The sequence below is a fragment of the Camelus bactrianus genome, chromosome 19 (genome assembly GCF_048773025.1).
Source record: "Camelus bactrianus isolate YW-2024 breed Bactrian camel chromosome 19, ASM4877302v1, whole genome shotgun sequence".
In the NCBI taxonomy this organism is placed as follows: Eukaryota; Metazoa; Chordata; class Mammalia; order Artiodactyla; family Camelidae; genus Camelus; species Camelus bactrianus.
Genome location: NC_133557.1, coordinates 29,337,537 through 29,477,566, shown reverse-complemented (window position 1 = coordinate 29,477,566; position 140,030 = coordinate 29,337,537). Strand labels below are relative to the sequence as shown.

General features: G+C 51.0%; 3 protein-coding genes and 1 long non-coding RNA gene across 14 annotated transcripts; 1 reads left to right on the top strand and 3 right to left on the bottom strand.

Annotated features, from left to right (window-relative positions):
• Positions 1–15,376: 15,376 nt before the first annotated feature.
• LOC123617919 (piezo-type mechanosensitive ion channel component 2-like) lies at positions 15,377–26,124 on the top strand. 5 transcript variants are annotated; one of them, XR_012500684.1, is made up of 5 exons: positions 15,377–15,895; positions 22,078–22,278; positions 23,134–23,307; positions 24,704–24,805; positions 25,275–26,124. XR_012500684.1 is itself a non-coding variant. In XM_045519263.2 (4 exons), exons 1-4 carry the CDS (start codon positions 15,715–15,717, stop codon positions 25,854–25,856), a joined length of 627 nt encoding a protein of 208 aa, XP_045375219.1. In that variant the 5' UTR covers positions 15,435–15,714; the 3' UTR covers positions 25,857–26,116. The 5 variants fall into 5 exon arrangements, 1 of the variants encoding a protein (XP_045375219.1); XR_012500682.1 differs by lacking the exon at positions 22,078–22,278 and adding an exon at positions 23,704–23,836 and having other exon boundaries at positions 15,381–15,895; positions 25,275–26,123; XR_012500683.1 differs by having other exon boundaries at positions 15,433–22,278; positions 25,275–26,122.
• A 14,696-nt stretch (positions 26,125–40,820) lies between these two features.
• LOC141573995 (uncharacterized) lies at positions 40,821–66,954 on the bottom strand. Its single transcript, XR_012500486.1, has 3 exons — positions 66,154–66,954; positions 50,841–50,941; positions 40,821–41,392 (listed from the first exon to the last, which is right to left on the bottom strand). It is a non-coding gene; the product is annotated as an uncharacterized LOC141573995 (long non-coding RNA).
• A 4,752-nt stretch (positions 66,955–71,706) lies between these two features.
• Positions 71,707–91,848, bottom strand: NPEPL1 (aminopeptidase like 1). Of its 3 annotated transcripts, none has more exons than XM_074347497.1 (12): positions 91,739–91,848; positions 88,013–88,198; positions 87,324–87,494; positions 83,893–83,982; positions 83,349–83,430; positions 81,516–81,658; positions 76,767–76,844; positions 74,998–75,098; positions 74,151–74,274; positions 73,555–73,731; positions 72,945–73,055; positions 71,707–72,456 (listed from the first exon to the last, which is right to left on the bottom strand). In XM_074347497.1, exons 1-12 carry the CDS (start codon positions 91,769–91,771, stop codon positions 72,298–72,300), a joined length of 1,455 nt encoding a protein of 484 aa, XP_074203598.1. In that variant the 5' UTR covers positions 91,772–91,848; the 3' UTR covers positions 71,707–72,297. The 3 variants fall into 3 exon arrangements, with proteins under 3 accessions (XP_074203598.1, XP_074203597.1, XP_074203600.1); XM_074347496.1 differs by lacking the exon at positions 91,739–91,848 and adding an exon at positions 88,869–89,124; XM_074347499.1 differs by lacking the exons at positions 71,707–72,456; positions 72,945–73,055; positions 73,555–73,731; ... (2 more) ...; positions 76,767–76,844; positions 91,739–91,848 and adding exons at positions 76,851–79,738; positions 79,965–80,106; positions 88,869–89,135.
• A 7,802-nt stretch (positions 91,849–99,650) lies between these two features.
• Positions 99,651–124,841, bottom strand: STX16 (syntaxin 16). 5 transcript variants are annotated; one of them, XR_012500680.1, is made up of 9 exons: positions 123,959–124,841; positions 109,558–109,665; positions 109,003–109,143; positions 107,935–108,100; positions 106,796–106,887; positions 106,111–106,254; positions 104,826–104,906; positions 103,399–103,701; positions 99,651–102,602 (listed from the first exon to the last, which is right to left on the bottom strand). XR_012500680.1 is itself a non-coding variant. In XM_010958569.3 (8 exons), exons 2-8 carry the CDS (start codon positions 109,577–109,579, stop codon positions 102,498–102,500), a joined length of 762 nt encoding a protein of 253 aa, XP_010956871.1. In that variant the 5' UTR covers positions 109,580–109,665; positions 124,010–124,841; the 3' UTR covers positions 99,651–102,497. The 5 variants fall into 5 exon arrangements, 4 of the variants coding, with proteins under 4 accessions (XP_010956871.1, XP_010956868.1, XP_010956870.1 ...); XM_010958569.3 differs by lacking the exon at positions 103,399–103,701 and having other exon boundaries at positions 109,547–109,665; positions 124,010–124,841; XM_010958566.3 differs by lacking the exon at positions 103,399–103,701 and having other exon boundaries at positions 123,959–124,840.
• Between the last annotated feature and the right edge of the window lie 15,189 nt (positions 124,842–140,030).

The following is a 140,030-nucleotide window of genomic DNA, read 5'->3' as shown; positions in this document are numbered from 1 at the left end:
CGGGTGGGGGCTCACAGAGGCATCCGTGTCAGAAAGTCCTCTGTAGGCAACAGGAGAGATGGGTAAATGGGGACTGTTTCCAGGTGTTTTAGGGGTACTCCCTCCCAGTAAAGTAACAACATTGGGAGATGGTTCTTACTGTTCATTTAAGGAACTGCCACCTGCATCACCCCTCCCCTCCCTTTGGGATTTTAGAGATCAGTAAAAAGAAAAAAATTAGAGGGGAGATCGCCACTTTTTATTTCATCAAGAAAGGCCATTCAGAAGCAGTCACCTTCTAAGGCCATTTCTCATAAAAAGGAAGAGCATTTGGAATCCCTGAGGGCGACATGAGCAAGGAGGGCGGAGTCTCACTGGGCCACAGTGTGTGGAGCGCCTCCCAGGCACTCAGGACACAGGTCCCACTGCCTGCAAGGACCACCCTTTGAATTGAGCACGTCCAGCCTTGTGAGAAGCTCCCTCTCTGTCCTGGTCAAGCCCACGTCCCGGGGGAGTGGGCCTGGCCTCTGGAGGGGCCTGTCTGTGCGCCCCCACGCACGGGGAGGTCACATGATTCTAGACGGTGATGGGTCTGAGCCACACACCCACGTGGCCCCACCGTGGTGTCCCACGTGGCCAGGCGAGACACAGAATGGCTGTGAGTTCTACCACAAAGGAGACCAGCAGCAAGGGGCCCACAGCTCACGGGGATGGGTCATCGGAAGGAGAAGAGGCAGCCACTTCCTTTCTCCTCCTGAAACCCCAATTAGGCCACCACCCGGCTGGGGACGCATCCCCAGTGCCCCAGCTGGGCCCAGGACAGGGCCAGGAGGGGCAGCCTGTGCCCTTCCGTGCCGCATGGACCCCTGAGCACCTCTTCCCCCCTCTTCCGGGAAGCACCTCTCTTCTGGGAAGCACCGAGCACTTCCTGTGAGCCACGTGGGCACCACGTGGGGGTCCTGCAGATGGCCTTTCTCTCCAGGCCACCCGATGGTACTGTGGACGCCTTTCCACGTCACTCCATCAGCTCTACCTCATTCTTCTTAACTGCTGAGTACGCACAATTGATGGTCTCTCCATCCTGTAAGTCATGACCTACGGACGAACCCGACCTAACTCGTGCCCGAATCACAGCCTCTCGGAACCTCGTGCTCTGATTGCAGGAATGAAGGAAATGCTCTAACTTTTTATTTTTCCTCAAAGTAATGCATGTGCATAATTTAAAAGCCAAAGAGTTCCATATGCTCACGATGAAAAGGACAGTCCTTTGTCCCGCCCTTGGGTCCCTAATCTGCTCTTTTAGCCACTTTTTCACAAATTTTTAAAGAATGTGCTTCTGGGGCTATTTCTGTCTTATCCCCCAGAACGCCCTCACTGGGGATGACGCCTGGCTCCCGGGACCCCACTCCTTTTCCCCAGAGGCCTCCCAACCCTCCTTGTCCTCCGCACTCAGTCTTGAGGTGTCCCCGCCTGCCCCCCACTTCAAGCCCCTCTCGCCTTTCCCTGCTGTGCTCCACAAGATGCTGGGTTCACAGGGTGCAAGAAAAAGAGAAATGCAGAGTTCCTCAAAGTTAAAAATGCTCAACCCTGCCAGCCTGGTCAGCACATCTTAAGGCTGAAAGGCATCAGGACCCCCTCCCAGGAGAATGTGGCTCCCCCAGGCAGCAGCATCGTCTGCTTACCTTTGAGTCTGCAGCACCAGAACAAGGCCAGGCCTGTGATAGCTACTCAGGAAGTACTGAGAGGAGCTGTCTGCTGGAGGGTGAGGACCGAGCATGTGCAAAGGAATGAGTTTTGATGTCCACTCTCTGGGGCACGGCCCTTGGAGCAGGGCCTGGGGAGGTACCCTTCCTGGGCAGCCAAAGCTCCCCAGACACCCATATCCAGTGCCTGAGATTCCACCATTAGGGATTCATCCTTTTAGCTGAAACACACGTGCACTCACACTCACACACATGCATGAGATTTAAGTGCAGATGTCCTTGGAAGGACCGAGGAGACTTTTTTGTCCCTCTCCCTCAGTTTGAGGAGGAAACCAATGACCAGGTGGACGATGGATCTGTGTAAGGTCTGCACCTCTTGGGGGTCTCCAGGGCCACTCTCGGGTTCAAGAATTTGCTAGAAGTCCTCTCAGAACTTGGCAAGGCTTAATCCTCACAGGGCCAGAACTGGATGTAAGCTTACTTCCAGAGCCCCTCTTCTGAAGTTCTCTCCTGCTCTTCTGTGCATCCCTGCTCTGAGCCTGGTCCTGGCTGGGAGCTTGTCAGGAATGCAAACTCTCGGCCACCCCGCCCCCTCCCCCACATGGCGGGTCAGGGTCTGCATCTCCACCGGGCTCCACAGGGCACTCTTCTAGAGCTGCACTGTCCAGGAAGCAGAACCTGCCGGGATGATGGGGGAAACGGTCTCCATCTGCACCACCCCGTGCAACAGCCACCACCAGCCACGTGTGGCTTTGGAGCCTTTCAAATACGGCTCCTGCGGGTGAGGCACAGATGTTTCATTTCACTTCATTAAAATGAAAAATTTTAAAAATGAACACTTGACTCAGTTATCGGAAAACGTTAAAGTTTGTTTGGAACAACTTTAAATGGGTGGGTGCGCGGCTATGTGCTTTCCACTTTACATTTTGTGAAATCTAAATACAGATCAAGCGCTTCTGATGAAAATTTAGTATCCAAGTTGCAATATGCTGTAAGAGCCAAATGCACACCAGATTTTGAAAAGTCACTGTGGCCAAGCTTTCACAACAGCTTTTCATATTGCTTACCTGTTGAAAAGAACAGTGTTTGGCTATTTCAAATAGTCCCCCATGGCCCGGCCCCCATGGCAGAGAGCAGCCCCCACCCCAAGGACTGAGCAGAGCTGGGATTTGGGGCAAGGATTTCTACTCACTGGCCCAGAGACCTCAGAGGCAGGATTTCCAGGGGGCAAGGCTCAGTTTTGAACATCCTCCCTCCCTCCCCCACCCGCTTGGCCTTTTATTCCTGTGGAAGGATGGCATCTTAGGTACCGAGCAGTTTCATAGGTGGGATTCTGTGGATGACCAGGGGCTTTGAAAGCCTGTTTTCCTTCAGAAGCAGAAAGAGATGGAGATGGTCCCCACGTGGTTGCCAAGCAAAGGTGAAGCCATGGAGCAGCACTCTGGGCTGTGGACCTCGAGTAGCAAAGACGAGCGACTAAGCCCCCCTCTGTCCCCCTGGGGCAGGCACTACAGCAGCCGTGAGCTTTCTTTTCAAACCGGCATCAAGACCATAGTAAAAGCTACAGTGAGAAGTGAATTTCTTGGAGCTTTTCTCTGAGTCAGGTACCATTTCAAGTGCCTTACATTATCATCTTCCTCATTCCATAGACAAGGTATCTGAGGCAGGGGGCAGCATCACCCACTCCTGTATTCAGGTAGAACTGGAATTCGAAGCCTGGCTGTGCAACATCAGAGCTTCTGTCCTAACAGCTGTAAAAACGTGCCAAGGTTGAATTAAAACAAACCACCAGAAAAATCGCAAGCTCAGCAAACCAAGATGGCGCCGGTGGGCAGCACAGATCCCGGCCTGGGCTGCGAACGCCTGGGTAGGGAGCTCGTCTTGCCCAGGGGAGCTGAGCGTGGGGCTGGCCCCTCTGTGAAGCCTGATGCCCATGCCTCATTCATTGCTTCGCATAACAAATGTGGACAGGAATACTGAAGTGGCAGGCGTGGCGAGGCCTCCCAGATGAGCTGGGGACTGGTTGGCAGGCACCTCTCGTCCGCAGAGGGCGGGTGGGGCTCCCAGAAGCAAGTAACTTGCCCAAGGTCACAAACCCAGCTTCCCCGAGTCCCGGGGAGAAGCTGTCCATCACGGGAGAAATAGTCTGTATGAACAGTCGCCCACGCCACTAGCCCCGGTGTGATTATACTGCCGCTCACCTTGGCGGGACGGGCCCATCCTTTATCTTGGATCTGTTTCTGTGCACAGCCCCGTGACAAGTCCGAGTGGCCAGGCCCCGAAGAACCCCGGGTACAGATTTGTAATACATGAGGAAGGAAATGTGCAAACAGTCGGCTGTATTCTCTGAAGTGAGAGCAAGCTGCAGGTGTAGCTCGCCCAGGAAGCCTCCCTTCAGCCCCGTCCCTCCTCCTCCAGGCGCCTTCCTGAGTTCCTCCGCTCAGGGTCCAGCCCATCACGTGGACAGAGCGACATGCAGCCCTGTAACAGCTTCTGTCTGCAGACCCTGCGGCGCTCCTTCCCCTCTCCCCGCGGTGCCTAACTCAGTGCTCTCCACCTGGGCACATTTGAGAACAGCTAGCTCAGAGCTTGTCCTGGGTTTAATTTCGGAAGATCGCTCCAGGAGGAGGGAAAGCAAGGCTGCAGTTAATACCCCAGAGACGAACTCCTCCCCCTACCAGGTCAGGCTAGGTTAAGACGGCCTTAGACCTGTCTCATACTGTGGCCCGGGATGGAAAAGCTCAGACATAGAGCCTTCTGGATTAGTTAAAAAACAAAACAAAATGAAACACTCAAGCCTGTTTGTCCATGCCTCGAGGCAACCTCTTAGAAATTTCCAGGAACCATGAACCTGAGACCCCACCCTCCATGATGGACAAGGGGACCCTCTCCCCTCCCAGGGACTCTTTTCATGTTTCATCCAAATAAGAACTTTATTGTGTGACACTCAGATGCACTGGGAGCTGCGCTTTCCTGTCCAACTGGTTTAGGAGCCTCCCTCCAGCGGAGCCCCGCGGGCGATGTACGCCCACACGTTATTTACCGCAGACAGACAGAGCCCCTTGTTCCTTCGCCCGGTAACAACCCGAGGTCGTCCATCACCGGCTTGCTCCTTTTTGAAATTCACCGAGCAGCGGGCGTCTCTTTAAACTCACGCACGTAATGCATTTTAAAGAGCATTTTCTGCACAGAGCCATTTGCTCGGCCTCGGCTCTGAGCGCAAGATAGAGTGGTGTTTTAGCAAGCACCTCCCGCAGCCTGTTTGGAATGCGGACCCGGGGACAGACTTGTGGCTCTCTGCCACCGGGGCTCTGAGGGGAGGCTGTTGTTAACACCCGGGCTGAGTGACGGCTCCGTGCAGGACCCCGGGCGTGGGGCGGTGGAGGCTACAAAGATGACCAGGCTGGGTTTCTGTCCTCCAGAATTTACCTCCCAGGCAGGGTGCTGAGACGTGTGTGTGAATCGCCAGAGAGCAGGGCCAGGGAAAGCCGGGTAGGAACCCTCTTGGAGGGGAGCCTGACTTTGGTTTTGGAAGACGGTAACGGGGTGTCTCTGGGGCTACCTAAGTGGCCTCAATCAGGGACGCTGGGTGAAGGGTGGAGGAGAAGCCAGGCTCGAAGGATGGGTTTGGCCTCTCTAGAGTGGAGGGGGTAGGAAGTTCTTTCCCGGCTGGGGGAATATCCTGGGCAAAATATATATATTTTGGTGTAGAATAAGTAGTTCTCTGTTTGTGGGGAGCACAGGTAGGGGGTGAAGTCCTCTGACCTCACCTGCCCCAAACAAAGCTCAGGGTGTCTACGCGATCTGCTCTCCTCCCTGAATGTCCCGCCTCAAGGAACGGTATCTCCATTTATTCAAATTTTGCAGGCGAGTTCTCTCTCTCCCCTCACCCCCTATCGAAGGCCCCAAAAGGACGCTTTTGCATTGTCCTAAATTACTCTAGACTCACTCATTTCCCCATTGTGCCACAGCACCGCCCAAGCACACACTCCTCGCCTCCCGGGACCTCGGCACCAGCCCCGCTGGTCTGCCCGGCACTCCTGTCCGCTCCAATCTGTTCTCTGTGTAGCGGCTGGGGATCTTCTTTTCAGTAAATCTGACCTTGTTGTCCTGCCCCCACCCAACCCAAAGCCTTCCATGGCTCTGCATTGCTCTTAAAAGACCAGGGTGTTCAACTTGGCCTCAGGACCCCGAATGACCTCTCTTGTCTTACAGCTGTCTGGGCTCCAGCCCCCTGGAGTCCATCCACAACACCTCCCCCGCACAGAGGATTGTTCAGGCTCAGTTTTGCTCCCCCCGCCTCCCCCCTCATCAGTCCTTCCGTTAGTTCCATCCTCGCCTTCTCCTGCAAGCCTCCCCGGGCCTCTCTGACTGCCGTACACCTCTGTCATGGCCCCGAGCATGCGCACGTGTGTGAGGCCCTACTGTCTCTGCCACCAGGCTGGGTGCAGTATGGATGCACAAACACGAGTTGTTTTTGCTAATTGTTTTTTTTTTTTTTTAAATTTTGAGGTATAGTCAGTTTATAGTGTTGTGTTAGATTCTGGTGTACAGCAGAATATATATACACACACGTATATATATACTGTCCCTTTTCTTATTCTTTTTCATTTAGGTTATTACATGCTATTGAATATAGTTCCCTGTGCTCTACAGTAGGACCTTGCTGTTGATCTATTTTATATATAGTAGTGTGCATCTGCAAATCCCAAACTCCCAATTTATCCCTCCACCTCCCCTCTTTCCCCCTTGGTAACCGTAAGTTTGTTTTCTATGTCTGTGAATCTGTTTCTGTTTTGTAAATAAGTTCATTTGTCTCTTTTCTTTTTAAGATTCCACACAGAAGTGATATCATATGGTCTTTTTCTTTCTGTCTGGCGTACTTCACTTAGTATGACAATCTCCAGATCCATCCATGTTGCTGCAAATGATATTATTTTATTCTTTTTTATGGCTGAGTAGTATTCCATTGTATAAATATACCACAACCTCTTTATCTAGCCATCTGTTGATGGACATTTAGGTTGCTTCCATGTCTTGGCTATGTATACAGTGCTGCTATGAACATTGGAGTGCGTGTATCGTTTTGAATTAGAGTTCCCTCCAGATACATGCCCAGGAGGGGGACTGCTGGATCACATGGTAAGTCTATTTTTAGTTTTATAAGGAATCTCCATACTGTCCTCCATAGTGACTGCACCAAATTATACTCCTGCCAACAGTGTAGGAGGGTTCCCTTTTCTCCACAGCCTCTCCAGCATTTACTGTTTGTGAACTTTTTAATGGTGGCCATTCTGACAAGTGTGAGGTGGTGCTTTGTTGTAGTTTTGATCTGCATTCCTCTGATCATCAGTGATATTGCTGCTTGTTGCTGTTTGCCAGGCCCACGACGGGCTGCCTGAGAGAGACCTTGGAGCAGCCTGGGAGTTTAAACAGCACTGTGTAGACCACAGAGGGCCACTGAATGCTGCCGTGAGTTGCTGGGGGCTGCCAGTGCTGAAGGCCGGGGGTTGGGGGGAGGGGTGATGTAAGGCGGACGTGTGAGGATGATTCTTCTGGAATCACAGCAAGGAGCCAGTGAGCCAGGAGACCAGCCCAGAGGCAGCGCGAGCAGCACAGAGGCCGTGGCAGTGCTTCAGGTCAAGCTCAGGGTGCCAGAGGGGAGGGGAGGAAGGAAGCAGAGGAGGCATTCTGACCAGAGCAGGACACCCATGGCCATTGGAGTTTCACGTGGCTTTCGTATAAGTCGTTGTTGGAAAGTTAACTGAGATCTGCCCTCCCTGCTGGTTTCTGCCTTGTCATCTCTGGGCTCATCTGGGCATCCTGGGAGGGCCATGGAGCCCACGATCTCTGGCCTCCCATCCAGAAGCCCCCAAGCGGCCCTCCCTCCTTTGCCAGGTGATGCCCCTCCCACCTGGGAGCCGGCAGGACCTCCCCTTCTGCGTGGAGCATCAGGGCAATGCCTGGACCTGGACCTGCCAGCCCTCTTAGTGCCGGAAGAGTCAGGCACTCCCAGATGAGAGACCCACGAGCTGAACAAGCCCTGGAAACGCGCCCTGTCCAGCTCCGAGGCCCACAGCGTGGCAACCCCTCGTCTCCAAGACCACAGAAGCAGGAAGGCACTGAAGGGGTCTTTAGGGGAACCAGCAGTCAGATCAGAGCTCTCACCCTGGAGGTGGGGACGGTCATCCATGCAAAGCCCACTGAGTGGAAAGGATGTGGAAGATTCCAAGCTGCGCCCTCCCACTCTCTCTCGGGGAACGTTCTTCGGGCAAGAGAAACCTGGGCTGGGGTGGGAGTGGAGCACGTGCGTTTCTGCCCTTGCTTGGCCATTTTTAGGCTCATAATAATGGCAAACAGTAATAATGGAGGACAGTGACTTTTTGAACATGTGAGCTGAGCACGGCCCCGGAGCCTTGAGAACCTGCACCATCTCACTCCGCTCTCGCAGGATGAAAGGGGGGGCCTTGCGAATGGGTGTCAGTGGTGAGCACAATTTCCGGAGGAGGAAATAGGGGATCATGGCGCTTGAGTCACTGGCCCACATGCAACCATGTCTGGCTGACTTAATACCCATGCTTTTAACTTATCGCCAGTGTAATCCACGCTAGAGCCGTGCGTCTGCACCTTGGCAATATCGACGCTTTGGGCGGATGCGTCTTCTTTGGGGGCTGCCCTGCGCAACGCAGGATGAGGGGTAGCTTCCCTGGGCTCCACCCACTGATGCCAGTGCCCCCCCTCCCCCAACACCTCCGCTCCGTGGCGACGGCCGCAACCTCTCTAGACATTGCCAAATGTCCCCCGGGGCGCAAACCCTCCTGCGGCTGGGAATCACTGTGCCAGACTTCTCTTTGCAAGAGAGGCTGTAAAGACCAGAAGACACGAGGGCGGTCGTGGTCCTGGCTTCCGCCCTCACCTCCTCCTGGGAAAGAGGCGTGAGATTGCGAGCGGCAACGACGACCGTTCTGACCAGTGTGACGTAATACCTCATTGTGGTTTTGATCAGCATTCCTTTAATAATTAGTGATATTGAGCATCTTTTTATGTGCCTGCTGGCCGTCTTGTATGTCTTCTTTGGAGAAATGTCTATTTAGGTCTTCTGCCCACTTTTTTTTATTGAAGTATAGTTGATTTACAGTGTTGTGTTAGTTTCTGGTGCACAGCATAGTGATCCAGTTATACACACACGTGTATATTCTTTTTCACTATAGATTATTACAAGCTATTGAATATAGTTCCCTGTGCTCTGCAGCAGGACCTTGTTATCTATTCTGTATATAGTAGTTTGTATTTGCTAATCCCAAACTCCCAACTTGTCCCCTCTGCCTTCCCCCTTTGGTAACCATAGGGTTATTCTGAAACCATAATGGCTATTCTGACAGGGGTGAGGTGATACGGTGTTGTAGTTTTGATTTGCATTTCTCCATTTTTTGATTGGGTTTTTTTTGTTTGTTTGTTTTTTTGATATTGTATGAGCTCTTTGTATAGTTTGGAAATAACCCCTTGCCAGCTGCGTGTGTGTGGATATTTGCTCCCCTTCCGGAGGCTGTCTTTTGGTTTTGTTGATGGCTTCCTTCGCTGTGCAAAAGCTTTCAAGTTTGATTAGGTCCTATTTGCTTATTTGCGCCTTCATCTCTTTGCCTTGGGAGACTGACCTGAGAGAATACTGCTACCGCTTACGTCTGAAAATGTTTTGCTTACATTTTCTTCTAGGCGTTTTATGGCGTCCTGTCTTATATTTTGAGTCCGTTTTTGTGTATGGTGTGAGGGAGTGTTCTAATTTCACTGATTTACATGAGGCTGTCCAGTTTTCCCAACACTACTTACTGAAGAGGCTGTCTTTTCTCCGCTGTATATTCTTGGGCCCTGACACTTGGCATGCAGCTCAGGCAGGTGGAAGTCCTTTAGCGTCCGCGATGAAAAAATCCCACAAGAGCTGGGGCGGCCCCTCCTGGGGGCCTGAGGGCAGGAGGGGTTGGGCTGGAGGCCCCCGGTCCTGGTCACAGAAGCCTTTGCGTGGTAAAATGCCTCTTCTGCTAGTCCTTGTTGCTAGGATGGCCCAACTGTCATCCTCATTCAGAGGAAGGAAAGACCTCTCATAGGGAACGAGGGTGGGGTGTGTGAGCGCCTCCACCCTGACACCCACGAGCGCCGAGGGGCATCGCGTGGGTGATGAGAACCAGGTGCACCCTGCGCAGGGAGGGACATGTCCCCGCCAGCCCCTGCCACCCCTTCCTCTGAGCCACTACAGTTCATGCGCCCACGATGACAGGGCCCCTGAAGGAAACAGAGGCCTGACTCCACTCCCGGCCCCAGTGACGGGATGGAAACTCATGATTCACATCCTGGGGAGGCTGCAGGTAAGCAATAACGTTGTCGTTTGTTCCCCACTGCAGAGTCTCTGTGCATTTTTGTTTTGGTTGGTGCTGTGGCAGCAGGTCCTGGGGAGGCAGAAGCTGGCCAAGGAGGCCAAGGAAGAGGCTTGGAGGGAGGACTTCGGGGAAGTGAGCAGTGAGGACCCTGGGCGGCCTGCCTCTTGCCCGCAAGGCTTTGCAGGACACGTATGTGCGTATTTAGAAGTTAGCCATTCCTCCTGGGAATCCCAGAATTGTAGTGCAAGGGGAAGGGAGTCCCAGGCCCTTACTCCTGACCTGCTTTTAGCCGCTCCCCTGACCCCCTGCTTACTGTCAAGGACACACAGGTGGCCTGAGTCACGCCTAGAAACTCAGGGCAGGGGCAAGGACAGCCCAGAGCCTAGGGAGGTGCAGGCCTCAGGCAGGGGCTCATCCGCACTGGGCTTTGTCCTTCAAGAGCTGGATGTAGAACTCTCTGACCTGATATGAGCCAGATATGAGCCACAGCCCCCACCCTGAAAAGAGCCATCCCCTGGTGGGTAGGGACTCGCAGGGGCCTTTGGAGGGGGGCGTCTCTGGCCCCTTGTGGTTCAAGAGTCCAGTGTCCCAGCCCTGAGTGCACAACCTCCCCAGCCACTGGGCAGAAGGTAGCAGGGAGGTGTCCAGCTGACTTCAGATGCCGGTAGTCCAATTCTCTCAGCCTCTGAGCCCCGTAGGCCCTGCTCATGCCCACGAGAGGAGCTGGACCTGCAGGGTGCATCGCTCCTGTCGGAAGGGAACATGGCAGAAACCTGAAGGAGCGAACCCTATGGCCAGTTGCCTCAGAACACTGGCACCGTCGTCAGGTGCTGGGGGGAGCTGGGGAGAGGGCAAGAGAGCCGGAACTGGGGGGCCCGGCCCTGACCACTCCCCCTGCCCCCTCCCTCTGGCACAGGGCCCGACAGTGTCCCCCTGGGGCATTCTGGGCTCCCTCTGCAAGGCTTGTCTACTGGACCTACATCTGAGCCACCATGTTCTTCGTTGTCAGCTTGGAGGGCAAGCTGGTGGGCAACAAGATCATCCACGGGCTCCTCTCCCTGTCCTGGGTGGCCTCGCACCAGCTGAACCCCCGTGGAACTCCAAGCTCCCCGCCCCACTTTCCCACTCCCAGCGCTGGCCCTGCCCCCCGCTTTCTGAGTCCCGGCCCCGCCCAGCGTCTGCGCTGGTCCCACCGCTGTCCCCACGGAGGGGAGGCCGTGCCGCTCGCGGGTTTCACACCCGCGGCGGCTCCGCTGTGCGTCAGACCCGGGCGCTCTTTCATGTTTATCAATAAGGCCGCATAGCCTGATCCACCACCAGACACATCAACGCTTCATTCCAGATAGGTGAGCAGTTCGGACACGCAGGTAGAGATAAAAAGTGCATGCAAGAGAGACACGCAGGGAGGGAGAGAGCGATTTCCAGTGTTGCCCAAATCACCCACTAAACAGACGAGGCTCCCAGCCCAGTGGCTTCCAGGCTCTCCCTCCAGCAGGCCCTTCTTGGCGCTCAGCTTTGCTTTTCTGCAGGCTGCTCAGCAAAGTCACGGACACCAGACTTCACTTTGGTGTCTCTTTAAAACTTGCTTAGACTCTCTTCTAAGAACAAGCTTGGGCTCCAGCCAGCAAAAATTTCTGCTAGAAGAAATGATTTGGCACAGGGAGGGCGTCCTTCCAAACTCCCCCGTGGCCCCTCTGGTCACTGGCGCCCAGCCCGGCTGCCTCCAGCATCCGTCCACCTCTCCAACCATCCCAGTGCCTTTTGTCGGGGACTGTGTCTGGATGGCGGACACAGTACAGTTTGTGGAGAAGGGTCCTGAAGTACTTCTGGACGGTTGTGGTGTCTAACTCAGTGGCGGTCCTTACGGCTATCTACGTGTTCCAGTTTCAAATCATTGCTATATTTTTCAGACTCCGGAGCTGTGTGAAGAGGCCGGTGGGTGGCAGCTCTTGCAGCTTGATTTGCTGAAAGAAGCCCGGATTGGTGGCTCCTGGGATCAGGAGCACGTGTGGTGTCAGACAGAAAGCAGCCCCGCGGTTCCCTGGGTGGGACCTTACAGAGGAGGGAGAGCAGTTACGCACCAAAGATGCTGCGCAGAACGGCCCTGGGGAGCCTGAGAAGGCGCCAGCAATGTCTCAAGCCTCGGGGCTTTTCTGGTTCCATCCTGTGCTCTCTGCGCGCCTCTGCACAGGTCCTAGCTCCTCCAGGTCTGCGGAGATGCCTCTGCCCGCTCCGAGGCTTCAAGCTCAGAGCCCCGGGTCCAGGGAGGGGTGACCCATTAGGACTCTACTGCCCGACCACGCTTGCTCGGTTGGGGTCCCAGGACCGTGGACTTGAAACCCGAGAAAGTTCCCGTGCCCACTTTATGATCTCGCCCAATGCCTCAAGCCTCAGTCTCAGCGCAAAGTCTGAGTTTTAGCTGTGAGTCTGAGTTTATGCCAAGAGCACCCGACCCAGATGGTTTCCCTGAGAATCCTGAACTTCTGCCATGTTATGTCATGGTCATGTCAGCCCCCCTGCCCAGTAACCCCATGGGCCCGGAGCTGGCCCAACTTCACCCGGGAGTTTGCCGGCAGAACTAAGCATGTAGGGCCAGTATCCTGTTTCCTCCATCCTGAGCCGCTCTGGGTGCACCGTCAGGGTGGGGGCGGGGAGGGCGGCCGCGTGGCTGATGGCTCGCTGGCCACAACATCCTTTGTTTACCGAGAGGGCCGGTGACGTTGCTTGTCCCCAGCGCCTCCTCTCGGTCATAAACTCGACTGAGGTTTGGCAGGCATTTCCTGCCCAGTTCTGTCCCACGGCACTGGGAAGGCTCATGCCTAGATCAGGCAGAAATTCTGTTGACAGGCCACTCGGTGTGTTACTTTTTGGATCAGGCCCTGTTGAGAAGCCGAACCCTCTGGCTCCCTGTCTTACTAGTCTGTTGTGATCCAGGAGTTGCTTTCCCTTGTCGCTTCTTCCCAGACCTAGAGCTGCACAATCACTGGTTTTCTACATAGAGTTATGTATGATGTCAACGGTCTTGAGACATTCAGCCAACGTCAAAGCCCCGCCGGGCCCCTCACAGTCAGATGCCACTTGTTCATCAAGAGACAGGGCTGTGACATAAAGGAGAGTGCAAGGATGCCATTCGCAGCAGCATGGATGGACCTAGAGATCATCACACTAAGCGGGGTCAGTCAGACAGAGGAGGACAAACACCATGTGAAGTCACTTACATGTGGACTGTAAACTATGACACAACGTGTATGTATATGCATGACTGGGACACTGTGCTGCACACCAGAAACTGACACATTGTAACTGATGGTACTTCAACTAAAAAAATGAAATAAATAAAAGATGACACAAATTAACTTATTTACGAAATGGAAATAGACTCAGGCATAGAAAACAAATTTATGGTTACCACGAGGGGAAGGAGGTGGGGGAGGGGTAAATTAAGAGTTTGGGATTAGCAGATACACACTCCCGTATATAAAATAGATAAAAACAAGGTCCTCGTGTACAGCCCAGGGAACTACGCTCAGCATCTGATAATAAACCACAGTGGAAAAGAATATGGAAAAGCACACACGCATATTGTAGCTGCATTACTTTACACCTGAAACTAGCACAATGCTTAAAATCAACTATGCTTCAATAAAATTTTTTTCTAAAAAAGAGAGAGAGAAAGGGCTTCTGGGCCTCTCAACAAAGGCATCTCTGTCAGGTAGGACCAGGGCAGGGCCTGCCTCTTGCCCTTCAAGGCTCTCTCCCCTCTGCCCGGCTCCAGGGTCCGCCACGTGGGCCTGGAGCTCTGACGCGGCGGGGCTGTTTGCTGGCACGCGGCCGCCTGCTGCCTTCCTGCTGGCATGCCTCCTTCAACTTCATTACTTTAATGAAGACTTTCTGAAGACCACCAGGCTGCATAATATCCCCATTAAATGGAAAGCCACATCTGACAGGTATTGCTGTCCCTGGGGTGGCATTTGGAGATTCTGCTAATGGGCTCAGAGATGGCTCAGTGCAGGGGATGGGAATCAGGTCTGCTTTCCATGTGCTGAGTCATCCGTTTGTAGCTCTTCTCTTGTCACTGGGGGAGGGAACGTTAGACACCGTGCCTGCATCTCTGCAGGGGCAGGGACCTCTTCTCTCCTACCAGGTGCCTCCAGGGCAGAAACTGTTACGCCTCTGATGAGAGTCTGGGAGCTGCCCTTGGGCAGCACAGTCTGCTCGCTGGATGCTCTGTAGGCCTACGGGTTTGTTTTATTTTCGCTTTTACCATTCTGTTCTCTAACTAAATTAAGACTTTGGCCGTGAAACTTGGCTTTGAAAGGTTTCCTAATTTTTAGACTGAGTCACTAATATGTTAGACGATTTCGCAGAATTCTTATTTTAACAGGTGGTAAGTCGCCAAAGTGACTCACTTTCTTACTGAGTCAGATTAGGCAGGAGGGAGTGGCCTTCTCAAGGCCCGAATCTGTTTTTCAGATCAAAGTCTGCGACACTTCTAACACGTTTCCTGAAAAAGTTCACAAAACACCTCAGCGTGATTCCTCTTTCTCCCCCAGGGATTGTCAAATGCTCTTTTTTGTCAACATTGTGCAGTTTGTTTTTGGTTTTTACTCAGCTTTGTTCGTATCCAAGGTGGGATCTGAAAGCTCTAAAGGAACAGGGAAGGGTGCCTCCTGCTCCCCACCCCTGGAATTATGTGTAAATACCTCACAGATGCCCCTGCAGAGGGAGGAGAAAACCTGGGGAGAAACGCTCTCTTCTGAGGCTGCCTGGGCCCCCCTGGGTCAACTGGTATGGTGTGAAGGGGCGAAGGTATTCAGAGGCAGCTGATGGCGTTTGGGGATGGGGTTGCCATGGTAATGCAACACGCACAGCAGCCCCCGCTCTGCTCCCAACATAAGCGCCCTGTGATCTGTCTCCCCCAGCAACAGGGGGGAAGTCAACGTGCACGTGTGAGCTCTTCTCTTTAAAATTCCTCCGCAAGGTGTGCTTCTCCCAAGAGGGAGAGAGCGCCCCGTGTTGGGTGCACCAGCCGAGCCACCCCTCTCTCAGGTGCCCTGCTCTGTTCCCGAGCATTCAGGTGTTGATCTCATCCTTTTGAAAATTCCAGCAGAGCATGAATGTCCGTCCCAAGGGTACTGACCAGACACGTGGCGGTGTGTCTCAGCCGCAGGATGCTCCGAGGCTTTGCTGCCCTCAAAGAGGAAGCAGCCGCTCCATGTGTACTGATCCGGAATCAGCTTCAGGACAGACGGCCAAGGGGAGAAAGCAGGGGCGGAACGCTGTGTATAGAGCGCGCTGCCATGTGTTCAGGGAAAAGGTACTCACACGCGTGCTTACACACGCAAAGCGCACCTTTGGAAGAATGCAGAAAAACCTAATGGTCCTTGCCTCGGGGGAGGGAGACTGAGGTGGGAAGGAGACTTCCTTCTCTCTGTAGACCCTTCTGTGCCCTTTGGATTATTTTTTAACTATGTGCATGCCTTAATTCGGTCAATACAGTCAATGAGTAAACTGTTAAAAATTTATTATAGAGCTTGCTATTTAAATAGATCCAATGGGAAAGGAATATTTTTATAAACAGAGTAGGCGCTCTCTGTCTCTCTCTTTCAGGCTTAAAGTTACACTTTGGAAACTTCAGAAGAAGTAAGAACTAAAGAGGGATGGGAAATGCATCCCCCCCCCCCAAATCAATTCCTGGAGTCGGCTGTGCCCCGAGAAAGCAGACATGTGATTCCCCACAGTACGGGTCATACAGCACTTGCTCCGAACGGCCAAGTCCTCGAGTCTGTCCCCGCCGGCGTTTCTGTGTGGCGTGGACCTGTTTCACCTACAGACTAGCAGGTTGGTACTCCGTCCCCTGCGTTTAAATGCCTCCGAGTGCTCTGCTTTGGGTATTCAGCCCACGACCCAGACTCAGCGGGGGAAAGGAGGCAGCTCAGAACTTCCCCGACGAAGCCAGCAGTTAGGAACGGAGAGCGAGGAGGCTGGAGAGCTGGGGAGGGAGGCACCGACAGGTTGGAGATGTCGCTTTCCCCAAGATGTCATCCTTCCTGCATGATGCTGTCCGGGGTTCCTCTCTGGGGCTGCCAAGAATCCTGGGCATCCAGGCAAACAGTTGCTCCGTTAAAAAACAAAACAAAACAAAAAAACCCACCAAGACTGCTCACCAGATTCCCCGATTCAGCCCAGCTCAGCTCGCTGTCTTCACATTTTGTTTTGAGGGGTGGGGTAGGTCCAGCGTCCCAGACCCGATGGCCAGGACGTCACTGCCCTGCCGTCCACCTGCCTGCTCTTGCCCAAGCTGCTGTGTTTTTGTTCCCGTGCCTGGGAGCCAGTTCACATCGGCTGGACCTGCAAATTCTGGTAGCAGCTGGCTGCCATCCCACTCTCAGTGAAAGGGCAGTGCCCCCGTCGCAAGTGGCTGAGGTTCCTGGAGTCTGCTCTGCTTACGTGGGGAGCCAGCTGCTTGGGGTGGGGGGCTGCATGTCTGTGGGTCAGCCTGCGGACAGAAGTAAGAAACAGAGGGCACTGAGCACGACAGCTAGCATCTCAGCGCTCAGCGTGTGCCAGCCTCCTTGTTACCAAGCGACACTCTTCTCAATGATGAAGAGCAGCAAATGGAGAAAGACCTCTCCTGGGCGGTGGCTAAACCTAACCTCCTCTTGGGCAGTTAGTTTGTTTTCACTCATTTATGCTCCACCATTGAGCATTTAGTGGGCGCCTTTTATGTGCCGGGCCAGGTGCTGAGCCTTGAAGAGATGGAGAGAAATAATCAGCGTCTCCCCCCGCAAGGAACTCAGGGTCTAGAGCTGGGTCAGCCACCCATGGACCCAGGGCCAAATCCAACCGCCCTCAAAAAGGCTAAAGCCACACCGTCTGCATGCAGCCTGTGGGTACCTTCCTGCTGTAAGAGCCGAGCATGTGCCAGAGACCACCGTGTGGCTCTTTTATAGAAACAGTTTGCCAACCGTGGTCTAGAGGAGGAAACAGGAATTTTTTCCTTTTTATTCTTTTTTTTTTTCCTATTCTCTTTTTTTGGTGGGGGGTAATTCGGTTTGTTTGTTTGTTTGTTTGTTTATTTAATGGAAGTACTGGGGATTGAACCCAGGACCTCCTGCATGCTAAGCACATGCTCTACCACTGAGCTCTACCCTCCCCTCCGGAAACAGGAGTATTAACAGGCGTTTGGAATATGGGGAGAAGCAGGTGGTGACAGAGGGTGACACAGATAACTCCGGGAGCAGAGAGGAGGGGAAAGTCAGCGTGGGAATGGAGGGGGCCTTGCTCCCGGCACTCAGGATTATCAGAAAACAGCATTCTTCAGGGAAAAAGCCATCAACGTCTTCCTAGTTCTCTCCGCTTTGTTCGAGCTTCCTCTGAAAGACAGACTTCTTCCCGTTGTTTTCAACAACAAAACCAGACCCCACGGAATCACCAGGGGCATCCGGTCAAAGCCTTTTCTCTTCCCCTCAGAGGAGGAAACGAGTGATTGGGGCTCGGCAGTCGATAAGCTGACCGCTGGCTTTCTGAAGCTTCTAGAAATGGTTGATGGGGCTCGAGGGTCCCTGTGGTGCTGTCAGGAAACACAAGTGGTCAAGCTCACAGCCCCGTGGCCACTGGCTCACCCTGAGAAGGTCAGGGCCTCCAGGGGACCATGGCTATCAGGTGCCCTCTTCTTTCTTCTGCACAGTGTTGACCTCTTATTGAAGGTCCAGTGGGTGTGTTTTTAACTCCCATTTCCCCTAGTTTGAGATGTTCTAATCATGGGCAGGGAATAAGAGCAAAGCCAAGGCGCCCACAGACCTCAGCGCTTTCCTGGTAGGTTTCTGTGATGAATTTCGTGTTTTACATCCTCTGGGTGGTGTCCCTGCCCTATTCCAAATTACGTCCCGCTGCATCTCGCGTTTCCACAGTTTAGGCATGTGTGATGGTGGTCTGCAAGGTGATGTTCCAACTGAAGTGGGTCGTGCCCTTTGCCTGCTCTTCTAACTGCACAGAAGTGAGCTCTGTTCCCACCTGGAGCTTCTCCCCGGCCAGATGGGAGGTCCCCTGGCAAAGGCAGGGGCCAGGTCCTGATATTCCCAGCACCTGCCTTCCTGGGGTCTTCTCTAAGGAGAGGCGTTGAACGAACCATCAAAATGCAGTAATCCGGGAAAAGCTGAGATCTCTGCCATTTCAAAGATGGGAGAGTTAAGGCCCAGGTGGGAGGGGTGTGTAAGACTCATCTAAGATCCACACTCGGTCCATCTATTCATTCAACAAACTTTGATGGAGGGCCCGCCTTGTGCCAGGCAGCGTGCTGGGGAGACCAGGTGGGAGACGAGATTCCAAAGGGACAGACAGACACACGCAAGTAAGCAGAGACCTGGGACTGGAGGTGAGGGGAGGAGTTGTGGAGAAGGCTGGGAACGGAAGAGTCAGGGTGAGCGGAGTCCTGGGCCTCGGACCCCAGGTCAGCCTTCCTTCTGCGCACCCCGTGCCTGGCCTGTTGACAGTGTATGCAAGAGGCAAAGTGAGGAGCATAGCTGCCTGGGGGACAGGACGTCTGGGTCCAGGAGAGCTGGAGCCCTGCCACCTGTCTGCAGCTCCAGGCTGCCCGGCTGGCCTGAGGCCCAAGGAGCCCCACGGCTGTGAAAGAGCCGGAAGGGAGTTTGCAAAGCTGGCCCCATGGTTAACAGAGCTGTCCCTCCTGTTTTCATTTGGGGAGGAAGACCAGCAGTCAGCCTTGAGAACTTGCAAAGAAAGACGAAGGTGCCAGAAGGGCTGTCTGGTCTACCTGGTCTTTTACAGATGGAGAAACTGAGGCACAAGGGCCTGCCTGGGAGGTCCTTCCTGGCCAGAGGTCCTTCCTAGGTGACTCTGCAGCCCAGGCCCTTCTGGGGTCCACAGATGGGGCAGGCACACCACCCAGTACCCCTGGGTCATTTCCACCTGCCCCCCCAGGTGTGGCCAGGAAATGGAATGCGCCCCACCCCCGGCCAGGCTTGCCTCCCTGCAGCCCGCGGACCCCGCAGAGTGGCTCGGAGCGTGAAGGAAATGTGACGGCAGAGTGCTGCCTTGTCTGAAGGAAGGGGTGAAGTGAAGGCTCGGGATCTGTGGGTGCAGACAGACGGGGATGTCAGAGCAGCTCCAGCCTCCGGGATCCGCGCCCCGGGGAGTATGGGACGAGACGGACGAGATGCCAGCCGGCCTGGCACGCCCTGGGCACCCACTCCATAAGCTCAGAGTCCCCTTCCCGTCCCAGGGAACGTTACATTAAGTAACTGCTTTGGTGGCCAAGTTATATATTACCAAGATGGACCTGGCTGCGACTTCTCACTCTCTTTTACTGTTTTGCCTAGAAAGGTTCCCGTGGCAGCTCCGAAAGCCAGGAATGAGTAAGGACAGAGGTGACATTAAAGGCAGGCTGTTAGCACAAGTGAAAATTAAACAACTCAGCCAAAATCGAAGTCTGGGAGCGCCTTGGCTGTGCGATGGCGAGAGTACTTGCTCCCCTTCTGGAACCTCTTCCGAAGTGCTGGGACTTCGCACGGAATTCTCTGGCGATCCTATCTCTTTAGGCTCAACCTCATTACTTAGGGGTGGCGGCCCTATGTTTTTAGAGGAAGACACTGAGGCTCAGAGAGGCAGAATCACTTGTCCAAGGTCACACAGAGAAGGAACGGCAGGGCCGGAATGGGCTCCCGTCTCAGGGGCTCCCCTGGGCTGGAATATCTCATCTTGCCAGGTCACCCCTGAGGAGCTTGAAGTAGAGGAGGCCCCACCCCAAAGGGCAGGAGCCTGGGTGGTAACAGCAGGTCCGGCGAGGGGAGCAGGACACACATGCCACCCTCACTCCAGCTGGCTGAGCGCCTGGGCCTCGGGCTGAAACAAAGAGGACTTCAGCAGTCACCGTCTAAGCAGGGGGGAGCAACGTGCCAGCCCAGCACCCCCAGTGGGGGACACCGGGAGGCTCAGAGTAGGGAGCTGTTCATACTTGTGTGCCCAGAGCCCTGTTCCCCGGCGCCCTCCCGAGATGACCGTGCGTTTGCGCTCTGAATTCTCACACTGGTCCTCCGAGAGGGGCACTTCTCAGAGGAGGCCTGGGACCCAGAGGGCTCGGGTCACCCATCGGCTGCACAGAAAGAGGCAGACAGTGTTGGCGTAGCTCTAGTGTCTGTCCTCAGACCAAGACCAGCAGGCGAGGAGCCCCGTGATCTGTCGGCTGCACCCCGGAAGGCAGGAGGGGCTGGCCTCACTCATCAAGGGAGAACAAATCGTGTTGGATGCGTGCTGTTAGCAAGGCAGGGGAGTGCAGATTCCATCTCTTTTTAACAAGTTCCCCAAGAAGATCAGCAACAAGGCTCCGCCATGCTCCGGGGGGAGCCAAACGCTCTGCTGTCTTCTGAGTCATCACCGGCAGCCCCCTCTCCCCCACCACCCGGTGATTCACTTCCTGGGAGTGCGGGGAGTGGGGCCTTCATTATCAAACATTTTATTTTAAGAAGTCAGCCTCCGTTGGTTACCACTCAGCTCCAGACCTTGCCCCCCAAAGCTTCTGGAAACAGACGAGCCGGCTATCCAAAGCCTCAGACAGAAGTCCTATTTACTCTCCATCTCCTCCTTTGCGGAGAGGACGCAGGGGGTCTCCCTGCAGCCTGGCCAGAGGCCAGGCAGAACAGAGAATCTCTATGAGGCTCATGAAAGGCCACGAACAGCCCAGCCACGTCTGCACAGGGACAGGGACGGCGCGGGCACGTCTGGGGCGCCCCACAGACCTCTCTCTTCATCTCAGATAATTAGTTAGTCTCTTGCAAGAGCCCCGAGTTGAAGCCACAGGGCACACTGACGGCTAAGGATGATCTAACAAGGGAGTCCTTTTCACTTCAGTGCCACATAATCAACAGGGAAAACACAGCATGTTTATAACCAACAGCTAGGCTTACGCTGCATTGTCCCCTCGTCGCTCATCAACAGACACCCTCCTATAAATCCCATCCTCAAATCTGGGTGGTTCTCTCTCCGTCCTTCAAGTCCTCCTGGGTGCAGGAGAGGGTCCCCAGCACAGCGATCACACTGAAAGGAGGAGGAGGAGAAGAGGAGGGAGCAGCCCCGCGGGGAAGAGCCTCATGCTCTCGTGCTCCAGGCCGCAAGGCAGGGCTCAGCAGGAACCCACAGCATCGCTGAGAGGCTGAGAGCCGCAGGGGGAAGGGAAGCCATGCTTGGAAGGGGGTGTGGCGTGCGCATTGCTTGGCGACGTGATGCAGTCGAGGAAAGCACGTGAGCCGCTATGACGGGCTTCTTATGCCCAGCTCGTCACGAGGCATCGCCGTGTCGATGGGAAAATCACCCCCCACCCCGGGTATCTGCGGAGAGCATCTCTGATAGGAAGACACGGGGGAAATGCTTGAGAACCCGGGGGCATGTGTTCTGGTCCTCCTACCAGCCGGGGCCTTGAAGCAGGCCCTCCTCTCCGGAAGAGCTGGCACTGACACCCGCGCGCTCTCGCGGGTGGTAAGCGCTTCTGCCCACCCCAAATCGTGATTGTACTGGAGAAACGAGGGTGGAGGGTAGGAGGTGAAATGTCAGCAGTGTGCCTTGTGGGCAGCTGCGGTTAACGGGGCTTCTGCCCCAGGCAGCGTCGACTCGGTTTGCCGTGCTTGGCAGAGCCAGCTGGCCGTCCTGGCCCTCGTGCCTTTGGAGGAGACAGGGAGCCAGCACCAGAGATCTCACCGGCTTCGGGACGGGCTGCCGGAGCCCCTTGCCAGTATGACCTCGGACACCATCACCTGAGTGCATCTGGCTGCCCAGTGCTGTGCAATATTTCATCAACTTTGGATTTTACAGGTTTAGGCTCGAGGTGACGTCCCTGCATTTGCTCCTGTTTACAGATTCCTGATTTTGTTTTTTTAACAAGGGAACTACCAAACATACACAAAAGTAGAGGCAACAGATAAGCCCCCAGGGACCCCTCACCGTCTTCAGCAATTACCAGCTCACGGCCCATCTTTTCTATCTCTTCCCTCCCCCTCTCCTCCGCCCAGGGATTATTTTGAACGAGTTGCCATACTTCACGAGTACTTCTGTGTTTATCTCTCAAAGACACGAACTCTTCAAAAAAACAAAAACAAGACCATTCTTCACACTTCAAAACCGAACCTGTTCCTCAAAATCAAACCTCCAGCCTCTGTCCAGGTTTTCCTGATTGGCTCATGATTTGAAAATCCATTCAGTGCAGGATCCAAGTAAGTTCCACACCTTGTGGTTGGTTCCTTGGCTGATGAGTCTTTTGAGCTCTTAGTCTGCAGAGTCTCTCTCTGTCCCTGCCGTGTGTTGGTTGAAGGGAGCTGATCAGGGCTGTGGGCGCGTTCCTCGCCTGGATCTGGCCGATTGTGTCCCCATGGTTTCACTTTAAATGGTGGCACTACTTCTATCAAGTCCTCCTTGTTTATTCACTGAAAGAGAAACAGTCCCTCATCAACTACGTGATTTCCCTGAGATATAGTTCTTATTTTAAAAAAGTCAAGAAAAGTGCTTGATGTTTCAAAACAGAGAGACACTCCCAAGCTGCCCGGGAGCTGCCGGCGTCTCCGTCCCCACGGCTGTCCTCCCATCTGCGCTCAGGCTGCCCCGTCGCTGGCCGGCGGGAACACCCTGCTCTGCCCGCCACCGCCGGGTCTGCATCACGGACCCCGCCCTCTGCCTTCCCTTCTTTTTAAATCTCTGTCCGGTTGAGAGCCCCGTGGAGCCAATGCTCATGGCAGAGTATCTCACGGCCTCCTTATCTCCTCGTGGTCGACAGCGTCTCCTTTTTTTCCTCTCTGGACGGTCTTTAGCAAATTGGGGCTTTAATCCAATTTGCTAACATATCAAATGGTCGTAGTGAATTTCCAGGCCCTGGGGGGGCTTTGTAAAAGCCAGAAACCCAAAACGAATGAAGGAACCCAACTCCCCACTGTCCCCAAACCCCAAGCACCTTCTGCCCCAGGGAGCGGGCCGGCACTTCCTGCCCGGGGCGCTTGCCTGATGTTGGCGGGGGTCCCTCTGTGCCTCTCACTCGGACTTTCTGCTGTGCCTCATGGCCGCTTTCCACGCCGTAGGGCAGCACATGGATTTCTACTTCCTCGTCCACGTCCTCTGGCTGGTTAATCTGCTGAGTGTGCGGCGGAGAAAAGCCATTGCTGAGGTCTGGCCCTGCTACTGTGGTGCCCTCGTCAGCCTGGTGATCTTCCAGCACCTTCTGCATCTCAGGCTGCCCCCTGCTCTCTGCAGAGGTAATCCACCTGCCCACCACTGGATCCTTCAAGCGGGGGAAACGCCGAGTTTTGGCAAACGCTGACTTTGCTCTGGACGCGTAGGGTGTACTTGGGTGGAGGAGCTAGGGGTCCTTCTTGGAGAGGATTGCTGCCCTGAGGAATTCCAGGCCGAGGAAATGATTTGGCCCGACCCCTGGGGCGTCTTGTTCTAGGGGTGATAACCACTGTTGACACAGGCCGAGAACAGGGTCACAGCCCCCGAGCTAACCCAGACTTGCCTAGAGAGGAGGGGTCGTCTCACTCTGCCCTGAAAAGCAAATTAAAAGGGAAAGAGCAAGAAACAGGAGAAGGATGCAGCCTCCACCTGAGTATACGTTCCGCTGCCCAAACACTTCCCACCTCTTTTCCCCACAGCCATCCTGGGAGGGAAAGTCAGTGGGTACCAGCACCCCTACTGCACAGATGAGGAAGCTGAGGCCGAAAGGAGAGACGCATGGGCTGCCCAAGGGCACGGGGCCGTGTGCTGCCTGCCACCTCCTGGCTGAGGGTAACGGCCCCCAGAGGACTCGGTCCGCAGACTTGGACCTGGGAAGTCCTTTCCTTGGATCGTCTTGTCCCAACCCAGTAAAGAGTCAAAAACCTTGCCCCAAGTCAAGTGGACAACCTCTGTCCACTTCCTGGGTACCATTTTCCGAGCTCATCACAGGTGGTGTTCACTTGTGACCTTCCCTAAGAGTGTCCCCGCCGTCCTCATCCTGTCTTCTCTGCTGAGTTCCTCTGGCTCCCTGTCTCTCCCAGCCCCGCCCCTCCCCTCTCTCTTTCCTTCTTCTTTCTCTCCAGCCCTCTCCTCCTCTCTTCTTCCCAGCACTCGTCTCTTCTCTTCTTCACGTCTCTTCCTCTTGCTCTCACTCTCCATCCTCCTTTCCTTTTCACTCTCTTATTTCCCCCTCGGCTCCTCCCTCCTTACCCTCCCCTCTTTGCACAGTCATGTGTCTCTGCTCTTGTCTTCCCACCCCCTCTTTTTCTCCCAGGTTGAGGCTGAGGATGTTAGCCCATCCCCCAGGCCCCTCTCACTCACCCCACAGCCTCACCCAGCCCCTCCCCCCCTGCTCCAAAGTGGGGGGTCCACCCAGGTCAGCCCCCTGTGGACAGAGCACAGGTAGGCGGGTGTCTCTGTGAAGGACCCCCACACCCCGAGGCAGACCCGATCAGGGTCCCCAGGCAGGTCGGACATCAGGGGTTTGAAGCCCTTCCCAGCCCCCTCTCAACTTAAAAAACAGTCCTTCTCTTGACCCTGAAATCATCTCTGACATCTTAGTCATTCATATAATTTGAAAGAAGCATTAATAGAACAGACTCAATGATCTTTAGCAAAATAATGAAGACAAAAAGAAAATTGTTCCTTCCTTTACAGATTACCCACGGAGAACCACAAGTACAGAAATACATTCAAATCTCATTAAATGGTTGTATCTCCCAGACTTGGCCAAGAAGCCGGATGCCGATTTGTTACTCTGTGAGTGCCAGGCAAGTCCAAGCGCCTCTTCACGGGGGGACGTCAGGTTGGGCAGGCGACTCAGAGCCTGGGACGGGCCAAGCACCACTTACGTCTTCCTTCTATGCCAATCTCCTTTCCAACATTCCTCCATTTCATCTTCTTGTAGTCACCCAGACAGTCCTCAGTGAAGAAATATAGTAACCAGGTTCCAAGTTCTCCATCTAATTAAAAAATGCTTGCATCGGAGAGAATTTTAACTTATAAGCATGATTCTGATGGCGCTGGGGGTGGGGGAGGGCTTTCAACGGATGATTTAAAACCCAGTGATTCTGATACTAAATACAAAGTGGATAGCTGGTTTGCGAATAAGATTTCCAAGTGTCATCCCAAAGCAAGGCCTTCCAAAATCTGGGCTTTGTGGGTTATTAGTTCCTCACCCCAAAGTGACTACTCTTGTGTTCTTTTCCGGTTGGTCCTTCTGTCCCAGGCAAAACCCACGTTCTCATTCACTCGTCTGGCTGTTCATCAAATGCTGGTAGACTCGAACTGCGTGCCCCTCCCCCACCTTGGAATCTGGGGTTCCACCCAGGTCTGCAGGGCCAGGTCCACACAGGACAGCAGCTTTCTTACTGCCCGTGGCTTGAATTCGCACTGTGAGTGGTGTGAGGGGGTCCCAGGAGGCACAGCAGGCTTTGTGACATTTGAGGTTGCCTAGGGACTCCTGGAAACTCACACCAAGTGCCCCGCCAAGGTGATGGAGGCAAGGAAGCTTCCATGTGTTACTGGAGGATGAACCAGGTGCCCCAGGGGCTCCACCTGCAGTTGTGGTGTGGACGCATCCAACCGCCGGTGGTGACGCCACTGCTGAGGACCACGACCCCTTCCTTGTGTCTTCACAGTTGACTTCCTGCTTCTCCTGGTGGCCTCCCTGCAGTGGCAACTGTCTGTGGATGAGAACACAGCGCCTGTGAGGATAAAGGCCAGGGACAATGTGGAGGTCAGCCGAGACCTCCGGCCAGATGACCTCGCCCAGCTCAGCCCTGTCCCCAACTTCATCTTCTGCCAGTAGGAACAGAGATCGTGGTCCTGGACACCATTGGAGGTGGGGGGGGCATCTCCACTCCCTCCCAGCCTCGTGGACAAAAGAATTCTTCCCTTGGGAGAAGAAATCACTATGGTTTTCTTTCCTTAATTAAAAAATTAAAATTGATATGTAATTGACATACAGTGAAGCGTCCGGATCTTAGTTAGTTACACCGTGCAGTCAGTGCTGGGGTGTGGAGCCAAGACACTGAAGCCTTCCATCATCTCAGAAACGTCCCTCCTTCCTCTGCCTAGTCAGATCTTTCCCCAGGCACCCACCAATCTGAGTTCTGCATCACAGGTTCGTTTTACCTACTCTAGAACTTCATCTAAATAGAATTGTAGGCAATGCACTTTTTGGAGTCTGGCTTCCTTTACTCATCGTGGTGCTTCTGAGATCCATTCACCTTGTAGCATGTTTCAGTACATTGTTCCTTTTTATTGCCAAGTAGCGTTCCCCCTGTATGAATATTCCACATTGTGATCATCCGTGAGTAGGTGAACATCTGAGTTGCTCCCAGCCTGGGGTTAATAAGGATAAAGCTTCCGTGAACATTTTTGCACAGGGTTTTTGTGACCATCTGTTTCCTTTTTTCTGGGTAAGTATCTAAGAGTGGGATTGCTGGGTCATGGGATAAACGCACCTCTAGTGTTTTAGGAAACTGCCAAATAGTTTCCCCAAGGAATGTGACTCTGTACAGTGGAATATCAGCCAGCAGCGAAAAGGAATGCATCACTGACATGCATGATGACATGGGTAACTCTTGACGGCACTGTGCCACACACAAGAGGTGACACAGTGCCTGGTTCCACGCACGTGATATTCTGGCGAAGGCAAAGCTCTAGGGACAGAAAACAGATCACTGGCCGCCTGGAGGTGGGGCAGGGGATGGGCTACCGGGGTCTGGGGAATTTCGAGGATGAGGGACATATTCTATATCTTGATTGCAGTGGTGGTTACAGGACTGTGTGCATTTGTCAAACTTCAAAGAATTACATGCTTCAAAGGTTGGGGGAGGGGGTTAATGAATGCAGGTGTACCTGGATAAACTTGACTTTGCTCAAGTCCCTGGCTGGTGAGGTTTTCATCTCATGGGTCATGAGTCTATGAGGGTCTCAATGCATCTCTCTCCCCAAATCTGTGTTCCATGTCCTTCTATTTTAAGATAACCTGTGGGAGGTAACTTCATGTCTGGCAAGTACAACATCTTTGCTTTCACTCACTCCGTCCACCTTCTAGCTCCTCTCTGGACATGGCAGAAGTCATTGTTTCTTGGTATCATTTCTGATCTGTGCTCTGTCTGGTGTTTCTTGCGGGAACGACACGGACCAGCGTCCTAGGTGTCAGGCACCTGGCAACCTTAGGATGCTTCGTGCTGCAGAGAAGCCGCCGCCTCCTACAGCCCATGATGGCCATTCTGCCGCCATGGGACCGCCTGGTGGTTGCCTTGAGGACACTCCTGCCGGTACGGGATAGCCCTTCTTTCAAGGCTGCTCTTTGTTTTCCTAGCCTGACTGTCTTAATACTCTTCAAAAGGTGCTGCCAAAACCAACAGTCATCTTAAAAGGCCTTTTTCAAAGATGTGTTTGCCAAAGGTGGAAAGATGTAAAACGACCCCCCGTGGGTCACGCATGAAGCAGCCTGTGCTTTGGGGAGTCGCCTTTGATGTTGGCGAGCCCCGAACCTAAAAGAAATCAAGAGAGGGAAGAAGTGCGATAGAAAATGTGCTTTCTGACCAAGCTAACAACCTGGAGACGGCGCCCCCAGCAGGGCTGTTCACCACCCCGGAACCTGGTAGGCATGCACATTTCAAGGTGGGGTCGCATTTGAATAATGTGGAACCAAGATTAATACAGCAGTTGGAAGGCTATAGAAGTCGTGGGTCTGAAACCGGAAGGGGGCTCGAGAGAGTGTGTCTGGTGCATCCCCCCCGCCCCCTGGGTTGGTAAGATGTAAGATTTCCACATGAGAGGTGCAGACAGAGCTGTGCCAGAAGAGGCCAGCCCAGCACCACCAGCTAGTCTAGGGCCCCCGTCTCCAGACTCCTGCACTGCTTCTTTGTCTGATTGGTCCATGCACAACTTCCAACTCAGCTACACATTATTTGCACTCAGCATAATGGAGTCATTCTTTGGAGGTCTCCAAGCCTCGGGTCATTGTTCAGAATATTGGTCCTCGTTGGCCTGAAAACTTCTGAGTGGTTGCCTGTCAAATAAACTAGCTTTTACGGTAATGGCGACATTCGCATCTCCAATTTATCTTATTGTGTCTCAGTGGGCAGGAGACCACTGGGTCCTTTAGGGCCATACGTCTTAGGACTTCATCCTCCTAATGGCCAGTAAGCCTTTCTTTATAAAAATCAGACCGTGAGAGCAGGAAGGAGTCTCCAGAGATGACGTGGTGACTTTGCAGATGAGAACACCAAGAACGAGAGGAGGGAACGGCAGGGCCCCCCTCGGGGCCACACCGTGGCTCATGGCCGCTCAGTTTCTTGTCCTCAGTTCCTATGGACAGGGAAGATTCTGCTCGGCCTCTGGGTTAACCCCTCCTTCTGTTCTTGGGGGAGGAGCATGACTGGACCTCTTTGGCTAGACAGCCAAGTGCTGCTCTGCTCGAGTTACAACCTCGGAGACCAATGGAAGACGGCACTGATCAGCCAGGCCGAGGTGGGGGGCGTTGCAGCCCCAGTATGCCCTGAGTTTTCCCCGCCTCTCCGCTGCAGGTCGGCGATGTGCCAGTACCTAGAGATGTCACTCGTCTCCAGCTGCTGGCACGTCCATGGTCCCAGCACGTACTGCACAGCCAGGGGGTCAGCTGGGTGGGTCCCCCAGCACGTTCACTGGCTCGGCCCTGCTGGTGCAGAGCCCGCATGGGTCACTAGGAAAAGAAGATCAGACGCACAGAAGAGCTGCAACGGGAGTCCAGTGGTCACCCACACCCTCAGCCCGGACCGGCAGTTTATTTTTTCATCTGTGCTGTGTCTATATTTGAGGGTGGGTGTGTATTTTTGTGAAATCACTGGAGGAAAAGGTGCAAACACTAAGGCATTTTCCTACACAAGGACATTTTTATCAGCTCTCCCTGAGAAAACCAATTCCCCACTTTGTCCAATACCAGCCTGTGTTCTAATAGTTCTAATGCCCCCAGCTATTCCTGAATTGTCCATGGCAGCTGTTTTCAGAAAATTATTATTATTATTATTATTATTATTATTTGGACTTAGGATCCAGACCAAGTTCATGAGCTGCAGTTGACCATTTTGCCAGATGCTCTTTGAAGGGACATGGAGGACAGCCCCAGTAGAAGTTAGGAGACACCTGCTCTCCTGGGGAGAATCCTGGAACCACATGAAAAGCACAGAGAAAACGAGACGCTGGAGGCCCTGCCCTGAGACCCAGTGTCAAGTCCAGGGCAGCGGCGCCCTCCAGTCCGCGGCCTCTGGGCCCTGGGGATGGTCCCAGTCTCTGCCAACAGCACTCCACCGAGTTTGCGGAACTCCAGCCACGCTACTGACTCCCAGGCTTTGGGCCTGTTTAGAGAGGGAGGAGGCCCGGGTTCTGCCCAATTGGAGCTGTAACTGGCTTCCTTTTATGAATGAAGGAAAAGGAGGAATGTGTTTATTTTAACTCTTGCCTCTGAGTGACACCCTGGGCTAGGCTCCCATTCCGTCTCCCAGTTTGTGAAGAACATTCGTGTGGACACATATCTCATCTTCCACAAGCCAGCCCGGGGCTCCGGGGCTCAGTGCCGGGGCCGCGGGGAGCAGGTTTCTGAACGTCCCAGAGAGGCTGACAAGGGAGGTTCTCAAGCCCCACGATTACCTGTCTGCACCCCCTCTGCTCACCTCGTGCGTCTTTCTGCTTGAGTCACCGCAAGGGATGGGGAAGGGGAGCTGAGGCTCTAGGGAGGGGCTGGGGGAGATGGGGGGGCTCATCTCCCGGTTCCCCTAAAAATCACCATGTGAGCAGGAAGGGGAGCAAAGAGTTGCCCAACAGGCAGCGGGGCAGGGTTTGCCCAAACAAGACCTGGCTCTTCCCATCCCAAGGGCTGGCCACACCCAGGCACTGGCCACAAGACTCCTGGTTTCTCCTGTCTTCCATGCAGCCATCCCTGAAGATGAGCCCCGGGAAAAGGAAGCAGGGGTCCTGTGGGATGCCGCATGTTTCACCTTTCTGCTGATCCAGCAATGGGTCTTCCTGAGTTATTACCACCTTTACATGGTAGTTGGCCTGGAGGCCACCAAAGCCTTGGCATCCAGGTACCAGGAAGCCTGGGATAAAAACGTCAGATTTCAGGAGCTCGAATGGACATGAAGGTACCTTTAGTCGAAGGGTCATGGCCTTTTAGCAGTCACAGAAAGCTCACACCACCTCATCTCACCCCTCCCCTTGGCCGAGGAAGAGCTGAGGCTCAGGCCAGACCAGAGCAGGGCTGATTCACCCCCTCCAACTCCCGCCACTTCCTCCCAAGTCTGGGAGTCGGTCCTCTCTCTCTGCCAACCTTTGGGTGAGTGGCAGGAACCCCATGGCCATGAGGGACCAAGTTCAGCTCAGAGTCAATGGGCAGGTTGGCTACCGTCAGTGCAAACGCAGCCCACCCTGCATAGGTCCAGGACTTGGGGAACATCTCTGGGCAGCCCCCGCCTATCCCATCCTTAGGCTTCTGTCCCTGTTGACTTGTCTGCCTGACCAGCTTGTCTGACAGCCTCTTCTGGTGACAGATTCCTCCTCTGATACAAAACTGCTCATCTACCAGCCCTGGGTCTGTCCGCCTTCATTGCTGGGAGAAACACCCGTGCCAAAGGGAAGGGACAGACTCAACTCCAAGGGGTTACACCCACCATCCATTTCCAGAGTGCAGAGCAGCATTCCAGAACTCAGACAAAGTGTCTGGGCAAAATGTCCCCTGCAACGCCCCAGCCTCTCACCCCGTGACCCCACCAAGCACAGCCAGTATGCAGGCCAGCTGCAAGTATTCGTCCCCATTCGAAGTTCCCACGGTTTGCTGAGTGCTCTGTCCATCTGTTGAGCTCAACTTGGTCCTTACGCTCTGGGGCTTTATGGTCTATGGGGAGAAATGAGAAGGGGACTCTTCTGGAGCAGGAGACTTGACCTGTCTTGCTATATGAATGACTGACACAATTCACCTCGAATCTTGGTGCAGAGAGGTTCCCTGTAAGACGATTTCTGACATGCCGGGCTGCCAGTGCTGTCCCCGGCAAGGCGCTGGGGCGCAGCGAGGAAGATGGGAAACCGGATCAGCACGGAGCAGCTTTGCTGGCTTGTCTCTCTTCACCCGGGAAGCATGGCCCTTCCAAAGGACCTGCCATCTTGTCACATATTTCTTTCTTTAATAGAGACGTCCTCCTTTTTCTTTTGTTCTCTTTTCTTTTCTTCTTCTTCTTCTTCTTTTTTTTTTGAATTTCACCAAGGGTAAGCACCTAAGACTGGCGATGTTCCATTGTTCGGAGTGTGGTGCGCTAATGAGCTGTCAACGTGGGTCAGGCAGTGGATGGAGGTGGCAGAAACTGCAGACTGATTCACCAACTCCAAAAACAAAGGCAGGGCTCTTGAGTGTGATGGGAATATTTCTCCCTGGGATGCTCCACCACCTAATGTAATCCTCAGATGAAGAGGTGATGCTTTGAGCTCTTGTCGGCTCAGACTTTCTGTCTTGGCTAAACTTACTGTTTCCCCAAAAGGCCACTTGCTTCTTTGGTCTGAGCCTTAGTTCAAGCTGTCTCTTGCTCAGAGGGTCCACCTGCTCCTCTGCTCAGCCAGGACTGTGCTTCATCTTCCAATGCTCTACAATGCACGCACCCCAAGGGAGGTTTTAGATAGTCATACATATATTTATTTTTTGCTTAAAGTTCATGTTACTTAGCTGAATGCGCTTTGAGGGGGAGGAATACCTACACCACCTCGCGAGTGACTTCAAGGATATTATTGCTTAGGATGAGGCTAAGTTTTCCTTTTTTTTTTTTTTTTTTGTTAATGAGGTGCTGGGGATTGAACCCAGGACCTCATGCATGCTAAGCAGGCGCTCTACCACTGAGCTATACCCCCCATCTAGGCTAAGTTTTAAAAGTGAACTGACTTTAATCAACTTTAAAAATTAAATAGTATTAGAGAGATCATGACAGGTACACGAGGAAGTTGGTGGAGCTCTGTTTTGTTACCTGCTCGAGTCTGGATTCCAAACTATCTGAGCCCACTGACACCCCGAACCCCAGACCCTCAGCTGCCCTGCTGGCGGGGGTTAGCAAACCCCACTCGTGATGCCGCCCTGTCTTCTGGAGCAGAGGGCAGGTCAGGCCTGCAGCTCCTCCCATCAGGGGTCCCATCTAACTAAGGGGAACATGGGAGGGACATTGGGGCATCTCTTCCTTTGCCTCGAGTTTAGGGGAAGAGGCCAGCATGAAAACCAACAAAATGGCCAAGGTGTTTTGACTGGTGGAGGAGCAAATGGCTTTCTCTGTCTTCGACTGCCACGGTGGAGAAAATCAAAGCAAAGCAAAAGAAAATTCCTGCTCAGTGACAAGCCTGCAGGAGTCCAGCCGACCCGGCAGTTAGCGAGCTGCTAGCCCAAGAGGAAGAGGCCACTGGGCCCTACCCCCCAGGTGACCTGCCCCAGGTCCTGGAACAGGGACATTAAAGCAATCCCTCTGCCACCAGCACCCCCACCAAAGCCAACAAGAGAACAGGTCTCTCTCTTCGGAACTTGGGTGCAGTGGAGGTGCCTTTCTTATCTGATGAGTCTTAAGAGTTTAGATTTAGAATTGTGCTTTGAGGTGAAATTCTGAACCCAAACTGAAGTCCCAGAGTGGACCCCTCCTCATTTGCAAAAACCAGAAACTCCTGGCCCAGAAGTGTCCTTTCTGACGGAGCCCTGGCTCTCTGGAAATCTGTGGATTACTTAAATAGCATTTTCTTCTTTTTAGTTTTGAGATTTGTTTTTTTCCTCCAGGAAACACAATTTCCCCCAGGGCCAGGTAGCTAAAGACGAAAGGCGTTTCATTTTTTGTTGGTCACGAAATAAATAAAATATCTTTCAAACATTGTTACTTTTAAATTGGACTGGATTTTCTCTTTCCTTCGGTTGAACAAGCTGAAGACAACAATGCCACTCCTTGGCTACCGAGCACTAAGATGGTCCGTTTAAATCTGGCAATTTATATGCAGAGTGTGGTCTACGGTTTAGCCTTCCTAATTGGGGGACACGCTGTCTGAATCAGTGGCAAGGCTGAATTATGGTGCTTTTAAGAAGAGATATTCCATTTTAGCACTTTCAAGTCCCTGAACCCGTTAGAGCTGGTCTCCCGAAGCACTGCCTGGCCAGGCCTCCCTGGAGATCTCCTTGAAGCAGAGAAAAGGGGCGCTTGTCAGCCAGCGTGCCAGGCAGACTCGCACACACTGGAAAACACATACTCTCTTAAGTTGTTTCTACATTCCTTTCCAGATTTTATTTGCGCTAATTGATTTGTCCAAATGAATAATTCTGTAAGAGGGGTGGTAGGGGAGTTAACAGATACTCAATGAGCTGACTCCAGTTTCTTTAGTAGAAATGTCAGTCCTGCCCCTTTCTGGAATGACCACCGCATGGTCCAGGGTGGGAGTGGCTGACAGATTTGGGTTTCATCTTTATTTAGATGATCTCGGTACCACAGAAAATGAAGAGGAGAAAAAATGGTGGCAGCCTTGGGTGAAGCATCCTTCCAGTAAGTTGGAACTGTGAATAGCTGCCTGGCGCACAGCCCATCGAAAGACCAAGTGTTGGTGGCAGGTGGCCCTCTTCAGCTCCACGGCTCCCTAAAGGAGGCCCGTCGGCTAGGAAATGCCTGTCATTTAGACCACAAGGATGTTGCGAGGAGGCAGGAGGATGGCTCATGCCTGCTACCTCATCAGGACTGTTAGACACAAGAAGCCAGTAGTGTGGGACGGGGGTCACAGGGTCCCCTCCAACTGCCAGGGGCTGCATGCAGGCGGACGGTGAATGATGCGTGCCTAGAGACTCTGTCTGCAGCTGAGGAAGACTAGGGGTTGGAAATTCCTTGGCTAACAAGGTAGATTGATAGCAGGGGAAACGGAAGTCCACAGGCATCTGACGGGAGCTGTCAATACCAATACATAATCTAAACCCAAACAAGGTGGACCTGTTTTGACAATGTTCCCTTCTGTTGTAGAACATGCCAGAAGGGAGGAAACCTCGCACAGAAGACAACATGCCCACCAGGTCATTGAGACACCGGCATGTCACAGGTGGGGCTGGGCTGGCGGTGAGGACTGTGGGTGGAGGGGCGGGAAGGCGTGCGTTCCAGGCTCTTTTTGTGGACGTGTTTCCAAGGGACCCAGGATGGCAGCCACAGCTTCTTTGAGACCAACAGCGAGGAGGAAGAGCCGGAAGGAGGAAGTCAGGCAGAAAGAACAGACGATCGGCCAAAGTCCAAGGCAGCTTTCCAGGTAACTTTTCTTAGAATTGGACACGAGCGCTGATGTAGACACAGGAGATGCCTGCGGTGGACTGAGTAGACCTCAAGGAGGATGTTCTTGGCGTGGACGCTTTCCGCACTGGTGGACACATGTGTTTCCAAAGGCACGACCAGATCTGCACGCCGTGGGCCAGACTCTGCAGAACGAGGGGAGGAGTTTATTTGGATTCCACTGGGGGGGGGGTGTTCTAATTATAAAAAGAACAACAGCCGCTTCGGAGGCGTGCCCCGTGGGTGCTTGGCGCTTGCTTAGTGGTGATCAAAGTGTGGCTCTGAGGACGTCTTCTCTGCCAAGGGGGCTCCCCGTTGACTGCTGGGAAAAGCAGTGGCATCATGAGGAAACGTGTCAACTAGTCCTTTTGTGTCAAAGCAGACTAGTCCTCTCAGTATAAATTAGCCCCCTTGTCAAGGAAGTTCGCAAAACCGAGTGGAGAACAGGGATGTCAGCCAGCATCTTGGCGGCATTTTGGGCAGAAGGACGAATGATTTGAAGACGTGTCTTCATCTTCTCTGCTGCGCCTGTGTTTGTACGTCTCTGCCGCCGCCTTTTTAGGGCTTTCCCTTAAAGAGTGCGTTTGAGGCAAAAGCGATTGCTCAGAACATGCTGAAGCGAGGGAAGAGAATCCCGTATCTTAACTTACTTCTTGCACTTGTCTAAAGGGGTCACATTCTTCAGTGTTTTTGATTTTTTGTTGTTTTTTCTGGCAAAGCCAGAACAACTTAAAGCAGGCGCAAGAAAGGCTGTCACCTGTTTATATCAAAAAGCGCTGACTTTTCTGGGGTCGAGGAGAAAGCTTGTCCAATGACATTCCACTTGGGGGTGACTGTGATGTTCTGATGTCTGGATGCAACTCTAAACATCTCTTAAACTCACAACCCACTCCTAGGAGCCTTTCCTCTTTGAAAAGGAAATTACTTGGAACAAATATGACATTGATTTTCCATCTCCCTTGATTAGTCTCATTTGGTCTGATTTTTATTATTTAAGGCTTTTGGACAACGAGCATATACAGTTAGCGATGCCTCTAATGAGACCATGTGACCTTTAAAGAAGGAAAGGCGGGTCTGGGCCCAAAAAGGCCAGAAGCTGCCGGCTCTGGGGCCGTCTCCCTGCCGCTTGCCCACGACGCGTGGACCAGTAGCTCCGGGTCAGCTCTCGGGAGGAGGCGGCAGGATGGAGGTGGCTTGGGGCATGACGTGGGAAAGAGGGGTTCCCCCAGTGCCAACATGGAGGTGCTGTCGACAGCAACGTGGGGTTTGTGTGGTGATTGGGCTCAGCAGATGATTGACTAGGAAACACTGGCGTCAAACAGTTCTGCCTGATGACTGGGTCCACTGACAACAAGTGGACTGTGTAAGAAAGATGAGGTCATGGGTGCATATAGGAAGCACAGCGAGTCTTTTATCCACACTGGTGAATGGGGCAGGGGCACGTTACAGAGGTGTCCACGTGGCTTGGACGACGGGATATTTGCTGAAGGGCCAACTTGTCAGGCTGAGATGTTGGGAGGCAGAGGGATGTGCAGTTTTCCAAGCCTGTTTTCCATCGTAGCTTAAGCTTTGGAACACACTGACCGGACCCAGAGAGAGAGAAATATGTGGTCTGTCGGGTGTCCAACCTTTCCTAAGTGAGGCATTCACTGGAGCTAAGCCCTGGCCCCTGACAAGGAGCACTCAGGAGCCAACGCAAATCTGAAAGGCTTTGCTCTCTAGCTGGACCTGCTTTTCCCAGCTTCCGCAACCAAGATCAGGTGATGTGACGTTATGTCTGCAGTGTGCCTGCGACCCCAGTCAAGGCCCACGGTGTTACATGTGCTTCAGGTGGATCCTAATCTCCAGAGCCTCATCACCATGCCCGCCTTACACACACGGACACCCCAGCTGGGATGCGACAAACATGGACCCCAAAATGTATGTCAGAAACAGACATGGGTTTCCAGCGGGTGTCTATTTTGTCTTTCTTTGGTGTGATTCAGGAGCTGAGGACTGGCAGCTCGTGAGGCTGAAGGTGAGGCCGGAGCAGAGAGTTCTGATGAACCTGGTAGGTGTGGCTGCCCCGCCACACCCACAACAGAAAAAACTCCAGGAGAGGAGCCACATCACTGAATCGGAACAGACCTGTGACACACTCACTCGGGTGAAAGTGGGCAGATGCGGTTCAGAGACACCAGAGCAGAGTAAAACTCAGCCCTCAGTCAGATGCCATTCAACTTTCCCCGGGCGCTTGGCCGCCCGTCCCGCGGGGTTCCCGCAGCGAGTAGGAGGGGGCACTTCGACGTGGGAACCTGTGGCTCCAGCTCTTCTCAGCCTCCGGGGGAGTCTTCATTCCCACAGAGGAAAGAGGGAGTGTTAAGGGGCTTGAAGGGGCCCTGGTCCCCTCAAAGGGCTTCTCCCCCTTGAAAAGTCATAAGCGAGGAGGGTGAATATGCCTGAATCCTTGGGCTTGGGAAAGACAGGCAGGTGTTCACCCCAAGATGGAACCAATAATCCCATAATTCCAACAGCAGGTGCTCACCGAGGCCCCACTATGTGCCAGGCCCAGCCCGCACACCCCCAATGCCAATGGCTGGTTACGAGGGTGATGGAGGGGTTAAGGATCTCGTTCGAGGCCCCTCCACCAGAATGCGCAGGGCTAGGACGGGGCGGGACCATCTCAGCAGGAAGCCAGCCCTCCCAGCTCACCCAGACCCAGTGGCGGGGCACCTCTTCCAGAGTCTCCCCCATCCCTCATCTCAAGTGACTCTTCCTTCAGCACAAGTTCAAAGCAAGGACCCACTCCCCACCTCCACAGCTGGTGCAATCTCAGGCTAATTCCTTAACGTCTCTGGCCCTCAATTTCTCCGTCTGCTAAAGGAGGTCAGTAAGAGGACCCCAGGGAGAGGGTTGCTGTAGGGTTTAGGGTCAAACCGTAAGACCACGCCAGTGCATGGCACACAGCAGGTGCCCTGTTAATGCTAGCTGTTGAGAATGCAAACATTAATAGTGTGGTCTTCTGCTCAGACGCAGGAGGGATGGAGGCTGGCGCAGGGCACTCAGAGACAAAGGGCCTCTCTCAGCTCGGCCCCGGTGCTGTCTGCTTAACCGAGATTCAGCCCGGGACCCGTCACCTCTTGGGAAATTCTCCTCCCACAGCAGCCCATCAAGGCTCAGTTGGTGGACCGGATGGAGATGATTTTTTTGTCTCAACGAGGCAAGTTACCAAAAAGGAACGGTTACAGGCTTGGCGGGGTTCACAGGCAGTTTGTTGAGCGTCGGCTCTCTCCCTGCGGAAGGCGTGGCCCAGAGCTCCTCCCGCGACCTGGGTCTCCCGGGCGCTGCTGGACCACCCGGCCTGGGCCCTGCTCGCTCTCAGCGGGGACAGCGTCCCTCTGTGGGCAGAGTGCCAGGGCTAGTGGCGAGCTGTCAGTCAGGCAAGCCTAGTGACTCTCACCCTCTCCATTTCTTCTAATTATTCCAACCTGACAGCTTTGAAAGTCACTCGGTCGCTGTCAGAGGGGACGCATGATTGATGCCTCGCGTTAGCTCTGGCAAGAACGGCTGGAGGCCTCGCCGTCCACCCTCCCTGCATGTCCAGACCGGGCGGGTGAGGAGGCGCTGAGCTCTGCCACCCGCGTCCAGAACTCCCAGAGGATTCTTGGGGTCACTAGCAGGACAGCCCCCGGCGATCCTAGCTCGCGTCCAGGGACACCAACCGCAAGGAATCGTGTTCCACCTGTTTTCTGTGACCGAGAGTAGACTCAGCAGCTCTTTCCCTTCCTCCTCTGTCCTCATCCACATTGGCCCCCCTCCTTTTCTTTTTTCTTAATGTGACAAAGATCTGAAATTCGTCTGTAGTGGAAAAAGGCCACCATGGAGAGCATTCTGAAGTTCCGTTCCCCGTGGCGAGAGCCCCCGCAGGCGGCCCCAGCCAGGATGGGAGAGGGGCCAGAGGGGCGTCCGAGTAGCACAGGGTGCCTGGCTCAACAGCACCTCTAGGAAGATGTCCAGCTGCCCGACAGCTTGGGAGTGGGAACAGCCAGCGAAGATCAACACAGAAACACACGCAGCTTCAGACTGGACCAACCCCCCCCCCCACGCCCCCAGACAAGAGCTGGAGGACCTGCCCTGGGAGGACCTCCAGTGAACAGGGCCCCCTGGGAAACCCCAGTCTTGCTGAAGGTCAAGACTGTGTCTTGTGGGCCAAGGGCGTTCAGAGAGCTGTGAAAAGAGTCGTTTCTGCTAATGCCATGAAATTATACTCTGAGTCCAAATATCAGTGGCCCCTACGGGAGTGGTGGCTTTGTAAATGGGTCCCTCGAAGAAAGTCACCTGAGGGGAATGGAGCGCTGCCACGTGCACACGGCGTGGGCGTAGGGGGCGTGGGATGGCTTGTCTGGAACCAGCCATCTATTCAGTGTGGCTGCATGTTTCCTGGGCACATGGGACAGAGGCAAGGACAGACCTCTGACCCCCTTCCCCCAGGAGCCCCTGGTGAATCAGGAGATGCACACGTGGGTGAGTCATTTCAATCTAGGCAGGAACTATGGCCTTTCCCAGTGCTCATCACTTGCGGGGCTGGTCCTGAGCGGTGTTGCATAGATTAACTACCTCAGCCACCAAGAACCCGGGGAGGAAGGTGAGAATGCTATCCCTGCTTGACACAAGGGGAAACTGAGGCAGACAGAGCACGTGGCTTGCCCAAGGTCACACTGCGGCCCTACCTGCTGCCTTCGGGCCAGTGGGGGTGTGAACGTCCAGGTGCTGTGGATGCAGCTCAGGGCTACTCCACCCTGACCCCAACTCAAGCCAGCCTGCCCTTGTCACTCCCCTCTTTAACCCTTCAATGGCTTTTTGGTCTCCTGCAGAATGACACCCAAAGCTTCAGCCTGGCTTAGGAGGCCCCTCGTGATCTGATTGGCTTTCTATTCCCTGAGCTCTGTGTCCTTTGAATTGCACGCGATGTAATGTGTATCCAGATCATCCATTTTCTGAGCCTCTCTGCTCAGAGGGGTTCCCACTCAGGCTTCAGGACTGGGCCCAGGCTCCCCTCTGGGAAGCCTCCCGGCCCTCTGTGCTTCTCTGAACTTCCATGGTGCCCCGGAAGTGGCTCTCACCCAGAGCCACTCCCCTGCGACCTGCGACGGGAGCCCCGTGAGGACGGGGCTGTCGGGCTCCACCTCTGGGCCTGGCAGTGTAGCTCACGGCCCAGAGCACAGCAGCCTCTCCGTGTCTGCCGCGGGCTTGTTACACGCAGCAACGCGGGCTTCACCGACGACGCAGGAGTAGCTCTCAGACCGGCCCAAGTGACTGCACGTTCCAGAGGAGAGGGCTCTGGAATCAAAATTCATGAGTCTTCTAAAAAAACTTTAGAATGCCCTTTGATGCAAATGCCATCAACCGGTCATCGAAGGTTTTAAAAAGTGATGTCTTTGGGGTCCAGAGAGGTCACCCAGATGGTAATGCACAGTTGCTGGGGGCCAGCTGGGATGAGGGGAGCCAAGAAGGAAGAGGAAGACCTAATTCTGAGCAGGACAGCCCTGCAGACATTGGGCAGGCAAGTCCCAGAGGCCCCTCGAGAGCCGCCAGTCTTCCTGTTACATCCCACCCCGCCTCCTGGCTTGAAAATCAAACCGACCAGCAGCTCTGGCAGAAAAGCTCCTTTCAGGAAGTTGCCAGCAGTGATCTATAACTTACAAGGCAAGAATTATCTGTAACCCCAGGCAGGAACCAGCACACTTTTCTTGCTCAACGTGGCAGCCCAAATTACCGTCCTTGGGCTTGCAAGTTAGGCTGGAATGCATTGTTAGACACTCTGGGAGGCAAAGCAAGTGCATCTTTGAACTTGATGAGTTGTTTGCAAATACTTTACTAAGACAGAAACTGAGCAACTGAGCTTTATTTGTTTTTTTGCAAATCACATATTTTTTTAAATGCAGCTGGAGAGTCCCTGTTAAGTAGAAAGCTTTGTGGCAGAGTGCTCTGGGAGAGTGGGAAATTGCTCCCTGTGTAAACTTTGGGAACATGGAGTTATTTTTACCTACTGGGTTTTCCCAAGATGGGCCAAGCCCGCCCCATCCAGGGCCCTGTCCAGGGCCAGGGCTGTCTTTCCTGGACTCACAGCAGGGTTTTTCCCTCCCTCCAGGACACTCAGACAGGTTTTACTGGAGCCTGCCACCCCTGGTGAAGCTGATGCCTGCTCGGTACAGGTGGCCGAGTCCAAGTCTGAGCCACTGGGCTGTTTTGTGATTGTCCTCAATTACGTATTCTCAGCTTCCATCCTCTCCATGGTTCTCTGCTTGTCTTTCTTGTGGGCCGTGTTCTCCGTTTCTAGGCCCTCCGGGTGATTTTGAATGACAGTGATCTATTAGGAGGTAGGTGCCAAGGGAAACCCCCTCACGGATCCAGCTGCAGCGAACCCACCCACCATCACCCCAACCACCCTGCACACTTTTGATGCGACCTCAGGGCAACACATCCAGCGCTAGTGTCAAGCAAGTGACAGGACAAGGTCGGCGAGGGGGTCAGCCGGAGAACGGAACCCAGAATGCTTTCCCTCAGCATTCACCCTTTCCCAAGAGCCCGTTAGTGTTTAAGAGTCAGATGAAGTGATTAATGGTGCTCCCGCGGCACCTTGCACATAGTAGGTGCACAGGAACCTCCTGTGGCTTTATCCCAGTGGGCTCCAGCAACACAGGCTTCTGTTATTTCCATTTAATTTTGTTTTTTGGCATCCTGGACATAAGTTACCACCAGCTCTTTTTCTCTGCTACACCTCCTGACTCAGATGGAACATTTGTAAACTTGAAGACAGCCTGTCCGTGAAATTAATTAGCACAAAAATTAAGTACCAGTCATTAGGTTGTTTCTCCCATCACATCATTTTTATAAGCCTGTTGGAATGAACTGTGGCTTCCCTGCCCCCAAGAGTCCTGGACGGGGATGGGGGGCAGGCAGTCCTCTGGCTCTGGGTTCCCTCCTTCAGAATCGGTGAAAATGGCCCCTCGGGGAGCAGCAGCCGGCCTCAGCTCCATCCAGTCAGGCTCCTTGAGCATTTCTGAGCCAGGAAGAAAGGTTTGGTTTTAAAAGCCAACAAACACCATTGTCAAGAATATTTCAGCCTGCTGGAAGGAACAGGCTTTTAAAAGGCTGTGCTACATTTTTTGTTTATAAGTAGATCCTCCTAATTACAAACGAAACGGATCTAGTTCGATTTACTGCTTGTAACTGAGTCCAATAAAATTTAATTTCCCTAAACGTCTTCCTACAATTTTGACTTTAGTTAATACCGTCTCTCACTTGAAGGGCTTGGTCTGGATAATCTGCACAGTTCCACTGGGGCCTCCGGGTAGGATATTTAAAAGGCAAGGCAAAAGAATACGAAAACTAATGTATGTATGTGTATGCATGACTGGGACATTGTGCTGTCTTATACACTAGAAATGGACACATTGTAACTGACTGTACTTCAATTAAAAAAGAAAGAAAGAAAGGCAAGCCTTGACTCAGACTGTAGAGAGAGGGGATGCGGGTCGATGCGGGTCTGGGGCGACGTGCCTCAGGCCGTTGACTGGTCCTCACCTCCTGCCTCCACGTTCCTGCGCACTTGCTCCATCGCAGGGAAGTACCACACTCCTTCACACGCACGTGACCTCTTCCCAATCCACTGGGGCTTCATCCCCTGACGCCGCTACTGCCTCGGAATCACTTTTACCTCCTACTGAACCTGTTCCTGCCCCAGGTCTTTCAAGCTCCAGCTACTCTGCAGGGAACAGCTTCCGATGCCAGTTCCCGGGGACCGCAGGCACCCCTCCATCCCCTCCTGCTCCCACAGAAGCGTCCCCACTCAGCCCCTGGCAGGGCCCCCTTGAGGCATGAGGCTGTTTACCTGGCTGAAGAACTGACTTTTAGAAGTTTCTGAAATAGAAGCATTAAAGAAACTCTGCGTGACACGCCAACCGCTTTGTAGCACAGCAGTGGCAAAAGGGCGGGAACTTGGGGTGATCTCTTCTGCTTGCCAAGGGAAGCAAAGCCATTTTTAAGTATTTTCAGCATAAAAGGACCATCTCTTGAAATCACGTCTCCACCCCTCGCCTGTGAGGGGGGCAGGCTGAGAGAGCCATCTTAATCTGCCTGCCATACATCAAATTGATTTAGCAGGCAACAAATGTCAGGAGAAATTAGAAAAGGAGTAATAGCTCAAAGAAATTTTATAAGGCTGACCAGCCTTCAGCAGTGTCACGTGGGGCCGGCCTATGCATTCACGGTGGTTTCCGGGTTTTTATTTCCTTTTAATCTTTAGCCTCTGCTGATGACCAGAACAATGCCTTGCATTCGTGAAGCCTGTCAGCATACTATGAAGAGCTTTTCTCAACACTCACTTGTTTTAGAGGTATGCACATGTATGTGTGTGCGTGCATGCGTGTGTGCACGCGTGTGCGCATTCATGTACGTGTGTGCGTGTGCATGTGCATTTTCAGGCCAATGGCAATGACCTTGCCTCTTTCTCCCGCCCTTATTTAGGCCACTGTCATAGTCAAATATTTTTCGCAGCTTGGATTCTTTCCCTGGACCACAAAACGCTATGCTGGCGTCAACAGGGAAAAGCCATTTTCTCTGCCAAACGTAACTGGGGTTGAGAAGCAGAAAGGCACTGTGCTGCGTGACCTGCTGCCGCTGCTGGCTCTGCTCTCCCACCGCTCCACCCTGAAGGTGTGGCAGCCCATCTCCCGCGCGTGTCCTCACTGGCTAGTAATTAAAGTGAGAGGTGGATTGGCCAAGGCCAGACGACCTGTCCCCACGCTCCAGACGAGGAAACGGAGCCCCCCCGGCCCTCGCCATCACGACAGCAGAGCCTGACTATTAAATTTCGGATGCCAGGCTCAGCCTCTCGTTGGATTGCTGCTCTGTTCCCTGTTGGAGTGTGTTTTCTTTCCAGTGAAGTTTTAAATCATTTGGTTTGAGACTTTCCTGTCCCCGGGAAACTCGCACAGGAGTCTGGGCCAAGGCTGAGCTCCTCTCAGCTCCCAGGGGTGAATCCTGCACCCTGGAGGTGGGCGCCCGGAAGGCCCCACCTCCCCGTGGACCCAGGAGCCCCTCGCTCCCTTCCCGGGCTCTTCCCACCCTGCCCCCGCCACAGGCTGCTCCTCCACACCTGTCCCGCCCTCCCTGGAAACCTCCTTCCCTCTTCCTGCCAGGGCCTCATTGGGGTTCCTTTGCCTCTCTCTTGGGCCACTTCCTCCCGCAAAGGCCTGGCGGGGCAGGAAGCTGGATGGGACTCAGAGGCCGGTCTGTTTCACAGAGGCCGTGTCCTCTTTTTCTGAAGCTGCCTGGATAAGTAGCCCCTTTGCTAGGTCCTCCTCCCTCCTGCTCTCTCGGCCTCACTCTCCCCAGGCACCCCTGCTGGCTCCCGGGCGCAGGCACCACTCTGAGGGCAGGGATGCTGCTGTGGGCACCACCGGACTCCCCACTCTCAGGTGGCTGGAATCCAAATGCCAGTCGCCAGGACTGGAGTGGACAATTTCAAGACCAGGAGTGTGGGGTGATCCTGCAAACACCCCAGGCCCTGATCCCATCCCAGCCCTGGGTCCTCTGTGTGCCTCTGGAGGGGGCCCCAGATCAACAGTTTTGGGGAAACTGCCCAAGCCTTTGCTGCCCTTCGGCCTAACTGATCATTGGCTCAGGGTGGCCAGAGCGGAGGGGGCAGCTGAGCTCCAGGGACCTCCAGTTCCCCAGGCTGAGGCCCCACGGCCTTGTGAGTTTTGCCTCAGAAAGGGGGTCGGTGCCTACTCCCTCTTGGTCCTCCCCCCACCTCCTCCAGACCCTCTGGGTCAGAGCAAGACCCTGGCCCGAGCCCGTGGCGTTGGGTCCCTCCCTCCCAGCCTGGGGGTGGCGGGTAGGGTGGGCCAGGCAATGCAGCTTCTGGAAGAAAAGATCAAGGGGAAAGCCTGTGTCATTGTGTCTTGCCAGGGGGTCCCAAAGGCCTAGGATCCAGGAGGAGGTGGAGCCTCCCCAGGAAGCTCCTGTTCAGACAAAAGCAACTCCGCAGAAGCTCTCTGGACACACTGCTCGGGGACTCCAGAAAGCGGGGTGTCAAGGTGACGAAGGACGCTCCTTCGGGGGCCACGGGACAGCTGAGTGTAGAGGACGCCAGGGGGACGGGGGTCGTTCCCCCTTACGCACCAAGCGCTCGGATGCAGTTAGAGCTGGTATGAAAAACAGGGCCCCATGGTTATTGTGGAGCTAGGTGCCCCTGGGTGGAGACTGGGGCCCGCGTCTTCCTGGGCCTCAGATCCCGGACTTGCATCTGCTGTGACCTTCCCCTCTCGCCGGTCTGTCTGCAAGACTGTAGGAGAGCGTGTGTCCATCCTTGCTTTATCCTGGCATTTGTCAGTTCATACTCTGGTCTCTCCTTCTGTCTGTCCAGTCATCCATCCACTTAACCATCTTTGCATTTATCCATCTTTCCATGCTTCTCTTCCTTCATCCATCTGTTGTCTCTGGATCCAACCACTCTTCCTTCCTTCTTCCCACCCATCCACCCAACCCATCCACCCGCAGCCACCTGCCTGCCATCCTCCTGCTCGTCTGTAGGATTCCTCGTGCATCACACCTAATCAAATACAGACATGGTACCCTCCCGCTCTCAGAGCTGTTTCATACCTGCTCCAATGTTTCACTCTCACCAGCACGCCCCGGTGTGGTCAGGCCGGGGCTCACCATCCCCATTCAGCAGGTTAGGGGCCTGAAGCTCAGAAAGATTAACTTGCCTTGTGTTGCTTGGGGAGGACTTGCAGGGAGAGGGTCCCCCATGCCAAGTTCTCCTCCAGTCTGCATCTGGCTTGCCTTTGGCTGAGACCCTCAAGAGCCTGTGGTTGGGTTAGTTATGAGGTTCAACCACGAGCAACCAGCCCTCGAGGGGTTGGAGCTGAAGGTGCTGAGAGAAAGTAGCATGGTGCTCACTTGGGGCTTGGTCCGCCCGTTGAGCAGCTTTTCCGGTGCCCTCTGCAAATACAGGTTTTGGGGAAATGAACCAGTGTGCTAGCCTCAGGCTCAATGCTGGTCAGCGACTACATCCTCCCAGAACCTTCCAGCTGGTGCTGACATGCAGTCACCCAGGAGGCCAGCCCACGCGCCGTCCTCTTTCCCACAGGACCTTCCAGACCTGCTGCTCCACCTGCCGCTGCTTCTCCCCCTGCACCCAGCCCCCACCAGCCCGGCGTGCGACGTGTCTGCCCTCACCTTCCTGGTGGAGGCGCTCAGCTTTGCCGCTGTCCTCTTTGGCTCCTGGGCCTTTGGGGGAAGCCAGCGAGCCCCGGGCCCGCGCCACTCTCCGGGATGCCGAGCTCAGCACTGTGGTTTCCTGGGAGCCTCTGCCCGGGAGTCTGGGTTCATGGAGCTGCAGTTTCCCTCCGGAGTTGGGGGTGGGGCGGCCATCACTTATCCTTAATAACCAGGCAGATGACAACGTAGATTCACCCTTGGCTTTCTTAATAGCAGAGAGTGGTCCGTCTCCCTCTTTTTAGAAGAGCAATTCCACCAGCTCCATTACTGAAATGGCTCTTACCTTTGCTGCCCTGTCCAAGTAGCTGTGTCGCTGCTTTATTGCTTCTTTGAAAAGCTCCTACTAATTAGAGTGAAAGCCGGATACAAATGGGGCTGGGGCTGCAGTGGGGGCCCAGGTCCCCCGGGAGCCGGTGCTGTGGGCGTCACTGCCTGGGGCTCCCAGCCCCCTGGAGAACTCGTTGAGGCAGGGCCCGCACTCCAGGCACCAGGGCCACTTACCAACCAGAGCAGGGCTGGGGGGTGGGGAACCAGACGGCCCCCTAGTCCCCTCTGCTCTGGCTGTGCTTGTGGTCCGAGGGGAGGAGGGGCGGTGATGGTAGGGGCAGACAGATCCCCTCTGGCTTCAGACTTTGGGGGGCAAGTCTTGCTTTGTGTTTTGGGGCTCATGGAATCGTGAAGGGTGGCCAGCCCTCGAGGAACTGAGCATTTGACCCTTTGTGTCGAGGAAACACCACACGTGTCTGGGAGCAGCAAACCACAGTCTGAGCAAGAGGGCATCTGGTCTCCGTGAGGCCAGCTGGGGTCCTGGGACCCTTACTGGACACCTGCTCTGCTTGAGGATCGGAAGGGACGGTCAGGAGGGCTTTCTGGCATCTGGAGGCATCAGAACAGGCCTTGAAGGGCAAGTCAGGAGACAGAGGTGAGCAGTGGGCTCCAGTGGTTTTCAGGGGCCGAGCAAGGGTCCCAGGTGCAGGGAGGTAGGCACCACGAGGCCTCTAGGGCAGAGGACTTAGAGGCCAGGACCCCGCTGAGAGGCAGAGGGGCCCCTGAAATCCGGGCTAGAAAGGGAGACGTCTCCTGGAGCCTCTGAGGTGTCTGTGAGTGGCGGGGACAGGACAGGGAGGGGCTCTCGGTCACACGTGCGGCCCTCCTCCTAAGCCGGCTGTCTGGCTCTGGGAGAGACACCCGGCCGCTGACCTGGGCGAGGTGCTCTCAGAAGGGACACCGCCCGACGCCCTCCTGGCCGTGGCGCTCGCCCAGCTTGGCGCCACGACGGTGGACTGGGCCCTCTGTCTGCGGAAAACGCTGCTGGGGAAAGTTGTCTTCCAGCTCAGCCTTGTCCTTGGCACCCACTTCTGGCTCTTCTTCGTTCTGTCGGGCGTCACCAACAGGTATCTTTGCCTGGCCGGCAGCCCTGTCCCCTGCCCCCCTCCCCACCCCTAAAAGGGGAAAAGGCCAAGACCCACCTGTCCAGGAGGCATTCTGCTGTGGGAAGGAGTGAGAAACAGGAGGCTGAGCCCCGCTGCACCCGCGGGGCCCTGTGCAGCTTTGTGAATAAGCCCTGGGAATATTGACCGGGACTCGAAACCCACCCCCACCCGCCCGCGGGCTCCTCTGGCTCTGCCCAGCTGTTCTTTGGCTCCCTCCCTACGAAAAAGGCAACGCCAGGCCTGAGGGGAGACTAGGACATGACAGGGCCCAGCTGACACGGTGGGGGAGCAAGGTGGCCCTGACCCGCCACCCCAAGCCCGCGGCACCAAGGCCAGGTTTTGAGCCGCAGCGACATCAAACATCCCTCCAGAGCCTGGGCCTCACCCTAAACTTCTCTCCAGAAGAGCTATGTGCAGAGACGCTGCTGGACGCTCCTTCCTCCTGCTCTGCCAAGAAGTGTGTCAAGAGCTTCCTGAGGCCCCTCTGATTAGATGGTCTGCGCTGGCCCAGCGAGGAAGATTTAAGGATTATCCTAATCAGAAATCGGCAGTCCAGCAGCCGCCAGCCCGAGGGGGGCCGGGGCTTGAAAGCGGCAGCTGCGGCTCCTTTGTCAAGACGGGATGAGGGGAGAATCAAAACTGAGGACAGCAAAGGGAGCCCAGGTGTCCCCTAAGGCCACCTGCAAAATCAAATCATTTGTGAAGGAGGAGTCGTATTTTTCTCTTCCTTTCTTCCCCGACTAACAGTTGTTCTTGGAGTAATAGCCCCAGTTTTCCTCTTGGCTTTGATGAGCCAGGTGAGCTGGGTGGGTGCCGGCGGGTCCAAGGCAGCTGAGCACGGAGGCCCCTCTCTTACTCCTGGGTGGGGATGCAGAGGCCCAGGTGTGGCCAGAAAGATCTCCTTTTCTGGGCGTTTGCAGGAGGTTCAATCTTAACTACGTGGCTCAGATCTGGTACCTGGTGAAATGCATCTGTTTTGGCCTGTCCGCCCACTAGGTCTGGCACGGCTACTCACGCCGGATCCTTGGCAATGTCCTGACCAAAAACTTCAACCTCATCAACCTCATCTTGTTCAAAGGCTGCGTGGAGAACCACCTTCAGGTGCACATGGCTGGGGCCCGCCAGGGGCTTGCGGGGTCCATGCAGGACACATTCTGGGCCCGTGTCTGGAGGAACTGGGTCTCTCTGATGGGGCCACATCCCAAGGGGGTCCTGGGACCCTGGGGCAGGCTGAACCAAGGCAAGAAGGAACCAGCTCTGTCTATATGTCTTCCCTCCCTCTCTCCTCACCATCATCCAAACTTGTCCCTCGTGGAATTCCCTTTCCCTCTGCTCCACAGACGCTTTCTACACATGAGGCCAAATGCAGGGCCAGGGGCAGAGGCCCTCCTTGGGGATGGGAGTGTCAGCTCCAAAGCAGGGGCTCCGGAATGCTTTGGGAGGTGGGGGGGAGCGCGTGAACGATGTTCTTCACTTGGTAAAAGCCACGCAGTGCCGTGGCACACAGGTCCCCATGGTCTGACTTTGCCCACATCTCCCACCTCACCCCACATCCCTGCAGCCACTCTGTTCCGGGAAGGTGTCCAACTCTCTCATCTCCTCCACCTGGGGGCCTGCTATCCTGGGAATCCCCATCCCACCCCCAGCCCCTTCCACAAAGCTGCCTCAGGTCCAGACACAGAGACCCTCCCCAGCTACCCGGCCTGAAGCATCTCTGCCTTTCTCTTGCTTATTTCCTTTGTGGCACTTACCATGATCTACAGATGTTTACCTATTTACAGTCAGTGTCTTCCAACTAGAACGTTTTGTCTTTCTTCGTCACCCACATATCCTAGACACTTAGCATGGTGTCTGGCAGAGAGTAAGATCATTTGCTAAAAGGATGGAGAATAGATGGAGTGGATGGGATGATAGATGGCACTGGATGGATGGATGTGGTGGGAGGAAGGGCATGGATGGGCTGCAGCATGAACAGGTTGGATGGATGGGCTGGACCACCGGTTGCACCAATGCCCGTGAGCCTCCTGGTGGTCCTGTCTGCTCCCAGGTTCCGCTTTGTACCTTTCCTCTTAGAGCTGAGGGCTGTCATAGACTGGGTATCTGTGGGCTGACACTGCCCTCAGCCTGTCCAGCTGGATATGCCTGGAAGACCTTTATGCCAACATCTACATCACGAAGTGCTGGCAGGAGTCCCAGAAGGTGGCTGTGCAGCAGGAGGCTTGGAGGAGACAGCTTTCTTGGTCTCAACCCTGTTCCCCTGGCGCAGTGTTCCAAGTGCTCACCTGGAGGTGTAGCTCTGATCCTGGTTCACTCAGAGGTCAGGTGTTTGTAGTGAGTCCTCAAGAAAATGGCAGACGTGGTGCTAAACTCTCCCCTCCATCACCTGGGGGATGCTCACAACCGCCTGATGAAGCAGGTACCACCTTTATTCCCCTTACAGAGGGGCAGGCAGCTCAGAGAGGCTGTGTGCCCAAGGTCACACAGCTAGGAAGACATGGGGTTGGCACTTGGACCCAACTCCCTCTGACCCCAGTGCTTTGGACCACCAGACATCCCCCAAACTGACCACCTGCCCCCAACTTTTAAGGCCAACCTGCCTTCCCTCAAGTCTGCGTCTTCCTCGCCCTGACCTGCCACCCTTCTGCAGAAATACTCGCAGCCTCCCAGACATCAGAAGGCAGCGGTGAAGTACAGGGCTGGAGGCATCACCATGTTTGCCTTGCTCTTCCTCATGTGGCTCCCCCTGGTTTTCAGGTCCCTGTTGAAGACAGTGGGCGGTGTGACCAACTGGTGCCTGGATGTGTCTGTTAAGATCGCCATTGATGGTTATAAGGTGGCTGGAGTGGAGGAGGGAGATGCCTGGATTTGGGGTGGGGGGCGGCACCTGCTTTCTGTACCAAAACCTTGTTCTCTGAGCTGAGGTCCTAGACGTGGATTCAGGGCTCAGATCAGCCTCTGAGCCATTGTTCTTGCAGTTCTTTTCCCTCACATGTACCCTTCCCATCACCTCCTCCTGCCAATTTCAAAAGAGAAGAGGTCTGAGTCTCTCCCTCAAGTCTGGCCCCTTGGCACCTTAGCTCACTGCAGCTGCGTGCTTAGCTCTGACGCCCATCACCCTGGAGAGAAGGAAGCTCTTTGAGCACAGCTCAGCGATTCTTTGCCCCCTGCTTCCACTGCCAGCACAGCCAGCTTTCTGAAGCCCACCCACCCCCACTGTCCTCCTTTCTTGCAGATTCTGTTCTCCACGAGTGCTCAGCAGTAGAACCTGGTCCCCTTCACAGATGCAGACTATGACCGGCTGACCCAGCAAGACACCCTCCACCCCGAGTGTCTCCCCAGGCAGCCAGCTCCCCCCTGTGCGCTTCCTTCTCTTGCATCCTGACCAGGTATCCACACTGCATCACGCTCCAATTATTAAAACGGGACGGAGCTGGCACAGGAAAGAGGAGACGAGACCATGCAACAAAAGCACAAAGATGAGCCCAAAGGACGGAGAAAGAGGTGCGCCGGGTCCTGAGACAGGTTCCCTTTTCTCACTTTGCCCCCAGTCCGCCGCACAGTTCCTACCAGAGGATATCGTTCTCGCCAAGATCAAAAGTCACGCCAGTCTGCTGTGGGCATCAGCCCCACCAACCGAGCAGCAGTGGTCCACCCACTCCGTGTACATCGCCATCTCCTGGACCATTCAGACATAATTCAGCACCATCCAAACCCACAGTCCCACCTGAACTCCTCAGCTGTTTGTGGGATCTCACAGGTAAACATTAGGAATCAATCATAATGACCAACCGTGAATGAGGACCGCATGGGTGTCAGGAACTGTGTCTGTCTGTCCATCCTTGCTTTCTCTTTCTCTCCTTTTCTCTCCTCTTTCCTTCTCTTCTCTCTTTCTAAAAAACAATTTGAATTTTGAGTTTATCCACTGTTTGCCAATCTTTCACTGTGCTTAAATTTTTAGGATTCATTTGGCTTTGTTTTCAACTTTGTAGAAGTGCAAAACCGAGAAACACTGAGAAAAGTGGATGCATATACACATTTGAAATAAGTACCAAGTTCAATAACTGAACATACGTGTGTAACCAGCACCTCAGATCAAGAAACAGAATCTCATAAAAACTGTTAGGTCTGCAATAAGCTACAAGGATGTATTGTACAACACAGAGAATTCAGCCAATACTTTATAGTAACTTTACAAATTATTGAATTATACACATTATTTGTATATTTCTAAGTATGAATGGTATACTTCAGTAAAAACTTTTAACAATGCATTTTTAAAGAGGGTAAGAAAAAATGCTTCCCTACAATTCACTGGGGAGTTTGGGTTTTTTGAGAGTTAGCTGTCCAGACTCTTAGTCTAGCTCCCTTACAATAAATGCTGTACTTTCCTTCACTACCAAAAAAAAAAAAAAAAAAAAAAAAAAGAAAAAAAGAAAAAGAGAGGGGAAGAAACAGAATCTCATCACCCCTCATAAGCTCACCTCCTGTTCCCCTCAGTTGTTACTCTCCTCCCAAGAGAAGCCACCACCCTGACTTCTAACAATATAGATTAGGTTTGCTTGTTGTTTTCAAAATTAGTCACTGTGTTTTGCTTTATTTTGTGAGACAGAATGCCAGAATAAAATGAATACCATTTCTTTTATTTCTAATTATATGGTCAGAAAGAACCTATTTTTAAAATGGACTTTCTGAGAGACAAACAATAAGTTAGTGGTCCCCTCAATATTTTGATATTATATGACTAGAATTTTGCTCATTGTCTTTTTGCTTTATGGTTTGTTTTGTTGTGTTTCGTTAGAGGTATATTATTTAAAAATTTTTGTGTAAGTAATCATGGCATCTTATAAGTATGGGGAGGCTTGTTCTTTCTTTCCAGTCTATACAACTTTTCTTTTTCTTGTCTTATTGCACTTGCTAGGAATTTCAGTACAATAGTGAAGAGGAATGGTGAGAGAAGACATTCTTCCCTAGGGTTCAGTCTCAGCAGAAAAGCCTTCAATGTTTCAGCAACAAACATGATGTTAACTAGGACTTTCATATACATCCCTTATCAGATTGAAAAGGTTCTTATCTCATTCAAGTTTGCTGGCAGTTTCAGTCACAAATGGGCAGTGAATTTTGTCAGATATCTTTTCTGTATCTTTTGAAGTGATCATTTGGTTTTACCCACTGATTTTATCAGCATGGTCAGTTATATTGGTTGATTTTTAAATGTTATGCCATTTCTGCACCCCTTGGAAAAACTCTACTTAATTAAGATGTGCTACCATTTTATGTATCACTGGATTCAATTTGTTAGTATTCTATTAGGGATTTTTGCATTTGGAACTGCATTGAGGAACATTAGTCTGTCCTTTTCTTATAATGTCTCTCTGTCAGGTTTCAATACCAGGATTATGCTGACTTCCTAAGATGATTTGGGAAATATTTTCTTCTCAGTTTTTGGAACATGGTTGTGTTTGTATTATTTCTTCTTTGTGTGTTCGATAGTGCTTACTCCCCTGTAAAGCACTCTGGGCCTGGAATTTTTTGTGGAAAGAAGTCAATAACAAATTCAATTTTATGAATATATATTGGACCATTCAGAGAATCTATTTCAAGTTGTATCAGTTTTGGCAAGGTGTGGTTTTTCAAGGAATTTGTCCACCTCATATATATATTTAAGTTTATTGGCATACAGTCTCTCCAGAATGCTTCCTTATTTTTTGATGTCTATAGGATCTACTCTTTCATTTCTGATACTGGTAATCTGTGAGTTTTCCCCCTTTTTTCTCCATCAGTTCTGCTAGGGATTTTAAGAGAGTTATTGAGGTATAATTGACATATAATAAAGTGCACACATTTAAAGTATACAATCTGATGCATGCTGCTGAGATCTGTGGACTCAAAACCACAATGAAGCTAATGAACATTTCCGCCACCCACAAAATTGCACTCATGCCTCACGTAAGTCTTCTCCGCCTCCACCCCATCTCCACACAAGCATCAATTTGCTCTCTGTAACTATAGATTAGTTTGAATTTTCTGGAAGTTTATTTATTTTCCTATATGAGTTTTAAGAGTTCCTTATACACTTTGGAGAACAGTCTTTTATCAAACAGCCCTTTTGCATATATTTTCTCTCAGCCTGAGGCTTGTCTTTTTATTCTCTTGACAGTATCTTTCACAGAGCAGAAATTTTTAATTTTAATAAAATACAGCCTGTCAGCTCTTTCTTTTCACGGATGGTGCATTTGGTGAACTCCACTCATGCTTCTCATTTTCCCCGACTACTTAGGCGGACCGGGATGGCACCGTGGGCTAGCATTGGTTTCTTCCCTTCCCCCAGGTCAGTTAGGCACTGATAAAAGCCCAGCAGGTGAGGCTCTGGTTAACTAGTTCCTCTGGCACATCTTGATAAGAACAGAATGCTCTTTCTTATTTCAGAACAGTTCCTTCTCCCTGACCCCTACCAGGAGTACAAGAGGATTTTTTTCCAGTGTTTACTGTCAGGACTCGGTCTACCTACAGAAGGTAAAATTCACAAAATAGTGGGGACCCCCGATGACCGAGGCCCCTTGGAGTTTTTATCTCTAGGACTTGTCCACACTGCGCCTCCCACAATTTGTCAGTTGCAGCTCAGCTTTCCCTGCCTTGACATGCTCTCACGAGGTTTGTGCTTGCAGGTTTCAGCTCCGGTAAGTTGTGATTCTCTGTATTTGCCTGTTGGTGACTCCAATCTGGGGGGCTGGAGTTTGCCCTGTGACCTTACTTACGTCTCTGACGGATCTCAGAAGGCCTGTCGGTTTTTAAGTTTGTTCATCTTCGTACCTGTTTTTAGGACAAGAGTGGCAACTTCTGGCTTCTTATACGCCAAACTGGAAACCAGACTGTGGTCCAGGATTGTGTTTTAAATTTTGGCTCCCATGTGTTCCTTGCTGGCATATACAAATGGGGTTGATTTTTGCATGTTGATCTTATGTTTTGCAACTTTGCTAAGCTCATTACTACTAGGAGGGCTGTTTTATTTGACAATGCCTTCAGATTTTATACTTAGAAGATGATGTCGTGTGCCAAAGACAGTTTTCGTTCTTTCCTATTTGAATGCCTTTGATTTCTTTTTCTTGCCTTATTTAAGTAGCTTGAACTTCCAGGACTATGTTGGGTGAGAGTGGTGAGATTGGACCTCCTTGCCTTGTTCTTAATCTTAAAAAGAAAGCATCCCATCCTTTCCCTTAAATCATGATGTTAGCTACAGATTTTTTGCAGCTTGTTTATTAATGGGTTAATATCCCTTCCAGTCCTAGTTTGCTGAGAGTTTTTCTTGTGAATGGATGCTGAATTTTGTCAAAGGCCTCTCCTGCACCTGTTGAGATGATTGTATGCTTTTCTTCTGTGGTCTGTAGATATGAATTACACTGATTTATTTTCTAACAATAAACCATCCCGAGTTCCCAGGATAAACCCTACTTCATCATGTGGTATTGCATATATACATATGTATAAAATTGGATTCAATTGGCAGGCATTTTGTTGAGGAATTTTACATCTAGTTTATGAGGGACCCTGTTCTATAGCTTTCTGTCCTTGTAACGTGTGTATCTAGTTTTGGACTCAGAGTAATGCTGGCTTCATCAAATGGGTTTGGAAATGTACTCTCCTCTTCTGTTTTCTGGAATTTTACATGGAATTGGTATTATTTCTTCCTTAAATGTTTGATAGAATTCACCAGCATAGGTATTGTCCTGTGGCCTGGCGTTGTCTTGGTGAGAAGGTTTTAAATTTCAAATTCATTTTCTTTAATAGTTGGAGAGCTATTCGGGTTCTGTATTTCATCCTGAGTGAGGTTTTGTATCCCATCTTTGGAGAAACTGGTCCATTTTATCTCAGTTGAATGTATTGACACAACGTTCCTAACATTCACTTAATATTCATTCAGTATCTATAAGATCTTTAGTGATGAGCTCTGACTCTGATACTGGTAATGTGTGTCTTCTTCTCCCCCTAATCAATCTGACCAGAAGCTGATCAACTCTATTGACATTCTCAAGAAATAAACTTTTACTTTCATTGCCTTTACTATATTGTTTTTCAGTTTTCTCTTGTGCTTTGGGTTTGCCTTTTTTTTTTTTTTTAAGGTTTAGGTTATTTGAGTTTTTTCCTACTTTTCTAATATATGAGCATTTAACGCTTGAAATGTCCCTCTAGGCATCAGCTACATCCCACAAATTTTCAGTCATGTTTTAATTTTTATTCAGTTCAAATATTTTATCATTTCTGTTGTGATTTCTTCTTTAATCCATGGATTATTTAAAAGGGTGCTCTTTAGTTTCAAATATTTGTGATTTTCCAGATATTCTGATACTGATTTCTAATTTAATTCCATTGTGGTCAGAGAATTATTATTTGTATAACTTCAGTCATAAAATTCCTTGGGAGCTGTTTCACAGCCCATAATATGATCTAACTTGATGAATGTTTCACGTGTCCTTGGTAAGAGTGTGTAATCTGCCCTTGTTTTTGACAGTACTGTTGTCTTTTATATCTTTATTGACTTTCCATCTACATGTTTTATCAGTTATTGAGAGAAGGATGTTGAAAACTGTAATTAACTCTGGTTTTCTCTATTTCTGTTTGAAATCTGTCACTTTTTGCTTCATGTGTTTTGAAGCTCTATTACTTGGTGTATAAATGTTTAGTATAGTTACCTCCTCTTGATGAATTGGCCCCTTTATCATTATGAAATGGTCCTCCTTATCCTTCTAATAGTCCTTGCTCTTAAATCTCCTTTGTCTTATTTAATTTAGCACCTCTGGCTTGCTTTTGGTGTTAGTTGTGTATCTTTTTCCACCCTTTCATTCTTATAAGCTTTGAAGTGGGCTTCTTATAGACAGCAGAGTTGGTTATTATTTTTATATGCAATGTTACAATCTCTTCCCTCTAACTGGTGTGTCTAGACTGTTTGCATTTAATGTAATAATTGACATGGTTGAGTTTGAATGATCTCGTCGCATGTTTCTGTATGTACCAGTTGTTTTTCATTTCATTTCTCCTCTTCTTTTGTGGTTGGAAAGAGTTTCCAGGCCATAGACGCAGGAGTGGGGCTGCCAACAGAGTCCAGTGGTCTGCATGAGTTGAGCAGAGTTTGGGGTCTAGAACGCCATGGTGGTGAGAATTTGTAAGTCAGAGTGAGGAGGAAAGAGAGCTGAAGACAGAGAAAACATTGGATGAGTGTGGACAGCTCCTCTTGAGTCTGTAGCTGAATGTTGATCGTTACATGTGTGCAAGGAAACGATCAAGGCGGTAGGAAAAAAAAACCACTGGAAAGCAACAGGAAGAATGATTCCTGGAGCTCAAAATGGGCCATGAATAATTTGTATTCCCATGACTCACAATGTAAAGACATCATAACACGTGGGGCATGGAGTATGGTACTCAGGGATTGCTGTCTTACTGTTGCTTCTTCTATGTTTCACTGGTTTTTGTTTTTATCTTCATTATTTCCTTTATTCTCTTAATTTGTTTTTCTTTTTCTAGCTTCTTAAATGGTAAATTATATCATCGATTTTTAAACATTTCTCTCTTTTCCAGGACAAATTAAAATCTGTAAACATCCCTCTAAGCACTGCTTCAACTGCATCTGACAAGTTTTGATTTGTTGAATTTTCATTATCATTCCGTTTGAAGTGTTTAACATTTTTCTTTGTGATTTCATCTTTGTGTGTCATTTCAACACGTGTTGCTTCATTTACAAATATTTGGGAGCTTCCCTATATGCCTTTTTTGATTTTTAATTCCATGGGGTTCACAGAAAGGAAAACAACCCTCTGTAAGTTTTCAATCTTTTGAAATTTATTGAGACACTTTATGACTCAGCATACAGTCTATCTTGATGCAGATCCCATGTTTACACAAGAGAATGTATACTCTGTAGTTGCTGGGTATGGTGTTCTATAAACATCAATAAGGAAAGGTGGTTGATAATTTTCTTAGACTCCTTTACATGTTTATTAATTTGGGGGGATTAGCTGTACTATCAGTTTCAGAGAGGAAGCACTAAACTCCATTTATGATTGTGGAATTTTCTACTCCTTTGATTCGGTCGCGTTTTTGCGTCACGCCTTTTGAAATTTGGGTATTAAGACGCATATATGTTTATGGTTGTCATGTTTTCCTGATAGATTGTGAAATGTTCCTTTTTATCTCTGGTAATATTTTTGTGTAGTCTACTTTGTGGGATATTCATATAACCATATCAACTTGTGTTTACTGTTTGCATAGCACATTTTTTCCATCCTTTCATGTTTAACCCGTGTTTTTATGTTTGAATTATTTCATATAAACTATATGTAGTAGGATCTTGCATTTTTTTGAGGGGGTGGATTATTAGATTTCTTTCTTTGTTTTTTAATGGAGGTCCTGGGAATTGAACCCAGGAGCACTAAGCATTTGCTCTACCACTGAGCTATACCCTCCCCGCTAAGATCCTGCATTTTTAAATCTCATTGGACAATATTACCTTTTAATTGGAGTGTTTAGGCTGTTTGTATTTTAACATAGTGATTGATAAGGTCCAGTTTAGGCCGACTATATTTGCTTTTAATGTCTCTCTCTTTTTGCTGCTTCTCTGTTACTTGCTTTCTCTTCGGTTAACAGAAAATGTTTCGTATTTTTAATATTACATTTTAATTCCTTGTTTTCTTTCAAATATGCATCTTTACACTTTGTTTTTAATGTTTGTATCAGGGATTATAGTATGCATTTATTTTTCCCCCATTTTTTTTATTGTGGTAAAATACGCACACACACAAAATTTACCATCTGATCATTTTAAGCATTGTCAGTGGTATTAAATACGTTTGTAATATAGTACCATCACCACCACCCATCCCCAGAACTCTTTCATCTTGTAAAACTGAAACTCTGTCCCCATTAAATATTAGCTCCCCATTCTTCCCTCTCCCCGAGACCTAGCAGTCAACATTCTGCTTTCTGTCTCTCTGATTCTGACTGTTCTGAAAACCTCATATGTAAGGGGAATCAGACAGTATGTCTTTGTAGCAGCTGTCAGAATTTCCTTCCTTTCAAAGCTGAGTAACATTCCAGTGTATGTTGTACCTGTTCATCCCTTGCTGGACACTTGGGTTGCTTCCACATTTTGTGAACAGTGCTGCTCTGAACGTGGCTATACAAATACCTCTGGGGTGGTCTTCAGTTCTTCTGTGTGTGCACCCAGAGTGGGACTGCTGGCTCATCTGGTGACTCTGTTTTTAATTTTCTCAGTAACCACCACACCGTGTGCCACAAAGACTACACCATCTCACATCCCCTCCAGCAGGGCACAAGAGACCCGCTGTCTGCCACACTCACACCCACAGTATTACTTCCTGGTTTTTTGATAGTAGCCACCCTAATAGGTATTAGGTGGTATTTCATTGTAGTTTTGATTGCATTTTCCATATAATTAGTGATGTTGAGCATCTATTCATGTGCATATTTGCCGTTTGTATATATATCTTCTTTGGAGAAACGTCTGTTCAAGTTCTTTGCCCCTTTTTGAATTGAGTTGTTTATTTTTTGTTGCTGCTGCTGTTGCGTTTTAGTTCTCTCTATATTCTGGATATGAATTCTTTATCACTTATACAATTTGCAAATATCTTCTCCCATTCTCTGGGTTGCCTTTTTATTCTGTGGATAGTATCTTCTGATGCACACATTTAAAAAATTTTCATGGAATCCATTTAATCTATTTTTTCTTTTGTTGTGTGTGTCTTTGGTGTCATATCCAAAAAATCATTGCCATATTTAATATCATGAAGCTTTTGCCCAATGTTTTCCTCTAAGAATTTTATAATTTTAGGTCTTATTTTAGGCCTTTGATGCATTTTGAGTTCATTTGTGTATATGGTGTTAGGTAAGGATTCCACTTCATTCTTTTGCATGTGGATATCCAGTTTTCCCAGCATCATTTGTTGAAAGACTATCCTTTCCCCCTCGAATAGTCTTGACGCTCTTGTTAAAAATCACTTGACCATTTTCGCAAGAGTTTATTTCTAGGCTTTCTTTTCTGTTCCATTGGTCTATATGCCAGTACTACATTGTTTCGCTACTGTGGTTTTGTAGTAAGTGTTGAAATCGGAAAGTGTGAATCTTCTGGCTTTTTCTCCCTTTTCAAGACTATTTTGGCAATTTGGGGGTCCCATAAGATTCCATATGAATTTTAGAATAGGTTTTTCTATTTCTGCAAAAAAAAATGTCATTGGGGTTTTGATAGTGACTCCATTGAATCTGTAGTTTACCTAAGGCAGTACTGACATCTTAACAATATTCAGTCTTTTAACCCATGAGCATGGGATGTGTGTCCATTTACTCAGGTCTTCTTCAAGTCCTTACGTCAGTATTTTGTAGCTTTCGTTGCATAGTTCCTCTCCTTGTTTAATTCCCAAGTATTTTACTCTTTTTGATGCTATCGTACATGAAACTGTTTTTTAAATTTCCTTTTTGGATTGTTCATTGTTAATGTATAGAAATGCAACTGACTTGTGTGTGTTGACTCTGTATCCTGCTACTTTGCTGAATTTATTTTTTATTCGTTCTAACAATTGTTTTGTGGAATCTTTACAAGTTTTTTACTTTTAAGATGATATCATTTAAGAACAGAGATTATGTTACTTCTTCCTTTCCAGTTTGGATGCCTTTTATTTCTTTTTCTTGCCCAACTACTCTGGCTAGAACTTAAGAGTACTATGTTGAATAGAAATGGCAAAATTGGGCATCCTTGCCTTCTTCCTGATCTCAGAGGAAAATCTTGCAGTCTTTTACCATTGAACATGATGTTGTTTATCTATTCATCTACTGATGGACACTTGAATTTCTTTCACCTTTGGCTACTGTGAATAATGTTGCTGTGAACATGGGTGAGGCACTAATTTTTAAAATCTGCATTTCAAATGTTCATTGCTAATATGTAGAAATCTTACTGATTTTTATATGTTGGCCTTGTATCCTATTACCTTACTAATTCTATATTCTAGAAACTTCTTTGTAGATTCCAATGGATTTAAATCTTTTTCTATGTGGGCAATCATGTCATCTGTGAATAGTTTTATTTTCTCCTTGCCAGTGCTTTTAATTTCTTTTTCTTGCTTTATTACATGTGTCAGGAATTCCCAGTATGATGATGAATAGAAGTGGTGAGTAGATATCCTTGCCTTGTTCCTGACCTTAAAAGGAAAACTTTTGGTCTTTCACCATTAAGTGTGATGTTAACTGTAGGTTTTTTGTAGCTGTCCTTTACCAGGTTGAGAAAGCATCCTCCTGTTTATTGTTGGCTGAGAATTTTTATCAGAAACATATGTTAAATTTTGTCAAGTACTTTTTTCTCATCTATTTAAATGATCATATGACTTTTCTTCTTTAGTCTGTCAATATGGTGAATGGGATTTATTTATTTTCTAATGTCCAACCAGTCTTGTATTTCCAGGATAAACTGCATTTGGTAATGATACATTACATTTTTATATACTGCTGGATTTAATTTACTAATGTTTTGTGGAAGATTTTTGTGTCTATACTCATGAGGTATATTGATCTTTAATTTTCTTTTCTTCTAATGTCTCTGGTTTTGATATCAAGATAATGCTGGCCTTATAAAATGAGTTTGGAAGTGTTCTTACCTCCTCTATTTTCTGGAAGAGCTTGGGTATTAGTATGCTATTACCTCATTAAATGTTTGGTAGAGCTTGCCTTTGAAGTAATCCGTGCCAGAGCTTTTTTTGTTAGAAGATTTTAAACTAATAATTCAATTGTGTTAGTAGATTTAATCATACTTAGGTGATCTCTTTCTGCTCGAGTGAGTTTTGGTTTTATGTTTCTTTCAATTAATTTTTCCATTTCGTCTAAATTGTTGAATTTACAGTATGGTGAGATCACCTTATCATCCTTTTAATATCTGTAGCATCTGTAATGATATCCAATGTTTCACATCTGATATTCATAGTCTGTATCTTCTCTCCTTTTATTCTTATCAGTCTGCCTAGAGAGTTACTGAGTGCATTGATCTTTTCAAAGAACTAACTTTTGGTTTTCCTTATTTTTCTCTACCTTTCTATTTCAATTATCCTAAATTCTGCTCTTTATTATTTCTTCCCTTCTGCTTTCTTTGGGTTTAATTGGCTCTTTTTCTAAAGTGGAATCTTATATTATTTGATGCTTTCTCTTTGATCCATAGGTTATTTAGAGATGGGTTGTTTAATTCCCAAATATCTGTGGATTTCCCAGATATCTTTCTGTTATTGATTATGGTCAGAAAATACACACTTTACAACTCCTAAAAAAAAAAAAAAAGAAAATATACACTGTATAACTTTAATTCCTTTAAGGTTATTAATTTTTTAATGGCTCTGAACAATTTATTTTGGCAAACGTTCCACCTGCACTTGTAAAGAATAAGTGTCCTGTTGCCGTTGGCTGGAGTGATCCATAAACGTCAGCTAGGCCGAGTCAGTGGTGATGTTCTGGGCTCCCCTAGCCGCGCTGATTTTCTGTCTACTTATTCTGCTGATCACTGAGAAAGTAGTGATGAAGTCTCCAAATTTAATTGTGGATTTGTCTATTTCTTTTTTCTGTTCAATCAGTTTTTTCTCGTGTAGCTTGGTACTGTCTTTGGGGGCACCCATGTTTGGAATTGTTGTATCTTCTTGGTAAATTCTTCTGTCATTATGTGATGGCCCTGTTTTTACCCAGTAGTTTTCTTTGTATAGACGTCTCCCTGGTATGATATTAATACAGCCATTTCTGCTTTATTTTGATTACTGCTAACTTTGTATTTTTTTCCCCATCCTTTTACTTTTAATCCATCAGCATGAGGGGTCAGCAAACTCATTCTGCAAAGGGCCAGTAAGTAAATATTTTAGGCTTTTGGGCCACATACAGTCTCTACTTCCTCTTCCTTCTCCTCCTCTTCTTGACAACCTTTAAAAATTGTAAAAATAGTTCTTTAACACAGTTATGTACTGGATTTGTCCTGTGAGCCGGTTTGCCAGTCCCTATACAGTTAAATTGAAGATGCATTTCTTAAGAGACAGCAACTAACTGGGCTCCTTTTTTTGGTCTGTTTACCGAGTCTAATGTGATAATACCTGTTTTTAATTGCCATTCATTCAGATTTAATGCAATTATTGCTATAGTTGAATTTAGGACTACCATTTTATTATTTTTCTTCCTCATTTTTTTTTCTGTCCCCTTTGCCTTCTTTTGAATTATTTGAATTTTTTTAGTATTCCATTTATTTTGTCTGTTGGATTTTGGCTATATCTCTTTGTGTTACTTTTTAGTTGTTTTTTTTTAGGGATTATATATATATATACACATACATACACTTTTCACCATCTATTTAGTGTTCACATTTTACCACTATGTAAAATATAGAAACTTATAATCGTGTAATTATCTTTACCATCTCTATGACACATATTACATCTACTTACATTGAATCTCCCCGACAATGTTATCATCTTTGATTTTTAGAGTTACACATATTTTAAAGTACTCAAGAGAAGACAGTCCATTCTAGCTGCCCGGAGATTTATCTCTTCTGTTGTTCTTCCTTCAAGCCTGATGTTCCAAGTTTTATTCTGGTGTCCTTTCCCTTTTGTCTGGAGGAGTTCTTTCACATTTCTTTTAGGGCAGGTCAGCAGATGATGAATGATTTCCATTTTTTCCTTCTTCTGACTACATCTCTATTTTGCCTTCATTCCTTAAAAAAAAATCTTTGCAAGATTTAGAATTCTGAGTTGACAGTTCTTTTGTTGCATATTTTTAAAGATGTTGTTTTTGTTTCTGTCTTTTGACCACCATTGTCTCTGATAAAGCAGCCTCAGTCCCTGTTCCCCTCTGTGGAAGGCATCATTTTTCTCTGTCTGCTTTCAATATTTTTCTTTATCTTTGGCCTTCCGTCATTTGATTCTGTGTCTGGGTGTGGTTTTCTTTGGGTTTATCCTGTTTGGAGTTCCTGCAGCCTCTTGAACCTATAAAATTTATGTCTTTTGACATATTTGGTTTAGCCATTATTCTTTCAAACGAAAAAAATGTGTTTGGATTCTGGTGGAAACTGCAAAGGTTTGAGTCATTTGAAATAAATAGGTTCCGGAGTTCTGCAGTAAAACACAGGGCCCACGACTGACAATGCTGTGTTGTATGCTTTATAAGAGTACACTTTAAATTGTAAGCTTTAAAAAAATTGCCAAGAGGGTGGATCTTACATTAAGTGCTCTTACCACAAAAAGAGGGGAGAAAAAAAAAGAAAACAAAGGGGTAGGAGGAAATTTTGGAGGTGATGGATACCGTTATGACATCGACAGTGATAATGGTGTCTCGGGCCACATCCTTAGTTCCAAACACAATCATCTATCATTTGTAACTTAAATGTTAATTATTGTAAGCTACAGAGTATAAATCTATCATTTAATGCATTAAGTATCTGGAGGTTTTTTATGTCAGTCCTATCTCCATGAGGTAAACATTTTTTTTCTGCCCCAGTCTCTTCCCTTTTAGGAATTTCAGTGCCAAGTGTTAGGCTTTCAATATTGACTGACAAATCCCAGAGGGCGTCATTCTCTGCAATCTTTTGTTTTCTCTGAGTTCTTCAGATTAGATTATTTCCATTGATCTGTTTTCAAGGTCACGGACTGTTTCCCCTGTCATCTTTGTTCTGCTCTTAGTCTAGGCAGGGAAATTTTTGTATCCTAGACTTTGCATCTCAGTTCTAAAACTTTTAAACTTTTTCTTTGATAAAATTTTACATTTACAGAAGGCTGCAAAGATAATATAGAACATTACCAAATGCCCCTCACCCAGTTTTCCTTGATGTTAACGTCTTCCACGACCATGAACCGTGGCGTGTTTGTCAAAGGTGAGCCACCACCGTTGCTCCATCACTATCAGCTGAACTCCAGACCTATTTGGATTCCACCAGTTTTTACACGAAATGTCCTTTTTTTGTGGTTGTTCTGAAATTCAGTCCAGGGCACCACATCACGTTTAGCGTTCTTTGTTCTAGTTTGCCTTCCTTTGCCAAAACTTCTGTTTTCCCATTCATTTCAAGACAGCCTGGCTTTACCTTACGAAGGATCGTTAGAATGGCTGCTTCTGAGTCTTCGCCTGGTAATTCCAGCCTCTGGGGCATCTCAGGGTTGTCGTCTTCTGATGGCCTTTCCCCTGGAGACTGGGGCACATGTTCCTGGTCCTCGGTGTCGGGAGTGACGCGGCATTTGTATCCTAGACACTTTGTTTGTCTGTGTTGCGGCAAGACTGGGTTCTGGGGAAAGCGCCCAGGAGCGTGGGGCCCTCCCCCTGGCGTTGTGTCCTCCGCTGCCCCTGCACTGTTGTCCTTTGCTGCTGCTGCTGCAAGTCCCCTCTCCCATGGGCAGTGGCTCCTCTGTCCATCCAGCCTTCCAAGCTCTGGTGGTGCTGGTTCCAAATGCCACACGCGTCCCATTCAGAGGTCAGTGTGGGTCTGAGAGGTGGTGTCTAAGGTCTCAGCGCTGATGAGCTTTCCAAGCCCCTGTGGCCCGTCCAGATTGGCGTGAGCACCGTGTACATGCTGCTCGCCAGCACGGGGCCCCGCCCAGAAGGACTCAGCTGCGGGCTCAGGGAACCCTCTCCTGGCTCCAGATTTCCCTCCGTTGGGGCATCTCTCTGCTTTCCAGGTCTAGGCCCTGCAACTCCAGCCACCAGGGCCTTCCTGGGCCCTCAGCTCTGTCCCTTCACCTCAGGGAGCCCCTAGGCTCTTCTTGGTTTCCTCCTCGCTGTGCTGCAGCCTGGAAGCCTCTCTGGGCTGTCTGCTGGGGCAGCAGGAGGCCTCAGCACGCTGGCTTCCTTCTTCCCTGGGATGACTCGTGTTTCCTAGTGTCCGAAACCTGTTGCTTTCTGTATACGTGCCTGGTTTTCTACTTGTTTAAGGCAGCGGGGGAAAGGTGCCTTCATTCTGTCAGGGCTGGCGATGTTAAATATGGGCTTTTTGCTTCTTCCTGGCCTGGACCCCCTGTCCCCACCCCCATCACCATGACTGCCATCTGCTGGGGCCGCCCTGAGCCCGTTCTCTCTTTGGGCTGGAATTCCAGCCCCGCCAGGCTGAGGCCTGGGGTGGGGGGTGGGGGTCGTCCTCAGGGACATCGTCATGGGAACATAGCTCCCTATGGGGTTCCCTTCTTTCAAGGCTGGGGTGATTTCTTATCACTGGTCACTCTCCAGTATCTTCAGATAGCTGTCTTTTAAATTTGCTAAGAGTTTATACTCGCCATCCACGGGTTCTTTGTGACCAGGGACACCGTGGTGGCCCTCAGGACCTCCGGCGAGGTGGACATTGTTGGACCTGTGTGCTCCTTCTTAGGCACGTGGGGCTAAGCATAGCCGGTTAGGTCACCGGGGCAAGGTCATGTGACGGGGGAACGGCAGCGCACGTGCAGACGGGGCCACAAAGCCTGTCTGACCCGTGCCCTGCCGGGGACAGAGACGAGGTGCCCTCCACTGCAGAGGTGGAGCTCAGCTTTCAGGGCCAGATGCCTGGGGGTTGCAGCCCCCAGGACGCCTGCTCTCACTGGCCCTGCTGAGAAGTGTGGCCTTCACTGGAACTTGATTTCTCTCAGCAACTCAACCGAGTGTGGAAGGGGGTCCCCCTCGGGGGTGGGGAGGGACAGGCACTGGTGAACTGCAGCCAGAAGGCCCTCCTGAAGGTGTGAATTCAACCTGTCTTTTGTTTGCTCAAAACTCCTCCATGGCTCCTGTTGCTCTTAGAAGAAATACTCAACTCCCACCTGTGGCCCGCAAGGCTGTGCGTGTTCTGGGCCATCTCACCGCACCCTGGTCCCCAGGCCCTCCCTCCTTTCCAGCCCCTCTGGCTTCCTTTCTGCTCCTCTAGCTTGTCCTGACCTCTCCCACCCCAGGGCCTTTGCACATATAGTTCCTTCTGCCTGAAATGATACATCTCATCTTCTGCATCATTTAATACCCTTCATCCTTGCAAACTTCTCGAGGGAAGTTCTCCCCAGCTGGCCATCTCCTCAGGCCCACCCCCTCTGCTATAACTGCCCTGTGGGCTGTTTATTTACAGCCGTTTCCTTACCAGAGCTGGAGAGGAAATGGGGCTGCCTTGTCTTCTGTCCACAGGAGGAAACGGTGCCTTCCTCGGGGCCCAGAGGCTGGCAGGACCCCGCTTGCCAGGCCCTCCCAACCTGAGGCGCATTGGTTTTCTCGTTGAAAACTCTCTCACACACAAAAGCGCCCTTTACAGGTGAGGGAGGCGTGGAGGGCCCTTGCCCTGCACTCAGAACCTTCTTAAGATGGCTCCCGGAGGGCTGGCGAGAAGGGAGGGCAGGGGGGTTGCGTCCTGTGTCCGCTCCTGCTCCGGGGGCCGAGGGCGGCAGCTCCATGCTCGCCCAGGCCCCTCGTGGACGGAGGCCCGCCGCCTCCTGCTGTAAGAACGGAGCGCCTGCTGTGGCTCCGCCGGGGCCGCTTCCCTCCCCGCCTTCAGAGGAGGAAAACGGGGGGCCAGTGAGGGGCCAAGTGCAGGGGGAGGAGCCAGGCTGGCAAGTCCGCTATCCCCGCCGGTCCACGCCGATCCCCGCCGTGCTGAGCGCCGGCCCGGCCCGGGCGTCTTCCCAGCAGCCCCTGCGCGGAGGGCGCGCGAGGCGGCGCGCGTCAGGCCCGTAAAGGATGCTCAGCTGTGCGGGGGCAGGTGGGAGCCCTGCGCGCCGGCCCAGGTGCAATTCCAGGGCCAAGTGAGGTCCAAATGGAAGAAGGGCGCACAGAGGGCAGGGGGCAGGTGCGCCTTGGCGAAGACCTGACTTCACAATGGCGGGGTCTCCTTTGCCACCCTTTCCTCTGGCTTCAGGGCCTGAGTGGCCGGAGGCGAAAATAAGGGCCATTCAGCCCCTCTTAGCGTTTTATCACTGAGCCCTGGCAGCTGGGCCAAGAGGAGAGCTCCCCTACTCGGGCGGCCTGTTTGTGTCTCAGTGTCCCTGGGTCTCCTTCCCCTCTGCCCTCAGGAATGTGGAAGCATCCAGCAGACACACAATGTGTTACACAGACGTGGAGACCTGGGACCAGCTGGTCCAAATGCTCAGCCATGCCAGGAGCAAGCCTGTGTAGGTGTCCCCTCCCTGCTGGGCAGCCGTGCACCTGGTGCTGGATGACTCCCTGCCCCAGATGCGCACATGCACACACACAAGAGCTTCTGCACCCCTGGATGGAAATAAGATAATCTGCCTTGCATGAGGCAGATTTCTTACAAAATGTGAGCAATTCTAGTCGTCAGTCATAACACCCCCCTGGGGAGTGTCTGAGGTGCCTCTCTCAGCTCAGCCCCCCTAGGTGTGGGGGCATCGCTCACCTCCAGCCCACACACAGTGTGGCTCTGGTTACTCAGCTAGAAGCTGGGTTCTGAGTGTGGCAGGCGGGGAAGACACTCCCATCAGAGGAGTGAGCTTCAGGGGGTGCATACAGGTGGCACTAAATAAATCGTATTGGACAAGGAAGCTGGCTTCTGGCCATCACTGCACCAGGCCAAGCACGTTCACGGACGTCACAGAAATTCACCCACCCCGTTAGAAGCAAGGGAGAGTCGGGCACTAGAGAAAAAGGGAGTTAGGGAAGATTTCTAAGTTGACTCAGGGGAGGGGGGAGGGTCTGAGTCCCCCAGAGTTGCTCACACAGCCAGTAGGAGCCCACAGTTTCAGGTTGAGGCCACCTCGTGTTGGGGTTGTGCTCATGGTCAGTGTAAACCAGGCCTCTGAGCTCTTCAATTTGGGATTTCTGGTTTTGACTTTGTTCTCCCACGTGCAGAATGCTCCCTGGACTCATCCCCAAAGCTCTCAGAACCACAGAGGGGACTGAAGTGAAAATAGCCCACAGGTTGGAAGTCAGCTGGACCCGTCTCGCTCCTTGTGGGGCCCCTGGCTTCCTGGACCCCAGCCCTCACATCCATGTCTCACTGCCCCTAGAGGACACTATGGGGGGGCAGGCTTGGGTTTTGGGGACCTAGCTGGCAGTAGGGGGGCATGAGTCAGCCCCCTCCCCTCCCAAGCACTGACTCTGGGTCCTGAGCAGGGACCCCGGCCCAGGCCAGCACTCCCCAGGCTGCCCAGCTCGGGTGCGGGGCTGAGCGAGCTGCTCGCCTGCTGATCTCACGTGTTCCTGGGGTCTGGTACTTTTCCGAGGGCTTTTAAATACATTATCTTGTTGGAGGCTCATTTGAGGCAAGGACTCAAAGCTGACTGGAAAACAACTAATTTACTGAATCCTGAATTGGGAGGAAGCAGAAGGCGGCGTGTGTTTTTGCCGAATCTCAAACCAAAACAACCTTTTGTTAAAGAACAAACAAATAAACAAAACTGCTGAACATCAATTCACCAGGGAACAGTCTGAACAGAGGTTCTGGGCAGAGCCTCATGCAGCAAATTCAAACTCAACAAATGTCGACTCGGGGAGGGGGCTACTGGGGTCACAGATGTGCTCCGTGAGCTTTTCTGGGGCACATAAGTGTGCACCAGGGAACAAGGCTGACCCTTCCAGGCAGACCACAAACACGGGGCCAGTGGGAGGTGCTGCTGGGGGCCGTCTGAGGAGGGGGCCTTCAGGTGGGGGCCCCTGAGCAAGGCAGGAGGAAGGGGTGCATTTGGGGCCCAGGGCCATGCAGCACCTGAGTGGAGGCTGCACTGCCCACCTGGGAGCGTTAGAGGTTTCCTGGGGGGATCCCCAGCCCCCATCCGAGAAGCACTTGGAATAATTAATCTGCAGCAATGAGGTGGGTGGGATTTTCTGAGATGACCAAATAGCCCATCTGCATTCCCCAAATAGAAATGATTTCATTCTGTTTGAGTTGCTTCTTGAAAGGAGCCGATTTCTCCCCATTTTTCATGGCACAGAAAGGCGGAATGACACAGCCAGAAACATGCCTGGGCATTTGGCGGGCATGGGGCGGGGCTTGGGGGTGGTGCGTCAGGCAGGTTCCTGTGACCTGGGTCATAACGGGAGGTGGAGTTGGACGGGTCGCTTAACCTGTGTCTGCTGGACTGCCCCCCCCAACCTGTCCCAGGGGAGGTGGGCTCAGCCAGTGGTCGTGGGGACCAGTGGGGACACTTGCTGCATGGGCTGGCCTGCAGGTTGCCCCTCCTGCTGGAGACTGACCTGCCCACTGGAGGCCAAATCTACAGGGAGCTGGGCCCAGGGAGTGGATTGTGAGGTCCCGCCCCCGCTCAGGGTAGGGCTGAAAGCGACAGCTCTGTCCGACATTCCAAGGTGGGCGCCGAGCCCGAGATCTCAGCAACCAGGGATGCTGCCCGTCCGGGGCCTCCTCCGCCCCTGGGAGCCAGGGGACGACAGGCAGCCCCTGAACATCCACCACAGGCCTGTCTGAGGCGAGTCCCTTGACGTGGTCTCCCTGGGTGACACCGGGTCTTCCTGAGCCTGCAGACGCGCCTCCAGGTCTGATGCTGCCTCTCCTGGGGTGCGGCTGACCACACCTCTCTCCTGAACAGCCCACTCCAACAGGCCACGGGCCGTGGGCCAGCTGGCCTTCCGCAACACCACGGCCGGGCTGCAGCAGCTGAGGCCGGCGGAGGGCCCCGCGGCCAGCCCGGCAGCCAAGTGGTGGCTGGTCCAGAAGTGGCGGCCAGGCTGTGACCAGAGCCGGTCTGCATTCAGGACCTGGAGCTGGTCATCTTTAACAACAAAGTCAGCCCCTAGCGCCTGCGCTTCCTGGCGGGATATGAGTGACAGGAGCCTGCCTCCCACCCTGGGCTCTTGAGAACCTCCTGCCCCTTCTCACCCCTGCTCCCCAGAACTGCCCCAGGACGGGGGTGGGGCACAAGCCCCTGCTCCCTTGACCTCAGATATACACCAAGGCGGTGGTTACTGTCTGTCACACAAGCCGCTGGCGGAAAGGGACATTTCTACTGTCCTACCCCTTGTTCCTGTCTACAGGGTGACGGGTATCTGCTCTCAGGGTGCCTATCCCCTGCCCTCTGGCCTCAGACCCACCGACAGGAGGTCCCGGGGGCTGTGAGTGGCCAGTATGTGCTCCCCCATCCCAGCCGGCTGAGTTGGGGGCCCGCAGCCTCCTTTCTGGGGACAGGGGTGCTGATGCCCACCCACCTCCCTCAGCATTGTTGGGTTCTCCACGTTGGTGGTGATGGTCACTGTCAAGCTCATCTGCAAGCACTTCCTCGGCATCACCTGCTCCATCATCAGCATCGGGACGAATCTCCCGACGTGGACCATGTGCTCAGGCTCTGCACGGACATCTTCCTATACCATTCACTCGAGACCATGATCAAGTGGACCCACCAGTGCCCACCTGCCCCCCACTGGCCGCCTGCTGACCCTGTTGCCAGGGCTTCAGTAGGGCCAGGGGAAGCAGCCATCATGTCCTAGAGCCCTGTGGCCTCGGAGAAGCAAGGCCTCTGCCCCACCCCTGGGTCCCCATGATGCTAGGTCTTGAGCCTGCAGCTGCTCCCCAGCTGGGTGCCCGGGCCTGAGGCCGCCTTTGTGTCCGCACAAGGGAGACTCAGTCCATCCTCTGTTCCTTGACTGGGACCCTGCAGCCCTCTGGCGGGGGGAGCGGACAGTGCCAGCTGCCTGGAGAAGGGGCTGGACCACCTCGGTGACCTCTGGCGCCTCCAGGGCTTCTCAGAGCGAAGCTGGAGCGAGCTGCCTGTCACCAGGCCATTAAGCAAGCTAATGACCCATGAAGGCTCCTGGCCCTCCGGCCCCACTGCACCCCTCCTCAGCTTGCTGCGCAGCCCACTGACCGCCTTGTGACCACTATTACCATAACTTAACAAGTCGGGCCACAGTTTTCCCAGGCAGGGCCGGGGCCTCGGAGCCACTGCTTGCCTTTTCCGGGCGCAGCCAGGGCTGTGCACACAGCAGGCAGCTAATAAATATTTGCTTGGGATCAAGCCCAGAAAGAGTCACCTTGATTTTCAGGGCTGGGGAAGGGACTTGGAGTCAAGGGACCTTTGGGCAGGGGTGAGGGGTCAGGAGCCAGGGCACAGCCTGGCGATGTGTGTCCTGCAGCCATGTTCTTGCCCTCCTGTCCCCAGTGGAGGTGGGGTGGGGAGCCGCCTTCATGCCAGGTGGGGCCTGAGTTCCCAGTCTCTTCCTCTGGGCCCAGAGAGCCCACTGGGACAGAGCACAGGAGGGGACAGAGGCCCCACCTGCATTCTCACTCAAACTGGGGGAGGCCTGTCTCACCTGGCCCCAGGTTAGGGGGTCTCCCTGAAACCTGGCCAGTCCCTGCCTTTAAGCACCTAGGATCATACCCAGGGGCCTTCAGTGCCAAGGAAACATACTTGATCCAGCACAATACATGCCTTGTAATGTGCTCGGGGGTCAGGACAGCCTTCCCTGCAGACCGCAGGATCATGGGAAAGCCCTGGAGGTGCCTCACCTTGGAGGCTGCGCTCTGCAGCCTCGGAACCAGGATGGCCTAGGCTACGCAGGCCTGGCCCCAAGGGCCCCAGGGCTCTCATCTGCAAAGACCAGGTTGGTAAGCTGCACCTTAAAGCTGGATGCTGGTCTGGGAGAAGGCACGGCAGCTCAGAGCCTCAGCCTCACGGGCAGGCATTGGGGCTTCTTTCTATAACAGGCTGGAAAGAGAGTGAGACGGAGGCGAAGATGCGATGTGGTTTAGCTGTGTTTAATTCAAGCTCCAGTGAATCCTAAGGGGCCAGAATACAGATTCCTCTTGCTCCATAAAAATGGGTCCCCGAAGCAAGTCACCTCCATCCTTTCAAAGAGGTGGGCTGCCTGGAGGCAGTGGCAGCCCTGGCTGGAGCACAGGCCTGGGCTCCCTGTAGCATTGGTGCCACGTGCTGGGCCTGGGGCTGCAGATGGGGCTGTGGGCACCCACCGTGGGCACCAAGCAGGGGTGGGAGGCCCAAGGGCCACTTGGCCAAGAGTGTCAGGGCCACCCATGCATCCTGGGGCCCTGAGGTCATGCGGGGGCCCCGGGAGTGGGGGAGCACGGTCTGCAGAAGCTGGCGGGAATCAAACAGAAGGAAGCCCAGTGCTGCCTGCTCACCCTCCCCAGGGCCCCACCAAACCCTGAGCTGTCTTCTAAGACTTAAGAAGGAGCTGTTTCCATCACCACGACAACTAAAAACAAAACAAACTGAAGCTCATCTTAAGGTATACTCTTCCAATTGCTTACAATTAATCAGTGCAAAGTGAGGTAAAGAGCCCAGTGTCACCGGGCGGGCGGCTGGTGTCACACAAGCCTGCGCCTCTTGGAGTCCCTCTCTGTGTCCCCCTCCTGGGCATCCACCTCACAGCCGAGTGGGGACACCAGGTTCAGCAGAGGGTCCTCGGAGGCCCGACCGAAGAGTGCCAGCAGGAGGGCCACGCCGAAGCCTGTGGCGCGCTCACCCTGTAGGCAAAGGAGGTAGAAACCTCTGCAGCCAAGCCAGACCCGCTTGGGGGACCCGCATGGCTGGGGGAGGGGCTCTGGGACCAGGGCCAGGAGTCCGCCCCCCACATGCCCCACGGCCCTCTTCCGCGGTCCTGCTACACTCGGGGCCCTGTGCATTCTCCTCCCCTCCCGTCTCCTGGGCCTCCTGCCCAGGACGGGCTGGCTGGGGAAGGACTGCACACAGCAGCCACACTGTTCCCAGGGATGAGGAGACCAGAGGTCAGGGGGGACCACAGCTGGCCGGAGGCTGGGCCATGGGCAGTGTGACCCTCAAAACAGAATATTTCCAATGAGCTCAGCCTGTGGCTCTAGAACCAGAGGGGGATGTGAAGGCGTGGGAGGGTGGGAGCGGCCAGACTAGCGGGGAGCGGACGGGTTGGGAGGAGGGGCTGGCCAGCTGAGGAAGTTCCAACAAGACGGAGGACACCCAGGGGGCCCGGACTCACGGCGTGCACGGGTGCGGCGATGTCCAGGTGGACCCAGACCCCAGGCCAGTCAAAGCCGATGTGCGAGGCGATGAAAAGGCCGGCACAGGAGCTGGGGCTGTTGTCCCGGTCCTGAGGGGAGGAGGCCGATGTGACCCTCTGCTCCCTGTGATGTGGGCGTGCGGGAGGGGCGCCTTCCCTCCCCCCAGGGCGCCTTCCACATGGGCCCATTTAGACACCCACCCCACCATCCTCAGTGACCACCTCCCCTGGTGTCTGCAAGAAGGGGCCTAGGGTGGAGGGCCCAGTGCAGGGAGCAGCAGAGAAGGACCCCGGGGGCCTTGCAAGTGGGCTAAGGGGTCTGTCTTCACCCTGGGGCAAAGAGGCAGCCAGCAAAGAGCTGCTGGGGGCAACCGAGGCAGACCCCAGAGTCAGGAGGAAGACCTGGCACCTGCCATGGCGGACATGCCGGCAGGGAGACCAGGGAGAGGGATGTCCCCGCTTGGCGCTTCCCCTCCCCCCAGAGCACAGATCTGGGGCCTCGTGGGGGACCTTCGTCTGCCCTGCTGCTGTTTCCTGGGGTCGCTCTGGCTCCCTGCAGGCAGGGCTCTGCCTGTCCCGCTCCACCTACCGCCACTGAGTTCTTCATGTCGGCCACGGCTGAGGTGAACTCGCTGAAGTGCAGCTCCGGGCAGTAGACCAGCGGGTGTACCAGGTCCCCGCACTTCTTCCCGGCCTTCACGCAGGCCGCCTCCCACTCAGCACTGTTGGTGAGCACTGCGGCGTGGTACTTGCCCGTGGCAATGCCCTGGGGAAGGAGGGGATGGATGGGACACGGGGAGAGATGGACAGAGTTGGGGGTAGGGAGGAGAGAGGAATGCCCAAGACAGGAGACGGGTAGAGAGAAGTGGAGAAGCCAGAGGTGAGGCAGAGACAGAGACAGAGATAGAGAGACAGAGACAGACAGGGAGAGAGACAGACAGACAGAGAGGGAGAGAGAGAGATAGACATAGACAGAGAGGAGCGTGAGCAGGACCACATGGCGGGGGTGGTCCCCGGCCTGTCCTGCATTCCCAGCTGGGTCCACGGGCCCCTCACTTGCCCCATTAAGGAGCCCCAAGGACAAGCTCCAGCCTTGTTACAAAGATGAACGGACAGCCAAGCCCTCTCTGTTCAGAGCTGACGGGCTCCAGCTGCACATGGGCTGCAGCCGAGGGGCCCACCCACCTGAGCTCCGGTCAGCGTGGCGATATCCAGGATGATGTCGGCGCCCAGGTCCTTGCAGGCATAGGATACGCCGTCCGCCAGCACCAGCCTGCCCTCAGCATCCGTGTTGTTGATCTCCACAGTCCTGGGGGGAGCAGAGACCCCACTTAGAGTCTCGCCTCCCCTTCCAGGCAGGGCCACCCCCGCCCACTATGGCAATGCAGCACCAGGATCAGGAGCAGAGAGGGTCCGGGCCCCTCATCGTCTGGATGATGGGAGAACAGGGCTGGGCTGTGTGGCAGCTTGAACTGCCAGCCCTTGGCACGCAGTGTCTGGCCCCGGTAAACACCTCTTGGGGCCACCCTGGGGACTGGCACCTGTGTGCAAGGTGGGGGCGAGTGGATTCTCCTATCTGAATCCTGAACCACCTGTTCCTCCAGCTGCCGCCCGCTGTGACCTTCAAGTGTTTTCTGTTGCAGCTGGGGAGGAGCAGTCCGAGGGCTGAGCTCAAGGAGGGGATGCAGGGAGGGCCCCCAAGTAGGGAATCTGGGGGCACAGATTCCAACACCAAAGAACACTGAGCCTAAAGGTTGGAAAGGCCCGTCCCCTTCAGGCAAAGTAGGTCCCGAGACCCCGAGACCCCGAGTCCCTGAGCCCAATCTCACCCAGGGACACGGCCCAGCCTCACGGGCACCCTGGGAGGAAGAGGCCCGTGGCCCAGGGACTCCTGTCACGGGGGTCCTCCCAACAGCACGTGGCTCTGGCAGGGGGTGAGCAGGGTGAAGTCCGCCAACCCAAAGGCGTGGCTGGGTCCCGGGGAGAAGGGGCACGAGCCCACGGACAGGGACACCGCGAGGGCTGGCCTTACTTTCCCGAGTACAGCAGGTGGATGTCATCGGGCCTCGTGGCATTGGGCCCCACAGAGTTCTCGGCCAAGCAGAACACGGCGTGGAGGTTGTCTTTGAAGCCCTAGCAGGACAAGGACAGAGTCTGCAGTTACAGGCCGGTGGTGCCGGGGGAGGAAGGACGGGCTGCAGCTTTCCGACCCTGGGACAGCCAGCCAGATGGGGACCCAGGGAGCAGAGGGCACAGCCTCCCGCCACTCCCCACGGACCTGGCAGGAGACTCCAGGCGGCAGCTCGCCCTACCTGGGAGCCCAGGCCCCCTGACCAGAGCCCACACGAAGCAGGGTCGAGCTCAGAAGTCTGGCTGCACCGCCAGGTTCAAGTCCCGACTCTGCCACTCAGCGGGGCCTCGCTCACAATGTGTGGCCAGCAGTCAGCGACCCTCACCGCACAAACCCCTGATCTGCATCACCTTGAGGAATGAAGCTGCACATGTCTGTATGCACAGGGCAGGGAAGCGCTCGGCCTCACAAACCTACGTGAGAAGCTACAGCTTTCTGATGCCAAAACATGCCATGTGTACACTGACACGCGCCCTGAACAGGCCCAGTTAGTTTCTTCCTGGCGCGGGCTCTGAACGTGCCCGGAAAACCCCAAGCAGGCTGCGCCCGGGCCAGGGGGTGGTGGCAGGGGAGAGGAGCCCTCACGCCCTTGTCCCTGCCCTCCCGCTACTCCCGGACACCAGCTCTTAACCACGATGCACCTCCTCCTGACCCGGAGCGTGCATGGCCCTCCCGGCTGCCCCGAGGGCACTGTCAGACAGCTCTGTCAGAGCCCACATCTCTCTTGGCCCTTGGAACAGTTGATTCTTCGACCAGAGGTGCTGAGCCCCCAGCAAAGGTAAACGCAGGCCTGACAACACCAAGGGGCTCTGAGCCACTGCGGCCAGAGAGGTGAAGTTCACCAGTGAAGGAGGGGCCCTGAAGTCTTCCCAGGGCCTGGCCCTGAAGGAGAGGAGTTTGCAACAGCAAGGAAGCGCCCGAGCGCCCACAGAGCCCAGGAGGCTCTGCCGGTCATGCTGGGGTCCCTCTGGCTTGAGCAGGGTTTGGGGGCTACCAAACAGAACTGCCAGACAGCAGAGTGCGAGGAGAGACCTCCAGGCTTGCCAGACCTGTCCGGCCCCGACCATGTGCCCCGGCTGCAGCCAGGCGCTGGCCCCACCCCCAAGCGCAGACTCCACAGGTTTGGGCAGAGCCAGACTCTGTGCTTCTAAGAGGCTCTTGGGGTGCCGGGGCTGCTGTGGGGACCCCACAGGGCACAGCAGCTTGGAGGCGTGTTGGGGGCCCTGGGCAGGCGGCCCTGAGGCTCACGCTGCAGGGTATGGGGGTGTGGGGACGACGCACAGGTCCGGGCAGAAGGGTTTCAGGTGAGTAGTTTGCAGGGTCATCGCCACCTGGAACCTGGCGCCACCCTGCCTTTGGACCGCGCATCCTCATCTTTTAAAAATGTTAAAACATTTCATTTTGAAATAATTTTTACAAAAAACTTTACAAAAATGGTACAAATGATGCCCAGGTGCCCTTGACCGATCCCCTCAGTGCAAACGCCTGTCATGACCTTAGCCGGCAGAAGGCAGGAGGCTCTGGGGGCCCAAGGGGCCTGGTGTGGGATTGTGGACGGGGGAGGAAGGTGCCAGGCTGTGGAGACCCAGGAAGGATGGGGCGAGCCTGGGGGTTCAGGTCCAGGGAGCGCCCCAGCCCCCTGCCAGCCTGCGGAGCACAGGCCCGCTCACCTGCCTGACGGCGGCTCTGAAGGCCCCCAGGGCGGCTGCAGCGCCTCCGCAGTCCCTCTTCATCCCCGGCATGGTGGTCTGCGGGCAGCACAGAGGGGTGAGAGAGAGGGAGGTAAGCAATGCTGTCCTGCCAACAACAGTGCCCCCCGCACTCACATCAGGGCCCCAGAGGTGCGGGACCCGCTGCCGGGTTGCCTGAGCGCCCACAGAGCCCAGGAAGCTGTGCTGGTCACGCGGGGGTCCTCCAGAGGCAACAGGGAGCCACGTCCAGAGGTGCTGGGGCCCCTCTGGCTTGAGCAGGGCTTTGGGGGTTACCAAACAGAACTGTGCAAGGGGGAAGGGGAGGGGGAGACACCCAGAGCTTCCAGATTCGCCATGGCCTGGCCCCTGCACAGACACAGCCACCTAGGCTGTGACCAAGTCTCCCTGGGGGTTTGTCTGCAGCTCTTTGACGTCACTGTCTTGAACAATCTGTCCAGATTAATGTGAACTCTTCCCAAACATCCCTGGTCCCTGTCACATCACTAATCCCACCACCGCTGTGAAGACACCTGCCACCTGCCCCCCGTTCGTGTCTCCTGGGTGACGAGTCTAATGAGAGGGCCGCTGGAGACAGAGGTGCCCTCCCGCAGCAGAGGCAAACGTGAGTGTCTGTAAACTAGCTGAGAGCAGCCGTGCGTTTTTACATTTTGTAGGCTGCCAACTCTAACTGACAGGATCATATTTTAAATTAACAACAGGTCATCAGATGTAAAGATGTGGGGTTGAAATGTACCAGGTGATTTTTTTGAACCCTCATTGGATTACACACGCTTCGAGTTTTAATGGAAAGTATTTTTAGATATAAACCGAGCTGCTTTTACAATTAAGTTGAGTGAAAATGACCCAGCTAGCACTATTGAAAATAAGCTGTCTATTTTGACCTAATCTGCGAGAAACCGCAGGATTGTTTAAATGGAAAAACGGGGCCTCAGGTCTAGAACGAAACCCCTTGCAAAAGGCCAGACGGGAAGTGGCTCAAGATGGTCACTGAAACCGCGGGACCCCTGTCACAGGCAGAGCAGATGCCCAGCTGCAGCTCGACTGGCTGTGTCAGCTTTGCGGACCCCTGTCTGTCATTCCTGTTTTCATAAAAGAAACGATTTCCACGGTAACGCCTTCTTCACTGGGCCGACGTGAGTGCCAGCAGGGTAGAGGCCGTGGTGGCTGGAGCTGTGGCCTGGCCGGGGCCCACGTGAACTTTCGGTTGCCGGATTCATTTCCAGCCCTCCAGGAAATAAGGTTGTTGCCAGTTTCACTTGCATCTCCTTGCTGAAGCAATAAAACTATAAACTTCTCAAAAATCTCAGCCTTTCCCCACACTGTGTGACGGGACGGAAGGGGCCAGAAAGGTTCTGCTGCTCCCCGGACACCTGGCTGGAGCCTCTGTTCTCACAAACACCATTTTTACTTGGAGGGACGACTGACAGGTGATGGGAGTCCAGACTTAGGGATCTGCAGACGTTTTCCAAAAAATGAATGTGAGCCTCTCTCGCCTCCAGGAGAATAGTTGGCATTTCTGGTGTTGATGGTAAAATCTGAGCTTTCAAACCAAAATCAGAGTTTTGGAAACCTTTTATCTGCCTCCATAGCAGCTTCCCAGTACTCAACGACCTTTTACGTGAGATGGATGGTGATACTGACAAGTGTGATTTTTTAAAAAAATTACACAACGAAACGTGTCACAATCTGGAGGTTCTGCATAACTCGAGGAACAGTATTTTCCAAATGACCCACGTGTGATATAAAATCATGCCTTCAAAGTTCAAGACAGACCAGGAGATTTTAACGCAGCAGAGAACCAGAGTTCACTGATACGGTTTCAGATTCCACGTTATAACTAAGCCTTCGGAGACCACCACCTGTCAAGTTTTGGTGTGATAGCAAAGAATGTCCTTAGCTATCTGAAGAGGGTACCAAAAGGCTCCTCCCTTCTCCAACTACAAAAGGACTGAGGCCAGATTTTCTTTTTATAGTTCAGCTAAAACCACACAGCACAGCAGACTAAACGGGGAAGCAGCTACGTGACCACAGCTGTCTTCTATTAAGGCAGACACCAAAGAGATCTGAAAAAATGTAAAACACTGTCATTCTTCTCACTAATATTTTTAAATTTGGAAACTACAATTATTTTCATGAAATTGTATTATTTACATTAGCATGCAGTGGGTTCATACTGTTACTTTTTAGCAAATTAATAAATATCTTTAAAATGTCCCAGTTTTAATTTCTAGTGGGTAAATATCCACAGACATCAGCCTTATAAACAAAATCTCTTGGGGATCAACACTTCAGAGTGGAGGAGGTCCTGAGACAAACACACCTGAGACCGGATCCTGATTTACCTCGTAAATCTTTGGAAACAGAGCTGTGATTGTTCCTGCAAAACTGGGAGGTGGCGTCACCAGCAAAGTGACTGACTCCCGGGAAGCCCTGATTCTTGCTCCAGCCCTCCAACCAGCCACTGACCGGAACAAGCATCCAATCCATTCCGGGAGAAACGAGACCAAGACTCTACCAGGCAGACTCAGCCGCCTCCCGGCCAGAGCCCCCGCCCCGGGGTGACTGGGACCTGGCACAGCTAGACAGGGCACATCGTCTGCGGAGAATCTGAAAACAATAACAAACCAACTAGAATTAAGTTTGTCTGTTGTCCTCAGTGGTACGGTACTCCTCGCAAAGAAACCTGCTGTGGCTGAAGCAAGTTCTAATCATATAAACAAAAGCTTCGAACCCTATTTTAACTCCTTCTCCTTTTGGAAACACGACTCCTCGGTGGATGCTGAGAACTGCCTGGGGCTCCACCATGGCCTCGCTCTGAGCCGAGCTGGCTCTGAGGGCAGCCGGGGCACCGAGTTTCTTCTCGCCACAGTCCCTGCGAACGGCTCGAGTTGTCCTGTTGAAAATTCGTTCGCTCCACAGACACCTGAAAGCTGATGGAATTGATCTCAAAGAACAGGAGACGCAGATGCGATCACAGGTTCGGGAGCTTCTTGGGAAATGGGAGTTTCAGCGGCTCTCAGCCAGGGGATCCTCACATCAGAGGCTTTCCCTGAGTATTTGTATTGGTTGCTTCATGTGATAGAAACTCTTCAAAATTAAAATTAATCGTGTTTTTGGATCAACTATGAGTGAAACACAGACTGACAAATCTGGTACCTCTGTCTGGTGAACATAAGGATGTGAAGAAGCCCGGCTGTGATGAAGTCACTGACGGGTCCGCAGAAGCTATGCCCAGCAGCAGAGCTGGGATGCTGACAGCCATGCCCACAACAGACCAACAGCAGCCAGTTTCTTTCTGCTAAAAATTACATCAGTGCTATTTAAAAGTGTCAATCTATTACTTCTTTATTTATATCTACTATAATTTTTTTTTTTTACTGGTATGATACGTTTGGAATTCAACAAAAGAGAATTCACTATTGGTGTTTGTTTTTCTAAACTGTAATGACTATTTGCTTCATTTCCTGATTAGTCTTGAAAATAATTTTGTTCTTTAGAGGAGGAGAGATGTTTAAAAAAAAGATCATCCACTCTATGTACCAAATAAAGTAGACAGGCCAGAAGTGCAGAAAGGAGCTGCATAATGCCTACCCTAAATAGCAACTGATGTTGGGATTCAATGCCAGAGAGGCGACAGGGAGTGGTGGGGCCTGCGGTTAACTGCAGGATGTCGGCTACATCCATGGGGGACAGCCGCCACCCAGCTCTAGGTGGGAACGCAGGACCAGTGTTGCTAGATTCTCTGCATTTATGAAAGGCCAGAGATCTAGTTTTGTGAGAATTCTTCCTGTTTTAAATGTTGGTAACTAATCCAGATTTTAAAACACCATTTGGGCCAACAGGACAAGTCTGTGAGCCACGCGGGCTGCCGGTCTTCACTGGCTGCTCCGCATGAGCTTGGCTCGTCTTCTCCCTTCTAAAGCTCTCTCTCTGGGATGGTTGATTGTCTTCTTCCAGGGCTCCTGGGGCAGAAACTTCCCAGTCTGCTGCTTCCCAGTGTTCCCTTGGGCCTGGCCCAGCCTGGCACACAGAAGTTGCTCGACACCAGCGTGCGGGACGAGCAGATGAGAACACTCATCCTCCTCCTCCTGGTGCCGTGGCGGCTGCCGGCGCAAAGCAGGCCCCAGCCGCGCTGGGCCCTGAGGCGCACAGACCGGCCACGACTGGTGCTCCTCGTGAGCCGTCTTCCTGAGACACTGGACTGAATAGGTCACTCGCAGGAGAGCCTTCTGGGATTTCAGCCTCCAGCAACGCTCCCGGGAGCTTTGCTTCCAGGTCCCCACTCCTGTTGTTTTAACCAGGGCACCTGCTTTCTGAGGGGTCCAGTGTGGACCACTACCCAGCATCCTCTTGGGGGAACCTCGGACGGTCTCAGGGATGGTGGGCGTCACCCCACACCCTTTCCTTCTTCAGACAGAACCCCTGATTCCTTGAACCCTGCCTCCCTGGGTTCTGTTTTCTAACCCTTTAAACATTTTTGTGTTTTTCACTGCATCCTGTCTCGATTTTGTTTCCTGACTCCTGTCTGGAGTGCAAGCATGGAATTGTTTCCCTCTTACAGGGGACTGGGCCCCCTGGCCTCTCTTCCTGGACCCGGAGGCCAGAGGCACGCCAACACTGAGCCCCAGGAACCTCACTCCTTCCTTCAACACCTCTGAGAAGGGGCCTCCCTGCCTGGACCCGCCGAGCGCCAGCCCTGCAGCTCACCTTCCCCTTCATGCTGAGACCCCCGGTGTCGTAGACGATGCCCTTGCCCACCCACGCAATGGTCTGGGTGGCTCCGTCTGGGGTGTGGCTGAGGACGGCCAGAGCTGGAGGGTGGACGGCAGCTTTGCCGACTCCGTAAATTCCTAGGGTAAGCACCGGGACATATCGGTTAGGTTCAGGCGGGACTGAGCAGAGCACTCCCCGCAGCCCCCCAGAAACACTGCATCCCCCCAGAATTGCCGCTGGCCTGCCGGCTTCCTCCTGGAAAGCTCTGCGGTCCAAGCCCGAGCTCCCCACCCTCTCCTGCCCCCTGGCTAGTGTGGGATTGGAGAATGCAAATTAGTTTCAATGCTCTGGGACTGCAAATGAATTCTATGCAAAATATTAGGCAAGAAAACCCACTGAGAAAAAAATATTGTATCATTCCCAGAAAGAAGTGAACAGCACTGCAGAATGAAATGATTTTTTGAAAATGCTTCAAGGCCACTCCAGCCCACGCTCGCCTCCCTTCCCTGACCCCTCTGTGCACTCAGAATGCACTCCCTGTACTGGCTCGCTACCACCACTGCCTCACTGTCCGTTTCCATGCTCCATCTTCTCAAGAAAACTGTGGCTTGCTGTGGGCAGAGCCCACTCCTCAAGGTCCTCCAATAATCAAAATGAACAATCAGAGCAACCAAGACAAGAGCCAGTAATGGCTGCCTGACAAACTCCTACTCATCCTGCAGGACCCACTGCAAATGTGGCCTCCTCAGTGAAGCTTTCCCCAAAGGATGGCCTCTTCCTCTACCTGCAACTGGTCTATGTGTCTGTGGCAGGCACCTCTAACATGGTCCCCCCAGAGCCCGCCTCTGGGCACTCTGGACCACGTGGATCCCTCCCTCTAGTGTGGGCAGGATCGCGTGTCACAGGTCCTCTGGATGTGGCAGAAATAGAGAGCCCACTTCCAGGACTGGGTCATAAGAAGAGACCTTGCCGCTATCTCACTTGCTCTTTCTTGCGCTCTTGCTCCGGGACCTAGGTGAGAGAAGCAGCTGCTCCGGGAGCGGCTAGCAGACACCGGAGGCCGGCTGGCAGCATGCGAGTAAGCCTTGCTTGGAGCCCGTCGCCAGCCCCAGTTGAGCCTTCAGATGACCACAGCTCCAGTGAACACGTAGATCGCAGCCTGGGAGAGACCGTGGGCTCGACCCAGCTGAGCCACGCCAGATTCCCCACCCAAAGAACCCAGAGATAATGGATGTGTGTTGCTTTCGGCTGCTACTTTCTGGGGTAATTTGTTTCACAGCCACAGATAACAACTACAGAGACCTTCTCCAGACAGACTGAAAGCGTCTGTCTTACATGTCACCACACCCTGGTGCCTGGAAAGTTGGGGAGGACAGGCCTGGCAATCAGGCAAGGCTCTCTGAGGAGGTGGCTGAGATGAGGACGGTTAGATGGTCACACCACGAGAATATCTTAGGGGGAAGTATCCCAGATAGAAAGAGCCATAGGTACAAGGCCTTGACGTGGACATGGACTTGTGTATTCGAGGAACAGAAAGGTCCTGCTGAGTTGGACAGCAGCACGAGGGAGGCTGGAGAGGGCGCAGAGCGGGCAGGGGAAGGACTTGGATCCTGCAGCTTCCAGAATCTGAATCAGAATCTGAACCACTGCCTCCTTTCTCCCCCAGAGATGGTCCGCTTCCCAGGGTCTGGCCTTGGGGTCGGACACAGGCTGGTTTCCTTTCGGGGGAAGCTGGGGTGACACACCATGTGGCCCAGCACCACGCTGCCACCCAGGTCCGTGGGCCACTCCTGAGGCCAGGACCTGCAAGGACCAGCCCCCACCCACCTCCAAATCCTCTTGTCTTCAGCTCCTCGTCCCGGATGATGGTTGGGGTGATCCCCAGATCTTTTCCAACTTTCTTAATCTCCTGGATGTGTTCATGGAAAAAACAGCAACACAAAAACACGTGAAGATGGCTTAAATCAGGGTGAGGCCGGGGCCTGGGCCAGGGGTGAGCAGATGCCTGTGCAGTGGGAGAGGGACAGGCTGGGAAGCCAGTGGCTTTTACTCTCAGCTCTGAGCATGATTAAACCCAAGAGAAAAGGCTCAGCCTCCAAACTCTGCGATTTCCTGCAGCTCGTGGCTGGAGTCCTGTAGAGGGGCCTGGAGGAGGCAGCTCTGTCCTCCCCCAACCCCCAGCTGAGGCCTGCTGGCCCCTTGGCTCAAGGTGGATGCACGACTCTGTCCGCAGCAGCTCCTGGCTTCCCTGGGCGAGGTACAGACACCGTGGACTAACCCCTGCAGTCCCAGCTTTCTTGACTCTCCATGGGGTCTGTCGACACCATCCCAAGCCTGGCCCCACCCCCGGCAGGACCCCTGGGCCACGAACCTCGAGGAAGGCATCTGTGTTCATCTCGTTGCAGGGCGTGTCCACGATGCGGGCTGCCAGCCTCACACCTTCCGTGGCATTTGTTAAACACTGGAAAAAACAAAACGCTGTCACTAGGGCCCTGGAGCCAGGTGGGGGGACTTCCTTCCTTATCCATCCCCCAGGGACACAAAGATGTCAGAGGCACCTGTCACCGGGGCGAGTTTGTGGGGCTGCTGCCAGGTCAGTGAGAGCAGATGGAAGGGAGGCAAGGGTCATGTGCCACCCCCACCACCCAGTGCCTGGGACCACCCCAGCAACCTACACAGAGTTCACTGCGGCTCCAGGATCACACAGCAGCCCTTCAGCCTGGCGGCTCCCCCCGAACCAAGCAGGGCCCACCTGCTTTCCAAGCCTCACCTGCTCTACGTCCTTCTCTCTGTGGCAGGGGCCTCCCACCTGGCCCTGAACTACCTCTGGCCTCTGCCAATCCCACACCCTCTCTCAGGAGGAGGTGCTGCCCTCTGTGATGGACTGAATGTCTGAGAACCCCCCATCCCAAACTCATACATTGAAGCCCTGACCCCCAGTGCAACGGTATTAGGAGGCCTCTGGGAGGTCATCAGGTTTAGATGAGGTCAGGAGGGTGGGGCCCCCATGATGGGATTAGCGCCCTTCTAAGAGGACACAGCGAGGAGGTGGCCATCTGAAAGCGGGAAGAGGTCCCTCAAAGAGCCCACCTGGATCCTGGCCTTCCAGCTTCCAGGACTGCGAGAAAGAAACATCTGTGGTCCAAGTGACCACTTTGGTGGTCCTGCTGTCATGGTGACCTGGGCAGACCACACACCCTCCCTTCTCCACTTGCCAGGACCCCAGCCATCCTGTGAGGCATGTCTCAAAGGCCAAATCCTCCAGAAGCTTCTCTGGATCCTCCCAACCAAGAAAAAGCCCCTGGACCCACTGGGGAGGAATGTTTCTCACGTGACCCATGTGAGGGTCACAGCAGACCCCGGCCCTTTTTCCTGGTCATCTGATGTACCACTGCTCTGGCCACAGGGCGTGGAGGGAGGGACACAGACTGGCCGCATGCACAGACCCAGCGCCCAGGAGGGAGCGGGAGCCTGACACACTCCCCGCAGGAGGCACTGCTGACTGCGGGCGCACGTGCACACGCAGAGGTCGCCTCGTCCCCAAACCAGCTGCCCGTGCCCTACCGCAGCTTCTGTCAAGAACTTCTGTCCACTCCCGTGTCAGCCCTGACCCCGAGCTTTGCCATCTCATTCTGCCCACGGTGCCTCCTGCCCCATAGGGCTCCCAGCCGCCCACCCACAAAGCCTGGTCACCCTTCCCAGCGCGGGGAAGAGGTGACAGTGGGAGAGAAGAGCTGTGCGGGTTTGGTGGGGGTGCGGACAGCAACAAGTTTATCACCGCCTCTTCCAGGACTGCGGGGTCAGGAAAGGGCAGGCTCTGGGTTGATAACACCAGCCCCGCCTCTGCCCGTTCCGAGGTAATTAAACCTTGAGCCTCAGCAGCAGAGACTTGACAGCTCAGATATGAGATGTGTCGTGTGGTCCCTGCTGCCTGTCAGCGGGCTCTCCTCCAGGAGGAAGAGGGTCCCTGTCTGTGGGAGTCACAGAGACCCGTGGCTGCTGTCTGGAAAGTGCCTCAGCGTCCTAAAACTCGTCTCGAAGGAGGCCAGCAGCCCTGAGCTCAGGGCCCCTCCACACAGCAGCCAAGGGTGTGGGGGGAGAGCCCCTCTGGGGAGATGGCTCCCACCTCATCATGCCTCCGTTTCTGCATCACAAAAGCAGGATCATCCACTCATTCATTCAGTCCATCCCCTTTTATGTGAGCACCTGCTGTACGCTAGGCTCCATGCTAGACTCTGAATTCAGAGATGTCCGAGGGACTCAAGTCCAGCAGAGAACTGTAACACATCCTCCCGTTAAATGCTACAGAGGAGTAAGAAAAGAGAGGCCACAGGGACCCGGGGGGCACCAGGACCTGGAGAGGGTCTAGGAGGTTCCCACGGTGAGGGAAAGACCACACGGGATGTCAGAACCTCACGTGCTCACGATCCAAGGCAGAACAGAAGAGGGCTGACACACAGAAGGTAAAACCTGGCTCTGCCCCTTGCTGGCGTGGCCCTGGTGAGGCACTTGTTGTCTCTGAGCCTCAATTTGGGGGTAATAATGGGGCCCATCCCCTAGGTCTGTTGTGAGAATTCAGCATGTGTGCACAAGTGTGTCGGGGCAGTGCCTGATACCCGACGAGCAATGGGAAGACACAGGCGCTCACTTGGTCAGGTGTGCCTTTGTAAGGCAGTGGGAGGTGGGAACAGGAGGGGGCATCTGGAGGCTAGGAGGTTGCTGCAGTGGTCCAGAACAGTGCAGTGCAGGTGGGCAAAGTAGGATAGATGGGATGTAGGGCCCAAGGAGACCCCCCAAACCACTGTCCTTCATCATATAGGGGGCTTCTCTGGGATTACTCATGAGACCAGGTCCTGGCACTCAAGGAGGAGGGAGTGAGGCTGGAATGCACCGGTGGCGGGGGAGGGGGGCACAAAGGCCCTGCAGAGAAGGCGGGGGGGGGGCACGTGTGGGGAGGGGGTTGTGGGGAGGGGTTGGCTCTGGGTGGGGCGGGTACACTTTGAGGAGGGATGGCAAGTGTGCTCCAGGTGTGGCCCTTGGAAAACAACGTCAGGAAGAGCGGGTGGGAACTCGATGCTGGTGGGCTGAGGGGGACAAGGGAGTTAAGACAGGCAAAGCAATCAGACCACGGGGTTTGAAAGCTGGGCAATGAAGGAAAGGAGAAAGAGCTGCCTCAGGACGGCAGAGATGATGTACACTGTATGCTTCTAGGGGAAAGGATCCAGGTGGGGTGGAGCAGCTGCAGATCCAGGTTGGGGGGACAGAAGATGAGGGGCTGCTCACGGCCGAGACAGAGTCAAGGGTGAAGGAGGGGAAAGGCGGCCAGAGTGGGGCTGCTGATAGAGAGGGCGAGAGAACGCCGATGGCGGGTCTGGGACAGTCCAATGGGGAAGGAAAGCTGGCATTCAGCCCATACAAGCTGACTTCTAAGGTGGAATCACTTCCAGCCTCATCTTGCCTCAAAAGGATTATTCAGAGGATCAAATGAAATAACAGATGTAAAAGTGTGCCATAAAGGGTAAAGCGATGCGCACGCAGGTGGATGACTAGTGTTAAACCAGGAAGCGCCTGGCGCGGGGAGGTGCTCGGTCAGCACTAGCCAAACATAACTGAATGCTGAGAACAGACCACCCTGGGGGCAGGGAGCCGGGTGCTGGCTTTGGGACGGCCCTGGGGGACCTTCTCAGAATTCCAGCATCCCTCTGTCCAGTCCTTCCCAGCAAGTGGGAGAGAGCTCTCCTGACACCCCTTCCGGCTGCCTGAGCTGGTCTGGGGGGAAGGGGGCGGCGCTGGGACACCCACTTGCAAGGTGGACACCTCCACTGGCCCGTTGTCCTGTCCCACCAGGAAAAACTCCACAATGACGGTCTTCTTCTCCGTGCGCCGTGTCGCCCCCGAGCGGTGGGTGAAGAGCGGGAAAGCGCGGGCCAGGGCGCAGGCCGAGGCGAAGGCATCAGACCGCTCACAGACCATCTGCAGCACAGAGAGCACAGCCTCGATGAGGGGATGGGAAGAGGGGCCAACCCATGGGAGCCGCGATCAGGAAGTGCTAGGGCCCCACAGCTGGGTCGGAGGCCATGGTGAAAACAATTTGGACGGAGACGCCCCAACAAAGCCATTATCCCAGGGGCCTTCCCTGGAACCACTGTCCCACGATGTGAGAAGGAAAACGTGAGCAGATGTGGTCCACTCCTGAGACAGGAAAGCAGGACGTGCGGGTCTGCACAGCAGACGTGGGCTCAGGAAACCTGGGTGTGAGCCTCAGAGCTGCCGCCCAAACTGATCTGGGGTGGACGGCCTGGACTCTGGGACCTCAGTTTCCCTATCTGTAAAGCTGGGGTGACAATGTCCAGTTGTGGCAACATCGTCCACCTGAGTGCTCTGCGGTCCCGAGGGCTGAGCTACAGGAGACACATGCCCCTGGCTGGGGCCAGATGACCTTCCACACTCGGAGCCCACGTGTAGGGTCAGCCTCTCTCAGAAGCACTCACCAGAATGCACCGATGGGTTCCGGGTGGCAGGCAGGTCCGCACAAGTCGGGTGATGAAGTGCGCGGCCGAGGGGCTGTTGTGACGGCTCACCCTGGAGGGCAGGGCCGCCACGGTGGCATAGTTCAGGTAGAGGGGACAGCTGTCCGTGGGGTTGGGGTTGAGCGTGCTTAGAGCGGCCTGCCAGAGCTGGATCAGAAGGGGAGAGACAAGAGACAGACACCAGACTTCAAACGGCCGCAAACCAGGGGCGCTGCGTGCAGACTTGGGCATCGCTGGAAGGGCACTGTTGCAGCTTCCCCGAGGCACCCACGGTCCCTAATTAAGATGTGTCACGTCTCGCCTCGCTAGAGACGGGCGCGTGCGTGTCTGCTGGCACACTTCCACCCTCGTGGGACTAAGCAGTGGGGATTTACACGACCAGTTTGGGGGCTGCTTTGCTACAAACGCTTGAAACCCGCACCAGCCAGGTGCCACTGAAGCGGGGGGCAGGTGGGCCCCGCCACGAGGGTTCTGGAAGGCAGGCCGCCTGGGCCCCCCGCCCCTCGAGGGCAGTTCCTCAGCGCCTGGTCACATCTGCCAGCTCTGCCCGCGAGCCTGCGGCCCGGGTGGGTGCGGGGCGCCAGCGGCCTCTCCGGGCGGGGCCGGCGCGCTGGACGGGCGCCCGCTCTTCTGCTGCTCGGGAGGCAGGCGGCCCCGGGCCTCGCTGGCCGGCCTGGCCTGGCGCACCCCGGCCGGCGGGCGGGCGGCGGGCTGGGGGCGCCGGGCGGGGCCTCCGAGGCCTCCCCGCCGGCCTGACCCCCGCCCGGCCTCCGCTCGCCGGCGGGGAGGCGCATGGCGGCCGGCGCGGCCCGCTCACCTCCTCGGTGACCCGGGGCTGCAGCTTCCCGCGGACGTGGCTCCAGGGCACGCGGTGCAAGTGGTGCAGCTGCCCGAGCAGCAGCAGCGGCCGGCTCTGCGGGTCCGCGTCCCCGGCGCTCGCCTGGAACTGCAGCCCCACGTTCGCCATCTTCGCCGGCCCGCGCCCCCCGCCCCGGCCGCTGCGCCCGCTCCGCTCGGGCTCCCGCTCCGGGCCGGGCCTCGGCGCCGCCCCGGCCCTGCCCGGTCGCCGGCCCCGCCTCCCCCGCCGCTCCGGGCCGCTCGCGAGACGTGCAGGGCCCGCCCGGGGCGCGAGGGGGCGCCGGGCCGGCGGGGCGGAGGGCAGGGCAGGGCAGGGCAGGGCCGGGCGGCCTCGGGCGGCCCGGACCTGCAGGCCCGGACCCGGAGCAGGCCCCAAACGGCAGCAGGCCTCAAGCCCCGGCCAGGCGCAGGCCCCGGCCCCGGCCCCGGCCCCGACCAGGCCCCAAGCACGGCAGGCCCCAAACCCCGGTAGGCCTCAAACCGCGGCAGGCCCCACCCCGACCAGGCCCTGAACCGGGGGCAGGCCCCTAGTGAGCCCTACCCTCAAAGTGAGGAAACAGCTCTCAGACAGCCCTTCCGGGAAGGGGCCCTGGCACCCTGCCCCTAGCGCCTCACCCCAGGAGGCTGCCCGAGGACCCTGGTGGCCCTGACCTCGGAAGGTCCTGAGCAGATGCAGGCCCCGCCTGAAATCCACCCAGCAGTGCCCACCAGACCACATTCTGGATGAGCCCTGAGCCGGCCCAGCCCTAGGAAGAAGCAGGCCCCCTGGGGGTCTCTGAGCAGCCACTGGTGGTCCAGGGGAACCCCTGGCTGCCGGGGCTGTCCTCACCACCCCTCACACACCCTGCCCCGCTGTCAGGTTTGGATGGGCTTGGTGATTCTTGGATTGGGGCCAGCTCCTGAGTAGTAGGAGGCCCCTCTGGCATGCTGGGCAGGGTCATCAGTCCCTTCCTCCTCACTTACTGGGTCCCTTAGTGTTTGTGGGCCCCCACTATTGGCCAGGCACTGTCCTGGGTGTGAGAAGGGCACAGAAACTGGGTTTCCACCCAGGTTGCTGCTTCTGGGATGGCCAATTACGAGTCTAAGCATCACACCACCTAGTCAGTGCAGTGGCGGGGGGCGGGGGGAGTGCTTTGTCCAGCCCACCCCTTTACAGGAAGCTGCCAGTGGTTTACAAGACACCTGAGCCACCTCTCACTGAGGAGGAAAGGCTAGTGGCGGGGTCCCCTAGAGGGGGGTGGGGCACGTGGTAGGTGGTGGAGGGGCCTTGAGTGAAGGTAGAGGGGTGCCTAGTGGACGGTGAGTGAGCGTGGCTCCCGCTGCAGCTCAGATATGAGGTTCAGAGACTGGTGACCTGGTTGAGGAAGCTCTACCAGGAATCATTTAAAAATAAAAAACCTGTTACCCAATCCTGTCCACATCCTGATTGCTCAAGGGCCTTTGGTTGGCACCCTCTCTGCTACCTCTAGCTAGTTCCATGCCCAATCCTCTTCTATTTTGAATTTCCTCTTCATTAGCAATCTTAAAAAACAACAGAGCCAATTCCCTAGTGTGGCAGCTGAGACCGGGGCCACTGACCCCCCAGCATGTCTCCTGACTCCCTGATGGCCTCCCACCCACGAGCCACACTCTCATCTTCCAGGTCCACTTCCTCCACTTCTGCCCCTCAGCTTGGAGCCGTGGTCCCTGGCACAGGGCAGGCCACCCAAAGCATCCCACTGCACCAGCGCCGCGGCCCTCAGAAGGCAGGTCTTTTTGTCTGCCTTTTTCTTCAGGGCCTGGCACAGAGCAGGCGCTCAAAAAATAGTTTTTGACTGAGTGAAAGGAATTCCTTCAAAACCCTCAGCTCTCCCGACACAAAAGTCAGCGCTAATTGGATCTTATTTTCCTCAAAAGACTTTACAGCAGCTGAATGTTTTCACACATTTGTAAAGGGAACGGAGAGCATGGATGAAGATCTATCACTCTTTTTTCCTGTTTGCAAATACGCTGCAGATGGGCACGGGGCACTCTGGGGGGCAGGGGACTCTTCCTGGAGGGTGAGGGACGAAAGCTGTGCCCCAGGGGGTGAGGTAGGATCTCCACTGGCTAATAGGACAGGGGGAGGCAAGCGGGTGGGAGAAGCCCCGGAGGAAGGCACGGACCCAGAGCATCAGAGCAGGGGGGCGTCCCTGGAGACCAGAGAGGGAGTGGGTGGTGGTGGTGGAGGAGCGGGGAGTCTTTGATTCACTCCACAGACGTCTGCAAACTGAGAGAAGATCCAAGCCACGTTTAAAAAAAGGCAGATCTGGCAGTTTTGTGTACAGGGAATTGGGAATTGGAGGGAGAGAGACACTGTTGGTAGAGACATCATTTTGGAGATTCCTTCCTTTTAGAATTCTTCCATATTTAAGAACAAACTGAATGACTCCAGTGGTCTCGAGAAAGGGTGAACAGGGTAATTCAATTCAACCAACATTGATTGAACCCTTCTACACACAAAGCAAGAAAAAATGTTAGATGCCTGTTAGAAGTAGATATTCCTGATTCTGGTTTTAAGCCACCCCTGAGTCGAAGAAATCCAAACTAAACAGAACACTACGGAATTATTCCACTTAAAACGCCTGCCAATTTCCTCAAGATGCAGCCTGTGACAGATACAACTATATTCCAGGAAAGTACTTTTCACGGCAGACTTTGCAGACTTCAACATAAATAAGACGGGCCCCACTTTGTTTAGACAATTTTTTATGATGGTATTAATCCACAGCTTAGTATATATTTCACTGTCAATGAAAAATTCACCTCGATTTAATTTTCTCTAAAAAATGAACATTTAAAACAACTTACCGGCTCTTTAATGCAACCCAAGAAGTAACTCATGTTTCTGATGACTTGAAACTCATTCCAAACTCAACTGGGTCTTCAGGCTTAATTTGGGAGTTGAGGGAAACACTAGAAACTTCTGGAAGAAATCAGAATAGTTGCCAGGACATTTTAGGAAGTTTTTTTGTTACAGTTCACATTCTAGAACGTATTTCTGAAGGCATATTACGTAGACAGCTCTAGGTATATGAAATGTACACTTATGTGTTACTTCTGAAGAGCCTGAGGCCAAATCAGCTTTGGGAATACAACGGGGTGGATGTGTGTGTGTGCGCAGGGGTGGGGGTGGGGGAACAAATACAGCAGGAAAACCAAGAAATCCAGTCACTCGGAGGAGACTGCATTTGGATGAGACATTTGAGCGGGGTCTTGAGGGCAGGTCGATGTGTGCCGGGCAGTCTGATCCCTGACAAGGTTCTCGTTCACACGAAGACCCAAAGACCGAACGGGTACGGACCATCCTGGAACCATCAGAAGCTTGTGCGGCTGCACGTAAAGTGTGTGTGAGATACACGCTGAGCCATCGTGTTTGGACTTGACCTTGTGGGTAACTGGAGGCCACTGGACGCACCTCAGTCAGGACCAATGTGAAGTAAAGGTAGGGCTCACTCCTGGCTGAGAAAGATCACTGCTCAGGTGCCCCGAGGAAGGCTTGGCCGCAGTGACCTCGCTCCGTGGAACAGCTGGCCTGGCAGTGAGCCCCCATCCAAGAAGGGGGCTGACACGTGCGTGAGGTCCCTGAAGGCTGCCTGCGTCCAGTAAAGTCCGTGCCCGCTGTCACGACGCCTGGACGTCAGGGAGCCTCCCAGTTACCTTTTAGAAATACTGCATCAGACGTGTCAGCCAGAACATCTGCACAAAATGTTCCCCGAAGGATTGAAAATTGACTGATTGCCATAAAAATCACATTTCTCTACACACTTCTTTGAAAAATGTATGAACTTAAGGAAATGTTGAAAAACCAGTACAATGAACATTTGCATGCTCTTCACCAACGTTCATGCGCGCGCGTGTGTGTTTGTGCGCACCTGGGTAGTTTTTTCTGCGTCGTTTAAAGTTAGCTGCATACCCTTAACCCTCAACACCTCTGTGTGTATCTCTTAGGAGCAGGAACTCTAGCCCACAGTGACTATAGCCATGGAAGTGTCGTATCAAGCCATGCTAGTATCCAGTATCCAGTCCACATTTGAATTTCTTTCTTTGTCCCCAAAATGTCCTTCATGGCCTTTTCTTTTTAAATCCAGACTCCAAATAAGGATAAGGCATTCTGCTTGGTTGTCAAGTCTCTCCTGTCTCCTCTAATCCAGAACAATCCCTGCCTTTGTCTGTCCTAACATCGACATGTCTCGCAGAAGGCCCCACAGTCTGGATCCATCTGATTGTTTCCTTATGATTAGATTCGGGTTAAATGTTTTGGGCAACAATACACGTTGTGTTTCCCACTGCGCCTCCATCAGGAGCCACGTAACCTAGGTGTCTCCCGCCACTGGCCAGAGTTGGCTACCTAGTTTCAGTGGGGTCGGCCAGACCACTTCATGGGAAAGGAACAGTCCCCCTTTATACTTACATAGAATTGAAATCAGTTTCCTTTTTATCATGCATGGAGTGACACTCTGAGACTATAAGAATGTTCTGTTTCCTGACCACCTTTCCCCCATAGCTTTCAAATCCAATCATGATCTCTGCCTGAATCAAGTATTGGTTGCAGCATGGTAGTTTTCTAGCTGTCTCACCCTTTCTACACTTACTACTTGGTGTTCTTGAGTAAAGAGGGCCATCATTTGTGGGGGCCGGGGTGAAAAGGAAAATGCAGAGCCTCTTTTTCAAGCAAGAATTTCAAGGTGGTGACAGCAGAGCAAAGCAAAAACGGGGCCCGCATGGCCGCAAGGGCTGTGAGCCCAGGAAGCCGCCGTGCGCCACCGTGCCGGCTCCTGTATCTTCTTCACGTGCTCCTTGCAGTTTTTGAGACTTGTGTCTTTTCTGGGACAGTCAGAGGACCCCCAGGCTCACTTTGTTCCTTCCTTGTCCCACATCCAGAGTCAGCCGTTTCTCCGAGGAACCCTGTCTCCTTTCGGTCGGGGCAATGGTTATTTAGAAAGTAAGAACTTCCTGTTTAGAAACCCAGAACTGCACAGCAGGCGTGTTCACGGCTCCGGGCGCCACTGTTTCCGATCCTTTCAGGGGACAGAAGTAGCATTTGCTTTCTAGGGCGACTCAGTTGTTCTTTCCTACAATTCTCACCAAACAGCCTCCGCTCCTGACAACTCACCTACCACATCAAGCTCAAGATCCCTCCCTCCCTCCCTCCCTTCCTTCCTTCTTTTGTTGTTCTTAGAATGTATCCCACTGATATATTCAAAGTGTGCTTCATTTGTGTGTGGTCTGTCTATCTGATGTGAGTCTAGGTTCCTCTGTTTCTGTTTGTATTCGACACAAGGGTTTGCTGTGTCAACTGAAATAAAAATGCACAAAGTGACTTTATTTGGGGGCTTGCTGGGAACTGGGGCGCCCAGGGGACAGTCTCTCTGGGAGCTCTGAGGAGCTGCTCGGAAGAGGTGGTGGGGAGGTCAGTGTCGATAGGATTTGGGGTACCTGCCACCCAGCACACGTCTAGGTAGAAGGTTACTGACAGTCACGAGGAACAGACATTGCAGCTGATGATTTTAGTGCTTTGCTTAGTATGGGAAGAACGTGGGTTCATAAAATTCCCTCCTGCGAACGTCTAACTGTCCTGCCTGTTTTCCCGGCACAAGGAGCGCCTCACTCCTCGTCTTTACCCTGAATTCCTTTCAGGGTCCACTGCAGGTGGAACTGGACGGTGCGCAACATTCTTTGTTTTACAACTGTTTTCATATTTTTTCCTACATTTTCATGTTTTGAATACATAAAACACTTACACGGTTCAGAAGATGAAACTGTAGAAAGGAATGCTCAAAGAACTCTCCTGTCCCTGCCACCCCCTTCCACTCATTCGCCCAGAGTAATCATTTTTATTAGTTTTTAGTTTATTTTTCCTGTTTTGTTTTGGAAAAAAAAGATTATATATAAATATGTTTTTTTTCCATGGGTCTTAACACAAAAGAGCACATTGCACATAATCTTTTGCATTTGCTTTAAAAGTACATTTTGAAGCACTGTTTTTACTTTCCAGTATCAGTAGGATGAGAGAAGGTGTTAATAAAAATGTGCTAGTGGAACCATTTATTAACAACAAAAAGTGTTCCTTCTAACATCAGTTTTTAGGACTTCTCCATAAAATGAGGGGGCTGACTTCGCTGCTCTCAGAGGCCCCTAGCCGTGCCAGCAGCCTAAATGATTCTCCCAGGAAGGGCACTGTGTTGGAGAGTGATAACCCTCAGGTCTCGGGAATTGAATTTTTATTTACTTCTCAACACCAACGAAATTATTTTTGTAGGCGCAGAAGTTTTCAAGGGCATGTTGAGGACCTGGAGCCTGGGGCCGGGGAGGCGGCTACGGGAAGTGAGAGAGACACCATCAACAGGCCCTCCCTGCTTCTACATTCTTTGACGCAAGCCGGGCATATGACAATGCAGATGTATAGAAAAGCAAGGTGAGGGGGTCAGTGTTTATTCTGATCGTGAAACCGTTTCTTCAGGAAAATCTTCACTTACAGGAACCTTTTAAGTAGGATGCTTCTCTAGTGCCTTGAAAATGACTCAGTCTTCAAACCTCTGAGTCATTTTTTTTTTTTTTTTCAGAAACACTCCTGTGTAAAGCAACACATCTATTGGTCGTATCTAAATGCTGATCTCTTGAAAAGTAAAACAGCATCACAGGTCTGTTGCTGAGGATGTGGGCAGCTGAACAGTGTGGAGGAAAGGGCGAGGGAAGGAAAAACTAACCAGAAATTGCCATTTTTTTAAAAGGCCCATGAGAAGGAAATTCAGTATTTTTTTTCTCACTGAATCTGGAAGTTTCCATATTTCAGGCTGGTCTGTAGTTGTGGGGTGGAAAGTGCAAACTTAGAGCTCCCTTGTTTGTATGACCAACGTGGGTTAAAATGCTAGGTTTGAAACAAGATCACTTACCCCTTCTCAGTGATTTACAAAACTGGAGTGACATTATAACCCAAACAGAGCAAAAAGCATTCCAGTCAGGTCTGTGGCTCTCCTAACATCTTCATAAATTCAGTAATACTCAAACATTACCTACGAGAACCATAAAAAGGCCTTTTGAAGTCTTTTTCTTAACACGTTGGAGCCCATAGGAAATACGCACTATAAAGTACTATTTTAAAAACATGATTTATTTGTTATGTTATAAATTCAGCAGCACATGAAACCAAGGCGTGTATACACCCAGGGTTCCTTTTTTTAATTTAAATGAGAGGCTACTTTCCATTTCTTTTTTTGGGGGGGGTAGTAATTAGGTTTATTTATTTAGTTTTTTAGAGGAGGTACTGGGGATTGAACCCAGGGCCTCATGCATGCTAAACATGCGCTCTACCACTTGAGCTAGACCCTCCCCACCTGCTTCCCATTTTCTAATAGTCTTGGGGCCACAGTATGGGGAGAGGGGAGGTGGATGGAGAAGAGGGTGGGTGGGGACCAGCGCTCTCTGAGGGGGCTGTGGTAAACCCACGGGAGGGGGTGACAGGGTGGCAGCCAACTCTGAGACTTACCAGGCCAGGGTTGGTGATCTGCTGTGTGTCTGCACCTTTGTGGGGACTTGCGCTCGGCACCACCGTGCAAAACCGCACAACGCACACCTCCACGAGGCACCAGGAAGTGCTGGCGTTCTGTGCAAATTTAATTATTAGCACGAACTGAAGGTACTGTCATCGTTTAACTCAGCCAACCTTTTAAATGGATAACCAACCTTGAGGCTTAATTGGATTTAAAAAAAAATCAATTTCTTGCCACTGCATCACGTGGAAACGAAGCACTACGTTCTCAGGCAGTTGTAAAAATCAGTTCTGCTCAAGATGACGTCTTATTATTTACAACGTTAAGGTGATGTGATTCCTCTTGGTAAGCGTTTTTCTGTATATGGACACCTTTTATATAAACAATCGCAAATGTGCACGTCCGCACACCGAGGCATGTCACAGAAGCAGCATTGCTGTCTGCTGGGTGGCAGCCTTAGTCATCAGAAGCAATCTCTTCGCACCAATTACACGAAAACCTGAACTCGGGATAATGACATACCACTGTCGGCAAATCTCTCTCAGCCTCGGCCTGCTCTAATCTTCGCAATAAGGAAAAAAATCCTTGAGGAAGCTTTTTTTATCAAATCACATCCTGACCATTAAATCTTTCTCAGAGAAGGTCATTTAATTTTACCGAAAGGAATGGACAATTAAAAGGGCATAAGCAGAAAAGGTGCTGGTCTGGAAATGGGAAAGTCGAAGCTTCAAGTTCCGGCCCTCGGTTACCCTAGTGTGACCCTGGCAAGCCCCTGTCGACGCTCAGTTTCCCCATCTGGAACGGGGGCAGTTTCGGTGGGGAGAAGGGCAGACGCTCTATTTCCCTGATAGCTGATGGAAATGGAGGTCCATCATGGTGTCCTGAGTCAGAACATCAAGTTAAAACAAAACAAACAGAAAAACCAAACACAGTTGATTCCCTCAGCACTTCCTCTGAGAAAAAGAGGCCAAATGATGCCAACCAGAGCCCTTTTGCCTCCACTACAACATCTCCAAGATGAGAGAAACAGAGATTACTAACGGCGGAATTTGGACAATTAGCTAAAAGCAATTTTAGAACAATAGTTGACAAACAGAAATCGCTAAACTCAGTGGTCTGTTTTAACGAAGCCCAATTTAAATGTCCATTGTGTTGAGTGGCATCTCACTTAAATGATCCATTTTAGCCAGATTACGGGGCTGAAATGGAGACCCATACAATTATCCGGAACATTCAGGACAGTCCAGGGAGCTAATTTGGACAATTGGACAAATGATTATTTTCTTTTGCCTCAATTGACCAGATAATTGTACACAAGCCGCTGCCATCTGATGCTGTGGAATGTGCCTTTGTGTTGTAAGACCCAGCGGTGGACTGGCAGACTGACCCGGAGGGCGGCGTGGGGTTGGGGACAAGACTCACACAGAACGTGGCTGATGCCCACGTCTGACTCCAAGTCCCGCATCGGAGGCAACTTCAGACCAGCTGAGGCTCCACACGCCCACCCAGCACCCTTGTTAGTTCTAATACGCAGCATTTTGAAGGGGGTTGTTCTCCCCTTGACTTTCAAACAAAACTAAACGAAAACATGAGGCCACAAGATTCGAGGAGGCATCTGGGTGGTGGCGGGAACTTGGAAAGAGAACTGCAGGAGTCCTGAGGGCTAACACACGGGGAATGTCATCCAGGCGTGCGTGTCTGCGTGTGCACGCTGCTGAGCTTCAAAACGAAGCTGGCATCCCCAGGACCAAGTCCACCTCTGTAAGTCTGAGAGGAGGGACCGTACATAACTCACCCATCAACCAGCACCGACGTACTCTCCATCCTCCCTGCACCCAGCCCATGAACGTCCCTTCTGGGGAGACATGCAGCCCGTCTCCCCACATGGTTCCCATATTCTGACCAGACCAAGAGAGACTGATGATCAAAATTAAGCCAGCATGGCGAGTAACACGCGGCCCAATAAAGTCAGACAAGAATTATGTGAGGCGAGGGGAGCCGTTCTGCCGTGGTTATACCGCTGAGACAGGCAGACCAGGAAGGACCCCAGGGTGCTCAAACTCTGGGTTAGGATCAGAGTTCTGAGAGGACGTCACTCAGTGCAGCAGGGCCGATCCACACGGCTGTGCTAGGGTGGGCGTGGGCCCCAGGAAGGCGTGCCTGGCGGTCCGCACCGCACAGCTCTCCACGCGCCCCGCCGACTGTACCTGCGCACACCTGTAGCGCCCCTTCTACAGAGGGTCCCTGGAAACTGAGTCAGGAACGTGCCCCGTGAGGGGACCAGTCAAGCAGCACGTGCGCCCGGCAGGGCCCACGCGCGCTGTGGCAGGATGGAGGACTTCTTCCGTGTCTAGCCTGTGAGAGTGGGTTTGATTCTCGGGTAGAGCCGACGGCTGGCTGATAAGCACGTCGGGGGCGGGGGGCTGCCGCTGTACTCAAAGAACAAAGGGAGCGCCCGGTGGGAGGAGGTCTCGCCTTGCGTGCGGTTCAGCAGGGTCGGAAGGTAACGAAATGCCTAGCTGGTCCAGGGGACTATCTGCAGAGACAACTCCCACTTTCCTAGGTGTGGACGCTGGTGTTTCCCTAAAGGCAGACACACGCCTAGTGTGCCCTGATGGCATCTCCCACCAGGCATCACGCGCGTGCAAGTCAGCGCCCAGTCAACTAAGAACCATCCTGGCCTTAGAGGAGCCTGGACACAGACACCCTGGAGGGGAAATGGCTTTTGAGTTCAACTGGTAAACACTATCCCGGAACTCTTCAGTGCAATAGGATAGGAGACACTCAGAGTCTTAGAAGTTTTCAAGTCTCCAGGAGCCTGTGTGTAAGGATTACTTCTCAACAAGGAACACATGCGAGTTTTATTGAAAGATCTCCAATGCTTCTTGGTGTGCATATAAAGCATGCGCTTTCTTAAGTAATGACCTGCCTTTCTGCATACTGGATAGCACAGAGACCGGTCCCTTTAAAAGCATCCATTAGACAGATAGATGGACTTACAGACACTGAGGCAAAGGCCTCAGGCACAAAACAAACAGCCATCAGCCCAGATGATCACAGAACAGGCCAGGCTCTCCTGAAACACAGATGCATTTGAAGAAAACATGAACCCCCTTGTAAAAATTAATACTAGGATTGCAGGATGTTCTTTAATCTGCATGATTGCTTTATTGTACAAAAAGTTTCCAGTAACAGTAAATTAGTTTTTTAAAAAACGACAAAAAAAGTCATTTTGGATAGAAGCGCTTCACTGATTGCTTTATTTAAGCACACAAGGAAAAAAAGTCTTATCTGACCAATTAGCTTGGAAGGGTTTTATTACCTTTAAGAAGCCATTAGCTAGGATAAAACAGTGAAAGCACTTGTGTCAAAACAAATAAATAACGCTCTCTCAATTAGCAGAGAGCGCGGTAAATCTGTTAAATTAGAGACGTACACTGCTTCACGCCCATGGCGAGCCGGCACCTCCCCCCACCCCCAAATTAATAAAACAGGAGATAGTAGCTTTCAGTTACAATCTCGGGAAAGATCAGGAGCTTTGGAGACCTGACAGTAAACATCTATGTTTCTCCTCTCCGGCCCCGGTCAACGGAGCCACCCAGGACCTGTTAAAGAAGGCAGGTGTCCAGGATAAGCCCAGGATGCTCAGAAGGGGCCTTCCCTGAAGTCCCTTCCCAGGGTGCATCCCAGGCAAGGGGAGAGACTGGACTGGGCGACCACCACAGCCAGAGCCCCACAGGGCTGGACAGCGCAGCCCTCCCATGGACGGTGGCTGTAGGCAGGAAAAGGAGCCTGTCTCCTTCAAAGGGAAAGAACTACCCTGAGCTTCCAGGACACTAATTACTAACTTCCTCCTACTGTCCCCAATGCTGCTGATCTTTCCCCAAGTAAAGGCTCAACAGAAAAACACAGTGTTTTGAGGAGCCCGGCAGGTCGGCGCCGGGGCCGGGCGCCACTTCCCACCTGGGGACGTAGCACGGCAGTGGACAGCTAGGGCTCCGGCTGGCACTGCGCTGGTTTCAGTCAGCCCAGGGCAGCTGCCCCAGTCCCACACGGGATCCGTAAAACCACCTCCAGTTAGATTCAGGACTTCACCCAAATGAGCTGGGTAAAAAACACAACCCTAATCACCCTAGTCATTGAAAATAAATACAAATAAACAGCGATCCTTTCTTAAAGGATCACTTTCCTTCAAGAGCAAGGAAGACTCAGCACTTGAAAAGCTGTTAACAATAACCCAGTATCACCACCGCAGGCTGTCTGGGGTGAAGCTCCTCGTCTCGATAGCCCCACTCCTAGAAGCAGCTGGTTCGAGAGCAGCCTGGCTCCATTAGGTCAGAACCGCTGGGGTAAGGATACCCACAGCTACTCCCAAGACCAACAGAGCCCCGCACTTCAGGGGCGGTCAAGGAGGTACTGGATTCTTATTCCTCGACCTTGTTTCCTAGTAAATAATTGTTTTCAGGGAATGCCATGCTATTTCCTGAAATGCCAGAGACATCTTTAGACCATCCCATGGCCACATCAGTCATAAGAAAACCAGCGACTTCCTGGTGTCGTCAACTGCTTGGGAAGGGAAGGTTGGGCAAGGGTTTGGGTTTTAAGCCCATGATCTGTTTGGATAACTTGATCTCTGGACTTAAGTTTAAAATTTCTGGAAACAACTTCAAAGTCAATTCTAGAAAGACATTTTATGTGACTGGTCCAAATAAAATGTAGCACATTTAACAAGGTCATGCTCTTTTTTAAACATTTTAAGAGAGGTAAAAACAATGGAAAGCCATTGAAAATTATAAAAGACTATTAAAATGATACTGGTGTCTCAAGACCAATTAAAACGTAAACAACTTTGGTTTTCTAAGTTGTCATCACTTCCCACGTTATGCTACAGGTCTAGGAATATATTCGAGCACCATATTGATAACAGGTAAGAAAACGACAAAGCCCCACTTTGGCTATCGAAGCGCACTTCCACGAGCAAGGGGTTTTCTTAGCCACAGTTTTCACAAACTGCAGGAACATGCCTACTTTCTGTGCATGTTAAGTGGCAATAGAAGGGCCGATAAATCAAACCACTGGTGGAATATTTTACTTTGAAATGGAGTGATGTTTGGTTAATAATTTGAGATCCACTAATCCTAAATGGGGTGACCCATTTAGAATGGCCTCTGTGTAAATTCACAGTTCATTAAATGGTGTCCGGTTTGAACAGGTCATTACGTAATTAGTATATAAGTAATGGACTGAGCGAGGATGGCTAGGGACGAGCACAGGGACACGCCGGCTGATTCTGGTGACTTTCGTGACACTGCCAAGCTTCCTTTTAAAGTAAGGTTATCTCAAATCATCAACTTTTAAATGTAGGTGGTTTTGCTTAGTAATTCCTTTTGGTTTACAGTAGAAAATGCAGTGCACAAGTCTGAGATGAGGAGTACGCCATTCACAATTAATTTAAACTCATGAAGCTGTTTAACTGGCCCATCTAAATGTGTTCATTAACATCAGTGATGGTTTCTTATCTTTCACACTTTGTTACTCTGATCATTAACAGTGATGGAAAAGCTAAATTAAGTTAATGGGGAATGGATTATAAATTCTTAAAGGACTTCTCAGTTTGTTTTCAACTGGAAAATACACAGAGATGAAGAGGCATTTTTGCCTCTACTCATAAATTTTTGGTACCAAATTTCTTATAAACCAAGTGGTTTAAAAAAAAATTTTCCAAAAATTATTTCAGCATGCTGCTCAGACATGACATAGCACATACACATGTAACACTGAGCAGCTCGGGGAGTACCTGCGAACGCTCAGCTCACATTTGCTCTAAAAAAATATCTATGTATTACAACCGAGGAGAGAACTCATCTCTATTCGGCAGCAGTATCCACGGTCCTCAAACGCTTGACAGTGAAGGGAAAACAGAAGCCCACGCCCCTAGCTTGAGCACGACTGTGACGAGGAGTCCGTGGAAACGCCCGCTGCCCCGACCGGTCCCAGGGCTGCATCCCCGCAGGCAGCCCGCACGCCGAGCCCTCACACCCGGATCCACGCGGGCCGCACCACCGACCCCACGCCGCTCAGCGAGACTTCACGCCGACGAGGACAACAATGAGGACAATGATGATGACAAATAATATTAAAATCACAAGCATCTTCCGATTCTTCTTTTGATATTGCTCTGCCTACAGAAAGAGGAGGGAAAAAAGACCGTCATTTTTCCCAAAATCCAAAATCAAGTCTCAAGTCTCGCTCGTTTCCAGGGCTAGGCTTCGGTCTCACCTCCATACCGACACCTCTGTCATAGGCCCACCATCACAGCCTCTCCACAGTTCAAGTGTGTGCAATCCACACGAGTTCCAGGATCCCGGAGCCCCTATTTACCAGATTCACTAAAGCACATGTTTGGGACCTGCCATCACACAAAGGCTGGCAAGAGAGGCCAAAGGTTCTGCCCTGGGGTCCACACGGACCACGTCTCCTCACTTCTGCTGCTGCTGACTGCCATGACCCACCCTCCCAGTAAAAGCCTCCTGCTTCTGGACACAGTTCTTAGGATGAACACACACCTCCTTCATGAAGAAATCAAGCAACTGGCTAGAGAGACCACAGATAGAAGGTATGGAACTGACAGCCCCCAAAAAGCTTGTTTTCTACCTCCTCTGAATTTGGAAACAAGACAAAATTCACCCTCTGAAATAGAAATAGGAAAGCTTGGCCCGTGGGATGGAGTACAGAGAGTGCCCACCTGGGGTGAATCCTCCCTGTGCTTCTGTGACACGCGTGCCTGTCGGGCAGAGACGTGGCCCCGGGAAAGGAGAGTGGGGAGGAGAGTCGTGCGGGTGACCATGCCCAGGGAGAGCGTGTCCTGCCCTTTCACTGACCCGCTCCTTGGCAGCGAAGGCCAAGGAGGAGACAGCTTCGTGGGAACACCTGCTAAGAGCAGCCAACCTCTGACCTACTTCCCCGTTCCCCACCAACCTGACCGGTAGTTCTGTTTCCTCAGCGAGCCTGCTCCCCCAGGAACTGCTCAGCAGCGGGAGGAAACTCTGGGACAGACAGGTGAACTGTCTGCAGAGTCCAGCCGGTGGGAAGCAACTCCCTAGGCTCATGCGTCCTTGGATGAGCCAACTGCCAAGGAGACGGCCAGCCGCGCCACCAAGCAACGTGCCCTGAGTGATCGGACAGCGCGTGCTCTTTTCTAGTAAGTAATCCACAGCACCAGGGACGCCAACGCCAGACGACAGACTTTAAAACCTCTCAAAATGATGTATAATGTAGAACCTGAAACAGAATTTTTCGTTCCCGCTAGATTTGTACACTCCCACGGAGAGAGCTTTTCCCTTCATCTGTGTTATATTACAAAACATGTTTTGCTAGTTTTTATTTAAGAAACTTCAAAACCAATGCATAATTCAACAGCATATGAAAACCTGGGTATTACAGAGTGAGAAACTAAAAGTTAGTTTTCCCTCTTTTAATACACAAGGCTTGGCAACTAAATGAATCTCATGCTTAAAAAGCCCTCTGCATAGAGGAGGCCGGCCTTCCTTTTCCCAGCACATGCTGGAGTCTCACTGCCAGCACATCAGTGAGTCGGAAGAGTGACCACTACATGGCTAGAAATACCCCTGGGTCTCAAGGACACAAGGAAATGGACAGGATTTATTTCACTTGTGAAGTGTTACACTCTTTTTAAAGAAAACATGCTCCAAAATATATATGAGAGCCGCTCAGCCGCATGTGTATGTTTCTCACAATCTTGATCGCAAGATTTTTAAGACGTTTTCCATTTATTTTTTAAACAAATATTATAGAAAGCATTCCTGAAATAGCCACCTTATCAGCAGAGAATAAGAGAGCTAATACCCTCATGCCAACAAACCACTCCTTCCTCAAGGTAGTGCACAGATACACTGTGGTAATTAAAAGCGGAAATTAGATTTTCACCTTCTCCAGACTGAGTCTCCACCAGCAACTCATCAGAGAAGCGTCACAACGAGCAAGGCCTGAGTCAGCAGCAACAAGCAGACACATCAACACATATTTTAGCAAATGCCTCTGCGACTGATTTCCTAAAACAAGAAGACTCGAGGAATAGAATATTTTCTAAAGGAAAGAAAAAAGAAAACCCTAATTTCTTTAGAATTGACTGTCACAGAAGGGAGTTCTCAGCAGTGTCAAATCTAAGTATGAGGTGCACCTAGAATCGTTAACTGCACTCAAACAGCCACAACTCACGGGGTTGGCTCTGAATAAACCGATACTGTACATTTTTACAGCCCTATCTTGATGGCTGACGGCAGACAGTGCTGAAGACAGCGATGACGGGAGAGAAGCTTCTTAGGAATTCCTGATATCTGACCACAGTTCCTCAAATTCCCAACTACTGAAAAAGATGGCATTACCTTGTGAAGCTGTTTCAGACCGTCTTCAGTTTTGATGCAGGACTGCTCAACGTGATAGTCAATTCTATCAAGGACGGTACCCTGAGTGACAAGTGACAGGGACAGACAATCAACAACCAAACAGGGAGAAACAAACTTCAGAAGCGAGAGAGGCAAACTGCAGACACCGCTCTCCATGGGATGCTCTGTTTTACTTAACTGTGCTGTAAAAGTGCACACCGAACGCTCTCGGACCCTCCATCAAGCAGCATCAGGCACTCGATGGCGAAGTGCCACCCACAGCAGTCACAACAAAGTCTAGCTCATGAGAAAGAAATACTGATAACTGAGGTTTCTTTTCTGGATTTAGCTACTATAGGATATGCCATATTCAGACTTACTGGGGCTCTAAAAATACACGGTTCGGTGGGAACAGGCTCTGAGCGGCCAAGGGCTGGCTTCTGCGCCTGTCTGTTGCTTAAACACTCGGACTCAAGGAAGCAGAGGAGGCCGGTTAAGCTTGGCCCAGCTGCGGTTAGGCCTGGAAGCTGACTGTCACGTCTGTAAACGTCAACACAGGTCTCCACAGGTCACAGCCATGACAGTATGCTCCAAACCACCGTGTGAAACTACACTTCTACCTCGGGGAGAATTTTGTTCTTGTTTAATCTCTCGGTTCAAAGAGAAAGAATGGAACACGGGGTTGCGTGGAAGAGCGGGGCTCTGCATGAAAACGCGCTGTGTCAGCAGAGATGGCAAGAGTGCTTCCCTGGGAGCTGCGCGCCAGTAATTATTGTAACTAGATCTTCCACGGCCTCGACACTCTGTTCTGCGGCTGGTTTCAGGGGGATCAGAACCCAAATCCCTGCCGGCAAGATAATAAAACACCCTAATCAGATTGTAACAGTGAACAAACAATTTAATTCTACTTGAAAGCTAGTGTTTCCAGTTGCCGTTACACAATAACCTGCCAAAATCAGAAGGGAAGCCTTATCTAGCGCCAGAGTCAGCGCTGCGCGTGGGCAGGCGGGGCAGGACGCCCCCCCCACCCCCCCCCCCCGCACACGCCTGGGGCAGAGCAGGGACAGGAGAACCTCCACGCCAGTGACTTCTTACCTGAATAGAGGCTTATTAGCGCTCTGACAGGGAGCGACAGCACTGCATGCGTGTCATTTGTACACACACAGTGGCACTGGAGGAGCAGAATCTAAGTTTTCCCTGACAAAAGTGCAGAATTAAACGTTTTGGAGAAGGACCAGCTATCCTGGCAGGAGAACGCGCTGCCGAGGCAGGTGAGCGCACACACCTGCTCTACAATCATCGCCCCCAGGTCCCGGAATATCTCATTCAGGTCGGAAATGGACTGCACGATCTGGCGGATCTCCCGCTCCCTCTCCTCCACCATCAGTGTGTTCTGCTCCACCAGCACTAACTGGTCGTCAGTGAAACCCTAGCGAGACAAAAAGTACAAAATGTACATGTTAAGAGTTCCTTCCCCCTCAAGAAAGCTGTGGCGTACCATTTTAGTTACAATTCAAAGAAAATGAATTCTGAAAATATTTCTATAAAGCACATAAACAACATAAAAGCACTTATTTTCCCCTAACAGGAAAGATTCAAATTCCCCAAACAAGCGGGCTCTAGAGCAGGATGGACCAAAGCAGGGGACACAGGGACACAGAGAACCCCACGTCTGCAGCTACATGAGAGCCACTGGGGAGAAGCCTGCATGTCTCTGGGTTCTTCCCAGGAGTGGCGTGTGCAGACTGCTTTCCGGAAGGTTCTGGAAGGCAGATTACAAGGTCTCCCTGTAGCCTCTGGAAAGGAAGAAACAGTATGGGCCCCATGACGGCTCTTCCACCTGCTGCAAAAGCCCCTCGACCGACGCACAAGTCACGCAGCGCCGGGCCGTCTGCACTGCACGGAAGCAAAAGGTCCACGAGGAGAAGGAAACAGAATGGAGCACAAGGCCCAGCGGCCCCTCCACGTACCCGATCATAGAGAGTATTATCATCTCCATCATCCATCAGTGGTACTGATGTGGCAAAAAAGTGCTGGGATCTCTCCTCTCGGTTCTTCATGCCTATCACGGATAGGAGTGCACTTTACTCGAATACGTAAACCATCCTGGTTACTGTTCCACCATTAAAAGGGGGAAATCTAGAGTAAAACTCAACAGTCAAAATGGAGATATTCTTAGCAGCTTTAAAAAGAAGCCCAATCTCATCTCCAACAGAGGTGGGGGTGGAGAGTGAAGGACTGTAGACATGCAACAGTCTGCGAACGCGTGGGGGCATTCAAGACACAGTCACACGGTAAACGTGCACAGTTCACTGGATGCTGAGCGAATGGCAAAATGACACAACGATCTGAGAGTCTAAGTGAAGCAGAAATATCTGATCTAACTGCTGTTACAAAACATTAAAAGAAATCAATATACCTCTCTAGAAGCACCTCCAGTAAGAATTCCAAATGGCCTTAATCAAATTTTACAAGTAATAAAATTAAAATACAAATACGCCAGTTGTCAGAAGGAGGGAGAACTAGCTTTTCTGTGGAGTATGTGGAGGATTTTTACTGATCACCATGCCAAGAAAGAAAAGCCCCGCATACAGGGAAACCAGAACAAGGATGTGGCTGAAAGCGGCCTCTGTGCTCTTCAGGGAAGAAAAGCCGGCTGAGAAGTCACTAGTGCCAGTGGGGACGGCATTCAGACTCCCCCCAGCACGGAGTTCAGGTGCTCTCAGACTCCTCCCTTATCACCAAATATGAAGCCTTCGTGTGATTACAGCTTTTTACCTATTTATCAGCAGCTCCCCCAAACCCCAACCTAGAAAGCGACACATTTTTTAAATGTGCTAGATGGATTTTCAAATTCCTTACGCCTGACACAGAGGAAGTTTTTGTTTTGTTTTTTCAGATGTGAACTGCTTTGACAGCCTGTCCTCGGCTTCAGTCTGGCCGGGTTTCACACTGCGGGTGGAAGGGAGCTTCTCTTGTTCCATGAGCCATGAACGTGCTCAAAAGCTGACAGCGAAAGGTACAGGACAAAATGGACAACTGGGAGCAGGAAAGGATAAAAACACAAAAAATGGTTCTGCAGTTCGAGCGCTGGAACTCCCGCACTCACGTTTGAGGTAGCCGGACTGTGCGAGCCGGAAGCCGGTGGACAGCTCCTGCAGAGCCTGCGCCAGGGAGGCCACCACGTTGCGAAGGAGCCGCTCCTCCTGCTCCGAGCAGGCCCTGCGGGCCCGGCTGGGCAGAGCCTGCACTGCACGCTGGCACCTGTGGAAGAGCTGGGAGAAGGGGCGCGGCTCACGGCAGGCCGGGGAGGATGTCCCGCACCCGGCCCCGCCTCTGCGCTCGCCAGTCTGAGCGGGACGGCAAGGGCCCTGTCCAGCTGGGCGGCGCTGACAACCGCGACGCGACCCGAGACTGAGTAAACCTGGAATAGGTGCGCACTGTGCACATGTGTCGCGTGCTACAGAACCAGTATCATTCCCCGCAGCCGCATTTCTCATCTGACCCCTGTGAGCGCCCTGAGAAGTATCCCATTTTACAGACCAGGACACTGGAGTCAGAGCAGTTAAATAAGAAGCCTGCCGTAGTCCATCGACAAAAGCCAGGATGCAAACGCCCCACATCCCAGGGCCCTCCCGCCCCCCCCACACCCCTTCTGTTCATCAGCCACCTGGGAGAGCTTAACAGACGAAGACTGTAAGTGCTAGCTTGCTAGTATTATTTTTAAATTATTCAAATTTAACATTTTACAAGAAATATTTCTAGGATGCTGAGCTTCTCTAGGACTCTAATCTACTCTGTATAGGGCAACAGCTCCATCTTTTTAATGACAAGTACTATTTTTTAACATGAAAAAATTTTGAGCACTAGTATGCAATGGACGTTATATATTTTAAAATCAAATGACTGAACTCAGTAATGTTCCTAATTTAATTTTTAAATCAATTCACAGTAGTAAATACAGACAGTTGAAAAACCATCCCCACTCCTCCAAGACTGAAATGTAGGGGAGCTCAGGGCCTCCTGGAATCCCTCTGTGAACTTCAGGCTGGGCAGTGACACTCCAGGACTGATTTGCAATCTGACTCAGAGTTGTACCACCCTGGGGCTTCCAAGAAGGTCGTGAGAAGGCGGGGAAATGTGGGTTCCTGCCAGGGGATCCACTTCTTATCCTCACCTGAGTGATCTCTTGAGTGGTTATTTCAATGGCATGCTCCTGCTCACTGCTGTCATCCAGGGTGGGTCTGTTTACATGCTGGTCATGAAGGCTGGCTAATTCCTTCATTTTCTGTTTAATCCGGCCAACATCGTACTGTATCTAAACAAATGAAACCACAGAACTCCACTGATGTCTGCCAGGGGTCTGTCTGCCTCTGGGACAATCAGCTGCACTCAGAGTACACACTTCAGTCTTCAGCCAACATGTAGGGTCATCCATGCCTGAGCAACTTTTAATTCAAACGACCAGCAATTCCAGCAACACTCCTCCTTGTCACACAGTTCTCTGATTGCTTTCTAAATTTCACACAGTTACTGCTAAAGCCAAAATCACTAGCACGCACACACAGGCACCCCTCCCTCCCCTTGTGCTGTGTACTGAACAACCCTAACGCTAAAGCACTCCCAGGGACACGCATCCAGGTATAGCCAAGTCTTTATGCAGACATCTTAAAATATGCTACTGTCGTAATTACGTCAATAGATAAGAGTGTGAAACTAACATTCAACTTACTTCGTCCACGCCGTCCACCCATTTAGGAGGCGAGCGCTCTGTCACACCAATTGCTGCTTCTGGGTCTAAGCTAATGCCTGACACCAGAGCCATGCGATCATCAGCGAGCTACAGGAAAATAAAGGGACGTTAAAAAAATCACTCGGTCAATCCAGATACACATACTCTCACTCCCTTTTAAACATCGCTCCCTGAGAAGACACAGAAACGGAGGAGTGCGCGCACTTGCCTGTATCATAAACTTGCTTTTGACACTGCTAGGATTGGGAACTGTTTTCCTATCTTTTCATGCACCACTTCTTAATTTCCTTGGACAAACTTGTGAACATGAATGTGACTTGATCTGGCTATGGCAATGTAATGAAAGAGTCAACAAAAGATCCTTAAAAGAAAACCCTCTTAGTACTAGTGCTATGATAGAATGGCATGGACCTCAGTGATTAATATGACCAGACAGATACAAGTTAAAAAAAATTCTAGGCGGTAAATGCAACCAATACTAAAATTTCAAGGTTTCCTCTACACACATTTAACTTATTTTGTGAATAGGGCTGATCCAGTTATCTAAGTCACAGGATCATTAACCATGTGTTAAAATGTATGGAAGAAGTGCCTAAAACAGTCGGGAAACTATCCACCATTTGGCAAAAGCAAGCATTAAAATCTCAGTACAATCTTAAATTAACACTGTCGTTTCCTTTTTTTGGTTAAATGTCCACAGGCAACATTCTCACTTATTCTGAACTGATATCAACAGTTCTTGTTCATTTTACCTATATAACACACTGCCTTAGTAAGCTCTTAAGAAGGGGAGGGAAATCATGGGTTTGGCTTCATTAAACTGTTCTCTGGCCTGGAGGCAGTGAATGGTTGAAAGGATGTGGAGGTACCCTCCGGAGCTCAGAATTTATAAATGCCAGTTTCAAAAGATCCAAATGATGATCAAAAAATAATGGAAAACAGCATATAAAAGTCCTTTATAGGCAATACTTTGCACATTTTCTAAGTCACCCCACAGAATTGGTGAAGAATTTATATTGCTTTTCTTCCCTACTCTCTGCATTTCCCTAAATTTATTTTTTTCACGCATTCAGCAAAGACTTGTTTGCTTTCCTAACAATCAAGGAACAAGGCAAAATTTGTAAAAACCCTCAGATGAAGGAGAAGAACTATCACATAAGGAAAAACCTAAATTGAAAGATTTCTTCCAGTAATAAGCCTGAAATCCTGAGCAGAGAGGACAACACAGTTGCTAAAAGCAGCCTGGAGTCCTGCACACGCACTGGCATCACGCCCGGGGTGGTGCTGCCCCTACTGGCTCGGGGCGCTGCGCACCCAGCGAGCGCATCCTGCACAAGGACCACGCTGGTGGGACCAGCAGCCATGCAACTGCTCCCAGAGCGGCGGGGAGTCGTGACAGGCCAGCGCGCTGCAGCGCCGCGTGGACCCTGCAGGCCCCGTGTCATTTCAGGTCTTGGACAAACGGTGCGTCATCCAACCTGTGCTATCGGGGGCTCTGCATCAGTGACCTGCTCCTTCTCAACCAGCGCCACCCTGTTTGTTTTTAAGAGTTCACTAACAGGAATTTCACCTTCTTGTTATTATTTTAATCCTCACAAAAACTAAGGGAGCTAGGAATTCGTATTCCAATCTATACATGAGGAAATTGAAACTCAGAAAAGTTAAGTAGCTTGCCCAAGGTCACAAAGCTATTACGTGACAGATTAAAACCTGGGGCAGCTGGCGCCAGGAGCCCCGTCCACTGCACTAGCTGCCAATCACTTTGGCAGGCCTGTGAAATATAACTGCAATTTGCTACGGAAACAAATCAGGACAACAAGCTCTGAGATTAAAACCACCACACGAAACAGAGCCCTCTGACCCACTCCCCTCCAACTGCCCCCAGGAACCCAGGGCCGGCTGGGGCTGAGCACACACACAGGCCAGCAACACAGTGGCCTCTGAGGACCAGCTGCAGGCGCAGCCCTCACCCTGCACGGCAGGAACAGGCATGGCTGTGTGTTCCTGGGAACTCCTCCTCCAAAGTCACCCGGAGGCAGCAGCTCTGAGGAGGGGATGATGCCTGAACCAGAAGGGACAAGTCACATGCCCAGCTCCCAGCACCTCCCAGCCGGCTGAGGAGCAGGCCCTGGACGCAGAGCTGCTGCCTGAGTGGAGCAGAGCCTGAGCTTCAGTCTTCAGCTGCTCCTACAAAGCAAAACCTGTGGGTCACAGAGTCTCTGCTCTGCCAGCTTATTCTCTAATCCACTACATTTTATTATTACACCAACTTCAATAAAGTAGTAACAGTAACTTGTTTTATTTATAGTTTTTAAATTCATGATCTTATTTTGTAGTTTTTTTGGTTTACCAACATACATTACACTAAAAAAGATACAGAGATGGTATTTACCTAAATTTATCTGCATAGTAATTAGTATCAATTTATCTGAAACAAATGGGAAATTATAAATAACATACAAAAAGTCAGTTGAGGTGGATTCAACTCTTTAAGCAGTACTTAATTTTACACAATAGACACATCCCGCCCCACAAAATGCATGTAAAGAGTGTGTGAACACACCAAGGAAGCTTGCTAACTGGGAGGTCCCCACGTGAAGGGGACAGATGCCAGCCCCTCCAGCCGGCCCCAGCTTTCCCGCACACTGTATTAGCATTTTGCCAATAAGATAGAACAGCTGATTCTTTGGGACTGAAAACTCTTAAACAGGGAATAATTTGTCCTCATTAGGACATCATCTATAGCAACAGCTCAACATGATAAAGAAACGCGGCCTCACTCAGAAGAAATGTGTCATTTATTTTATCAGTATGGATTTCTGGTACGTATCACAGTATGCACTTTTTTTTTTTTAAAGACTATATGTTTTGGGAAGGAAAAACATAACTGAAGATTAAAGTCAATTATCTGAAATGGGAACAAATATAAACATAAATAATACATTTAAAGGGCAAAACAATCACCCTTTCAACTTTAGAAACCTCACTTCTCATTTCAACATGTTTTCTTATTTTTAAGATCCAAAATAAATCGGTTTTCAAGTTGCCACCCAAGGCAATACAGACCTGAAAAAACTGCCAGATTTTTAATTCTCTCTACTCGTTCTTGCTCGATTTCAACTGAGTTCCCCTCTCCGAATATATGATGCTGGTCATCAAAGCTTTTCTTAAATGAACTTGTGCCTCTGAAGTAAAAAAATCTTTCCATATTCTTCAAATAAGACAAAAACTATTTTATAAAATTGCACTCATGAGAATTAAGAATGTAAGGGTTCTTGTCTCTTTGATTGGTAGCCCTTGTCGCCCAAGAACTAGAGGGATGCGACCCTCACCCAGCTCAGCCAGCTCAGATGCATCAATGCGGGAAACTGCCAACGGATGCTCAAAACAGCACACACAAAGGCTTCTCGCTCGTCTCACTAAAGTTATCTTTTGCCCTTGATCCACGTTAGACACTGACATTTGTCCTTTTAAAGAGAACCAGTCAGTACAGACAAGTGCTGTTCTATGGACGGAACACACACACACGAACACAGTCTCATAAATCTTGCTGTTCCAAACATACAGCCTTCCTACTCTTATAAAACCCTGCATTTACGAGAAGGCTGATTTAGTGTACCATAAGATTAAGGAAATGGCAAAGCCTCTGTACAGATTAGAGAAGTCAGGCGTACACACACACACCCCATCTAAAAAAAATAAACTAACTTCAGCCATAATGCATTGCTAATAATAAGAAACAATCCTGACAATTTTGGATTGTCTGTGGCTGTGAACATTTAAAAAAGTCCAGAAGGGACATTGAGAATTACAGCCTGGCAGCTCTGGCTTCCACCTGAGACACTGTGGAGGGTGGATGATGAAGTCGGACCACAGCATAACTCGGTGGGCTCACAAGGCTCGTCGACTTCACTAACAGACAATTAGGCTCAAGAAATCTGTTCTTCCAGGGAGTGAATGAGAATGTTGCAATAAAAGGGAATCAGGGGCTGTCAGCACTACAGGTCTGTTTTTCTTAAATCCATGATAGCTGAAAAATAGGGTTTACTTTTTGATTATGAAACAATAAATGTTCAAAATAGACACTTTTTAAATGTGTAAAAAGATAGAAATATAAAACCCAACAATCAGACTGCCTAGATATAAAGGTTGCTAGTTTCACTGGTTTCTTTTTTTTCTCAATTCTTACACACACCCTTAAAACACAAATTAATGGTCCCGTTGGTACTACACTTCCGCACCAAGATCATTTTAGTCCCACAACAAACCTTCAGTGAGGACTGCTCCCTGTTTTAGAAATAGGGACACTGAGAGGTTCAGAGGCTTTCTCAAGGCTGCCCTCAGTGAGGTAAGCCAGCTTGCGGCCCTCAGGGCCCTGCTGTTTCGCCCTGCCCTCCCCAAGCTATGTGCTTTGGGAGCTTGACATTTATAGCTTGTAATTTTTTTAATACTTCCTATTATGAATTTAAAAACCTAACCACTTGGGAGATGACTTTGTCCTCGGTGGGGAGTAGACTGGAGCAGAGAACAAAGGAGAGGGCCAGACGCTGGACCAGAGAGTGAGTGGTCGGGGGTTCCTCTTTGGGGACACCTTACTTCTTATTTCTGGAGAAGAATAGAGACTGGTATCCCCAGGGTGCAGATTTGTGAGCTGCTCTGAGAAGGAGAATAACAAGCTAACGTGGCCACGCTGCAGGAAGCCACCAGCTGTTTTACTCTGAGAGGCCCCGGTGATGCTGTCAGCAAAATCTGCTCAGGCCTCACCTGCGAAGGGGTAGGCGTCCATGTGACCCATGCCGGGAGCTGAGGTCACGTCTACCACTCCCAGAAGACACTGCGTTGAAGCCCTGCTGCAGCCTTGACAAAGCATGGCTCTGGACACCATTCCCAACACAGGCCCAGCTTCTAACTCAGCACCTGGCACTTAGCGGTAATAAATATGCAGCTGTAATCAGCTGGCCAAGTCAACAGTAAAAGGATGCAATGAATGAATGCATAAATGAATGAAGTAAATAAAATACATGTCATGTACCATTCACGTCATAGAAGATAGACTGGTTCCGGACAAAGGACAAGAAGGGACAAGTGAAGTGCTCGAGGGGGTGAGGTGGCCACATGGACGCAGGACAGAGAGACTGGATGCGGGGCTCAGAGAGCTCTCCCAGCATGGGAGTGTGTGCGGCAGAGAGGGGCTCTCCCCTCGGGGTCTCTGCTAACAGAACCTGGAGACCCCTCCAAGCTGAGACACCACACTGTAAACTTCCGTGGGGAGCCAGTTTCTGGAACTTGCTGCCTGAGGAGGAAGGAGGCAAGATGGGAACCTGGTTCAGACGGCAGGTCCCTCGGTACAGATGACCCCTGACAGGCCCCCAGTGGGGGAAGCGTCCGAAATCCTTCCTCACCCTAAGCTGCTCTGCTGCTGGCTCTCCCGTGGACACTTCCTTTCTGGGGCCACAAGCCACGTGCTTCCAAACTGTTCAGTAAGGAGTGACGGTGATGCCCAAGTGAGGCCTGCTCTCTGAGCCCCACGCACACAGCCGGGGCGTGACGAGGGGTCCAGCCGGCGTAGGACCGAGGGGTCCTAGTCAGGCACGCCGCGGCACCTGGCTCCAGCGGCCACTGGCTAAGGGTTTGTTTCTAAACACGAATTGTTTTTTAATGACACAAGTAATAGATGCCCATGGTTTAAAAACATACATACCCAACCTAAGAAAAGGGTTTGCAAGAGAAAGTTTCCCTTCCATCCCAGACCCTTCCTGGAAGGTATCACTCATTCTACTGCAGCCCAGAGACAGACTGCACTCTTTCTAACAGGCACAGAGAATTCGAGATGCTATAGAAGTTACTTAACCAGTTCTCAGTGAAGGATGTTTAGGTGTTCCCCCTCTGTATTATCAACTAGTTAGGAATCCCACTGGTTTTAAAGACAGTGACCCTCATCCCATCTCACTGCTCCTACTTCTAAATTAGAGTAAAAACAAATGACATCCTCCCTGCCCCCAAGTTTTTAAAAAGGGCTTTTAAAAAAAGGTCTACCCTAAAGAAAAATATTTTCAAACCCTTCATGGCTGAAACAGATAACAGAAACACAAAACTGCCCATCACAGTGCAATCTCCTTTTTTTTTGTCAGCCCGGTATCAGTGCTGCTCGAATAATGTGACGTGAACATGTACTCTCTCCATCTTCTGGGAGAAGTGCTAACAAGTAATGAAAAGGCCCAGGTGAGCTGCTAGGAAGGGGGCCACGTAACCACCAGTCAGCCAGCACTAACAGAGAGTCACCTGGGCGTCCCAGTGGCACCTCCACAGGTCGGCTGGCTCCAAGTCCTACTTCCTTAGTGCTTTCACCAGACAGCATGTCTTTTCACATACCTCAAGGGAGCTACATGCATAATCCTAAAAAAAAATCTGGCTTACTTTAAGTTCAAGTAAATGTTCAACCTTTACTATTTCCAAAGTTGACACATTTTCCCAAGAATAGTAAACAATGTTCCTAAGCCTCCTCTAAATCATCAGCTCCTCTCGTGTGAAAATACGTTAAATAAAGCCTAAGTTAAAATTGTTAAACACAACAATTATAAACAATCCAAACAAACGCTAAAATATGTGTAAACTCTGTTGGCATTTTCCATATGACCAAAAAACTTCAGAAAAACAGGCATAACTTTATAAGCTAACATACAAAAATATTCAAAACACAATACCTCATCCAGCTCCTGAAGAGAGATGTTTCCATCAGTCCCATGCAGTTAGGGAGAGCAAAGAGAAAAAGGGTGGGGACAGACAGACAAGATAAGGTATGGTCAGTTGAGAAAACACTGGGATTTTAAGCGACTCTAAAGTTGACTAAAAGTAAAGATCCACTAACCAAGGCATTTAAAAAAATCTCCCCCTTCTGATTATTCCTTTAAAAAAAAAAACTATAGTAATATGTGGTTTTTATTTTTATTTACTATGATTATTGTTTTGGTAGATGAGATAGGAAACAATAAATAGTTGTAAAAATTAAAATACAATAGAAACAAATAAAACACACTTGCTTTAATTCCACTAAAATATAATGCTAATCTGTTTCATAAACATCAAATACTATATACAACATTCTAAATTTCCCTTAGGAAGATAAAATAAGAGCAAAGCTAAAATGTAATTTTACCATGTCAAATGCACATTTGAACATGCAAAGCAGCCCTGCAAATGCGGCAGAATTAGCAAATGAACAACCCTCAAAAACTGTCTATGGTTGTATTCAGATAATATTTGAGTGACCACATATGTAAGGTCTCTACAAATTAAATCCCACAGACACGGCATTCTCCGTGGTAACATGCAAGCCGAGAAACCACTCTTCCCGGGAGAGAGACACAGGTGGTCAAAGAAAAGAAAAACTCTCCATTTGCTTGGCATGTGTTATTATTGGCCTAGAAGGCACAGAATTATTTATAAGGCTATTATAAAAAAGTAAACAAACAAAACAAAACAAAACCAAAGGTAAGGAGAGGGTTTTGGCTTTGTTTTTGTTTTTTTTAAGGGAGAGTAGGAAGGAAGCAGCACTGACAGGAAGAGGATTAAGTTTCCATTTAAAGCTAAAGGCTCTTTTTTCGATCAATGTGGAACTCTATCTTCTGAACAGACATTTACTAAGGAGAGATAATCTGAACAACTAGGTTTTTTTTCTTTTTTTAAATAATATTGATCACTGAAATAATTAGTGGTGAATTTCAATAATCAATTGTGTTGGCTTTTTTCCTGCTTAGCAGTAAATTTAGAAAGTAAAAAAATAACTTCCTTATTTAAAAATTAATAGTGCAAATGCAACTGGTCTATCAGGGCCAAAATATTATTAAATAATGATAGCAATAACAGTTTAATCACACAGCATTCCTCCACGTAAAAATTCAATTAGCTGACATTACAGAAAGCTGAAAAGCTTCTCCGTTCCTTCTACAAATTGCTCTGAGAGCAAGAGAACTATATTTATATATACACCCAGACATAACAGTAGTACTGGAAGATATTAATAGAGAAGATGGTGTCAAATGGAAATCTGAGTTATCACCTTTTACTTTAAAAAGAAAAAAAAAAGAAAACCTTATTTTTTTAGAAGCTTAACATTTCCACACTGAAGTGTTTTTATTTATAAAACAAGACACAAAGCAAAACTCCTAATTCATCGTCTCAGTCTGCACATCTGCCTGTTCTACAGAGGCTCCTTGACATCTCACCCTTGGACAAAGTGTCACTGCAAACCATGGTTAAGATCTCTGCTACACATGAGCCTGTCCTCTCGGGTTATTAACTCAGCACACAGCCTGATCTTTTGGTTTCTGCAATTATTAGTTGATAAGAGGGGAAATCAGAACCATAGGCTAGATATGACTTTTTTTTTTTTTTTTCACAAATAGGGAGACCACGCTTCAGAATATATGGATCCCTTTCCCCGAAGCCCCAGAGCTTGTCAACGGCTGACGGGCACAGACCCAGGTGTTCAAGCCTCTTTCCACCCCACCTTCAGTCTCCCTAATTGTAGTAACAACTTAGGGAGTTACCAGTGATAAGAAGCTACTCACAACACACCGGGAACTAAATTCAGAAAGTCATCTTTTTGAAGGGCATCTCCCCACCCCCATTTTGCTACTTACAAACAAAAGGCTTTCAAAACTCCCCCTGCCACCAAATTACCAGAAAATGTTGTCAAGACCTGAATTAAAACACTTAGGGTTACCAACAGGAAAAACCAAACTACAGCCGAACGCAAACACGGTACTGCACATCACCACCGTCTCAATCTTTATGTCTAAATTGAGGATTGTGACCTGCCAATGGCATACAATCAAGCAAATACTGAAAACTCCAAGTAGCAAGTGGAATTTATAGTCTACAGAACTTTCTACATAAAACTGAAAAATAAGTGGAAACCCATCTGTGTTTACTCAGGAAGTCTGGAAAAGTTGAGCAAAATGAGTTGGAAATACAGGTCTATGCTATAGTGATATTTACTTTATTTGCATTACTGCCAAAATAAAAGTTTGCTTCACTTTTATCCAACAAAGTACCCTTATTCTCAAGTAAGCCTCTCTGCTCAAATGGAATCTTTAGAAGCAGAAAAGCAAATAGATCTAAAGAGAAATACACAGTGATTTCATACTTGGATTCTAAAGACAGAGAACTAATTTTCCAACAGACTCAGCATGGACTAAAACTTAGAATGTTCAGTATGTAAGTTAAAACTGACTACGTATGGTTGTAAAGTGAGATAAAGAAAGCGCAATCCTACTGTAAGAAAAAAAATGTTTTACGGGTTCTTCGCTCTTCAGGACTGCAGCGCACCCGGAAAGGAGGCAGCGCTACGGGGCCAGCAGGTAGCCAGGGTTCTGGGGCCTGAGGTCCCATCCCAGCTCCCCGACACGCTAGGTGGGAAACACTGGGCAAATTTCCTGACTCCTCGAAACCTCAGTCTCTGGATCTGTTTCATGAAAAAAAGCAGTTCCTTTTTGGATACAGCTCTGTGAGGATGAAATGAGGTTGCACACAGGAAGGGCAAAGCCCAGCGCCAGGGATGTAGTAAGCTCTCAATAAATCTTAGCTAATATTATAGTCAAGACTGAAGAAGGGCCTCGGGTTTCTTATAACCGTAGTTAATCCTCAGTCGTTTCTTCCCCCCTAAAGAACACCATGTTTTATTAAAAATAATGTGCTACTTTCAAACTAATCTAAGACCAATTAACTCCAGCTTCCATTTATAGATTATGCATTATTTTAAAGCAGAGAACAGATTAGGCTGTAAACACTAACAAAGCAGCTCAGATCCCTCTATAAGATCTATTCCAGGAGATCAAAGGGAATCACAAGTCACACAGCAGCACCTCATCAGATCAGAACAGCAATTTAACATCTACTTTTCATTCATTCGTTTAAGACTTTACACATTTTTTTGGAATGATTATTTAACGTTGTAATTTCATTTCAGCTTCTCAAAGCTAAGCTGCCTGAAACTGCCTGAATGAAGTGCTGCCTTAAATCTGCATTTGGCAGATATAATGTCAAAGTTATTTCTCCACAGTTATTGGAGCTACTTCTAAGGATTTCTGCGGTAACATGGGACAGACAGGCCGGGCAATGTTGCTGACTATGTTTTTCTCCTTTTCAGAATAAAGCTAAGGCTGCCTCCTTGGTCAGGAGAAATAACGTATTAAAACAGAATTTAAGAAAGCATCATTGAACCCACAAGCCCACTAGGTATCACCTAACTCAAACCCTCAATTTACAAGTAAGGCAAAAGATGTCAGAAGAGATTAAAAGCTTGCCTGAAGGCCTAATTTTCAGACAGCCTCTCAGTGAGACCTGGCCCTAAATTCCCAGACTTAAGAGTCCAGCGCTCCTGCCTGTATTTCCTACTGCCGTGAGGCATGACCGTGATGGGGCATCCAAAACTGAGGCCAAAACAGAATGAATGACAAATGCCCACAGCTGTTATTTTGCTGATAGTCTAAAAGAATCAACTGCCCCCCACCCCCTGTTTTTAACAATTAGTTTTACTAAAATCAACACAACCAAGAACACAATTAAGCAGAATTTTTCTCAGTTCTGGGTGCTGAACTTCAAAAAGCACACAGGAAAACTAGACTTCATTCCTAGGCCCCCTTGCTGCCTGCGCCGGGAAAGCTGAGCCAGCTGCAGGGTTATCTATCACGCAGAAGGAAGAGGCTTCCCGTGTCAGAGACCCCTGAGCCAGAACCCGAGGTAGGACCACAGGATGCAAGATACAGGCTGACGTGGGGTTAATGTGGGCAAAGACGTTTTGGGTAGTAAAAGAGGTGGAGGGACTGGCTGCTGGAATTTCCTATCGCCATCACAGAACGTGGTCAAGGAAGGCAGGCAGAGGGGTTATCACACAGGGGATATTGGGTCAAACGACCTTTAGGTCCCCTCTGGCCCTTGGGACTTTTTGTTTGTTTTGTCACTGCACATTCTCCTTAAATTCCTGCTTAGCTGTGACATATTTGCCTGAATGCTGCACAAACCTGTTTTGGTATGCAGTATAGGTATGCACACTAACCCCACCACTGCCAACCACCAACTTCTAGTTTTTTCTCAAACTAGGATGCAAAAAATGCCTGATTAATTTTTTTGAATGATATGCTTTAGGTGTGATTTGTTTTGCGGTGTGTAATACACACACAAAAGCACACACACACATTTTACAATCAATTTCTACAGCTTTCACCTAAAATAAGGATGTGAAAATTGAGATTTAAAACTAAAACAAAAACCAAAAAAAACCTTATTATTTTGGATGTGATTTATTTCTAATTGTGAGATAACAAATGCATACTCCAAAATCAACTTCTACAGCATTTTCTTTTAACTAGGGAAATAGAAATTGTAATTTATGATTTTTTAATTAAGTTAAGCTCTAGAATTTAGTTATTTCCTTTTTTAATTACTTGAGTTTTAAATACATTTAAAGTGTCTGTTAATTGTTTTACTTGTGTTTTTAACATGACAGATATTTATGTTTTAAGTTTTTACTTACAATTTTTCAAACATACAGAAGAATATGTAACACGGTATAGCACCTACCCACAGATTCATCAGTAGACTTAATAATTAGTAACACTTTGCCTTATTTGTTTCCATTATGGGGGAGAAAGTTAAGTATATGAAATAAGTGATATTTTGACATTTCAAATACTAAACATTTCAGTAGGCTTCTTTAATAAAACTAAAAAATGTATTTAATTATAATTACTTTAATTAACTAATAATTTCTTAATATCACCTAAAATCCAGACCATATTCAAATTTGACAGTTTAAATTTTGTTTGATTTGCTACATGATTTTGAAATTTACAAGTCAGAAATGAAGTTTTAAAAATTTTATGAGGTAGATATGCAGTGAAAAACATTACATCAGTTATTTAATAAAGCTTTTAAAAACTGTTAGATACGGCTTTTTCCCCAAAATGTTTATAACATTTTTTCAACTTCCAGAAAAGTTGAAAATATTGTACCCTCTACTTAGTCAGGTTAACATCTTGCCATATTTGATTTTGTGTGTGTGTGTAAAATGGTTTCTGTAGAATCAACTGTAAGCAAGCTGAAAATATAACTGAAAATCAAACCAAAACACTTCAGAAATTTATGTTATGTGTTTTTTTAATGCACACAATTAAAATATATAAATGTATGATTTTAAAACAAAATTCTAACTTAGGCAAACCATTTTTATTTAATTGCAAAATCTATTTTTTAGATAGTCTGAATTGACTACAAGGATATTTTAAATGATCTAAGAAAGATTTTAAATAGCCAACTAACATATGTAACATTTTAAATGGTGTAACATACAGAAAATTTTTTTTAGTGTTCTGACTTCGACATGTATTTTCAGTTTGACTTAGAAATCTATTTTCAAGAAAATATCCGAGTTAGCTAAATATATCTGTACATTTTCTGACATATGCATTTTTCCAAATTGTATACTTTAGCTACATATTTTAAATTATTTGACTTAATTTATATATATATTTTTTAAATTGCCTAACTTAGAAAACCATTTAAAAAATAGGTTTGACTTAGAGATGCACTTTCAAAAAGCTGCTTGTCTCAAACATCAGGCTTCTAAACCGTCAGACTAAACAATCAAAAAAAAAAAAAAAGAAGTCTCATGTTATCCAATAGTTCAGTGTATTTTGAACCTTATATAATGAAAAATTTTAAAGCAAACATTATAGTTTAAAATCAATTAAAACTGATACCTTAGAAACATTAATAAGAATTTTAGTTCTGGGTTTCCCCCCCCCACAAGGTAGCATAAAATTCAAGGAACATGCAATTTTTACACCTTATTTAACAAAACTAAAGTTGCATTGAGGAATTTATTCATTCAATTTCTACTCTCTATTTCTTGGCTTATTTCAGAACATTCTTTTCAAAATTAGCGCAGGAATCAGCCCATTTCCATTTGCATCTCTATATCACACAATTTCTCTCAGTTTACAAATGTAAAAAACCTCCATATTCTTCAGTGAATGAAAACCTAAACACACTCCGTCCCTCTGTTTTGTATGCTTTTTGACCTAAGTTTACAGTGATTTTATTCCTACAACTGCTCACACAGCTTCAAATAGCCGAAGACATTTTCCACTTGTGATTTACAAAAAGGAAAAACTGTCTTTGTAGACGCTCTGTCAATAATCAAGACAGACGGCATTAATTTTTCTGAAGTATTTTAGATCAAGCCATAAAGAAAAGAAATTAAAAGGGAAGACAGTCCCTAAGAGGTACAATGAGTGTCAGATTCCCAAAACGGTATGTCTCAACCACAGCCCCCAGGAATCTGGTCTCGGCATGACTTTATTTTATTCCCTCGCTCTCCCATGTTGCTTCTATTCCAACCTACCCTGTCCACAGCCAGGGGCCTCCCCAACACAAACCGGTATTCTAACTCCACTTTTCAATTAAAGATACCACAGGGCTAATCATCATCCCCAGCTACAGTCATGTACCCCCATCCGCATATTCTACAGAGCAGAAAGCAGGTTCAGAGTAGCCCTCATCAAAAACAAACAAAAAGGCAACAGTAATCTTTCCAGGCCTTCCCAGTAAGAGTCTACTGCTGGTCTGAAGAAACGTTCAGGTTAATTAAATCAAAACCGGTGCTACTTAGGGGGTTAATTTTCACATATACACCATGTGTGTGTGTGTTTTTTTTAAAGTTCGAATGGAGGGAGAAGTTTAATTTCCTGTCTAGGAAATGGAAAACGAAGAAGCTAGCACCTTACAGTCTCACAAACAAGAGCCCCCAGGAAAAACAGTCAGGCAATTATTCACAGGGTACACGGCCACACAGAGGGCTTCGAGGCCATTAAAAGAAAAAGGACCAAAAAAAAAAAAAAAAAAAAAATCAAACAACTCCTTCCTCCTCTGGGGGAGGGAATCGTTCATTTGCAAGAATTTGGGTCTTCGATCCTGCAAGCCGGCACTCAGAGAACCAAAGTGAGGCTCAGTATGCGGGGGCGGAAGGGGGGAGCTTAAAACAAAACACAAAGGCTTCGTAAAGGCCCAAAGCTTCCAAATCTTAGCGCTAAAACATATGTAAATTAGAGGCGGCCGGCCGTGCAGTGACGCCTGGGGGGGCGGGAAGGGGGGGAATCAGGAGGGATGCGGAAGTGAGGAGAGCGTGCAAGGCAGAGGTGGAGCGGGGGCCTAAAACTGCTTTTTCCCCATGCAGGGTACCGAAGCTCTCGGACCCTGGCCAAGAGACCTCGCATTTCCTATTCTTATCTTTTTAAAACAGAGACAGACAGAGACAGACAGACAGGCAGAGCCGCAGTGCACACGGTGCGTGTGTCGGAGAGGCCGCCTGGAGACTCACCGCAGCAATGCTACGTGAATGCAGAGGGCTGGAGGTGGTGTGACTACTCACTTGCTCGGCTAACAGCTGCCGGTTTTGGATGGAATTATTCCGCAACAACAAGAAAGCGTCGGTTAAACGCCTGGTGGCCATGGCTCACCCTTTGTGACCCTCGCTCAGGAGACCCCCGCCCACTTATAGTCCAGGTTTATTCACTTTCTTTCTCTTGGTCTGGCCTAGTCGGCCCACCCTTCACTGAAGCTTCTGACAAGGCCTCAGGCCTCAAGCCAAGCAGGTGCTGCTCTGAGCTTCGTCCAGGCGCAAAGACCCCTCCCCAAATAACCACCCAGGCTTTTCAATTGTCTGACTCCCCCTCCCCAAGACCTGCCTTCGATCTCTAAGCACTTAAATCCCCCCAATCCTTGTGTAGCTAGCCAACTTCCCAGAGACCCCTCCCCAATCCAACCTCGGATCTACAAGCGTCTAACTCGCCAATCCGGCTCTGGACTGGGAAGCCCTGAAGCCCCCTACCACATTAGTCTCTGAGACCCCCCAGGGTCCTTGTTCCCTACCCCTAACTTGGCTCACACGCGTCTGGGCCGGGCCCGAGGCCTAACTGTGACTCGGTTTCTCCACCAGAGGCCTGGTTTAGGCCCCCTTTGGACAACCCGAGCCAGGCCTGGGCCCAGAACTCCTGCTGCTCCCTTCTTGGGCCTTGTTTGAGCTTGCTAAGGCCGGGGCCCGACCTCCTGACCCCTTCCCTTTCTGGGCGGCCTGGAGCTCCACTGCCACAGCAGACTGCCGGCCTTCAAGAGGGCAGCAGGGCCTGCCTCCCCGGCCTCCTCACTCCTCTTCTCCGGCTCCCTCCATCCCCGGATCTGACTTCTGCTCAGCCCCGGGCCGTTTCCGTGCTGTGGTCCCGGGTTCTGGCGTTCCCCCCTGGCCCTCTTCCTGTCCGTCTCTCGCGAGTGCCCCCCTGCGACGTTCGCAAGCCTTGCTCGCAACGTTCCGGGCGCGGGAGATCCCTACCCCCCCACCCTGCCCCGGGGCACGAGAGCGCGCCGCCCTATCCCGGGGTGCTCCCGGGACGTTCGGTTTCCCCTTCCCAAACTGGGCCCAGACACCGGGAGCGGGTCATCGGGCAGGCCTGAGCCTCGAGAGCGTGGCCCCCACGTTGCAAACAACTGCCAGGGGCCTTGTCGCGCTTATTAAGAGTGGAGTCGAGCAGCAGGCAAATTTGGGCTCCAGCAGAACCGAAGTTTGAGGCGCGCGCGGGGTTGGGGCGGGAGAGGAAAAGTTGGAGACGACTGCCTCCGGAGGCCGAGCACGCTCCACTGCAGGCGGCGGCTCGCGCTCGTTTTTTGGTTTTTTTGTTGTTGTTGTTTTTTCAATTTTGAAAAAAGATGTATCAGAAAAACAAGGGGGAAAAAAAGCAAAAGCTACAGCTAGAGCTCCAGGCGGCTTGAGCCGCGCCGCCGCCTGCAGTCGGGGGGCGCGGGGGGCGCCCGCCCTCCTTGGCTGCTGCTTTCTGTAGGGGGCACTGCAGGGTTGTAGAATCTCAAGTGGAAAAGTTCCCCAAAACTTTGACAGCCCCCCGCCCCCAACAACTTTTCCCTGCCTAGTAGACCCGCGCGCCGGCGTGCCAAGCCTGGCCCTGCGCCCCCCGCGCCCCCGCCCGGCTTTCCCACGGTCGGGTCGGGTGGCGGAGCTCCCCACGACCTCGACACGCTGCCAGGGGCCCGGGTGGGCGGAATTTGGGAAGGGCCTCCGCCCGGCCGCGTTGGGATCAAGCCGCCCAAGCTGGGCGCGGCGAGCAAGGGCCAAGGCGGCCGCCCCGCGAGGGAGGCCGGAATCCCGCGGGGTGTCAGGCCAGAGGCAACACCACGGGCGCCGCGAGGCCACCCCAAGGGCGCCCCGAGACCGAAGCCCGAGCCAGAAACGGCCTGGGCCGGGCGCGCGGGCACAAGCGGCCGTTTCTCTCCAGGGTCCGGGGCTGGGTAGAACCGGCTTCCTCTTCCCAGGCGAGCCAGGACAACCGAGGGGCTGCGGGGCCACCCTCGCGAGTGAGATCTTAACAAAGGAACAGCGCCCTGCAAACCGGGAGCTGCCCCATCCCCGCATTTGTTTCTGCAATTAAACAAACTTTACACACACACGTGTTATTTTCCGAGCGTTTCCCGCGTGCTAAGCGCTGGGTTTGCCAAGAATAAAGCAAAACGGGAAACACAATGCCAGTGTCGGCGCTCACAAAGGGCTCCCGGGCGGCGCGGAGACCCGCGCGCGGCTGTGAGCCGCACCCGCCGGGCGCCGGGCGGCGTCCCGCCGGAGCTCAGCTGCACCGCTGGCGACCCAGTATATGTACATGTCTTTTTTTTTTTTTTTAATCTAAAGGAGAATGTTTCTATCCATCCGTTGTGCAACTAAAAAATACTGTGAAAAATATCTTTGGGAGGGAAACCTCAAAAGGCATGAAATAAAAGAAAAATAAAAAGGCGAGCCAGAGAGCGGGGCTGGTGTGTTCGCTTCGAGGAATGGGCTGTGGCTGCCAGAGCCGGGGTGACGCGAGAGGAAGACGCGCGGAGAAGGGGTGCTCGCTCGCGGACTTTTCGCGGGCGGTGGACGATGCTCGGGCGAGACAAAACCTCGCCGTCTCGCAGCCGCGTGTAACCGCGGACAGCGAGCTGCCCGCCTCGCCGCGCTGGAGGCAGCGGCAGGATGAAGCCGCTGCCCTAAAGGCAGAGACCCCGAGTTATCTCGTGGAGGGAAATTCGGGGAGGCCGTGTGCGGGTCTCCGGCTTAGCTCGGCACCCGGGAAATATTTGCACGTTTGCCCTAAAAGGGAGAGTTCTGTCCCCACCCGGCGGCGTGCGATCACCCAGTGAGACTTGACCCCAGGCACACGGCTAAGCCCCTCTACTCCCGCCTTTAGAGGAGAGAGATTGTAAATAACAGCCGAGCCGTCGTCGGCAAGAACATTCGAATACAAATGTGGTCCGCATTCTGTTTCTTTCTCCTGAGCACTACCTTGCAAAGCAGGGACATGTTTACTTCTGGCTCTCTCCCCTATGGCTAGAACATGATCTTTCTCCTAACCAGGCACCGTGTTTTATTCATCTTTGTACCCTCTCCCATCTCATCCAGTTTGGACTAGGCTCTAGATAAATGTTTTTTAAATATGTGCATGAATGAATTGGAGACCCGCGATACAGTCCCCAAACTCTCTGACCTCCCCCAAGTGACTTGAAGCCTTTAGAACCCTTATCTGTTACGAAAGAAAAAAAAATGTGGGGTTTTAATAATCCTTGTAAACCTGTGCCCTACCACTCAGGGGCTATGGTGAAGATCAAATGAGATAAGTGAAAACCTTTGTGAACTCTCAGGCGCTGAGCAAATATTATATCGGATGGTTGTTCATTCATTCCCTTGGCTGGGAAAGCTTAACAAAGTGATTCCTGGGCTTGTGTTTCAGCAGATGGTGGTCGCCCTTCCTGGTCAGTCTTGAATATTTATTGCAGGACAATCTCATTCTTACATTTAGGAAATCAATCAAGCTTCCATTTCTCTGAGAGAAATGAACAGCATTTGCCCACATAAATCATGGAAGAAAAATCCTCGTATTCCCAGAACAGCCACCTCCAGCAACCCAAGAGCGCCCGAGAGCAGGGAAATTGTGAAGAATCCATGCAACTGGCACAGCAACCAGAAGGCAGCACCATGCAGCTCTGACTGGCTGCGTCCAGACACAGGATCGTGGGCGAGAAATAGTGTTCCGTGAAAAGGGAACCCTGGCCAGGACATGCACACTGGTGGAGACTGTCCAGTCCATGTCAGCCCTGACCCATATTAGAAGGGAGGTGGCGGGGTGGGGGATACTAGGGTAGGATGTAAATCATTAGATTTGAATGTTCCTTGGCTGTTTTATTTTCCTGTCAAGTGGCTTAAGCCTGATTTTTTTTTTTTTTTTAAGCATTCCCTCATGGCCAAGTATGTGTTTCCTTGGAATTGAAATCTAGGTTGATGGTTTTATATTTTAAAAGCTTTCATTGTGACTCATTCTTGGCCCGGGCTAGGATTCTGTAATACTCCCAAAGCTCAAAGAGCCTGGGTGTCCTGTTTCTTGGGCTTTGTACCCACTTTCGAACATTTTGCCAGTGGATCCAAGAAGTCACTTTTGGAGACAAGTGTTTCATTGTCCTCCTGTCATTTTAATCAGTGCGGGAAGAGAACCATAAACGCGGACTTTCCCGGCTGAAGCCACACGATGGCGGGGGTGGGAGAAGGTTTTCAAGTGCTGACAGGTTAGAGGTTAGACAAAATGGGTCAGCAGTGAGAGACTCGCACCCCTCGGTAAATAAGTTGAGACTAGATAGGGCTGCGAAGCCCTGATTCCAGCCCAGCACATATTAAGTGCTCTGCATGTGGGCGATGCAGTATATTTCTGGGGCTGCCTTGCTGACCCAGAGCTCAGGTGGGCTGGATTCTCCCTGGGGGGCATCACTGCAAACTCTGAAGAGCAGGGCATGGAGGTGGGGACCCGGTATTCTCTGGGTACATTTCAAAGTTCTTATTCTGTGGCTTGGGAATCCAGACATGTCTCCAACATACTCTCAGGTGGAAAGGGGGATTAAACGGTCTCAAACGGACACCGTTTTACTTGGGCCTTCCTGGCGCCTCTTGGAAAACAGATGGTCATTCTTTCATTGAGATGAGCAGCAGAGGCCCCGGGCCTAATAAATGTCTCATTTGCACAGATCTGACAGAACTGGCAGATTCTGTCCAGCTTTACGAACCAGGAGCTTTGTGTCTGTCTCTCCAAATAGCTCTTCAAAACCTTGAGTATTTCTAACCCCGAGAAGCTCGCCTGCCTTCAGCCACAACGCCTCAGCCTAACAGACACCCTCTCTTCCCCTCCATCCATTCTCTACCCAACAGCGGTGACCTTTCCAAAGCGCAAATCTCATCATGTCACTGCCTGATTGAGGCCCTGAAACAGCTCCCTCTGGCCCGCACCAGCGACGTGCAGCAGAAAACAGGTGTTCTCCAAGCCCAGCCATCACTAATAGTAACTAATGATGGGCTTTTCTTGGTTGGCAGGGGAAAAAATCAAGCTAATTGATGGAATAGTCTCCATTTTAAGTAATTTTCCCTTTACTTTTTCTTAAGCCCTGGGTCCCTGCTACCCACTTGGCTGTATTAAAATACAGTATAAGACTATATCTGATTTATCCTGGAATCATGAATTACATTAAAAAAATTGTTTTTCACCTATCAACATTTCCTGGTGTTCCGCATGTTGGTGTTCTGCTCTGTGTGGTGGAGGGTCCCCTGGTGGGGGGAGGCCAGGCATTCAAGACCCTTCCCAACAGGCCCCACCCAAGTGGCGAGCATTTTCCTTTCCAGGCCTTGGCTTATGTGTGGTTTTTCTGCCTAGATTGTGAATCTTTCCCCTTCTGCTTTGCAAACTCTTTCTTCAGTCTTATTGCCACCCATTGTCTTAAAGGCATGAATGTTTATGGACTAGGCGAATGGACAGACTGATAGACAGAAGGATGAGATGAAATGTATTAAGTACCAGAGAGACGGTCCTTCCCTCTGGTCCTCTCTCCCTCCCTTTACTCACTGTGCTTAAACCACACTGGCCTTCTGACTTTCTCTCAAGCCACCTTAAAACTTCCTATTCCTGCCTACCTAGTCTCTGCATGTGACTGGCTCCTTCTCATGACTTGGGTCTCAGATTACCCCATGTAAAGTCATCCGCCCACCTAGTCCAGGCCATTGGGGAAAGAACATCCTCACCCAGTGCTCATGCTTGGTCAACTTCAGGACTCAAACAGCATCTAACCTCATGACTTTTGGTCTTCGAGGCCCCAAAAGAGACCTCTCTGGTAACAGCTCATGCCAGCAAAGCATACCCCTTGCACTCTGTTTTCTCTTGTAGGCTGATGTTGACACGTGTCCTCAAATAAATCTACCTTCCCATCTTAACCATCTTCCTTGGCAAGGACCAGAAATGGACGTGCCAGGCCAGGGCTGACCTGGATGACTCCACCTTTGCACAACATAAAGCAAATCATTGTGTTTTCATGCTAACAGGTATTGAGACACAGCCAGCTCATCCGTCTCTGGGTTTTTGTCCCATGGCCATACCCATAGGCCTGACTCTGGTATTCTGAGTGATGTGCAGGTGTAGAGCTGGACCCAGTTTTCTCCAGATGCCACTCTGGTAACCAGCAGCCTCTCATTAGCTACGTGGCCTTGTAAGAGTCAAAACTCCTCTGGTTGCAATGGACAGAACCCAAATCAAATTGGTTTAAGCGTAAAAGCGTATGTGTTGGCCCAAATAACTAAAAAAATAAAAAAAAATCCAGGCATAGCTGGATCCAGAGGGTAAATGATATCAAGAGTCTCTATCTCTCAGCTCCTCCCTCCTCTGCATGGCTTTCATGCTCAGGCTAGCTCTCCCCAGGAGATGGCAAATTGGTAGCAGCTGGCTCAGTCCCAGTGTCTCATAGCATAGCAATCCCAGCAGAAAGTACACTCCTCTTCCCCAGTAATTTCAACAAAAGTCTGGAATTGGCTCTCACTGGCCTGTCTTAAGTCACATCCTTATCCTGGAACCCTAAATGTCAAACTGGGGCCAGAAGGCAGCGATCCTCCAGTGGGTCAGGCTTGCATCACAGGACTGCATCTGGACTCAGGAAGGTAAGGGTGGCAGGGTCCGAGCCTCTCAAATAAAATGCACTGCCAGTTTGCCCTTTTTGAAATCGGTGTGTTGGACCCAAATGGGTGCTCAAATGCAGCAGATTTCTGCCTTAGGCCCGTTCTCAATCCTTGCTCTGTGCCCTTTACACACTGCCATCTGCCTCTCCTGGAAACTCGCTCTTCCGTCTGCCTGTCTGTGGCCCAGTCCCCAGATGTTTTGTCCTTGCTTTTCTTTTCTTTTCTTTTTAATTGAAGTTAGTCGGTTTACAATGTTGTATTAGTTTCTGGTGTACAGCATAGCAACTCAGTTATACATATATATATATATACATATATATGTATATATATATATCTTCCTTTTCATATTCTTTTTCATTATAGGTTACAAAGTATTGAATATAGTTCACTGTGCTATAAAGTAGGACCTTGCTGTTTATCTATTTTATACACAGTAATTTGTATCTGCAAGTCCCAAAATCTCAATTTATTCCTCCCCTTTCCCCCTTGGTAACCATAAGTTTGTTTTCTATGTCTCTGAATCTGTTTCTGTTTTGTAAATAAGTTCATTTGTGTTGTTTTTTTAGATTCCACATATAAGTGATATCATATGGTATTTGCCTGTCTCTACTGGCTTACATCATTTAGTATAATAATCTCTAGTTCCATCCATGTTGCTGCAAATGGCATTATTTTATTCTTTTTTATGGCTGAGTAGTATTCCATTGTGTATATATACCACATCTTCTTTATCCAGTCATCTGCCCATGGACATTTAGGATGTTTCCATGTCTTGGCTATTATAAACAGTGCTGCTATGAACATTGGGGTGCATGTATCTTTTCACACTAGAGTTTCCTCCAGATACATGCCCAGGAATGGAATTACTGGATCATCCAGTAAGTCTACTTTTAGTGTTTTAAGGAATCTCCATACTGTTTTCCATAATGGCAGCACCAAACTACATTCCCACCAACAACGTGGGTGGGCTTCCTTTTCTCCACACTCACTCCAGCATTTATCATTTGTGGACTTTCTAATGATTGTCCTTGCTTTTCTTGTCTTATGCTTTGCTTACCCATGATTTCAGGTAATTTCCACAAATGTCACCTTCTGCCCTCACCTCTCATTCTGAGTGCTCCATGTGGATTTCCAAAGTCTAAATGCACAGAGCTCCTGGGTGTCCTCCCCTTCCCACAGTGAACCCCTGGCTTCCCACCTAGATATCCTCCTCCTCCTGGACTCCTGATCTTTATCAGTGGCACCAGCAGTCAGCCAACCCCCTAAACAGAGCCTCTGGCATCACCCGCCAACCTAGCTCTTCTTTGCCTGAGCCAACATGCCGTCCGCAAGCAGACTACAAATGATTCTGCCTCCAGAGTATCAGCTGTCCTTCCCCCACTCCATGGCCATGGCCACGCCACTGGTCTTGTCTCTCTTGCCTGGAAAATTGTGACAGCATCCTGTCCACCTTTTCCCCACACCTCCAATGCTGGTCTCTGGTGCAGGGTGTTCTCTAAACCATCACCTTTCCAAAAAGATCAATCTGCTCATGTTCCTCTCCTGAGGAGCAGGTAACTGCTCTGTCATCTTGCTGCCTGCGGAAAAAATAACTCCTGAACTTTGCCTCTAAATGCCTATAGTGCCCATGGCCTCCTGGATCACACCCACCTGGACTCCCAGGCCTTGTGAAACATTCTCTGCACACTCCATGTTTACCATTTTTGTGCCTTTTGATATTTTATATCTTCTGCTTTGAATTCTTTTCTTTTCCACCTCTGAACAGAGGTACTGGGGATTGAACCCAGGACCTTGTGCATGCCAAGCACGTGCTCTACCACTGAGCTATACAACCCTCCCCCTGGCCCTGAGTTCTTTCCTCCACTCCCACCCCCTTCTCCTGGAAAACCCTCACTCACCTTTCAAGATCAAGTTCAGATGTCCCCAGTGAGCCCATGCCCATCCCACAGGCAACGTCAGGCACTCTCACTTCCTGGCGCACCAAGCATCACATTCACTCGCGGCCTGCGGGACACTCTGCCCTGTCAGGTGTCGGTCTGTCTTCACACCTGCCTTCTCCACCGGACGGGCACCGTGGGGAGGGCCGGCACTGCGAGCAGCAGCACCTGCTCCTTGTGCGAGACCGAATGAATGACATTTGAACATCGCTCGTGGGGGATGGGGAGGGAGGTAGGCCCACCGGAATCAGAGAGGGCTGGGGAGACACCTTCCAGCTCATCACAGTGGGAAGATGCGTCCTGGTTCTACAGCCAAAGCCCAGAGGTTGAGAGGTGAGGTTTGTGAGGCTGGTCTGGGCCAAGCCAAGTCCAGGGAGATGTCTTTCAGGCCAGCTACCTGCCATTGGGAGCCATCCAGAAGCCCGAAGCCTCAAGGAGTAGTTGAGCTAATGAGAAGGTTATATAAACTGAGGACAGAGGAAAAAAAAAAACCAGTGGAATTTTGCATCTCCCACTGGCAGATCTCCTTCCTCTGAAGGCAGGCTCAGCTCATCTTTGGCTGTAGTCTAAATCAATTGGAGCCTCCAGGTTGGATGGTCGGTGATAAACACATGTCTCTGGTACCCTCTTGCTCATTGTTTTCCTTCCCAAGTTCAGTTGCAAACCTAGTTTAATGTTTCCTTTGGCTCTATAAGCGGTGACTTCACCATTCTCTCCTGATAGGATCTGCAGCCTGGTCACGTTTTTTTGATGGAAACAGAGGCTGAGTGAGTGGGATTTGAGTCAGATTAGTTCTGGAAATATGACTGGACCTGGGTCTGAGTGGATCTCGTTCGATTCTTTCTGGGCGCCCCATTTCTCCAGAGAAGCCAGGGAAACGGGACGTGTGCTACATGCAGCTGTCAAAGGAGAGCTGTTTTCAGGCCCATGGGGACCGCAGAGTGACACGACTTGATGTACCTGAGAGTCACGCTTGCAGAAGGTCCAGTCTAAGTAGTATGGGGCCGAGGTCTAGAGAAGAACCAAGCTCCCAGACTTTCCACCTGGGTCACGTCTCCTACTTCAAAGGGTATCTGCGCCGAGATGTTTAGTGCCTTTTTGGTGCCCTGAGGACCATTTCCAGCCATCAGTATTAAGATCTGACTCCATCAGTGAAGGAACCAATTGCTTTACTGATGCAGAAGCATTGAATGGCTACCATGAGCGCAGCATCATGGGAGATGCTCTGCTCTCAAAGAACTCACAGTCTAGCTGGGGACACAAAACCAACAGACGGGAAACAATTAGTGAGCAATGGAGCTTGAAAAAATATGCCAAAGTGACTATCAAGGCAGCGGCAGTTCAGAAAAGTGGGAGATTGACATTTCAGCAAAAGCCTCCTTCATGAAGGAGGTCGAGGAAGACCTGTCCCTTGAAGGATGGGCTAGGACTTCAGAGAGGAGGGAACAGCATGAGCAAAACCGAAGGAGCAAGGTGCAGAATATAGTCGGGGAGGGACAGAGAGAAGCCCACAGAGCTTGGGCAGCGCGGAGGCGGTGAGGACGCGCACCGCACGCAGCGGGCAGCAAGCCTGGGAGCCCTCGAGGGTCTGGGCTTCAAGTGCGACGTTCATTCAATCCACAGACGTCTCTCACGCGCCTCCTGTGTGCTGGGCGAGGTGAATCATGCTGGAGGCTCAACGCTGAATGAGACACAAGGAAAGTCAAACGCTTTGATAAATATCTTACAGTGAGTGTCACAGGGAGGCACGTACCTGGGGCCAGGAAGCCAAGGAGGGGGCGGCCAGCCCCACTTATATAGTAAGGCGAGCTTCTCGGATGGAATTTTGAAGAGCATCAGATGTTGTCCAGCTGTGAAAGGGGCAGAAGCACGATCCGGACGGGTACAAGAGATGCTCGCTGCAGTGTGGTTTACCATAGCGGGAGGAGTGCAGACGACCTGAATTTCCAACAGAAGCCACTGGTGAAATAGATTATGGCCCATCCATACGGAATCCCACAGAGCAGTTCAAAAGGAAAAAGCAGTTCAGTATATATTGATTGGGAAATGTCTCCAAGATACAGTGTTAAGAAAAAAAAAAAGAAAAGGCAGGGACCAGAAATAAAATGTTGTACGCTGTCTTTCATGTGAGGAAAAGTTATATCTGTGTTTTGCTGGTAAATGACCAGACATCTCTGGAAAGAAACACAAGAAGCATGGAGTAACGGTTGTTTCCAGGGAGGCAAACAGGGAGGGGCACATACAGGAAGGCTGTGGTCAGCCTGGGTGTAAAATGACTCCAAAAGGAGGCATCACTTGAAGCTTGATCTTCAAAGGTGCTGAGGGTCAGCAGCAGATGGGTGAGGAGCAGTGTCCTGGGACAGGGGCGTTCAGAGACGCTGGAGGATGGCTGGGAGGAAGATGGACTTGGGACATGTGGCTGGTGGACAGGCAGAGGCTAGTCCATGAAAATGAGGTTCCAGGCTGAAGGGTTTATACTTTGGTCCAAAACCACTCACTCACTCCATCAGCCAGTACTGATACAGACCGGATGTGATGGCTTTCAAATGTACTTGGTCTCTTGGTTCTCCAGTTCAGTCTGCCTGGGCTGCTGGAACACAATGCCACAAACTAGTGGCTTATAAGCAGCAGAAGTCTATTTCTTTTTTTTTTTTTTAAACAAGACATATGTATTTATTATAGAAAACCCCAGAAAATACAAGGAAGGGAAAACATCACTGTCAACCAGCCACTAAGAACAGTATTTTGGATTATACACACGTGCAGATTTTGCATATAAGTGTGTGTGTGGTGTATGTGTGTACTTAGATGTGTTTTTAATAGAATACAGAAATCAATTTCTCACAGTTCTGGAGGCTGGAAGTCCAAGATCAAGGTGCCAGCAGGGTCGAGTTCTGGTGAAGTTCCTCTTCCTGGTTCACAGCTGGTGCCTTTTCACCCTTGGAAGGGGCGAGGAAGCTCAGTGGGGCCTCTTTGTAAAGGGCACTAATCTCATTCATGAGGATTCCGTCCTCGTGACCTGATCGCCTCCCCAAAGCCCCACCTCCTAATACCATCACCTCAGGGGTTAGGATTTCAGCACAAGAACTTCGGGTGGGGACACCAACATTCAGACCACAGCACTTGGCCAGGCTGCACTACATTTCCTAGAATCCCGTTTCTTGTGCATCTGCAGTCGGGATGGACCACGAGGTGATGCTTGCAAGATCCTGGAGGTGCTGTTCCTGACTCGGGACACAAGGACGAACAAACCTACGGGACACCTGCCTACCCAAAGTTCATTTTCAGGAGGAAGAATCAGAAAAATAAACAACGAATAAATAAGGTGTTCTCAGATGGTCTCAGGAAGTGCGGGAGGGCCAGCAGAGCACTCTTGGGTGGCCTGCTTCAGACCAGGGATATTTCAGGGAGGCCTCTCAGAACAAGCGACTTGACCTGGGATGGGCAGCAGGGATGGCCCATCGGCCAATCACAGAGGCTCAGACTGCAGGTGGAGGTCAAGGGCTCCGAGGTGGGCCGAGCTGGGGTCTTCGAGGAGCAGGAAGGGGCTGGACAGGCTGGCGGGTTGTGAAGGAGGGGAGAGTGTGAGGGGGGAGGTTGGAGCCAAGGGCCTCGCTGGGATGTGGATTTTATTCTAGAACCATTTTATTCTAAAGCATCCATCAAAGTTGGCCAAGTGAGAGCCCATACACAGCTTTTCCTTTGAAAAGTGGGGACAAATCACGGTCTCGGGGTGGGGGGTGCAGGGCGGAGGGAGACGCATGTCATGTCTTGGTCTGTGCCTCGGGCTGGCTTACAGACCTTTCCGTCCTGGCCCAGTTCCCTGCTGGTCTCACCAGAATTCCTTCTTTCCAAGGAAATCGGACTTCCTCCCGTGAAGGAGCTCTTTCCAGGTCCCTGATAAAAGCATTATGTGAGGCTGAATAACGCACGCGGCCTTACGCTTCATTTCCCTGGGACGCCATTAGCAACACTGAGCACTTCTGTCTTTATTTGACAGAATTTCCTATTCTGTGCTGCCTGGAACAAGAGCAAAACGGAAAAGGGGAAATGGCCTTGGGAAGGTGGGCTCGGTGTGGTGGAGCGGCTCCCTTTCTGGGCTTTGGAGCCCCGCAGGGGAAGAATCTCTCAAAACATGGACAGACGCTGGCCACCTTCCCAAGGGATTATCGGGGCAGCCCCATGTCCTCTGGGTCCTGATCCAAGAGTCCTGGCCTCAGCGTTTCTAGCTGATTGATTCAGAAATGACAAATTTATTGGATAGATGCCTAGAGACCACAGAGACCAGAGGAGGGAAGCCATTCGGCCAAGGTCACACAGCTGCCCAGTAGCAGAAGTTGGCCTTGAACCCAGTTTAGCTCCCAGAGCAGCCGTTCAGCACACTATGGAGTCCCTCCAAGAGGAATTAGGACCTTCCCAGAGCCCCTGCAGTGACCAGCACCTCTTCCGTGTGGTTCTCCCAGCAGCTGGTCTCATTTCTCACTTCGGAGAAAAAATCACTTAGATTGTGACCTGTTTGTGAGCAGGAGGTGAGGTGGGGTGTGCAGGTCAGAGGAAACAGAAGCAGGGAAGCACTTAGATGCTGGAGAAAGGTCTCAGAACCTCTGGCCAAGCCACGCACAAGCTGAGAACGCAGCCAGCTTTTGTTGGAACCACCTGGTGCCAATGTGTCTTCAACTCACGCTGGGTGGAGGGGTCAGAAGGTGGCCTGACCACCTCGTAGTAGTGCTGGTCACTCTCATGTCTCTCCCATCATTTAAAGACCTGAGGCTCTACCTTTAAAAAGCCTTCCTCGATTGAAGGAGGAAGGAACAGATTCTTCGGCCTTGACCAGCGTTTCTGGACATATTGGTCATTCCAGTAAAGGCTCCAGAACTGGGTTGCATTGGCCAACATAGGCACGTCCTCCATCCCTGAGCCCATTAATGGCTGTTGCTGGCGGGGAGGTTTACCCGCTCGCAAGAAAGCAAGCACTGGGCCAGGTCCCCCAACCACATGGGCTGGAGCAGACAGGGGAGGCTTTCCCGAGGAAAATCAGGGTGTTGTCACCAGAAGAAGGGAAAGTCGATGGTGGGCAGGCAAAAAGATGGACAAGCCCCAAAGACCGGAAACCGGGATTTCCTGATCTCCCTTTCAGAACCACAGAGAGCTGTGGGGCCACGTACGCTTAATTCGTTTCTGTATGTGCTTGGGCAGAGTGCAGGCTTTGTAAATATCTGTGGAATGAAGAAAAGAATAAATGAATAGGAAATGAATGGATGGAACCCCTGGGAGTGAGAGGCAGTCCTCACGGTGGGTTCTAAGTGATCGGCAGGGACCCCGATTGTCACGGAGGACCCCAAAAAGCTAGGCCCCCACACTCAGCCAGGGTGCTCCTGGGAGCTCAGGCTGTGTGGGGGTCGTGGGGCCCCTGCAAGCAGGCGGCACCCCTGCCAAGGACCCTGGGGCTTGAAGTTAAGCTCATGCACGCTGGTGGCAGGACAGGCTCAGGGCACAGCTCTGCGTGAAATTAGGTCTGCTCGTCCCCATGTGTTAGCCCTGGCCTGTGGCCCTGGTCCTGGGGGGACTTTCAAGGCAACAAATGGACCCAGGGTGATGGGGGGCAGCTCCGGGACAGGATGAATTCCCCGCTCCTTGGAAGCTGAGTGGTCATCACCCAGAATGGAGAGCTGTCCAGAGGTCGGTCTCCTGAGTTGGAGGGTGGGTGGCGGGGGTGCTGTAAAACAGCTGGGGGACGTGGGGGAGCAGGATCCCTTCCCTGGGGGCCGGCCTGGCCAGAGCAGGGCTACCTGAGCCCCCGACAGCAATACTGGGCATAGGTAACAGTGACTCCATGCACAGTTCTTTCATATCCAGGGCAGGACGGGCCAGCTTTTAACATCTGGACAGGGTGGTGGGAAGGGGCCACGCATGTCTGAATGCTAAACAAGGATGCTTTGGGATGCTTTGGGATGCTTTTCATGCAAATCCCATGACTGAGTTTCTCATGAGTGGGGAGCGGCTTTTTCACAGCTCCTTGGTCTTTTAAAATGAGAGGCCCATGGAGGCTGGAACAATTTGGTAGCCCCCAAAGGACCTACCAGGAGAGAAACATCCCCAGGATCTCAGCTCATGAAGCAAAAGCACCCTATTTTTCAAGAAACTCTGCCTAACCATGCTTCTCCTCGTGGGGAGAGGATGCCACCACAACAGCTGTCTTCAGCACCTGAAACGAGTCGTCTCCAGTAGCCCTCCAACAGCCCCAGGGACCAACGCTCCTCGCCTCCTGTTTTATAGACAAAGAACCAGTTGCATGGGACCGACCTGAGGTCACGGAGAGGCAGAGCTAAGATGGAACTCAGGTCTGGCTGGCTCCAGAGCCCAAGCCCCGCCCCTTGATCACATTGTTCATTTTGAGGGATTCTGCTCATGCTACCCATGATGATCTTGGTCAAGCCCACTCAGCTGAGAGCACTTTGTTAGCAAGTCCTCCGAGGACAAACCTAGCAGAGCTCCCAGGAACAGGAGTGGGACAGACACAACGGTTCAGCTGCTATGTGCCAGATGCAGAGCTGGCTGCTGGGGTTGCCGTGGCCAGCAAGACACCAGGTCCCTGCCTCAGAGCAGACAGTAGACTCATGTGAAGGGTGATCTGGGGAGGCCTCTAGGAGGAGGTGACACTGGAGCAGAGAAACTGTCTCCAGAAGCGTGTTGCAGGGAGAGGGAACAGCGGCATCTGGGATGCTGCCGGAAGGACTTGGGATCAGCCAAATCTAACCAGGCTACTGTCCATTCCCGGAGACTTTACTTGTGAGCTACCCTGGCAGCGCCCGGTCTAGTCTGAAATGCTCCACGTCCCCGGGGCTGCCATCTGAGGCTTTCTGTGGGCTGGAAGCTTCCATCCAAACCTCCCAAGCTGCCGCCATGGAGAAGGCTCTGAGCTGGCCTTTCTTTTTAGTGTCAGGTCTGGCGGGCTCCCGCCAGCTGGGTGGTCTGTCTCCCCCACCCCTGCGGCCGCCTGCCCTCGGCATCACCTGAGGTGGAAGGAGTCCGAGGTACTTCTCCTGAAATTTCTACATAGTGTCATATGCACAGAGGGCCAGCTGGCTCTGTCTTCTCTCTGCTCCAGGGAAACTCATGACCAAGAACATTTTCTCTCTTTCTGATTTTTTTGTTGTCTATCGACAAGCACGCATCTCCAGCCGGCTTCACGTTCTTCCCTCTGGTGGACAAGGCTGCAGGAATGTATTTGGTGCTCGCTGTCACTTGGTTTTAAAGGTGCAATGGGCCACCATCGAAGAATGGAGTAGGAGAAAGGTAGGAAGGAGGGGAGGGGGGCAGAAACTGCCATCAGGGGACTGTCTGTGAAGTCACCTCCCCACTCAGTTCCTCAGTTTGTCCACTCCTCAAATGGATACATCAATTCTTTTTTTAAAAAAAAATTTTCATGTGGAAGT

What these genes read in the sequence shown, in the direction of transcription:
- LOC123617919 (XM_045519263.2), top strand. Translation starts at nt 15,715, where the DNA reads ATGGGAAATGCATCCCCCCCCCCCAAATCAATTCCTGGAGTCGGCTGT. An exon ending in TTTCACCTACAGACTAGCAG is followed by an intron (nt 15,896 to 23,133) that starts GTTGGTACTCCG and finishes TCCACGCCGTAG; the next exon opens with GGCAGCACATGGATTTCTAC. An exon ending in GCCCCCTGCTCTCTGCAGAG is followed by an intron (nt 23,308 to 24,703) that starts GTAATCCACCTG and finishes CTTCCTTTACAG; the next exon opens with ATTACCCACGGAGAACCACA.
- STX16 (XM_010958566.3), bottom strand. Translation starts at nt 124,090, where the DNA reads ATGGCCACCAGGCGTTTAACCGACGCTTTCTTGTTGTTGCGGAATAAT. An exon ending in ATAATACTCTCTATGATCGG is followed by an intron (nt 106,255 to 106,795) that starts GTACGTGGAGGG and finishes TTGTCTCGCTAG; the next exon opens with GGTTTCACTGACGACCAGTT. An exon ending in GGGCGATGATTGTAGAGCAG is followed by an intron (nt 104,907 to 106,110) that starts GTGTGTGCGCTC and finishes CTTGTCACTCAG; the next exon opens with GGTACCGTCCTTGATAGAAT.
- NPEPL1 (XM_074347496.1), bottom strand. Translation starts at nt 89,018, where the DNA reads ATGGCGAACGTGGGGCTGCAGTTCCAGGCGAGCGCCGGGGACGCGGAC. An exon ending in GAACCCATCGGTGCATTCTG is followed by an intron (nt 87,495 to 88,012) that starts GTGAGTGCTTCT and finishes TCTGTGCTGCAG; the next exon opens with ATGGTCTGTGAGCGGTCTGA. An exon ending in TCAGAGCCGCCGTCAGGCAG is followed by an intron (nt 75,099 to 76,766) that starts GTGAGCGGGCCT and finishes TTGTCCTGCTAG; the next exon opens with GGCTTCAAAGACAACCTCCA.